At 40.1% G+C, this 126,871-nt stretch overlaps 8 protein-coding genes across 14 annotated transcripts; 4 read left to right on the forward strand and 4 right to left on the reverse strand.

The window, feature by feature from the left end:
• The first annotated feature begins 4,994 nt into the window (after positions 1-4,994).
• On the forward strand, positions 4,995-10,973 carry metrnla (meteorin like, glial cell differentiation regulator a). The gene is made up of 4 exons (XM_072368570.1): positions 4,995-5,368; positions 6,878-7,266; positions 10,098-10,157; positions 10,306-10,973. Exons 1-4 carry the CDS (start codon positions 5,271-5,273, stop codon positions 10,617-10,619), a joined length of 861 nt encoding a protein of 286 aa, XP_072224671.1. The 5' UTR covers positions 4,995-5,270; the 3' UTR covers positions 10,620-10,973.
• Positions 10,974-21,676: 10,703 nt separating this feature from the next.
• Positions 21,677-25,258, reverse strand: atp5pd (ATP synthase peripheral stalk subunit d). Its single transcript, XM_072369342.1, has 6 exons — positions 25,183-25,258; positions 24,683-24,814; positions 24,390-24,486; positions 24,150-24,221; positions 23,892-23,954; positions 21,677-22,000 (listed from the first exon to the last, which is right to left on the reverse strand). The coding sequence occupies exons 2-6, from the start codon at positions 24,802-24,804 to the stop codon at positions 21,869-21,871; spliced, it is 486 nt and encodes a 161-aa protein (XP_072225443.1). The 5' UTR covers positions 24,805-24,814; positions 25,183-25,258; the 3' UTR covers positions 21,677-21,868.
• A 467-nt stretch (positions 25,259-25,725) lies between these two features.
• LOC140272875 (medium-chain acyl-CoA ligase ACSF2, mitochondrial-like) lies at positions 25,726-30,229 on the forward strand. The gene is made up of 16 exons (XM_072368380.1): positions 25,726-25,933; positions 26,774-26,969; positions 27,092-27,220; positions 27,451-27,504; positions 27,657-27,775; positions 27,859-28,021; positions 28,120-28,215; positions 28,316-28,467; positions 28,553-28,641; positions 28,721-28,797; positions 28,881-28,988; positions 29,071-29,222; positions 29,337-29,478; positions 29,726-29,836; positions 29,934-30,002; positions 30,097-30,229. Exons 1-16 carry the CDS (start codon positions 25,812-25,814, stop codon positions 30,145-30,147), a joined length of 1,830 nt encoding a protein of 609 aa, XP_072224481.1. The 5' UTR covers positions 25,726-25,811; the 3' UTR covers positions 30,148-30,229.
• Positions 30,230-30,454: 225 nt separating this feature from the next.
• ndel1b (nudE neurodevelopment protein 1-like 1b) lies at positions 30,455-38,336 on the reverse strand. Of its 2 annotated transcripts, none has more exons than XM_072368381.1 (9): positions 38,163-38,336; positions 35,765-35,861; positions 34,050-34,203; positions 33,165-33,313; positions 32,914-33,050; positions 32,652-32,819; positions 32,471-32,562; positions 32,184-32,329; positions 30,455-32,037 (listed from the first exon to the last, which is right to left on the reverse strand). In XM_072368381.1, the coding sequence occupies exons 2-9, from the start codon at positions 35,848-35,850 to the stop codon at positions 31,947-31,949; spliced, it is 1,023 nt and encodes a 340-aa protein (XP_072224482.1). In that variant the 5' UTR covers positions 35,851-35,861; positions 38,163-38,336; the 3' UTR covers positions 30,455-31,946. The 2 variants fall into 2 exon arrangements, with proteins under 2 accessions (XP_072224482.1, XP_072224483.1); XM_072368382.1 differs by having other exon boundaries at positions 38,155-38,336.
• A 505-nt stretch (positions 38,337-38,841) lies between these two features.
• LOC140272961 (RING finger protein 222) lies at positions 38,842-39,617 on the forward strand. The gene has a single exon (XM_072368482.1). The coding sequence runs from the start codon at positions 38,983-38,985 to the stop codon at positions 39,601-39,603; it is 621 nt and encodes a 206-aa protein (XP_072224583.1). The 5' UTR covers positions 38,842-38,982; the 3' UTR covers positions 39,604-39,617.
• Positions 39,618-39,933: 316 nt separating this feature from the next.
• arhgap44a (Rho GTPase activating protein 44a) lies at positions 39,934-68,234 on the reverse strand. Of its 6 annotated transcripts, XM_072368479.1 has the most exons (23): positions 67,920-68,234; positions 57,323-57,362; positions 56,955-57,074; positions 56,785-56,861; positions 56,487-56,598; positions 56,293-56,369; positions 56,033-56,147; positions 55,822-55,890; positions 55,545-55,626; positions 55,086-55,213; positions 54,752-54,863; positions 54,180-54,261; positions 53,941-54,021; positions 53,266-53,379; positions 53,063-53,154; positions 52,375-52,558; positions 51,563-51,580; positions 51,268-51,456; positions 49,687-50,199; positions 47,014-47,159; positions 46,330-46,731; positions 45,642-45,693; positions 44,503-44,591 (listed from the first exon to the last, which is right to left on the reverse strand). In XM_072368479.1, exons 1-22 carry the CDS (start codon positions 67,970-67,972, stop codon positions 45,686-45,688), a joined length of 2,814 nt encoding a protein of 937 aa, XP_072224580.1. In that variant the 5' UTR covers positions 67,973-68,234; the 3' UTR covers positions 44,503-44,591; positions 45,642-45,685. The 6 variants fall into 6 exon arrangements, 5 of the variants coding, with proteins under 5 accessions (XP_072224578.1, XP_072224579.1, XP_072224581.1 ...); XM_072368477.1 differs by lacking the exon at positions 45,642-45,693 and having other exon boundaries at positions 39,934-44,591; XM_072368478.1 differs by lacking the exons at positions 45,642-45,693; positions 51,563-51,580 and having other exon boundaries at positions 39,934-44,591.
• Positions 68,235-81,622: 13,388 nt separating this feature from the next.
• On the forward strand, positions 81,623-92,613 carry hs3st3b1a (heparan sulfate (glucosamine) 3-O-sulfotransferase 3B1a). Its single transcript, XM_072368766.1, has 2 exons — positions 81,623-82,435; positions 90,701-92,613. Exons 1-2 carry the CDS (start codon positions 81,942-81,944, stop codon positions 91,317-91,319), a joined length of 1,113 nt encoding a protein of 370 aa, XP_072224867.1. The 5' UTR covers positions 81,623-81,941; the 3' UTR covers positions 91,320-92,613.
• Positions 92,614-115,024: 22,411 nt separating this feature from the next.
• LOC140273584 (peripheral myelin protein 22-like) lies at positions 115,025-117,673 on the reverse strand. The gene is made up of 5 exons (XM_072369200.1): positions 117,522-117,673; positions 116,650-116,739; positions 116,348-116,441; positions 116,112-116,252; positions 115,025-116,015 (listed from the first exon to the last, which is right to left on the reverse strand). The coding sequence occupies exons 2-5, from the start codon at positions 116,725-116,727 to the stop codon at positions 115,858-115,860; spliced, it is 471 nt and encodes a 156-aa protein (XP_072225301.1). The 5' UTR covers positions 116,728-116,739; positions 117,522-117,673; the 3' UTR covers positions 115,025-115,857.
• Positions 117,674-126,871: the final 9,198 nt, after the last annotated feature.

Here is a 126,871-nt window from a genome sequence, read left to right on the forward strand (position 1 = left end):
GGAAAAAGGGTGCTTTAAACATGCAGAAATGCTTGCTTTAGAGTGATTCAGATTTTAATACTGCTTCCTGTTTTTCTTGCTTTTGCCAGGTTGTGGTCTTCAAGTTATGGTTGTTGATTTGCTAATCCTCAGAACCACCTGGAGCTGGGACCTAATCCCTAGCTGATCCCTGTGAAATCCAAGGGTAGAGCAGAGTTAAATTCACTTTTATTCCACGGCTGCTTTCAGAAGAGTCACCCACCTGCTAGGGCGAGTGACCTGTCAGAATGACCTGTGACCCACATTCCTCATCAATGTCTGGAGTTTCTCCGGTTTCTGTGGGCTGCTGAGAGTGGGATATAAAGGAGCTGATAGCATGGTGATGAGAACTGCTTGGAGGCATAGATGACTACTTTGGTGTGGACTTGACAATATCCCTGTTGAATCCTTGTCAATATTTTATCAAATCCATGACCTGTTATAGATGAACCACAAGGAACAACATCTTTTGGCTCTTTCTTTTTTCAATATTCCAGCATGTTTATACTCCACCAGCTTGACATCATCGTCAGCTCTAAAACAAAAGACAGGCTTTGTCTTTGCTGGCTTGCAAAAACTTCAGGGAATTTGGAGTGAGATGTACCAGTTGCTGCATACTTCAAATATGTCACTTTCCTCCCACACGCTTTCACGCTAACTGACACTGCAGGCACAGCGTCACAGGAGGCTACAACATGGTAATGACCATGTAGTCCAAGCAAGAGAAAAAGACTGACAAAAAGATGCAAGGTGTTAGATGAGATACAAGCACCCCGTCCGTTTTCAGATATGACCACTTCAAAATGACAGGGCTCCTGTTTACTGTGAGGAATGTTACGCAGGTTTGAGTTCAGCTGCATTTCTGACGTACTGGAAAGGAGCCAAAGAGGGATGATGACAGGCAGACGGCCTCTCGGTGGTATCAGCACCCTCCAATCTGCCTGTGCATACCACAACATATCGGACATGCTTGTGTTACTGCAGTTTACAGTTTAGTATCTGTCCAAGATGGTAGGCTTAACAGGTTGGGACTAGCTCTGAGGAGGAGCAGCAGTTTGTTCTGCAAACTGGTTCTCGGGGCAGGAGGCTTACGCTGACGGGAAGGCTGTTGAAAATTACCTCCTCCCCAAGAAGAAATGTCAAAGTGAACATTAGCTTTGATGCTGGTAAACAGTGAGCAATAAGTTTGTTTAGCGTCCACTGTGCTGAAACAATGAAGGAAAAAGTAGGAGTTAAGCGAAAAAAAGAACAAAGCAGAGAAACAATAGCACACACACACACAAACACATAAAAATAATGTCCTGTGGGCAGTTTATCACTTTTATGACTGCTTTTTCACCTGGAAGCAGGCTCTGGGCATATGTTCCAGTCAGCATGAGTTTAGGACAACAGGCCTGACAAAAACAAAATAAAAACAATCCCCTCCCCCACAGCAGCTCCACCGGCGCCCCCTTCTCAACTCCTTAAACTCTACTGGTTCTTGACCTCACTATACCCGGCCTCATACTTACAAAACACAGTTAATCCTGAAGGTTACCTATGTGCCTCTCTGGTGAACATCAGCACCCATTTTCAAGGTTTCAATCAAAAATCATGCCGTGAAAGAGCGTGCCATGTATGATTAACTCTCTGCTTTTCAGCCTCCTGCAACAGATCTTTAATATGTCCTTTCAGCCCCCGTCACCAGCAGAGCTCCTGACAGGTGGAGAGTGAGAGCTGAACCTGCCGCCTCTGAGCTGTGATGAGAAAATAACGAACACTGGCAGCAAGTGATCCAGCAACTGCAATAACAAGACAAGGGCAAAACACATTCCTCTGGGAATGAGTAGAAATCCTAGTTGTGTAACATTTTGTCAGTGTCAGCAGGTTGTGGGATGGGTATGTCTGCCACTCCAAATTATTCCCTTGGCACGTTTTCTTACTGATTAAATATTTTTGGCTAATCATTTTGTCAATAAAATGCCTGAAAATGTCAAAGTGCTGAACACAGTTCCTCGGGGCCAACAGTGACGTTTAGAGATGGCTTGTTTTGTCTGGCTGATTGTCCGAAACCCAAATATTTCATTCCTGATGTTCTGAAACACAGAGAAGCACCAAACCTTCACAATGGGGCACTTTCCCTGGATAACTCTCACAAGGAAAAACATTTGTTAAATGTGCTTTGTGCATAGTGTATGCATTTTAAACTTGGCACCTACTCACAATGCAAATCGCCTGCAAACTGTTTGTTATGAGATTTGCGAGCGTTATGCTGCATTCAGACTTGAGTTGGACATTAATCTTTAAAATGAGAATATACTAAGAAACCAAGGAACTAATGCTTGGGTAGCTTTGGTGTAAGAGTGCAGGTGTCGTTGTGATGGATCCTCACAAATCCTGCCTGTACTCGTCTTGTGGCTCGGTTACCTCATCAAGTGACTTCCCAGACAATGTGCAATAAGGCAAGAACAACAGAGACACCACAGCAAACACACAAAAGCCTGATTGCACAAACAATACTTAAAGAAGTTCCTGAATGTCTGTAAAACGGCCAAGTGTTTGTTTGATTTAACACAGATGTGACTTTATATTCAAATTAAAGACCAATGAACACATCTGAGGTCTGTGGAGTCCTTTGGTTACATGTGGCCAAAGCCTGGACATGTACCCTGCGTGTCGGGTCAGTCATGTAGACACCATCCAGCCACAATCAATCACACATCCCAAGAAATTGGAGAGGAAAAGTAGCAGTTACAAACAGCTCTGGTTTTCCCTGTCAGACAGGTTTTTTTTTCCATGCCAAAAACCATCCACACACAAAAAAAACATCTTGTTGAGAAGAAATCATTGGATTCGTGACGTGGGTGATGAGTTGTGTGTGTTTACAGATGCAGACAGTGCTAACGGACCCCGCCGCTCAACAGGTCCCTGCAGCTCCTGTTTTGTTCAGAAATAAACGTACTGAGAACTTGCACGTTCGGGCGCGTTTGCTTCAAAATGTGTTACTAAGTCAAAGAGCAGTTATGACGATAAAGTGATGAGGATTCAACAGATTCAGCAGTTTTTCTGGATATCCCAAAAAACAGGCCTACCATTTGACCTGAGAGCTACTCGGAGACCGTGTTTCAGTTTTCTGGTTTGTGGTCTTTGGAATCCCACAAATGTGCACATGAATTACAGAATAAACGGAAATGAGAGCGCTGTAGGGACATTATCTCAGCTTATGTTTAATTGCCTAACATTTAGAGTGCTGATTCATTCATTCCTTCATGTTGTGTTTGCAGATGTCTGTGGCCACATGAACAGCAAACCACCCCTGATACTCAGCCTCTTTTAGCCCTCACATCTCAACATACTCTACAATTGATACTATTTAAAGGTGATGCTGCAGTTGACTTTCCAGGAATAAATTCTATTGATTAGTTGTGTTCAGTTCACTTTGATTTTTGTGACTGAACTTGAATAAACCAGACACCTGTCTTTTGAAACTGACCACGATTTGCTTTATTAATTATGATAATGATAAAAACAATCAAACTTATCTTAACTTAAACAATCAAACTGACGTTCTGTTTCTTTGCTCATTTCCTTTGTAAAAACATAGTTAAAAAAAAGTTTTTTTCCTTCTTCTCCTCTTTTTCTTTTACTCTAATTTATTTAATTTGAGGAAAGACATCATTCGGTGGAAGGGCTCTTGCAAGCTCAAAGCTCCCCTTTTATGACTTTGCACTGACTTTGACTAATGTTTATCATGTTAACCTATGTGGAAAATATTAATCAAGTTGCTTTTGCAACATCTCCACATTTTCCCAAAGGATGACCGGGGTGGTCAGACAGGGTAGGACAGTTATCCATTCCTGAAAAGTTTTGTGCTGCCTTTAAATACTGTCAGAACTTTGATTTGCGATGTAAGATAAGCTGAGCTTGAAAGAGAGAGAGAGAGAAAAAAATATTTATGAGAGAGGAAATTTCCTGACAAGAATAAATCATGCCTTTTATTTGCTTATAAAACCGTCAATGTCAACTTGCCACTATACAAGCAGCTCCTTAATAAACTAATAAAGCAACAATCATCGGGCTCTTCAAATGATTGGCCTTTGCTCCCACATGTCCCACAATTAAAAGTAAACACTTCTCTTGGGAAAATCATTTGCTTTTTCTGTGCTGCACACACTTGGGATGCCTTGCAACACACATGAAAACCTAACCAGTTAAAGCTTACCTACTGTTTTTTTTCATTTGGATTCATTCTACTTAACTAGTCTCTCGACAGAAGTGAAAAATGAGGGCATTCCCTCAGTAATTTCCTGAGATTTGTTTGACTAAAACACTCAAATATCAATATCAAGTTAAAGACCAATTATGCAGTCTAAATAAAAAGCAACTTCTTCTGATAATGTTATTATAAAATAATTGCTGGTTTATTAATCCACAAAAGGCAACACCTGCTTGTAAGATTAGATAAGAATGAGAATACAGCCCTACTTCGCCAAAACCTGTGGACAATGTAATGTCTTCACTGATATGTTCTTAATGAAAAAGATAAAGAAGAAAATAGATAATAAATTAGGACTCAACACCATGAATCCTTGTAATTAACATTTATCTATTTAAACAAATAAGAAAATAAAGAAAAGGACATCAATGACAACATGTCGCAAACGCTTACCTTTCTGACATATTCTATATGAAAGTGATGTAAATCTGACATGAATAAGATAAAAACATCCAATTGACATAAAAGCTATAGTAATAATAAAACAATCTAAACAATCAGTATAAGCAAGAAAAGTCATGAAGGTAAAAATCCTTTACAAACAATAAAAACAAAAGCAAGATCGAGTTGAGTAAAAGTGGGTTATAATCATACATGATTATTCATTTTCTGTTCTTTAAAAGAGTACTCAGAAGCTTCATGAATGTTGTTTATTTTTGGCGAAGCTGGCACATCCGAGCCTTTACTGAGCACGTGAATGCAGCAGTCTCGCTGTAGATAGGGTGTGACGTGGAGAGCAATCAGGGCTGCTGGAGCAGAGTTGCGGCGCAGCGCAGTCCACATTTTGCGGAGAACTGGAAGCTCCGTGCGCTCCTGCTGAGTCTGAATAAACGCATTTATCTCTCTGAACCTTCCAAGAAAAGAAGAAGAGATCCCCCACCCGCCGGAGCAAACGAGGAGGACCGGGGCACATGGAAACGCTATGTGGCCGGAAAGACGGCGTCCGACTTTACCATAGTTTCACTCGAGTAAAGAGGCAAAGTGAGGCGAGATAAACATGCTCACCCCGATGCTGGCCTCACTGCTGCCTCTGCTCCTTCTCTGCCGGATTTCTTTCTGCCAGTACTCAAGCGACCAGTGCAGCTGGAAGGGCAGGTGAGGTTTTCTTTTTTTTAATACCACCTGAAACCAATGACTAAATTAATCGAAACTAATTGGTGTGAGCTGATGGCGGTAAGCTGAATGACTGACCGAAACTCAACGCATTGCGGTGATGAAGCGGTGCAGTGAAACGAGGGACAAATTCCATCAAATTGGCCGCAGATATCAAATTCAAAACGGTCTAGTTTAGGTTCCGAAACGCGTGTTTGTTTTTGTGCTTGTGCTGTTATTAGAAAGGTTTGGCAAAACGTCTGATAATAAATATGTACTAACTGTATTTTGGGACACTAAAATGGTGCAGATTTGACTGAATTTGTACTTATTACATCTACCCTAATGCAATCTTTGTATCTCAGTCATACTTATTTTTATTTTGCTGTACATTTGAATTCGGTTCTTGCTTTTTGCAAGTCATTTAATATCCACCACAAGAAAAGAAAAGAAAAGAATAACACTTCTAAACACACAAACATATCTGCGTATTTTTGACTGGTTCTTAACCTTCAAGCAGACTGTACTGAACAGTTAAACCTTTCATCACACATCTGCTGAAATCTGTTTTGCACTTGAGCGCTCCGACTCAAATAGTGTGGTTTTGCTTTTCATCTACCAACCAGGAGGGGCAGGCGATACTTTGAGCTTCCAACCAATAATCTGTTGTTCATTAGTGAGACTCTTGACTAATCTTCTTTAATTGCATGCAGAAGTGATGAAGTTAAAAAGGACTTAATTAGAGGCATGCTGAGGAGAGTCTGGTTAAGAGGCTTCAGCTGCATATGCTCAACATGTGCCATGGGTTACTTTAGATCTATGGCAAATTTGAATTTCAGCATCTCATTTTCAGGAAACTGGGCGTTTATCCTCCACAGTCAAACCGCGAGCTTGGCATGCACATGCCGATGGCTTCCTGCCTCTGGCTTTGCCACAGAGTGACTGACTGACACACAGGAGTTTTCAAACCCTGACCAGGCATTAACTTGTGGAGGGAGTCATTTGGTCATGCTGGCGCCAGAGTCCAAAGTGCTGCCCGGACAAGTCTCTTCCACTCTCTTTGGTGGCTTGAAAGTAAGGGGAGGTTCAGTGCGTGACCTGCATTTGCACTTGCATACAGCGGGCCCAGCTACTGTTGCTGCTGTTGTCTGCCCAGAAGCTCCTGTGTCTCTCCATTCATCCATTTCTGCCTCCAAACTCTTCCCAAAGGCAGCCTGCCAGTGGTGCGTTTTGCCAAAGCTCTGGGCGGAACAATGTGGTATGGGGAGTGTGTTGGAGCTGAGGTCATTTTGGCTGCTCCGGCTCGTGACTGGTCATGCAGCCAGTCTTGCGCACGGCCTTAATGCTTTATGAGGAATGTGTTCTAATGTCCTTACAGTCTGCCAAAGGCTTCAAACATGGTCAGTTAATTCTGGCTATGACTGACCAGCTAGTCATTTTAAAACTGGCTAATAAATCTCATTGTGCTGCTGGGAGAACAGCTTCATTTTGAGTTTTCTTTCTTTCTTCTAGTGGTCTGACCCATGAAGGCCACACCAGGGATGTGGAGCAGGTGTACCTCCGTTGCTCACAGGGCTCTCTGGAGTGGCTTTATCCCACAGGAGCCATCATTGTCAACCTCAGACCCAACATGGTGTCTCCCACCGCTGCTCGCCTGTCCGTCTGCATCAAACCCTCCACAGACTCCAGCGGCACAAACATCTACCTGGACCGCAATGGCAAGCTGCGGTTACTGCTGCGTGAGCAGGACCAAGCTCAGGGCAAGGTGCACTGCTTCAGCATTCAAGAGGGGGCGCTCTTCATCGAGGCCGTCACACACATGGACATCAGCCGGCGGATTACAGCGTTCCAGTACGAGCTGGTCAACGACAGGCTGAGAGCAGAGGCCAACTCACCCACTGGTAAGATACATTATGCCCTGACTTCTCTGTATAAATGTGTGGGCTGCTGACCTGTGTTGTGTTTAAGTAGTCACTGTTTTTTATTGATTCTCTCTGGGACTGAGTTCCTTTGTCCCTGTGGTGTGTGTTGAGCACTAAATGCAGCCATCTGCTGGTGGAGTCCTTCACTGGATTCTAATTGAAGGAAACTCAACACTCCCTCTAGCAAGCTACTTGCTCTACAGCCAAAATCAATTCCTCTGCTGGCATTGTTTGTGTGTTTTAGTTTAGGAAAAATAGATTTCCTATGCTTTGGCTGAGCATTTAACCTTTGTATTTCAAGAGAAAGTGTAAATATCACCTCTCTGTGCATTCTTCATCTGAATTGAGAATACTCCTCTGTGAGCCTTAATTGTTTTTTTTTTCTTTTTTAATAGATTGTGTGTAAAGGGGCACAGCCAAACTCAGGGCCTCCAATGAAAAACAGTCATGTATTTTCATGCAGGGTACCTGCCAGACCTGCACAGTTTCAAGCTGCGCAACTGTGAAAGCAACGGTGTTGTTTTTTCCACCTAAAGCAAAATATGAGCAGAATCAGGCCCACATCTGTTTTTACGGCTCTCTGGCTTCACATATCCACATCCTGCGTTATTTTCTGGCACTGCACACAGAGGGAGAAGGTTCAGAGTAGAGGAGTGAGCGTGCAGTTGTTTTGACCACATCTCTGTAGTGTAATCTGGTGCTGTAATGTGGTCTGAGATAGCACAGGATGATTCACACAGACAGTGGTCTCGTGTCATGTGAGGCCTGGACGGGTGGATTGATTGCTCCTTCGCTCCTTCTCATCTTCGTTGCTCACTCTCTTTCCTCTTCACTCTGACCTGCTGTGCTGGGATTGAGTTGCTCACCATCACACTGGAATGTATCTCCAACCAGATGTTGGGAGGAACTTCTAGAAGCATATAGGCTTGTTTTTCCCCCCACTCTTTCTTTTCATGCTGTCACTCCCTCAGCTTCCCTTTTCAGCTCACTTGAATTATTCTCCTTTTCCTCTCCCTTGGCCTCACTATTTCCTACCTCTTGATTTTTTTTCCGTGTCTATTTATCATTTTGGTATTTTTCTTTTCATTCCTCTCCCCTTCATACATTTTCCCTCTCTCCTGCTGGTTGATTGAAGTGGTTTTTGTCCGTGCTGAGTAGTATTAGCAAGTTGTGCTCTATTACAGTGGAATGCGTCTGGGCCCAGATGTTGTAGGGACACTGTAATGTGGCTCTGCGCCCCTCCTTTACTGCTCCTCCCATCTTTCCTCCATCTTTGCCTCTGTGAAGTGGTTCTGATCAGAGTGGCGCTGCATGTGCACAAGCCAGACAAAGATGCTGACTCGGCTCTTGGCCCATTCCTGTGGTTCTGTTTCATGTTTGACATGTTGGCTCTGCTCTGGAGGAAAGCAAACACTTCTTGGTTCTTTGTTTAGGCCTGGGCTCGCTACTCTGCCTGATGCAATGGCAGTACGTAGGCTCACTTCAAAGTGAGCATGCACTCTGCTCCAGGCGAGGTCGGCCTCTTAAGGCTCCTGCCCGTCCAGCTGTTCTTAAGCCATCCAGCCTTGTGGCTGTTTGACCCCTGATCCTCCTAGTGATCTCGCCGCGCCTTGTGTTTCTGCACTAGCTGACCTTAAATATGCTCAGCACTTACCCCTGCACTTTTTCAAAGAAAAAGTAGCTTTGAATGAGCCTAAACCCGCCTAATAAAAATGACAGAAGGCACACATCTCTTCTTTTTTTAACATGACAAACCTTTACAGCAGGTCATATAAAGTCGGGTGGTTTCCAGTGCACACAATCCACCTGAATTAACACTTTCAATCATCCTCCTCTTACTTTGTGGACAGAAAACCACTTGTGCCCCACCCTCAGCCCAGTGCTGACTGGCCCCTCTATCTGCTCCACTCCCCACCTGCTCCTAAGTGTCTCTCTGCCACTGAGGAAAACCACATCAGGTCGAGGGCTAATAAAGGCATTTGGGCTCAGCCAGCCGCAGGACCACCTGAGTCAACTAATTATTGCCCTCATTTAGGGCCCTTTCTTCTGCTATAAAACACTTTGGAGGTGGGTTGTCGGAGTTTCTGCTCTGCAGCCACCAGCCAAAGGTGAAACACCGCCTGAGGCAGTTTTTTTTTTTTTTCATTTTTATATATTTTTTATCCTTGGTAGAGGCAGTTTAAATTCACTAAGTATTTAATGAGTGCCCCCTCTTGGACATTTGAAATATGAGCTATGTATGAAATTGGCTTACTGCCTCCTCTCTGAAGGGATTTTCACTTTTAAAGTTGTTAAGAACCTTACTTGATGTTCTAGTTAATATGTAGTCCCAGCAGGGCGGGGGGATTGCGAACAGATCTTAGCCTCTCCTCATCTTACTGCACCGCTTATCCTCTTCATCTGGTTCGTGTTTGTCACGCAGTGTCAGGGGGTTCCTGTTGTGGCGTGGACGCTGACCTAAAGGCCCCCATGAGCACGGAACAGACACATAGGCATGCACATACACTCGTAAATGTTTTTGATAAGCAGTTCTTACGTTGCTTTTGCTATCGGTAGTATACGCAGACACATTTGGTTTGAAATTCATAACTCGTGACAGCTAAATCCTGCTCTGCCTTTTTAAAACAAATAATCCTCTGTTAGAATGGAAAATTCGAACAACTCTGTTGCGTGGCTGGTCCAGCCACAGTTGTGTGTTTGTGTCAGAAGGATTTGTGCCAAACAGATCACGCACTTTTCTGTTTGTTTGTTTGTTTGAAGAGCTTTCCCAAAGTTTTAACGTATCTGCCTTCTTTTTTATTTCTACTTAGCACCCTGTCAGCCTTGCAGTGATGCCGAGATGCTTCTAGCTGTCTGTACAAATGACTTTGGTGAGTTACAGTCCAGCTGCAAGTAGTTACAGGTTTCCTGCTGCAGCATGGTGACAAAAAAAAAGTCTAATGAAAACACCACACTGTTTTGCATGAAATATAGCTGTTTCCAGCTTCTAAATCTGGCTTTCCTGCTTTGTTTTTCCAGTGGCACGGGGCAGTATTAAGAAGGTCGAGCAGGAGGAGGAGCACTCATCTGTCACGGTGGTGATCAGTCGCCTCTACAGACAGAAGACCCAGGTCTTTGCATCTGGAGGTGTGAGGGTACGGAGCTGGACAGGTCACATCAAGATGCCCCTTCGGTGTGGTGTGAAATCTGGAGAAGGAGATTTCCTGTTCACTGGGACTGTGAGGTTTGGGGAGGCCTGGATGGGCTGCGCCCCTCGCTATAAAGACTTCCTGCGGTTGTATCAAGAGGCACAGCTGCAGGGGACCAACCCCTGCCATGTGGACACTGACTGACCAGTGTACCTGCCCTCGTTTGGGAACAGAGCAAGTGCTCATTGAGTTGGGAATAGAGCCGAACTGAGAGCTCATGCTGAGGAGGGAGACTGACAAACAGACTGACCCAGTGGCAGACTCATTCCTTTCCTGCTGTCCTGTGAATCTTTTGGGAGAATGGACAAAGCTCCTAAATGTTGCAAAGCAGTGCTCTGTTTTCAAAGCTGATACAACATGGAATGTGTTCAGACTGTGTTCTCACACATGAGAGTGTAAATGTAGCAAAACTCCGTTTGATTTTTATGTGTATAAGATGTGAATGAATATTGTACATTTTGAAGCTGTGTTTTTTGTATAAAAAAAAAAGAAAGAAAAGCTTGATGTACAGATCTGAATTAGTTTCCTCAGACAAATGTAAAAAGTAAAAGCCTCTTATTTTGTTAAAAAATATATTTGCAATTTAATGCCTGAGTTTTGTTTTTTTTCAGGCTGTACAATTGTGGAAAAAAAAAAAAGATGGGAGGGGGGGGTTGCCCTTGAATAAAATCTTTTATTCCTAAGGTTCAGTCTAGTGTTTGCACACAGAACTCATGATTATCTAGATATCCAGTAGGCAGGTTTTAAAATGTAGCAAACCCCCATGAGTCAATGTGAAAAACAATTTCTATCAGTTGAAAAAAATGATGTTTCTGTTAACCGATTGGTTTTGCCAATTTGGGTTTTGACTTTTAGGCAAAAAAAGATTATTCATAGATAACCAGAAGCACAGACAAACTGGCATTTGTATATCTAAGACTTCTGGAATTATTTAGAAAATAACAAGCATATTAGCGGACTGAGGAAATAAGTGGAGCCCCGAGTACTGCAGTTTACACTAAATCTGTTTTGACTGAAATAATTTAGAGGGACGTGATGTGCAGTTTCAGGTGAGATTATTTAGCACCCGCAGATGATTCAACCATGTTCTTTTTCACCATCGTCTCTACTGGAATAAAAACACTACCATACGATGTGAATTAGCTTCCTCACCTCAGCCCTGAGCTGGAACTGACTGCCAGAGGTACAGCGAGATTGATATCAGAGTCAGGGTGGATTCCTCTGCTTCGGTTCCTGTGGTGACGGGGTGGCTGTGTGTCAAGGTCAATGTGAAAGGCCTCTTTGTTCTAGCGCAGCGGCCCAGTATGAGCGAGAGGTCTGAAGACGGACCTGAATGCAGCCCTGTGACTGGGCATGCAGCATAAAGTAGCACTCTCCAACCACACTCCTAATTTTGATTGGCATGTAAACTGCTGCTCAAGCTTCCTGTTTAAATGAAGGCCTGTCATTTTCATGAGCTCAAATAAAACACAGGAAAGGAACCAATCGGGTTACAGAGGCTCTTAGTGGTGCTTTTAAGATGACATCCAGTTCATAGCCACAGCTCTTTTTGTCTGCCTTTTCACTTAAACGGAAACGCACCTAGAATGTCTTTCAGTAAGTTGCCCCACATAGACAATTGCTTTTCCAGACCAAGCAGTGCATTGAATTGACTGTCTGAATTCCAGCTGACAGCCAGACGTCCTGGAATTACTGGGAAATGCAAACAGAGTTTCTATGGCAACGATGCCTCACTGTGAACCTTTTCGTCCTCAGCCTCTGGCTTTCAGACCGGGAGTGTCAGAGGTGGAGGAGTTGGAACATTTTCCCCAGTTTTCGTACGTTTTTAAGACCAAATGCTAAATTGGTCCTATTGAATAAATTAGTAAATAACTGATAATTAAAATGTCTTCAATGTTATTAAAGAACTAATCACCCACGGGAAGTGTAACGGGTGCCATCACACTGTATAGTTGCCTTATTAGAAAAGACTTGTCTGTAAAGCATTAGTATTCTGTTGTGCACACAAGTACCTCAAAAAACTATTCTTCAGGACTATTTTCATAAAGCAAATACAAAGTCTCTTTTGTAATCTAATGTTAGTGCACCTCAAAGCTGAATGCTCACCAAAGACAAAGTGAGTTGTGTCTTTGTGGGACGGACCTCATGGCTGTGGAAGAGTTTAGTTTTAATGAAGCATAACCAATAAGCTGAGGAAAACTTTCTTGGCCTTAACAATGTTCTCTTTTTTTCTGCCATGACTCTTCCATCTAAAGTCAAGTTTGAGTAGAGCACAGAGGTTGTTTAATGGGTGTAAATTAGGTGAGAAGGAGGCCAGGTTATTATGCAGTCGTTTTTTAGGCTTTTTTCGGGGGTATGTCAAGCAGTGGAGGGCCTGGATGCCTGTAAGCATGTTAGCCATGCATAAACGTGGCTAGTTTAGAGCTGTGGACTTTCTCCTGAAGTACAGCTTCAGAAATGTTTCTTCCAGAAATCGGCACATAGGGGAGTGAAGCTTTGGTCCATCTCCACCCTAAAGAGGTTCAGCGAACTCATTCTTAGTCATAGCAGCCCATATCAAAACCCCCCTTCACCCAGATGGTGCATGGTGTGAAGTGGCACCATCGGTGACTCAGTTTGGGATCATCCAATGATCTGTATTTAGGTATTTGACTCAATCTTAACACTTTTTGCTGGTGGATCTTTTTTGGTTGTGTTTCTCTGCCTTCTCTACATTGGCTGTGTCTCTGACACCTTATACTTATTTACAGACATGGTGGATTGCAGGTCTGGTGTACCGTGCAATAGGCATGCAAGTTCTCTGGTCAGCAGTGTAGATATTAGGAGTTTTACAGCCTTTTTACATGCCTTCATGGTTCCTTTTACATGTCCGTGCTGGATGTTAATCACTTAAGAATTCACCTTTCCTCAATACATGTAAACCTATTAATTAAAAAATATTAGACACAATGGACATTAAAGTTAATAGAAAGTTTGGAAATGCGAAATATGTGAAGAAATTAGATAAATTCAACATAATCACTTGACTAACAATTACGCACGCAATATAGACAAGTCTTATGTTTAGACCTCCGCAACAAAATCTTATCAATAATCTCGATCTGTTGCCTTTTATAGTTAGTTATAGTTTATAGTTAGTTCCAGATCATTTTATTTCCAGGCTACTGTCATGAATACTACCTCACCAGACAGTTCACAGCCCTTCAGATGAATATGTCAGCATGTTACACACGCAATCGGTTGAAACTTCATAGGTCAAGTCAGATATTTTTGCAATAAAAGATGAGAAAACTGTAGAGGCTTTGTGCTGCCTGCGTGATTCAGCCAGAAATCATCACTGCATGGTCATCTTGCGGAAAGAATGATAAGAGAGAAAGAAAAAAAAGAGCACTGTTGAAAAACTGCAGCCACGACAGAGTGCGGTCACTTGGCAAATAGAGGGGCAGTTGAGTTAAAGAGCAGCAGAACCCCAGCAGTGAGAGGAGGCCTCAGAGCTTAGTGTAGTGGCTGATATTTCATGCCTCTTTGGGAAGTGCTGGAATGTGGAGAATGTGTTGACTTCACACACATGCATGTGCAGCCCAAATCCCCCCAGACACCGCTGCCTTGATTAGCTGGAATCAATAGAGTCTCTGTGGTTTTTCTTTGTGTGTAAGTGCCTGTTGGTGTGTATGTCTGCGCTGTGCGCGTGGCCCTAACCTCAGCACACATAAACACACCACCCCAGCAGCCAGAGAGCCGCCACCCACACTGAACCACAAGTCACTGTGCAGCTGCAGTCCTGACACCTCTGATCTGATACAATGCCACCCTGACATTTCTGCATTGTAGTGCTTACATGCTTGGGATAGTCTGGAATTATTATATTTGTTGAGTCGATCAATCTATCCCACATCTATGGAGAGATGATCTGCCATTGCTCACATAAGATTTTCTCCATTGCTCTTTTCTGGAGGGCTTTGGTTGTCCTGCTTTGGGCTTTAAAATACTCACATGATGCGTTGCAGTCCTCAGGTCAGGGACCACATAAATCCCCTCTTTATCTTCTTCAAAAACTATGGTGTGATTATCGCAGTGTGGGATTACAGAGGGATTATTGTCAGAATGGAAAAGTTACCTCCAAGCTTCATGGTCACTTTGAGAGTCCAGGCATAACACAATGGACCGCATTTGATCCAAACCATGTAATTTTGTTTTTATCGGACCAAGGAATGTACAGGCAATATTAATCAGGCTTCTTTTTATCCTCTCTGGCAAAGTTTATTACTCACCATTTTGTTGAGGACTACTCACCATAAGAAGTGAGGTCGCTCGTTTTGCCTGAACGGTAAAACAGCAGCTTAATGGTCTGTTTGTCAATGAGAAGTTGCTGAAGCAGAAAATCATGTCATCATTTTTGAGGACTGCCACAGCAGCTTCTGTTTTTGTTAATATGGCTCTTCTTACACCTAAACCTCTGTTTATGCTCAGTTCTGTTGCTTCTTGCTGATTTTGCACCATATTAAAAAATGTTTCTTACTTGCATCTGGAGCCAGTTTAAAATTTGCTCATACATACTAGAAATTTAACACATATTGACCTGTACAGCTGTGGTCAAAAGGAAACTTCCATGCATAGTGATTTAATTTTGGTCTCCTCTTTTAATGTAGCCTATCGAACTAGTATGTTTTTCCCTTTCCAAAAAAATCCACTATATAACAACATTGATGTGATTTTACTCCCAGTTTGAGACAGATAGAGATATGAAGAGATAACTCTAAACCCAGGCAACGAAAGGACCCCTCAGAGTGCCTATGAATCCCTAGATTGTTATGAGTTTCAGTCATGAAATGCCTTACAGCCGCCTCCTTGACTCCGCCTCCCGCAGCAAAGCAGCATGCCGGATTAAGGACAAGAGTGTTGGGTGTCTTTGGCAAAATGCAGTTGTGGGGTCACATCATGGGTCTCCATGTCTCAATATCAGGTATCAAAGAGGATTGGGGGATTGTGTGCTCCAACTGAGAAAATGTGTAGTGTGCATGAGGTAAACCAGACGTAGTCATTTTTAGATGTTTTGGTGATCAGAGTCAATTAGTTTTGGATGATGGTAGCCTGTTAAGACATTTCGTCTTAAAACTGACTTTTGGGTTCACATCTAGTAAAAAAAAATAGAGTTCTTGTATGTGATTAAAAAAAAAAGAAAAGAAAACATACAGCTCAGCTTTATCATGTAGATTTTTCTGTTGGGGCTGATGTCTGTATTGTGTCTAATTATTTCTGTTTGTGAATCTTGATTTGATGCTGAAGTCTGCTCCTACGAGACTGACTTCTTCTTCCTTTTGTCCTAAGCCGTCTTCTTTCTCAATGAGGGAATGTGTGCTGCCATGGTCTGCTCACATGGCCCCAAGAGATCAACGCTGGGATGCCCTGCTCAGCAAACACACTAATGTCCTCCAGAATGGGGGGTCCTGCTCCATGAAGCTTCAGAGAGCCCTCCAATGATCAGCAGCATAATAACAGAGCAGACTTTGGCTTGAAGGGCACCAAGCAAACATGCAGCAAATGGCACTTTTATTTACTTGCCTTCACATCCCCTCCCCCAACAACCTTCATTTACTGGGATCTGCAGTGGCTTTTCCAGCAGCCCCATGGCAACAGCAAGCCTTCTCAACAGGGGTGAAACTTTCTCATGATGTCACCATGATTATGAAGCCCCCCCCCAAACGGTTATATTCTTCCATACACACCAACAACCCAATTTGTGGATTTCAGCATGAAGGCCAACCTTAAAGTGGTAAGAAGGATCAGATTTTGATTTGTTGGCTCGCATCATCATCAGCATTGTAAAATGGTGCAACACATTGTTGAAGGAATCATTACAGAAACATTTACAAATCTAAATAACAAAAGCTCATCCTGTCTCTAACCCTAACTTGGCTTAATCTTGGCAGTGAATGAGTGTGTTGTTGTGTGCTCTATACAACCTGTCATTCATCAACCCTAGCCTCTTGTCTGATTGCGACAATGCAATCTGCCCAGGCCCCATTGCTCTCAGGGCTGTCAGAAGGATAGTCAGAGAACCAGATCTGCTGTGTGCACAGTCCAATGAGCACCAGTGGATTTTCCTTGCTGCATGACTCCACCTTGGCAACTGGACCAACCCCCTTTAACCTCTGACCTGGGCTGTGGCCTTTGGATGAGAGAGAGAGAGGGGGGTGGGGGGGTCCTGTCCAAATTCAGCCATTAGACACTGGAGTAGACAGGGCCATGCCCTTCAGTCTCCAAAGGAAACACGCATCTTTGGGCAATGTGAGGTGAAAAAGATTATCAGCCAACGGCGGGACGGGTGCAGAGCGTGATAGATTGTGTAATTGAACATGTGACATTTGATGGATGTCCAAATGAGGGGAATAATAGGCTGTGTGACGGATAGGTAGGAAGTGAACACTTAGATTTTTACACAGGAGCGGATGTGAGCTGTTTGCTTTTAGGACAGAGAATGATGGATCGATTTGTGGAGAAGGGCGACTGAGAAAAAAGGGAACAGATGCATCCTTATTTCAATTAAAATGCAAACATCAGTCCTTATCGTCATCTAGGAAGTTTCTACAATAAAAACAATCAAAAGTAATGCGACAACAATGAAAAAGAAAGATGTTCAAATTTACAAACCTGCCTCTTAATCAAGAACAGGTTTACAAGCAACCATGTGTCTGCACCACTTTACTACATGGAACATTCCTAAGATTTAAAATGTAAGGAAAAGAGAATCAAAACAGCAATAAAGTAGCTACTTTAATTGTGCTTAAACCTTGCCAAAAAGTGAAAGAAAAATGTCTCCAGAAGTCTGGATTGAATCAGAGAATCACAGTGCAGCACACTCCCAATAAAATAAACACAAATTTAAAGCCAACAAACCATTTGCAAAACTATAGAAAACAATGTCTCTATGCTAACATGCCACCTTTACGAAACTTACTCTGCTAAAATATTGATTGTGGGTTACCAACCTACCATGCCAAACAAGAGTTAGGGGATTTAATTAAAACCATTACTTCTTGTAAAACAGTGTGCTGAGTTCTGAGCTATGGCAACAGTTATTAAGAAGACAAGTGTTGGCAACAGCTGAATGCTCAGCTGGGCAGAGAATGGCTGAGGCAAGGGAAAGTAGAGCTTCAGGGGGTCATACACTCACATGTGTGTGCCTGTTTCACACAGAAACTTAGGCACAGGTGACAGCTAGAGACCTTCAATCAGAGGTGAGGAACCTGTTGGATTGCACACGACCTACTTGTGCTGCAGAAGATTAAAGGCCTGATTAATCTGATTAACTCATAACAGTAAAGACCTAAAACCTGAAGTTGGTTTTGCTTCTATGGCTACTCACTGCCAAGGCATTTTTAATAAAAAGGAAACATAAGTGGCCATGTGATAGACTGGCAACCTGTCCAAGGTGTGCCCTGCCGCTCACCCAATGGCAGCTAAGATAGGCTCTAGCTCCCCCGTGATCCTGAATTGGATTAAGCGGGTATAGAAAATTGATGGCTGGATGAATGGAAACATTAATGCTGAGTCTGCTTAACTTTTCCAAGCATTTTTTCAACCTATGAAGCCGCATGCTCTGGCTGCAGAATGGTCACGACAAGTCTACCCAGATGCAGTATTGGTGACATAATGTGTAGATATGGGAGGATTATCACTGCTCTGCTGAGGAATGCATAGCAGGTCTAAATGGAGAAATCAGAGAGGGTGTTGATGAGGGCACAGAAGCCTCTCAGTGTCCTGACAGTGAAACTTTGCTTCGCCCTGCAGGAAAATGTGAAGCCGGCTGAAAGACTAAAAGTCTTCCAAGCAGCTGCACCAACCTATGCTATTTCGGCAAGACTTCTTACTTGACTTTTGTGCCTTTATTATACATGAAAAGAAGACGATTTGAACACCAAACTATAAACTCTACCATAAAAAAAGAGTTGTCTAAGTAAAATGAATATGGGATTTAAATGTTTTATCAACAGTCGAGTTATTCCAAAACTGATAACATGCCATCAGTTTGTATGAAATGTATAAGAAAAAATAAAAGATTGTATCATGTCTCACAGTTTGTACATCCCAGTGTGTATTAAAGTCTTTTTTTTTTTTTAAAGTAAATATAAGAAAAGGCTGTTTCTCATTAGATACTTAAATAAGAAAACAGATTTCTCCACAAGTCACAATCAAACATATTCACTCTTGATCAATATGTTGATGGTCCATCTAAAAATATTTGTGAGGTCAAATTGAAACTGAGCCACAAACTAATGGGGTAAATTCATGGTAAACTATGTTGTACCAGAGACAAGAAAAACTAAATTACTGTAAACAACTAACAACCAGAAAAAACAATGCATTAAACACCATCTCCAAATAAGAAAGAGTTAAACCAGGTGGAGGTATTTCCTCATTTTTACAATTTACAGCTGATTTCTGGTGGCACACTTGCTCATAGGGTTGTAAGCATCTGCTGCGCTCCTCATGTGACAAGCCGTCACGTTCATTAATGTTGGGAAGTTCGATTCTTTTTACTGACTCGGATATTTTACTCTCCAACAGTAAATTGAACAAATCTTTTTTTGAGTAATTTTGTTAATTTTTCCAGCAGGTGGCGCTGTAACCCTAGTGTGGGCGTTGCACAAAAAGGTTCTAAACACTTAACACTGAAGGCAACATAGTTTCCTTCAGCTGAGCTGACAAAGTACAATACACAAAATGCCACAACCTACTCAAACCATGTGAAAACCTGGGAAAGCAAATACACAATAAGGTGACTTGTGTCTGTATCCTCCCTGCCATTGCTGTTTAAAGCATGACACTGACTCGGTAGCTGTCACGTGACAAATGAACGAACGAGAACGATCGTTCAGCCCTGTCACGTCACAGCTGGTAGAGGACAAGTGAATGTAAAACTCATTCATTTTGACAATTAGTAACACAATTAAGTGAGACAAAAAGTAACAACAAGTTCCTTAAATGTTACATGGTGCATTTATTGTGTCCTATTACTATTATTATCATCATCATTATATTATTATTATTTTAGGTTAGTATAACACAAAATCAACATGTTATAATTTAAAGTATTTATTCACATTATTACATTATCATTTATTTATTTACACACTTCACACATTATATACACAAGAACACTATACACATCTACTAGAACCGACGACCACTAATTAATTATGATTTCATGACAAATGAATGAACATCACAAATCAGACATCATTAATTTCGTTTCTCAGTCAACGTAGCTGAGCTGCAGTCACATGACAAATGAACGAAAGAACGATCCGGTTTGCGAACGAACTGCTCTTCAGCCTGAGCTGACTGTCACGTGACAAATGAACGAGGACCCGAGGAGTTGAGTCGTGAACGAATCATTTCTGTTTCCTGTCCTGATGACTGAGTTTATGCAGCCGTCGCCTGCCATGTGGCGTTGGAGGGTACTGCATGAAAATGAACGAATCACTTACTGAGACGACTCGTTACTCCCGAGTCATATAAAAGATTAGTTCATGTTGAACAAATCGTTCGCGAACGGCACATCACTAACGTTCATCATCCCAATGAGCTGAAGTAGCTGGAAAGACATGTGGGAAGAGATGGGTAGACACAGATGAAGAATCCATACTATGTGACGCATAAATGACATTTCCTTAGATGGTTACAACTAAACTGTCACAATGACAAAAAAAATGCTCAAATTGTCATTCTTGCCATTTTGTTGAAGCATGTTTCTCAGAGGGTAAACTGTCTGTGCCAGCAGTACTGCACACCCCTGCTGTTGGACTCGCTTTCTTTTTGGTGCCGATAACGACACGGGGGGTAGCTCCAAATGAAATGATAGCCGCCAGCAGTATTTGGAAGAGGAGAAGATTATTTTGGGATTTTGTTGAAAACACATTAACAGCTTAAATTCAATAAACCTGGTTAAAGTCCACCTTTAGATGTCTATCAAATATAAAATCTCTGGTTACCAGTTTGAACTTTGGAACTATAAATCGTGTACTCTCAATGTGATCATTTTGAATTCTTATGCTGAATTTCTGTAGGCATCCATTTACTTGTAGACCATCTCAAGATCAGTTAAGATGTTCTTCGGTTGTTTTATCCATCACAATGATCATCTGCATGAAATTTTGTAATTCTAATCACAGCTTGAACACTTAAGCACAGACTGCCTTGAATACGTTTTTAGGATATTTGACAACAGTAATTTAACAGCCAGAAAAGACAAGAACTTGGTGAATTGACTGGTTTACAGAAGGTTAACTATGAAGTATAAGGGGTTTTCTGTGGGTAGTAAAGAGCAATGGACTTATCAGGTAGTGGAGGACACGTTCAATCATTCGTTCCTCAGAGTGTTGCTGCCCCCTACAGGAGGCAAGTCTTGCAGCAGCTGCAAGTTGTTTTGTGCCACATTTCTAGTGAATCATCAAATGACAATTCCGGATAGGCCAGGATACATCTGTACACGTCTTACTGTCAAGTCTGCCCCGACAAACTGAGTAACACACAGCATTAACCCACAAACCAAGCCATAATAACAGGGCAGTGGTAGTGCAGAAAGCAGGCTTTATGTTTTAAATCTCTCTCTGATCCCTGAGAGACTGCTCATATTTCCAGCTATGGTGAAAAGTACATTTATGCTGTAGTCATAACAAAGCCTGAACATGACTGACACTGCAAAATAAAAGGGCAGGATGATCATTTGTTCTGCAGAGAAGCTGTTCACACACTCATGGATCACCTTAATCTGTCTAATTAGCGAGTGTATGGTTTGCATTATCACAATAAGGCAATCGTTTAGGTGCATGTGAAGCTACTTCTACTTACACACAAATAAATATACAAAGAGGAGAATGCTTCTGCCTTGCTGATGAAAATAACTGGGCAAAGACGAGCGACTGAGGGTTCCCAATGACAACACCAACCGTGCAAAAGAAAAGAACCACACTAAGCTTTCTGCCAAGAGTGATTCTTCGGAGTATGTCCACAAGGGATGGATGATTTTTCACGCCAAATTTAGAAAGAAAACAGTCAAACAGATCAAGTTAAGTTCATGATGTCTGGGAAGAAACCCAGTCATAAAATAACAGCCTGCGAGGGATTTGTGCGGTTGTTTATAATGGGCCAGAACAACAGATTGTTAACACATTTCCCAAAAAGCAAGACAGTGACAGTTATGTTTTCAGGATTTAATTTCAGAGAGCAGCAAGGAGAAACAACATATCCAAGTTATTTTCTTCCACTGATAGCTATTAAACAAAAGCTTGCTTTAAGAACTCTTAAATGGACAAAACAAGGTTTTTTTTTTTTAAAAACACATAACTGTACAGGCTTTCCTCAGTGGAACATCCAGCATTTAGATTTATTTACAGTTCAGAGATTGGTTTGTGTGGCCAATAAGGATACTTCACTTTATCCAGTTTTGTTTCTGGGAATGTCTCATTCAGATCTTCGATAGTCATCTGGTCAAAGGGAATCATGTTCCTGAATTTGTCAAGCTGGGGAAGGAAGAACAGGAACAGGATCAGAAAAACCTAATGGACCTTTGACTGTCTGTCCAGGGTCTCCCACTGTGGAAAGGCCATGATGCATTTGATGCAACTCAAAAGGTGGGAACTCAAAAATCATGTAGTTGTAATTCTAAGCCATCCCACTGCCAGTGAACCTTTGCAAACTGTGTGATTAACACTTTTAATTGCCCTGCTTCTCAAAAATCCGTTGAAAAGCTGCTTCTTTCTGAGCTCAGACCCAATAAAGGTCCTGCACTGGAAACAGGTTAACACCCGATTCTAAGTTTTCTGTGACAAAAACGGAGCATGCTAATCATTTAAAAGGGTGGAGGAAAAAGACAAGAAACCCTGAAATCAAATCATAAATTTGCTCTGCATTAGGAGTAACAGAAACTTTGTTTAGACAAGAAAAGAAAGGACCACTTAGCTGAAAAGCAAAAACATTGTGTAATGCTCTGGTGACAAACTAGGTTTCTATTAGTGCAGAAGTGAGGCATGTATGAAAAAATGGTCTACTTTTAGGGACTTTAGCACACTTCCAGCAAGGAAAGTAGTCAGAGAGGGGGAAACGGGCAATGTGTGGACAAGCTGGAATGGCAGAACACACCAATCTAACCAGGGCTGCAGGGCTGAACCACTTTCGTTTCGCGTGAATTACCTCTTTTGTCCACCGATAAGCCGCAACTGATACACTATATTGCCAAAAGTATTCGCCCATCTGCTCTTACACGCATATGAACTTAAGTGACATCCCATTCTTAATCCACTGGGTTTAATATGACGTTGGCCCACCCTTTACCGCTATAACAGCTTCAACTCTTCTGGGAAAGCGTTCCACAAGGTTTAGAAGTGCGTTTATGGGAATTTTTGACCATTCTTCCAGAAGCACATTTGTGAGGTCAGACACTGATGTTGGCCTGGCTTACAGTCTCCGCTCCAATTCATCCCAAAGGTGTTTATCAGGTTGAAGTCAGGAGTCTGTGCAGACAGTCAAGTTCTTCCACACCAAACTGGCTCATTCATGTCTCTATGGACCTTTCTTTGTTCACTGGTGCGCAGTCATGTTGGAACAGGAAGGGGCCATCCCCAAACTGTTTCCACAAAGTTGGAGCATGAAATTGTCCAAAATCTCTTGGTATGCTGAAGCATTCAGAGTTCCTTTCACTGGAACTAAGGGACCATGCCCAGATCTTGAAAAACAACCCCACACCATAATCCCTCCACCAAACTTTAGACTTGGCACAATGCTGTCAGACAAGAACTGTTCTCCTGGCAACCGCCAAACCCAGACTCGTCCATCAGATTGCCAGATGGAGAGGTGTGTTTCTTTACTCCAGAGAACGCTTCTCCACAGCTTTAGAGTCCAGTGGCGGCGTGCTTTACACCACTGCATCCGACGCTTTGCATTGCACTTGATGATGAATGGCTTGGATGCAGCTGCTCGGCCACGGAAACCCATCCCATGAAGTTCTCTACGCACTGTTCTTGAGCTAACTCACCTCGTAGCTGAGTTACTGTTGTTCCCAATCACTTCCACTTTGTTATAATACCGCTGACAGTTGACTGTGGAATATTTAGTAGCGAGGAAATTTCACAACTGGCACAGTTGGCATCCTATCACAGCACCATAGTGGTATTCACTGAGCTCCTGAGAGCGACCCATTCTTTCACAAATGTTTGTAGAAGCAGTCTGCATGCCTAGGTGCCTGAAATTACACACCTGTGGCCATGGAGGTAATTGGAACACCTGAATTTAATTATTTGGATGGGTGAGTGAATACTTTTGGGAATCTAGTGTATGTGAAAAGGGCTAATTATACAATATTGAATTTTTAAAGGAAATATCTTTATCAAAAAATAATAAAAAACAAAGTCTCACCTCTTTTTTATACTGGGCAATACGAGCTTTGGATGCCTCAATGTAAGCAGCAGCTGTTTTATTCTGGAGGACACGCAGACACACACAAAAGAAATATCAAATTGAGTTTCTGCACATGTCATAGCTCATGCAGTTAAATGGAAAAATAAGCAATATTAACATTTTTTTCTTTTTCTTCAGTGAATCTGAATTTTATTGATCCCATTTTGCGATGTCATAAACAGAGGCATACATCCATCTGGACACGAGGGCACTCACCGCTTCTGCTTCCTGAGCATCGATATGTGCTGTTTGAGTGTCTACGGGCTCAGGAACCTTCAGGGTGCTGAACTAAAGAAACAAAGTTCACGCTTTGTAGGGTTAAAAACTAAATACTCGAGGTTCTCTCATTACAGCGCTGTCACTTTACCCTCAAGGAATCGTGTTACTAATAAAACACTGCAAGGATTTTTAGTTGCACATAAATAATTACTGGTATCAGATTTGATATCCATTTACCTTCTTTTCAAACTCATCCACCATGCCTGCTTTAACCACAGCAGATCTGTAGTAGCTCCAGTCGATAGCAGCGGGTTTCTCAGGCAGAGAGGAGAGTCTGGACACACAAATACTTCAGTCAAAAGTAGTCTGTCACAAACTCCTGGATATGAAGGAGCATATGAGATATAGGCTGGAGATTGGAACTCTACTATGGACACACAGCTTAAAAAAACAAAACAAAAAACAACCTGTACAGGATGTGGGATGAAGCATCTAAGATTTGACTGACAAGTTTAACGAGGAATACAAACTTTGCAGAAATGGCATCGCTTCGGGTCTTTAGGTTGTTGAACATGTTCCTCTGATTGGGTGGCACCCTTTCTGCGAAAGCCAGCCAGTCGATGGCCTTCAATGCAACTCGTTTCCCGGCCATGATGTGTTAACTGGGAAGAACGGCAGAGACTAATCAGTAATCAGGTCACTAATGGGGAAAACTACCTGTTGTCCCCATGCGTTTCAAGATCAAATATTTTCATTTATGCTGCATACCCTGTAGTTTCATTGCAAAACACAGTAGACAAGAAAATTGGTAATAAGGTATAAGTCATAATTGGTATAAGTATAGTCACATTAATCCATAACTGTCTTCACTGTAGATATGTTTACAAGATGAAAACAACCAGAACCAATAGGATACAAAAGAGCAGCTTCAAGTAATGAACACAACAATTCTTTCACATATTTTTCTTTATGCGAGTGTGACTCTTCGTTGAAAACATTGTTTGATAAAGCCGAACACCTAACAACATACCGTCTGTACGCCACGAACTTCTCTTCGCTGCTGACCACGAATAGGAAGCGGAAATGAGTTGGTTGAGTTTAAGCGCTTACGGGTCTTAATGTCGCCATCTAGCGGTGGAGGTCTTCATCGGTCGTTAAACGCGGAAAATCGCATTGTTTTTTTACACAATTTATCAAATTAAAACTACGACCACAACAACACAGAACGAATATATATAAACATATAAGTGTTTCTTATATTATTGACTGTTTCTCCAATTTTGTTCCTACTTTGCTGTTCTGGGATAAACTTTTGCGATGTGGCTAAAGTTTGTAGTCAATAAACTGGTCATGCATTACACCTCATGTGAGTAGATGTTTTATCTGATATGTTTTGTTGTGCAAGTGTGTTGCAAAATATGGGGTTCGTTTGCAGTTTCTCTTTGAATATTTTCCATACAGGTGATAACAGGTAAAATGCCCAAACAGGAAATATACCGTAATCTTTCAGATCACGTGGTGAGTGGAAAGTTACATATTACACTTGGTGTAACCAGAGTAAACCACTTTTTTTTTTGACGAGACCCACTGTCTTCAACCGATGTTTAGTCTGACTAAATTCAGAGTCAGCTGACAGAGACTGTGTGATCATTGAGAACAATGGCACTGCTGATTTCTTCCTCACTGCTCAGGTCCTGCTCCCACAGTCTGAGGTGTTTGGATCGACTCAAACACACCCAGACACAGAAATTATGCAACACATTTTTGCTCCAGAGTTGTCGGTAAGTTTATATTTAAATACCTCAAATAACAGGATTATTTTCTTAAAAACAACAACAACAACAACAACAAAACTGGGACTCTCTCTTACAGTACTAACTTTTATGACAGTTTTTATTTTTAAACTTTTAATTCTTATTTATACATAGACATACTAGAACGTTTCGGGGATACTTCCTTTATGATAGGTGTACGTATATGGAGTACCTGATATTGGAATAATGAACATAAAGAACAACAAAACAGTTTTCTACTATTTTTTGTAATGCAGAATAACTACTTGAATAGAATAATGTACTGTTCATCTAAGATAATGTGCAGCAATAAAAGACTTGACAAGAATGATACGTTTGAGCTCCAAGGACACTATGCTTCAGACAGCTTAAATTCTAAGGTGTGGTTATAGATAGGTGTGGAAGTACACCTGCATGTAATATTTGTATGCTATAAAAACAAAGACTGCATGCTGCATCTTGTATATCAAATCTCATTCAAAAGCACAACTTCTCTTTAATAGATTTTTCTACACTATATTTCTGGGGCTGATTTATCCAGTTTTATACAATTTCCCCTTACGATTGTTTTGCTTAAGGGCCAAATCATTACTCTGCAACAATGGTTATTCAAAAATAATGCTTTTGCTTGCATTAATCAGGTCGTGCTTTTATTTTTCTTGGCCATTACGAGACCAAGTTTGATACTTCTGGCACAGTATATGTTTTCTATTTCCTTCTTCCTAGTTCACTTTTTAAACAGACTTGTATGTTGTCAAACATAGCTGTTAACATTGTCTTAAAATCTTTGAAACTTCTGTAAATAAGTAACTTTATTATCTTTGTCAGGTTTGTTCATGTGGACAGTCCTCCTCACAAACCCTCACTGACCACCAGCTACGTCCATGGCACCTCATCCAGCTCACTGCTCTCCCTGACTGTTGGCCAAAGCCTTGACGCCATAGTTCAACACTGTCCTGACCGTGAAGCGGTGGTCTTTCTGCAGGACGGTATCCGGAAGACCTTTGCAGAGTTTCAGAAAGATGTGTGTCCCTGATTTAATGAATTCTGTTTCTGCTTTCAAGATTTTTGCTTATGTAATGATAAAGGCTGTTAATAATTCACTGTCTACACTTGGTGAGGTTTTTTTTTCCTCTTCTTCTGCAGGTTGACAAGGCAGCTGCAGGTTTGCTTGCTCTGGGCCTAAAAAGAGGGGATCGACTAGGAGTCTGGGGACCAAATATATATGAATGGATCCTTTTCCAGTTCGCTTCAGCCAAGGCTGGAATTATATTGGTTAGTGTAGAATGTCTCTATATACTGTCAACATTACATCCCCTAGAGGGTGTTAACAAAAACTCTGTTGACAAGTGAAAGTCAGAAGGACATTTAACCTTCTAGGTGCTTGAGTGGACTGCTGTATAACTGTTCTATTATATATTTACCACTTCATTGTTATTGTTATAAGTTATCGTATGCAGTATGGTTCAATTAACTGTGTAGTCATTCAAGACTTATCCTTCCAGGTGTCCTTGAACCCAGCCTATCAAGTGGAGGAGGTGGCGTTTACTCTGCAGAAGGTAGAGGATCATATTGTCTGGCCTCCATTGCCATATATGTTGCACTCATGACACACAGAAATATAAAATGGATTAAAAAAACATGCCGCTCTACTGCTAAGGTCATCCATCAATCTTAAAAGGCTATAACAATAGAGATTTGTTGTGTCCAGGTCCAGTGTAAAGCAGTGGTGTGTCCTACCCGCTTTAAAACCCAGAACTTTTGTGAGATGCTGAGGGAGCTTTGCCCAGGAATCGACAAAATGCCAACAGGCATGATCAAGAGCTCCAGGTTTGGTTTTCTTGACATACTTCCAATTGTACAATTGATTCAGTTCTGGCTGCAATATTGAAAATCTGTTTTGTACCTGCCAGGGTGCCAGATTTGCGTATGGTAATTGTGACTGACAGCAGACAGCTGGGGATGCTTCATGTGGAAGATGTGATGCAAGCAGGCGAGAGTCAGCACTACAAAGAGCTCATGGACCTGCAGAGCAAGCTGTCCTTTGATGATCCCATCAACATTCAGTTCACATCTGTAAACTTCAGAATCACACCTTTTAGATGAGCAAGCAGACAGTGCTCTACCTGTGACGTAACAATGATCAGCGTAACTTCTTTGTTCATTTGTATTAGGGTACCACTGGGAAACCAAAAGGAGCCGTCCTTTCCCACCATAATATTGTAAATAATGCTTACTTCGTGGGTTTACGCATGGGTTATGGATGGAGGGTAAGTTAAAAATTGTTTCTAAATTTGCAGAAAACTCTAACTGCAAAAACTGGATAACCTTATTTCATTCATTAAGCTTCATTTCTCTATTCCCCATCAGTCTCAGGTGCGGGTGTGTGTGCCTGTGCCACTGTACCACTGCTTTGGCTCAGTTCTTGCAGGGTTGGGTATGGCAGTTCATGGTGTCACGCTCGTCTTCCCTTCTCCGGGCTATAACAGTCTTGCCAATTTAGAAGCCATTACAAATGAAAAGTAAAGTGTTCACCTCCTCTATGGTATCCAGCTTTAAAGTGATAAGCAGTCTCACTGATCATCATTCATCTTTCTCTTACTTAAGATGCAATATCGTCTATGGAACTCCCACCATGTTCACTGACATGGTTAACCAAGATTTACACAAGTATAACTTCTCATCAGTTGAAGCTGGTAAGAAATGTGAGGACATGAGAGAGAGTTATGCTTTCTTTAATTTGGTGTGATCTGTGCATGTGCTGCTCTCTTTTAGGGATCATGGCGGGTTCTCCGTGCCCTCCTGAGATTTTGAGGAAAGTAAAAACAAACATGAATATGAAAGAGATAACGGTGGGTGGATACATTTCCTGTATCTCTCCATACAACTCTGTAAAATAAGTCTGATTTGACCGTACGATATCATCGTCTAACAGATTTGTTATGGAACCACTGAAAATAGTCCTGTTACATTTATGGGATTCCCGCAAGACAATGAGGAGCTGAAGATGAACACTGTCGGGTGTATCATGGATCACACTGAGGTATGACGCCCTTTTACACACAAATGTTCACCTCCACTAACACAGCCACACACTGTACTGTATTTGCATGTCTTAACTATAGGCCAAGGTGGCGGACCCTGCCACTGGTGAGATTGTCCCATTGGGAGCCTCAGGGGAGCTGATGATTCGAGGCAGCTGTGTGATGCATGCCTACTGGGAAGATCCAGAGAAAACTAGAGAGGTTATTTCCATGGACCGCTGGTACAGGACGGGGTGAGATTGTATTTTCACTCATGACTCTCAGTGCACTAAATTTAAAGGGGGGTATGTTAGTGCAACAGGGCTCAGTGTTTCGTGTGGACAATGTCACAATTTTAATCCAAACAGTGACACAGCCAGCCTGAACAGTCTGGGATACTGCCGCATTGAGGGCCGCATGAAGGACATGATCATCCGTGGAGGAGAAAACATTTATCCTGCCGAGATAGAAGAATTCATCTTCAGGCATCCAAAAGTAAAGGAGGTGCAGGTGAGCTTTTAAACCACAGGAGGGCAGCAAAGTATGAACAAATACTTCATAGCGAAGATCAACTATCAAACTATAATTACATGTCTGTATGTGAGCAACTGACCTTCTTTTATTTTTGTCTCACACACACACACACACACACACACACACACACACACACACACAGTCTGCGAGTGTTCTGTGAATGTATGTTAGTCCAATGACATGAAGATGAAATGTTAACGGAAGGTCTAAATTTGCTTCTCAGGTGGTTGGAGTGAAAGATGAGAGGCTGGGCGAGCAGGTATGTGCCTGCATCAAGCTCAGGGAGGGCCAAACCTTGAGTGCAGAGGAGATAAAAGCATTCTGCAAGGGCAAGGTCAGAGCACATGATGCATAAGATAGAAAATATCGCAAAAGATGGTAAATCAGCATATGGGATGGCAGTTGATGCACCGATGTTTTTTGCTCTCTAGATTTCTCACTTCAAGATCCCGCATTATGTGATCTTTGTTGACAGCTACCCTCTGACTGTCTCCGGGAAGGTAGGAGCTCCATTTTGACTCCATTTCTGAAGTATATGAAGTACTCTCATGATTTATGGTCCATTATTAAACTGAAACTGGTCTGTTCTTCTAGATCAAGAAGAACGAACTGAGGGAGGATGTGGAGAAGAAATTAGGGCTTTAACTTTGTGGATCCTTCTGGACTGGGAGCACTGAAAAGAGGGAAGACTGAAACTTAGATGATGAAATAGCGTCAAAAATGTAATTACTCATTTTGTCATTTGAATGTTAAAATAAAAATGCTGTTTCATTATTGACTCAGTACATAGTACTTACAGTACTTACCTTAAAGAAATAACAGCTGTACAAAATGCTGACAAGTGAGAAAGTGTCACACGCTCACAGATCTAGAAAATGTCGTCTGAAAAGTAGACGTGCGCCACTTCGAATGGCAACCTAATAATACCAATGCAAAAACAAACTACACAATATACTCATCATCTCAATCTTTATTTACTTTAACAAGTCTGACAAAACATATTTAACATCATAATACAATGGCTGGAACCACTGTATCATAGCAAAACTCATCTGAATACATGCCATACAGAATTTGAAATAAATAGGACTTTAATGCCAAATGTCAATATGTACAGTGTGGTAGGTAAAAATCACCAACTATACAAACTATACTGTACAATCTGACTGTAGAACTCACTTTAGTAACAGGCTCTTACGGTGCCCAAAGTGACATCTCATAAATAAAAACAAATACTAACTTTTGGATTGCACTCCAAGCTGCAAAGACTGTGACACTGAGGAATTAGCAAAAGCATTTGTAAGGGGACAATGGATGTGGACACAATCATGGTAAGTGAAATAGATGAACCTGCCTAAAATCAAAGAGCCACACCAAATAAACACTGAGCAAAAGGGAGATTACAAGAATGGGACGCAAAGGCTGTAAAGAAAGTCACTAAAAGGTTTTAACTTTTTTTTTTTTTTTTGCTTCGAGTCAAGTCCACCGGGCGCGTTTAGAGCCAAATTCACATCCTCGGTTAATAATCAACAGCTGCTAATTCCCAACATGTCACAGTGAGGTATTGCAAGGTAACAACATTTATTGTTGAAAATGTGAGGGGACATCCACGGGAGGGGGGGGGGTCTACTCGACTGCAGCAAAAACCTGTGAGAAGCAGCTTGTTTAAGCGCAGAGGAGCCAACCGGCAGAGATTTCCAAAATGACTTCAGCCAGTAACAAGAGAAATGACTGCACTGCAGCCACATGGGCTCGGAACAATCAACATTCACTTCGGTCATTCTTACAAAACACGGGCTCCACCCATACTTCTCCAACCACACATTATATATGCACACATGCAAAAGAAAAAAAATAAACGTAGCAAACAAGAAAACAGCATTTTAAAGCATACTGTGAGATAAATTAGTTAATGTGAACATATCCCTTTTTTAAATATCATACATTCTAAATAGAAATGAATTTAATTGTGCAAGTCAAGAGAAAATACATGAAAAAAAAAAAAAAGGAGGTTAGAAGAAAAAGCTGTGGTCGACTGACGACCCTTTTGTCAGAGATGAACATTTTCAGATGAATCGTGGAATTGCCTGTTACGTAATCAACTTTAAAGTTGACATCAAGGGAGCAAAGTGTTGCAATGACAGGCATACAGGCAAAGTACAGAACACCTTTAGGCACATGCAAGTATGTGGTAGGACCTTATGCACAAAAGGCTGTGCGCCTACTCACAGATGCACTGAGCTGCGACCTGGAGGCAAGTTTAGCCACGCATTTCAGTCACACGTCAAACACGCGGACAGGTGAGCGCATATCACTCTCTCTCCAACACACACACACACACACACACAACACTTACACACATACATAGAGCAGCACAGGTGTCCTCTCCGTTTCCGCACTTTAGAGAGGTGTTTCAGAGAGGTCTGCATGGGCCTGTGGATCCCTCATACACTTAAAGGCAGCATGCCAGGTGGGGACACAGCTCTGGATGATGCGATGGAGGTCAGGGAGCTGGGGTCTAATCCATTAACAGTGCTGCAGTTGACATATCAAAATGCTCCACGTCAGAAAACATTGACATACAGGTCAAAATTATTCATGCATACAGTTCATATACAAGTCAGTGATTATTATCAAAACCAAAAGGGAGACAAGTTGCTAGAGTTGATAAAAAGACTCACGTTTTGTCGAAGTAAGTGGTATGTAGGGAGTGCGAGAACTTCGTGGCATTGCTGTTGATGAGTGTGCCTTTGTCTGTGGAGAAATTTTTTCGTGCAGCCTGGTCTTTGGCAAAGTTCCTGCAAGCGGCAAGTTTGGACTCCAAAGCCTGTCGACAACAAACGTGAGTAGAATTTGCATTAAGCCACGATAGAAACGCCTCTTGTTGCCAGTGCTGCGTGTCAGTGTTCGGCAACTTAACTGAGAACAGAAAGACGGAAGCAATTCACTCAAAAGGAGTCAGACCTACCCCGACTTTTCTCAGGAGGTCTCCGACTATGTTAAGAGCAGAGATTCTAGCAGAAGGGGTCAGGGCAGAGCCACCACAGCCATTGGTCAATGCTGGAGCACGCAAGCAAAAAAAAAAATGAGTTAACGTTTTACGAATTTCTCAATGTATGCAAAAAAAAAAAAAGCGGGAGTAATCTTACATTTTGGGCTGACGAAGGTGTGCTCTATAGTCTTTCCAACAGGTGTTGCTGGGAGGGATAAAGAGGCTTGCACTGCTGAATCCATCTTGTCGATGTCTAAGGTGGGTGAGCTAGGTGCTGACATCCTGTCTGTGGTCCGCTCTCGCACTGCCAGCTCCTGTCTCAGGTCTGCAGAAGATAAGGTGAAACTCAACTACCCATCCACTAACCCTTAGATAGATGACCGACTACTAGCAAAAATCTAGAGCGGTTTCTTCGTTACCTCGTGCTTCATCTTTCAGTCGCTGCACAGACACCAGAAGAGACTCCTTCTCATCCAGCTCACTCTCGAGGAAGGCATTTCTCTCAATGGCCTGGTTTAAACGGCCCTCGAAGTCTTCAAGAGACACTATTGTAGCCCTACAAATAGACACACGTATGTTTTAGGAGTACTGCAGAACATACAGTTGCTACAGAATCTGGAAAACGTTAGACTACAATGTTTACTGAAGTTGTACATTGTTCCATTCTGACCTTTTGGCTCTCTCCAGGTCGTCGTTGGCTTGTTCAAGCTCTCGAACATATTTGTGCAGCTGCTCCTTGATGCTGCGGGTCTGGCCCAGGTCATCTTCTAGCATAGAAACCTGCTTGTAACTCTGGGCGTACTGCTGCTCCAGTTTCTCCTGATAGAAGTGGATGGAGTAAAGAAGAAAAAGGAGCACGGGGTGAGCCAACGCAGAGGATCAGGAACAGTGACACAGCTTGCCACGGCGTGTGGTTTGAAAAACTATTTCATTCACTCGAGTCATGAACACCAGCAGAGGAAATGAGGTGAATCACAAGGCAGTCAAGATAACCTCCTACATTATTTCCCTTTCAAAGTGTCTCTTTGTTTCCTGGGAGGCCCAGTGGCTCTTTTTCTCTGAGATACTTTACAGAGTAATTAGTGGCAGGACTGCATGGCTTCACTGTGTCCCATGAGGACAAAGACAGGAAAGCATTATTCTTAGTGTCTCTGATTCATTTACACTCTTCATATTTAGCATCAGCTGTGACAAGTGGGCTAACATGTGCTAACGTGCAATATTTGGAGTGTAAATTCCTCAATGTATGCACAAAACAGTTGATAACAAATGATCGGGAACACAGGGTTCATTGCCTGCTGTGATTAGGAACTAGACATGTCCTTCCTATTTTCTTCTTCCTTATCCTGACATCCAATTAAGGAGTGCTGCAGGATTACTGACCAACATGCCTTATTAAAACCTACTATACAAAACAGACACTGAACCTTAAGCTGAGGATCCACCAGAAACCAGATAACCTCTTAAGTAAGCACAAATGACTTATATAATGCTCTAACCCATAGATAACAAAGGCCATTTACAGTCCACAATAAATTACAAGTCTGCAGGTTACCTTCAGGTTGGACACCTCGTTCTTCAGTCTCTCATTCTCAATTTGCAAATCTCGGAGCCGGTGTTCAGCCTGGCTCAGCTGTGCCTCTAACTCAGCCTCCAGTTCCCGACTCCCCTCCTGAAACTCCAGAAGCTCCTCTTGGGCATCTTGGCAACTGGATGGTACACACAAACAAAGCAGGGGAAAACACAAACAGTCACTGTTGAGTTTTGTTCTTTGAAACAAGCCAAGCTCAGTCATACTCTAGAAGCTTCATACCCAGATATCAGATATTTGTAAATTTTTAACCTTCAAACCGGACTCTTTTCTGCCAAACAGAGTACGCTGTACATCTCAGCATTGTCAAGTTAAGCATGCTAAATATATACAGCTCTAAAGAGACAGCTGAAGTGTGACCATAGTTGGCTCAGAAGTAGATGAGAAGAACAGTAATGCTGCTCAGTGTATTTAACTGTGGAAACCCCCAGCATGAGGATCAGGATTTGGACATTGTACACGCTATTCTGGACTGACCCCCCGAGTTCAGAACACAAAATGACTCAGAGCTCAAATGTGTATACACTGATTTCAGCAAAACATTTCAAACCGGAATATGAAGGACAACGTCTGTGATGTCAGAGGTTTTTGACGATGTCACTGTGCTTAACATTGGTCTGAGATCAGCTGACTTGTGCAGAGATAATGGCCTCTCAGTGGCTCTACAGAGCACAGGAATTCGTGAGTCAGTTGTTGTGCAGGGCTCCACACATACCAGCGTCACAGGCTGCTTGATCAGCACGCTGGAGCCTATAACTTGCCTATGACGGTTAGCCTATTTCAACAGCTCTTTGTGTGTGTGTGAGTGAAACAGCATTAAATAACAAAATGTGTGAATCAGTGATAAAAGGGTCAATGCAGGAACTCAAGCCAGCTTCATAGGAACTGTTCATGTTTAAACAGGTCATTCACTAGCACTACGCGCTTCAACTGTTGATGGGCTCCTGGGAAAAACATATGCACAAACATGTGCGACGAGCCACTTTGAACAATCGGCTTCAAGCTAGTTTTCCATGGACAGATGAGTTTCCCGTACGTACCCACAGCAGGAATTTCCAAGAAAACCAAGAGACCTTTAACCCCTTCTCTGCAGTTCTACACCTTCTCTCGGTGTACAAAGGGCCCCAGTTCCACAAATAGAAAACACAGACAGAGCAAAATCCACAAAGATTTGCACAACACCGTTGCCAACCCCCTAAATGGCCTTTGGTATGCATTTAAGAAGTCAGAGCTGTGGTCACTTCCTCATGCGCACGTCAGCAGGTTTATGGGTGCTAATTTCATAGAGCCCGTCTCGTCATTTGCCTTATATGGGCTGAAGTCAGTCCATCTGTGCTGAAACTTTTGACAGAAACAAAACCCACAAACATTTTTCAGCCGATGATGGCTCTTTTACTTATTATAGGGGAATCGCTGCCATCGGAAACTCTCCTACATTTTTTCTTGCAAGACGGGCTAAAAAGTAAACAGTGACAGACGGTTGCATAACCAACTTTGCAAAGATTTGCTTCGTAAGCAAGAATAATGCTGTCCCTATGGCAACGCAGAGAACACAACAAAACAATGGTCTACAAGCCACGTGTATAAAATGCCTTTGGTGCCTGCAGCAAGATGTTAAACATCTTATTACAGCAAGTACATTTAGAAAGTGTTTAGTAGGAGAGAAACGTGATGCCTACCTTTTCTTGTATTTAAGGGCCTGCGACTTCCAGTAATCAACCTCCTCATCTTTTGACGAAAATTTAGGAATCATCTCTGTGTCCATGTCAGGGCACCCTGAAAATGAAAGACTTTCTTATTAGCTTTACAGACATATTTGCTTGGACTTTATGACAAGTAGGTGACTCGAGAATGGCACAGCTCTTTCACTACATGTGTCCTGTGGCATGTAGAAGCAAGCATGGTGCATTCCCTTCTTATCTAGAAGCTGCACAAACAATGAAATCGAGATAATAAGTGAGATAATACATAAAAGTTTCCCTCAATCCTAACTGGAGGGGAAATGTTCTCTCTGTACAAAAAAATAGAAACAAAAGCCAGCAGGGCCTGGCCTTGTCATGCTGTCATTCTGAGGTCATTCTTGGTCATGAATCAGTTATTTAAATAAACCCTGAGAATATGTTTGTAGTTTTTTCACTTGTCTTTTATTGCAAAAATATAAATCATGTAAGTCTGTCCACCAATAATGGAAATACTTTCAATGATGTGTTCACAGAGCCTGGTAAAAGGGGGCTTTGTATTTTGATCTCATTTCAGCTCAACTCACGTGACGTCAACATAACCAAGTCAGTGACTAAAATCTATCCCAACGAGGTGTGGTTAATGCCAGACCGATCAAAGATTTTAAATGTAGCTCGGTTGTAAAGTTTTAATGACGTTTCAACCTCAGTTCAGTTTGCAGAAGTAGCACTAACAAAGACAGATGTTCCTCTTTTCTGGTAAGCTATTAAACTCATACTCCATAATCTATGTAGACCAACAAAAACTGTTTTCTGGAAATCATTTGACACATCTGGAAAGAGATGCGGTGTGGGTGTAAGGGGGATACAGCTGTTGTTCCAAGCACTACTGCTGCTGCAGCAGCTCAAAGAATATTTACAACCCGACCTGAGTTTTTAAGGATTTCCGGCAAATAGGTCTGGTAGTCAGCGAACACAACACAGGAAACCCATCCGCTGAACTCATGATCAAACAAAGCCGGAGTAAGATATTTAGTCCTGTTATATATTACCTTGGGAATTTGATGCGATTCCTGCTGAAATGGGCTAAAACATGGCTAGTTGAAGTAGAAAGTCTGGAACTGTGTTACCTTTAGTTTTGGACTTGACTGGCCTAGTCTGAGCTCAGACAAAGAGGAGGATGTGTCATTTTCCTTATCAAACAGAGGATGGTCTGGTCTTAGAGAGACGGCGTCCCTGAGGCAAGACTGCCTGCTCTTCCGTTTAAACATTCCAATGAGGTCCCGTCATCAACCTTTTACAGACGACAGGACCTCAGAATGCCTGTTCTCAAATTAAATCGGTGGAAAGAGGGAGACTTTCCCTTGCTGGAACTGACATAACATGTTGGCTGTATCATATGACATATGGGGTGGATGAGGGACCAAAAACAGCAGATATCCATTTGCTATCTGCTCAGAAAGACCCAAATGGGAATAAAGCTTTCTATTGATCTCTGTAGGTCTGATGTAAGGAAATGGTTTCCATGGTGATAGAGCTCAAAACTCTAAGCCTACCGATGGGATACTGGAATAAATCAGAGGCAATACAGATGTACCTTTACTAAAAGCACTGTATTTCATGTGTCAGATAAAGGCAGTGGCACTTTAGGGGTAACAATTAGAGAGGTTAAGCCATATCATGTAACATGTCCTGACACTCTGTCAAAACGCATGAAAGTTCCCGTTATCTTTCATTTCAACATCCTTTGGAGGGGTGTCAGCGTGACCCCTGAATCCATTTGTCTGCTATAACAATACCCAGTCAAACAAGGCCAGCAAAGAAGAGTCATCTGGAAAAAACAGGCAAGGGAAATGAAGAGGAAGCTTTCTATCCCACATGCTTATAGCTTCATAATCTTTTTTACATTTATACATAAATATATACATTATTTTCTATGACAAATGTAGATGTTTGATATGCTGTTTGGTAAAGTGAACTACAGAGGACAACAGTGATAGCTCTAAATAGAGAAAATAACAACCGATATTTATTTTAAAAAGAACACACAGTCATCAACGAGCGGGCCAGATTTAGCTGAGCGGCGATAGGCTGTTATTTAACAAGGTAGCTGATTTAACGTGTTGATATTTGATACCAGTTTTGACAGACGATTATGTCAATACCAAACGGTAGGCTGTACACTGTCAAAAGAAAACAGTATGTCTAAAATACAAGGAGTAGAAGTGAATGGTGCATTAATCAAAAATCATATCAGTCACCATTCGACGTTTCAGTCGAAATTGAGCTAACACCTCAGTTACGTTGGAGAGCTGTGACTGAGCACATTACACAAACAGGCCAAACATTTACCACACAAAACCCATATATCTTCACAGTTAAATCGGTACCTGCTCACATCAAAGCGGTATCTCGTCCTCTTTTCCAGCAAGTAGCCTACAAGCCGGTGTAACGCGCAACGAATCACACACCCTCTCTTGTCTGGGCCTCGAATGAAACTAACTGAGGTAACTGGGTTGTAAGGGAAGTGTTTAGGAAACTGCCAACGCGTCTCCCGGAACCAACGTAAATTCTGGGAGAAACGTACGTGCTTACGCAATGTCACGTTACGTCAGAACTGGGAAGAGTCTACCATCAGCCACACCTTTTGACTAGAAGTGTATTATAGTGTAATTTTAATAGTAACCACAAGATGGCAGACGATTGCCAGACAATACAATTTCATTTTTGAAATTTTTTTTCTGCCACAAACTTAAACGAAACGGCAAAAGCGTGATACTATGTACGGTTCAGTTGAACATTTCAATATACTAAAATGTTCTATTTATATTTGTCATTCATTTGTCAATCTATAGGTTACAAAAAATAACTGAAAAAAGAAAATACAATAGAATAGCAATATGAAGCAATAAAGCTGTGTATATTTTCACAATATGCACAATATCATATCAATATGAATTTGTGCGTCTTTAAGTTAGGATATTATAACCTACTGTTACCATTTTTTAAAAAACATATTGACATCATGCTAATGAAATGTGAACCACAGAACTGGATCCTATTCGTCACTGCTGTCACAGGTGGCTGGCCCTGTTTTACAAGACTCCTTCTTGCCTCCACCCATTGCCAAAGGCAACGATAGCCAATGAGGAAAAAAGGGACTTGAAGAACACTGTACTTTAAAATTACGAAGAGTTTACAATTAAATAGGCACGTTTATGGCACTCCATAAGGACGACAACCAGGAGGACGCACGAGAATGTCCTGTCTGCTATGAGAGTCTTTCTGGCAGTGAACGCACTTTGAGCTGCGGGCATGAGTTCTGCCACGACTGCCTGGTCAAAATTTTGGTCAGAATTAACAATGAAGGAAACATCAGGGACACCATTGCGTGCCCCATCTGCCGACATCTGACATTCATAAAGAAACAAAAAGAAGCACTGGTGTCACTCGCAGCGAGCAAGGGCCCAGATGAAGGGCAGACCCTGGAAGTTCCTTTTCCTCTCCCACCGGGACATCTCCAGGACGCACGGCGCACCAACAGCGTACTGAGTGGAGATAATTGGATTGCCAACTGCTACAGGTGCATCTCCCAGCGATCCCGTTGCCAGAAGTTAATCTCCCCCAGCTATAATGCATGTCAAATCTTCATCATAAGCACCCAAGGGCGGCCAATGGCTGAGGAGGATGCGCTCGATGTTGTGATGACTGTGGTTCATCCTCGACGCAGGCGAAGACGGAGGATTTGCACAACAGCACGATGCTTGCTCTTCTTGCTTTTGACATTTACTGTACTAGCACTGGTGGCCGCAACTTTACCCTGGATTTTATTGGCATAATCCACTTCTGAGATGGCCTAGATGAAAGTGCTGAGGAGCATCAGTGACTTTTAAAGGTTTAATAGATATTGTCACATAATCTTATCCCTTTGATGCAATGCGTGTGAGTTTGACTAAAATATAATGTATAATATGAAATGTGTTTTTTTTTTCTTTTTTAATATCAGCCTATTCTCATAGTTCTTAAGTTGTGACCAGTACTTTCATTTAGGCTTACCTCCTTAACTGACTTAACTATGGAAAAGTATGAACTTTTTAGTACACGTGCATACTCTTTTATGTGAACTACAGCAAACGTCTCTTATTCTTTTATTTTGCATTTGTCTGTCACATATGTTCAGTCAGTTTTATTAGAAGCAAACAATTTCCAACAAATGCAACCATGTCCAAAACACAATAAATCAAAATACAAGTTTCAGTTTATTAGTGTTCCAGGATAAATTTAATTAAAAAAAAATCCAACAATTTCACTGTCATCAAAGCAGCTCTATTCAATATCACGTTCTGCTGTTGATTACTTTGTTTCCAAGCAGCAGACAATAACTCTGTAGACAAAACAGCGCCACAACCCTCCACTTTCAGGATAATAGTGAGCAGGCTATGCATTAATCCTCCAAAGTAATGAAAAGGTAACATTTGACATGTGCTCAATTTGATTAGTGAACAGAACATATAGAATAGGGTTGACAAGAAAATTTTAATATCAGATCGATTTTTAACACTTGAAAGCTATGCTGTCTAAATGGAAACAATGTTTACTATCATATAGTTAAGGGGATCAATGTTGTATTAGGCCCTCCGGTAACATCCATCTAGACTTGTATTGTGCATAAAAACAAAGCAAAAGAGATGTCTTTAAAGGTTTCTGTGAGAAATAATTTATGCATCCATGGCGATCTGAAGGAGATGAGCTGTACTGAGCTGATTGCTGTAAGGAGAGACATTGCTGTAGCATTAGATTACCAGAGAGTCACTCAGAATTCACTGTATCAGTCAACAGTTTGGACATACTTACACATTCACAATAAACAGGTGCAAGGAGACTGTGGTTAATTTGATAGAAAATGATCAGAAATCAAAAGGTACAAAACTATAATAGAAATAATATATAAGAAAACATAGTGAGTGAATAAACAGAGTAAAGAAATGTTTTAACATGGTTACTGCAGTCAATAATGCAGCTTGTGGCAGAGATTTATATATCAAATTAACAACCTGTTTTTGGAAAAAGCTGAGTCAGTATCACTGCCATTATGTCAAACAAGTACACTCCTAGTTTCCCTCTGTGGCAGTTCTTCAGCCATCCTGCTTGGCCAGTCCTACAAGTTACACACCTGAAGAGATATCTGTTTTTCACTCATACCGGATTTTTTTAGTGTGTGAGGAAGAGAAAAATGATTTAATTAATTTGAGTTGTTTTATTTTTCCTCACTCGAAAATGAATGGACCGACTCAATAACGTTGTAACAATAAAGTTGTAAATGTAAGAAAGATACCTGCTTCAAGACAAAGACAATACAATAACAAAACTGTGAGAGAGCTGAGATTAAGAACTACTTTATACGGTAAGGTAACCTACAGGTGGAAGCATTCCGACTGTGAAAGTTGTTGTACACAAACCTGTTTATATCTTCTTTTTCCCCTTAGTTTTGGTTGAATTGGTAACAAATGAAAGACATCTCAAACATGACAATACAACACCATTTGAAGTCATTTCTTTCTAAGAGGTAACATCAAGGGAATTAAATTGAAACAAATATGTAATCATATATCTGTAGTTAAATAACGTAAAGTATTTGATTGCTGTATGAACCGACAGTCTAAACATCAGCCCAATATAAAGCTGACTCAGAAAAAAAATAAAGGAAATAATGCCACATTAACCAGGTGAGATAATTAAAAATGTAGAGTTTAATATATATTTATTTCTGACATTCTGATAAGGATTGCAGTTAGGCTTCACAGTACACACTGTGCTCCACTTGATATGCTAAGCAGAGGAGGAATGACAGGGCATGGTGGGCTCGACAAGCGGCAGGTTTTGTTTGTACATTAGTCGTAAAGCAGAAGGAGGCAGTACATCCACAGGCAACTTCCGCTCCTCCACTGTATTGCTAAAAACTCCACAAAGGACCCCCTATTGCGACCCACATTCTCTAGAATCTGTCAATGCATCTATTTATTACCCCTCTTATAATCCTAAAAAGACAGTGGTTGACACCAAAACATGGATTATCAAAAGACTATCTAAGTGCATGCATGACACTTTTTGTTATATTCTGACCCCTCCCCCCCCAAACTGTAAACAAACTGGGCTTAATTTTGGAGCAACATTCTTACAGTGAGTCAGAAAATAGGCTTAAAGCTGTTGAAAAGCTTCATAAAACTATGTAACAGTGTACCATCTGGTGCAAAAGATTGCTCTTGTGAATATGTGCTTCAAAATTGCTGTAAAGTTCCTTTACCAGCTGTAAATAGATTTGTGATGAGATTATGACTCATCTTTTTGGGGAGGTTGCACACAATTTTTGTTTTCCTTTTTTGCAGCAAAAATAACCACACCTATAATGAAAATTAATACATGCTTTTAGGAGATAGTTCCAGCTATGATGTACAAAAGCATTAGAGTAATACCACCATGTTCTAATAAAAGTACATGCCGAGAGGCCTTAACAAATCTTCATTTAGTTTCTAAGTCTTGTTTGCCTTGTCAGTTCTTACACAGTTGGGCAGCCTACCATTTCAAATCTGCGTCAGTCACATTCAAAGAAACCCCTGCCTCCTTTAATAAATGTATGGGTCCAGCACACACAATAAATCCTTTAGCGCACATTAATTATGCCTATAGTTCCAAAAATAACAACCAGAGCGAGGGCACTTGCAAATGTTGTCATATAATTACCACAATTATCAATATAATCAACATCACCAAAGTCTTCATAAACAAAGTCCATTGAGAACACACACTGAGGCATACCATAGATCGCTGTTGGAGAGAGATTAATTCATTTTGTCACCATCATTGAATTCACATGTAAAAACAAACAAACAAACAAAAAAAAAAACCTGCTTTGCAATGAAATTAATGGCTTTTTTCTGTAGGTTTGGAAAGGGTGACTTTGACAATTTTTCTAGACTGAGGTCGATCAGTAAACACTGTAATTGCACTTTAATTGAAAAGATTATTGTCCTTAAGACATTCTACATTAAATAAAAGATTGACACTGCAGCATTTGTCTCCAGGTGAATTTAAAATATCTCTAATTCATTGTCTCGAGCGAGAACACCAACAAAGCGAGCAAGCATTTTCAAATTTAGATGTGTGTCAAAATTGACTATGCTCTATGACCAAGCATATTATAGTCAGTCCAACCAGATAGGCCTAAAATAGTCTGAATGGGAGCAGAGTAATCTGATCATCTACATGGAAACTCTCAAACAACAGATGTCTTTTATCAAAATAGAAGAAAACACAGGGCATCAGCGTATAAGTAAACAGAGTTCTAACTTGCCTGAAAGTCAAAGCTCAGGAGACAGAATTAGAAAGAAGCTTAATTTTTAGCAGGAGAAACATTCTGCATTTCTGCTGCAGCATCATAGTTACCTGGTGTTAAAGTGTAAAATTATGAATCTACAGTACACCTGTTCATTGTGTGCAAGGAAAAAAATAACATAATTTTTTGTAGTCATTACCTTTTCTACACGATATATATCAGCACATATATTATTACTATATGTTCAAGATATGCATTTTACATATACTTACTCTCTCAGCTTTATATACATCAGTTTATGTACAGTCTTTGTATTTACACTTGGGGATCAAAGGTCACTGAACCTGAAGCACTTGAAACAAAGTTAGGAGAGAGAATCACACAAACCTAAAGGCAGTGTAGTCAGCCAAGCTGTAACAGCACAGCAGACGTGGGGTCTAAATTTACGCTCAGATGTGAAAAGTGACACTGACACAAAGTAAAGCACTGCTATTCTGAGGCCCTTCATCCAAAGCAGGTTGATCATATTGACTTGTCATGCAAAAACATCATGGTACTTCTTTCAAACTGAATAACAGATGCAAGTACAAATAGCTTAAATTACAACATTCTTCTCATTCTGTGCTGGTACGGTATAAAGTGAGTTAAAGTGAGTCTGAAAGAACTATAATTTTACGTTGTGACAGAAGAGGAGAAGTAAAGTTGAAGGGGGGGTGACATTAAGAATAAAACTGCATTAAATGTTTCAACCTGTATGCAAAGCCTATCACAAAAGGCTCAGAATGTTTCTAATGTGCACATAGCTTGAATACCCTGTGAGCAATAAAACTGGACAACGCTTTCACTCTTGTGTCTCTGTTTTAACCTGAGGACGGGCTTTGCTCCTACCATGTCAGGCTCTGAGGTTCCCTAAGCAAAACTTATTCAACCCTTGAATATCATATTGCAATTTGACTGTTGATATTGTAATAAGGCAAAAAAATAAATCAATGGAAAAAAAAAGACAGAGATACAGAGATAAACAAAGCAAAGCCCAAAAACAAGAAGTGAAATAATTCTTTTAATGTAATACTTCTCTATATTCCAGTCTTTCCACTTAAAGGCAACTGTTCCTCCACTATGGCATTTTGGTGTTTTTAGAAGTCACATTAATGTAATAGCGAGCAGTTGTAAAAGATAAGTTTATTTGCAGCTTGTAGCAGATGTGAGGGAAGGTTCATGTTCTGGTTTCAGGAGGGCTTGGTTTGGCCAGTTGGTGTTTCCATCAGGCCTTGGCGGCGAGAGTTAAGAGCATGTTTAGCCATAGGGGTGCTGGTAAATGATGCTTCAGGGTCAAAGGTCATAGAATGGTGCTTTGGGGCTCGTCCTCAGCGACAGCATCCCCCTCTGGAGAGTCTGTCACTGCCAGGGACCTCCTGCAGGGGGCACCGCTGAACTCATCGATGAGGCTGTCCAGATTGACATTGATGGAGGGGATTTCATAATTGAAGATATCTAATGGCGAGCATGATGGGAAAGGTGAGTAAGATGAGCAGAATAGTGGAAATGGTGTTGATGAGTGACAGGAAGAGGAGAGGAGGGTGTACCATGAGGATAATGAGGTATAAAAATGAAAGAGAGCAGAAATAATATTAATTGATTTGAATCTGAACTTATGGTAAGTGTGCATATGTCTGCCCTGTTTGAGGGAATCAGTAGATTACACGTGCTTCACATTCTACACAGGGATCTTCTCAGTGTGCTATTAGTCATACAAACAACCTTGGCAACGACTAGTGTTGTATGTCACAGCTTTTTGTGTCTTTTGAGACAACAGCAACAAATATTTTGCAAGATAAAGTATACAATAACAGGTCAAAATGACTGCACAATGACATATTACATGTCTACAACAATGGCCAGATAAACCAACACAGAGGCAACGAGATGTGTGTGGAACTCTGTGAAAAAAATGGCACCAAGACACCAAGTGGCTGAAAGTAACAATGGAAATCTCATGAGGACTGTATATAGTATTTTCTGAAAATATAGATAATCTAATGTGCTGCTCCATTTACTGGAAGCTGCAGGTTCAAACAGACCAATGACTACTCCTGTGTAGGAATGAGATGGATTGTGGCAGTGTAGTAAGAGGAAGCAGAGGTTACAAAAAGCGATGAACCTGCTGAAAGAAGAGTGGGGGTCACCTTCGCACCCCTGATAAAAGCGGCAGAGGTGTTAGAAGGGGATGTCTGCCAGCATGGGGCTGGGAATGTGGAACAAAAGGAAAGGCGGGGGCTTTAAGATGAATCTTGGTAAGCGATGGCATCTGCAATGTGAGCGCAGTGTGGTGCACTCTGGGTAGTCCTTAAGCCGCTTGTTATTGGTTGAACTACAACAAAGCGCAAAGAGACCATGATGCCAAGCTGCTAGGAGAAGAAAATATCCAAATTATGATCTACAGATGGGTGTGTTTGAGGCAGGCTGCAGGAGACCCCAGAGGCATCCACAGTACGAGGCCAGGCAGTGAGATGGAGTACATAGGGCGGGGGCGGTCTGGCTTACCCTAAATGTCCCCCTCACACTTAGCCCACACTGTATCCCTGGCCTCAAACAGCTGCAAAGTACACAATAGTAGCAGGGGGGACAAGAGAATGATGAATATAACAAAGTAAAATAATTACTGGTATATTATTGACAGTAAACCTTATAATCAGAACAACACTGTGGATATAATGTGGGGGTTATCTGGCTATATTTCCACGCCTGCTTACAGTTAGAGACACCTATCTGGTGTGAGCTGTGTAAGCCTCTGACCTACCTCTGCCATGTGGGGGTCTGGGTAACACAGATAAACAGAGAGCACATGATGAATCTAATGGCAACTTCCATACAAGCAGGACGAGCTATGCTTCTCTGATGTTTCCACACATTACCCAGAAACATCTCACATAACACAAGCAATGAATACAAAGGTCAGGAGATCTGCCCACTACAATAGCACAACAATGCTAGAAATTACATTGCATCATTCTCAGGCATCTGTGTCTAAAAGGCAACGTTTTTTTCATTCAAGCATTTGTTTGGGAACAGTCAGTTTAAGGGGAAAGTATCCTCTATGTCTACAGTCCTACAGGGTCCTACACTCGTCCACCGTCTCCATTGGACAGAGCCACAGCGAGTCTGAGAGAGGGACGCTGCAGCCCCCCCTGTGGTGGCGGTGGGGGTGTCATTGCCAAGGGCTCATGTTTACCTGTAGACATGCTCTCTCCGGGAGACAGTCCATCCAGGAGACCCTGTTCCAGAGGCTGGGGAACCGGGGCCATGGCCAGGCCAGAGAGCCCTGGGGGAGCTGGGGGCGGCTGAGGAGGTGGCAGACTGGGTCTCTGCCTGGGCTTGGGGGCAGGACGTGACTTGGTGAGCGTTCCAGTCAGGGATGGTGGTGATGAAAGGGAGTGGGATGCCCCAAGTGGAGTCTGCCCAGGGGAGGACGGTGGTACTTGCCCTGGAGGACAGGTCAGTCCATAAGGAGAAGGGGTGCTAGGAGGTGTTGGGGAAAGGCTGACTGGTGACGGCTGACCTGTGGACTGGTCGGACATCCCTCCTGACTGAACATAAGGGACCTTGGGAGGCACAGGGGCCAACTTCTTGGAACCTAGGAAAACATAAGAGTTTGTATGTCCCATATGAAAATACATAAAAAAAATTAATGTCCATTATAGACCAATAGGCCACCAGGGATGTCTGGAGAGTCAGTAAACAGCTGCCTATTGTCTTTTGGGTGTGTAAAACCCAGCTATTAAACACCATTGACAGTTTTTTCAGATGATTAATTGCCAGTGGTTCTTGATGCAAGCAGGTGTATAAGAGTCCTGAAAGCCAGTGTAAGCATAGTATAAGAAACACAGTGTAAGCTCAGACAGAGAGAGTAACTGACCTTTGCGCAGTGTGTGTGGACTGTGCTCTGTTGAGTGTGGTGACTGGCTGCTGCTCTGAGGGCTACTGCTGGGGGGCACTGTTGGACCTGCCACCTGGATGGCTTTGTGCCCAATTACAGGGGAAAGCTCTTTACTCTTCAGTGTACTGAAAACAAAACAAAACTTTAGAACATCAGGATGTGTGAAAGACCAGAAACAATATGTTACTAAACACAGAACACTTGGACTGTTTGTATGCCACATGGGCTGAACATTACCTCAGTGCCACAAAAGTCACTACCACCATCATCACCATCACTTATGAAAAAATTCTGAAAATTTCTGAATCCAAGAATATAATACAGAGCAGAGGAACATCAATAGAAATAAGTTCAAACAACAACGTTTTCAATGCCTCTTGTTCACACATTAAAGTGTGCATAATATCCTAAAGGCGCAAATATTTCCCGAAATTATAAATTAATAATCTATAGCTTCATTTTTCTCCTCTCAGTACTCAGTAGCCAGCTCAGTCTCATGAGAAAATGTGTAATAGGTACATTTACCATTACTGACAGGTCAAAAACTGAAAAGTTATAGAACAGTATTGGTTCAGATGGGACTCAAACCTGGTTCTCTTGCGTGGGAGTTCATGGTGTAATTCCATCATCAATAAACCAATTAAAAATGCTGCGTAATATCATGTTTTGGACAAGTTCATGTAATGCAAACTGAAAGCATTATACAATTTACAAAGGAAATCTTCAGCGTGAGACATTTTAGGAGCAATGGACATTTCGTAATATAAATAATTTGAGCAGTTTCATGTAATATGTAATGTAGCCATATTATAATTTTGAAAGGCAAACATAGACTTATAATGCTTTGGTAGTCTAGAAAGTATTGCAATTTAAGAATTTGTGAACCTTTTTAATGAAACTGCTTCCTTTCGCGCTGTAAACCAATGTAGCTATTAAACTTTTATGTGGGAGACTGTGTTGCAGGAACAGTGATGTGAAGCACTTTGGGATATTTAGAAAGTCAACAACGGCCCATCTGGATAGTAAACTCGTAAGATTTCATTGTCAGAACAAATTACAGATTAAGATATTTAAACTTAAACAGTAGTGAAGATGCACTGAAAATGGATGCATAAAACTAGACTTGATTTCACTAGTAAAACATGAATGCAGTTTAAAAAAAATAAATGAACCCAAATACACCTTCATCAGTGGGAGTGTTATTCAATACAGTTGTTTTATTCTGTTATTCTTGTTGTTAAAAACTGGTAACATATTTTATAGAGGGTTGTATTTGCCAAACTGAAACAAATATCTGCAATGATAATAAAATGTATATATTACATTACTGACATGATATCATACACTGATCAGCCATAAGATTAGGATTACCTGCCTAATAAGTCTACCTCATGCTATCAAAAGACCTTTAACCAGTCAAGGCTCGAACAAAGACCATTTCGGGGTTTGCTGGTATATCTGGTGTCAGGGCATTATCAATAGATTCTTTTGACCCAGTGGGTTATGGCTTGGGATATTTGTGGTTTAAGCTTGCTCCCCACAGATGGCTTCAGATCCCCTCAGATCTTATGCTATCTAGAGAGCTTGGAGGACGGGTGAGTCTTTGTCACGAAGAGCTGCTCCCAAACAGTTTTTGTGGACCCACTTCTTTCCTGCTGGGGGAGACTGCTGCTGCAGGGGATTGCTGTTACCATTGGTAGCGTTTAGGTACAGTAGGTGCCCAGTGTCCCAGTGTTATTCACTTTACCTGTCAGTGGTTTTAATGTTGTGGCTGATCAGTGTATGTTTAACATTTTTAAAACATAAATGCCTGCTATATCCCTTCACTATCCCAAAGGTCAAAACTAAAAGACAGGAACATGCAGACTGCATTGGTTGTATGCAACATTGATCAGATGTGTCAAGAAAATCTTAAGAGATATGTTTTTACCCTGCACCTCCACCAAATTATTGGTGCTTTGACATTTTCCATAATTTGTATGCTTATCAGCCTTCAAATAAACCTCTGCTGATTACAAGTACAACCTCCATCTTGAAGAACAGTAGTCAGGTTTCAGTTTCTGTTACTCCAAGCTAGTTGTCATTTTTTGCTGCTAGGCTGTGTGCTTTAACAAATAAACAATTGTAGAGGCAAGCTCTGAAGCTTCCAAACAGAAGAAGTGTTGTAAAGTGAGCTGACAGATTTGTCATGATGATTTACATTGTCCTGTGTCATTGTAACACCAGACCTATGAGTCACTCTATACAAACTCAGCACTTTGGTCTTAGATGGTCATAGTCTTAGATACTGCGCTGCACTGATTACTGGGGCATACTTAAACTTAATGATCACTAACTGAATGACAAACGTCAATCAAATCAAAACACTGCTGCAAACTTAATAAACACGTTATTATTTGAAAACAATTTGCTGCATTGATGTGTTTATTGCTTTTTCGAAACAAGCAACAGCATAAGCCAGTAACATCCTCAGTTGCTAGGTTACCTGCATGACAGGCATTCCCAGACAACCTGAATGTTACAGAATCTTAGGTACATAACTTGAAAGGGGAGGGGAAAAAAGCAAACACAAATATGAGCCAGCGAGCTAGAGGAGAAATCAGCTGCCACTCTGTGATGCATCCATAGCAGCCATGGGTGTGTTGTATTTACCTAGTCAGCCTGGGGGGTCCTCTCTCTCGGGCACATGGACAGGCAGCCCACGGTGGGGGCGGGGGCGCGGACGAAGGGAGGCTAGGGGGGTTGCCAAGGCTCTGGTCATGGCGGGTTAATACCAAGGGGGTTCTGACATAGAGTGGTGAAGCATTTGTGTCAGGAGGGGGGGCGTGTGACATTTCACCAGGCGGGCTGTGCTTGGGGAAGTGCAGACAGCTAGGTTTGGGGTTTGAATTGATGTCAAGTGATGAAGAGGAGGACGAGGAAGAGGAGGAAGGGGGTGGGGCAGGAGGAGTAAAGCCTGACCAGCGCAGTGGGGGTGGAGGTGAGCCAGGGGGCTGGGACTCGGGACCTGGTGCCACAGGGCGTGCACAGGGTGGGGGTTTGGGATAGAAGTGATGGGGGGCAGCGTGGCACGAGGAGGTTGGGTAAGGGGGAGGAGGCCGGTCCTCCCCAAGGGGTGGGTGGGCATGAGAGGTGTCCGGCCGATTGGGCAACACGTTGTCTGAGCTGTAGATATTAAAAGAATAGACAGCACAAATAAAACAGCTCTAGTGACTGAACAGGGAAACGCATTGGAGCGATATAGGATAAGCTGTTCTGATGAATAAGGTGTGTTAGTGTGTTAGTTAATCCAAAAAAAGGGTTAGAAAAAAAAAAGGAAAAACTGCATTTTTAGCATAGCGGTGGGCACCAAGCTTAGCACACAGTCAGCTTAGTGTAAATACAAAGACAAGCAGAAAGAAACTTAAAATAAAAATGTTTTATTGCAAAAGGAAAAGAATACAGTGTATAGGACTTCCTCTGTGATCACCTTGTGTCTGCACACTGCATAGAGCTCTGAGGATCTTTTTCTGGAGCCAAAGTGCTGGTCTGCAGCTTACAATATTATCGAGCTGAGCTGAATATCTCCTCACTGCTGGATATGGAAATCCTATCTGGCCTAATCCTTTATGACTAGTTTGCATCCCAGGTCCTACAGTCAGCCCAGATCAGTGTGAAACAGACACAAAACCCTTTCAATGGCTGAAAGAGCCACAGGAAATGAGGGGAAAGCCAGCCAAGCCAGAAGCCATATTATCTCGTCTGCCACACAGGCAGAGGCAGTGACCATGAGGTGATTATTCATGTGTTTATATGTGATAAATATGATAATTAAACCAAAAATCAGGGTGAAATCAGAGTGTCAACAGAAAAATAAATCATTCATGACTAAAGCTGAGAAAGCCAGGCCACAACAGTGAGATACTGAATATATTTGCATGCTTGCAAGGACTTGCATATTGAAGCTTAGTGGTATCTACAGAAACACAACTTTTATTATAGTATTTGGACTAAAACTTTTCAGAGTTAAAGATAATGTTACCTACAGCAACATCAGGGAAAACTCATGAAATGAAGAATGTGAAATTATAATAATAAAATAGAATGAGACATGAGAGGCATCGCAGATTAATGGTCGTATGGTCACAACCGCCAAGAATCTTAAACACAGTCAACTGGGATTGTTGATGGTAATGATGATGGTGATGACAATATGAATGAAAGGGGACAGCGTCTTTGATTTGGGTGACTTACCAAATTCTTTCTCCAGGTGGTGGTGTGGCGGATGGGGAGGTGACGAGCTCCCCGGGCTGCTCGGGGATGAGAGTGTCTGCAGGAGAGCCTGGCCCTTGCATGCCTGGAGGGGTGGAGGAAGCCTTGCGTGCCAGTGTGGATGAACCCTTGCGAGACACCCAGGAGGTATCCATAACCCGGACGCCCATGCTGGAGCCAAACACATGGCTAGAGTTATGTATGATGATAACGACACCAATATAAAAAAAAGCAGGGATGGTCAGGAAAGAAGTGGGAAAAAGGAATGATACAGTACCTTTGTATCTTTCTAATGCTGCATTAGTAGGGGAGAAGAGAGGCAAAAGGGATATGAGGTCATAAGTAATGCAGACAGTGTTCATGATACACGACTGAAAATACTCAGTCACTCACAGGTTATGATAGGGAGATGAGATCGACAGTGGCAGGGAGGAGCAGAGGGGAGGTTCACAAGGTGAGAGGATGTCAGCCCACATTACCTGTGTGCATTCATTGACTGAATGGCATTCAAATAAGTGCACCTTACTTGAAATATATATAATCTATTTTCTGTGAGCACATACAAAATTGTTGGAGCTTTAGATAAATGCCTCTAACATTGCAGCCTTTTTCCTAATTTGACTGAGGTATTTTTGTTATCTCCTCAAGTTATTTTCCTCTGGCTGGATGAATGACTTAGGTCAGCTGACGTGCCAGACTGTAATGGGGGAGCTGGGTGTGGGAGGATAGGAAGATAGCACTAGCGAAATATTTCCCTAGAAAAAAAACACGAGGTAACCAGCAGCTCTCCATCAGAAACTTGTTGCCATAGAGACAATACCACTCTGGCAATTTTTGATGAATTCTGATATTAGGGGGTGTAGTTGTATATGCTGGAATTGGCAGTGAGATACTGCTGCCTATTGAGGCTTCTGACACACTGTATGAAAGATTTTAGATCACAGGGTGTGTAAATACTCTGAAATTTTGAATGTGTCAGTGCTAAGAATTCAGTATGAACTCCCCGAAAGAGGCGTGGGTGAAGAGGGAGAAAGAGGGATGTAAGGAAAGTGAGAGATGGGTAGCAGAAGAGTGAACTTGGCCTCATACCCATCTTTCTTGTAAAACTCCAGCATCATGTTGTCAGTTGCGACACTCAGTGGGCGTCGGCTCTGGTCGTGCTGCTGCTTGCGATCAGATTGGTCCATGTCTGGTGAGGGCATGGAGCTGTAGTTGGAGTTGTGGTTGGTGTGGATCGGGCTGCCATAGCAGCCTGTCAAGTTGAATTCGATCTCTGTGGCAGAAGCACAAACAACATTAGCATATGCATGCAGCGGAATGCGATAGAGTAGGATTTAAAAGCGAGTGTTCAAGCATAACTACCCTTGAAATGTATAGGCTGGGTTTAGATATGATAAAAACTATCATCCTTAAGACATGTAAAATTCTTATAACAAATGCAGCATTTTTAAGTAATATTTCTTGATTGAACATAGAGTACCATACGAGTAAGACTATGCAGTACGATTATGCAGCAAATTTTAAGGGTCTTCGTGTGTTTATTGTGTGTTAGTTTGCTGCATGGATCTATGGTTTATTATGGTGTAAATGTTACTGTGCTCTTTGTATGAACAATGATGGTAAAAGACAATGATTCTGAAACAAAGAATCATCATACTGATAGGCAGCTGTACTAAAGAACAAAGGTCCAATCATAGAGGTACAATGATAGAAGGCCAAAAAAATAGATATGTTGCCCAACCTAATCACAATTTTACATACATAATGAAATCCCCACCTCCAGGAAAGAACCAATCAGCATGCTGAATAATAGGCTCAATGATGCCAACAATCTGTAGGGACACGGTGGTCATCATCTCTGTGATGTTTCTGGAAATAAGAAAAACAATTAGCTACAGTATAATCATTGTGTGGTTTGTTTATGTGCAAGTTAAACCACTCAAAACTAAGTCAAAGCAGGAGTGTATTAGGGATACATACGGTTCTGTGTGTGTCCACAGCAAGTTAGGTCCAAGGACAATGGCCATGTTTCCAGAAGTCATCTTATTTGAGTCTTGATATTCACTCAGCTTGGCTAAAAATTTGATTAGATATCTGTAGGATTAAATAAAAGAGTCTGATTTAAAAGTGACTCATATTGTTGTAAGACATGTTGCTAAAGTACATGTACCTTTTTTATGCAGTTAATTTACAAAGTCACAAACAATTTCACGTCTAGCAGATTGCTAACACGGGGGGGTGCATGATGTGTTGTTGAACGCATATTTATCTTTACCAACTATGATTTGAAATGCAAAATCAAAGCAACAGCAGGATCTTGCAACATGCACCTGGTACCACTCTAAAAGTCAATGCCTTTGGATGGCACAAGAGTCAGCACTGCAGAAGTAATACATTTCCTGGGCTCTAGATGGTGACATTTGCATGTCTACAGTTAAAGGTGCTGCCGCCGTTATTTCTCTTTTCAGTATGTGACAAGAAGTTAAACTGAAATTCTCTGGACTGTAAAGACATCACAGTGTTTCCATCTGTATTATACTGTTCAGGCTTGACTTTGACCGGTTTATATCAACAACCTTTCCTGATGTGCATGACATGCACATACTTGGCAACAGTAAATAATGAATGGATAGAAAATCAGAAAGAGCAACTGACCTGAAGTTATTCAAGTTGTCTGTGGGGAGTTTTTCACACACTGACATTAATGCTTGTAGTCTCTTGTCCATATCTTGAATACTGTGAAAAAATGTTTTGTTTATTTGTGCTCCACTTCTTCTTAAATGTCACCATTTTTCATTTTGGCAGTTCTGTAGAACTGTAGAACTGCTTTTAATTTTTCATCATTGCCAATAGCATAACACAAACATATCTTTAATAGGAGAATAGCAACTCACTTGGAGGCCTGAATCCATTCATCATAAAGTTCAGTTGTCATTAATGGCTCGGGGAGCTCACGGAGGTATGATTTCAGGGCCCCTGTGGGTGAAACAAGGGGAAAAACAAGGCATGTTTAAAAAAAAAGAAAAATGTAGTCAGCTTTTTTAGAGAAGAGGATTGTTTTCTCCCCTCAGAATACTGGCGAGGCTCATATCTTAAGTCCCCTCTAGCAGGCCCTTGCAGTCAGTGCAGCTGCCAGATTCAGATTGCTCAGCACAGATTTCATGCTAATGTCTAATAGACAGTAATTCCTGAAAAGGCATCCTGGGAAAAGAACACTGAGGGAAGAGCAGATAAAGTCTTCTTAGCCACTTTCATGTCATCTAAAAGATCCATATTCTCCAACTCTACTATGTCCAAAATCAACCAAAAAACTTTTTCACATCATAAGAAAAAAGGCATGGAAGGATAGTCAGATTATTTTACATAGACATATTTGCTAATTTCTTCCTGACTAACACTGACATATTCTAGAGGCTGTTGTTATGGAAATGGCCTTTGAACATGCATTTGTGTGGGTGTAGTTTACCTGCAATGGCATGTGGGTCAGAGGAGTACTCCTGCACGTCTAGAACTCCACAGTCCAGGGAGGCTTTCAGCTTCTTCAACTTGGAGGCTGACGGAGCCACCCTGAAGAGGCCCTGCAGTCCCCACACAAGAATCGTGAGTAATTATTAATCATAGTGTGACCTGCGCATGTAACACTTAAAGAATGAAGAACAAACAACACTGATATGTTCAGTTAACCATAAACTACAGGCATAAGTTTGGACTTGTTCTTGTTATGCATGTAACAACCAAAATGCAACATGAATACAGACACTTCAAAACATGTGTGCAATGTCTATGCAATTGTCCTCTACCTCTTCTTGCATGCCACACTCTAAAAGCATGGTGACGCAGGCTTCTATGGGAAAGGCAATCTCTCTCCCACTAATATTCAGGTGTTCCTCCAGAGACTTGCCAAATGATGGCTTCTCCACCCACGCCTCTGCAACACAATATTGCAGCAAGAATCACACAGAGATACAATAAACCTACGCACCAACAGCTGCCATCTTCCTCTGGAAGTTTGTTGAATAACAACATTCTATAAAGGTTCAAGACTATTTGGCATTACTTGGAAAATGTGATGTTAAAGTCCTCTGTTCGGTTTAGCAATTGTACTTTCAGTATCATGGTATAATGGTTGCTTAATGAGGCCGATAAGTGACGCATGAAGACTTTTACATTCTCTTTTACATGTCTTCGTGATAGCGCTTCAGGTGCAGAAACAAAGCAGATCTCTACTAACACACTTCCACACACATTGCATGACTCACCTTGATGAGCTTTAATCTGAGGCAAGACACTATGAAGAATTTCTAATGACTTCCTGTGATATTCTGCCTGGGTTTCTATCAGCTACAGAGGGAAGAAGATGTAGAACTGATTACAACAAACATCCTTTAAGAGGAACATATCAATTAATGCATACAATATTATCAAATGATTGTTTTTACTGTGATTTGTACTAAAATTGAATTTCATATAAATAATAGAAAAAAACATTCTTTATTCTTATACTAGGATTACAGTTTTGATAGAAAATGTACTTACTGTCTGGAAGTAGTTTGCATAGTCTATTTCTTTGGCCACAAAACTGTACATATCTGCTGATAACTGATCCTGAAAATTTATATGGAGAAAAAAAAAGCTTCAATGCAATGTGGTTCATTTGTGTCTGACACGTGCATTGGGGTTATAACTCAGAGGGGGAGCAAAAGAAGCTGGGTAGGACATAAATGATTTGCTCAGGTTGGTGACTCACTCTACAAATCTCCATCCGATTGGCTGCCTCCTCCATCTCCTCTCTCAGGGACTCGGACTTGGTACCGGGCTGCAGAGTGCTTGGGTGACTAGATGACTTGGATGACTGCTGATATCTATGAGCAATTAAAAATTATTTATATATGGCTACCATTGGATGTTTCATTCATGTTTCCTGCACAGAACCTTTAAACATGAGCCTTTGAGAACAATTAACACGAGCAGGTTGCTGCCTGCCTCTTAAATGTAAACATTCTTCACCTTGTTCGTGCTGAGTCCATGTCCAACACAAGTTTAGCTAAGTGCTTCCTCTGTTTCTGGATGTTAGGGATGTCCACCTACAGTAGATTACAGTATATTAGAAGTTCAGTCCAGATGAGTGCAACTGATGAGTGCATTTCTATCATATCAACTTAGCAACTTAATTACTGATTGAAATAATAATGCCAGCCCACCTCAGCGAGCACGTAGAGAGGCTCCACCACATCTCTCTCTATCTGAAGCTCAAACTGAAGGAGCTCCTGGGCAAGTTTATCTTCTGTGTCCCCACACAGCTTCAGCATTTTCCTTTTTAGTGGCGCCCACACACAAAGTCGTAGGTAATCAAATGCAATTAAAACATGGACAAGGTTAATCAGGACAGAGAAGAATTCGATAGCAAAATCAATAATTAAAGATGCCCCTATGTGGGTGTGTGTGCGTATGTGCAAATCAAGTTTGGGAGTAAAGACCCATGAGCTGTTAATAAGTTACCCCAGGAGAGAGTCATCCCCCAACACTGCAGCGCCTTCCTCCATGCATTGTGCCAAGATTGTGAGTGGTAGTTTTTTCTGACAGTGGAAAAAAATAATGCTACTAAGACATCACCACCACACATTATAATGCTTTCCATCAGTTTCCATGTCTGACAGACATTTACTCACAGAAGGTGACTTGACAGATCTCTTCTCGGTGTCAGTCCCCTGCTGACCCTGCAGACAAGCAGTCAGCTTCTTGTGAGTGCTGTGTGTCACCTGCTTTACGAGATCCAAGCGCTTCTCAACCTGGACAAAAACACACGAGGCACAGCTTGAAAAACTCCTATACACAACTTTATAAAACCAGGGACACTGCACTCACAACAAAATATCTGTCATATCTCATGAAGCATAATAAATCAGCACCTGCTACCTACTATGGAATCTAAGGACAGAAATGATGACTGTAAGTCATCATGATCCAATAATTCACATGCAGTTAAAAATAAACTGCTAGTCAAAGATGACTGCAGCTGTCATCTCTGCACACACACCTGTAGAAGATCATCACTCAGAACCTCTGTTTTTTCTGCCCTGCAAAGACAAAAATATGAAACAGTTAGGGTATTCAAAGGCAGTTCCTTGCTGATATTAGTATGTGAACTCCTGAGCTTCATGCAGCTCTGAGAATTGCAGAGAAGAAAAACATTTATCTCATTGAGGCTGAATTTGCTAAGAATTCAAGATTAAAAAAATCATCTTTAAACTCTCACACTAGTTTAAGTATCAACATTCTTTCATTGAGAAGATGTAAAAATGTATTTTCTATGTTAATGACAACGTGTTAGCATTTCAGGGGCATCACATGCCTTACATATGTCTCTGCTAAAATGCAAAATCTCAATAGATATAGAAAAACTCAATTACATAATCAGATATACAATGCTTCATGATGGGTGGACCAGATCTACACATCTGTCCTTCAGAAGTATGCAAGGGTTTTGTAGCCATTTCTCTCTCAGTCATGATGTCAAACAACACATCACAGCAGCATGTTAAAGCCACTGATTTAAATAGTTCCCTGTGAGTTGCATCGCATCCCACTGTTAATCCAGCAGACAAGGTCTCAAGTGAAGTCTGTGAGAGAGGGCAGAACTGCAGTGCCGATGGAGCAGATAAAGCTATTCAGCTGGAGAGGTGAAAGAGCCATACACTCAGAAAAGAGCAACCAACTGGAAGTTACAAACGTATGGTGTCAGCTCAGTTTACACAGCTTATATTTTGAGAGTTCAGTCTTTTTTTCTGCAAAGGTGTTCCTATTAAAGCTCAACATGCCTTCTATACCAAAAAAAATTAAGTTGGGAAAAAAAATCCTTGGAAAAGCAGATATCTGTTTGGATTATATTCTATCCAATAAAAACATGAACATGTGCAATAAACATTTACTGACCATTCAGGACTATGGAAATGGAGGATAGCATGCACTTCCTGCTCAAAACAAGAGTTGTAGTCTGACAAGATAGAGACAGGGCAGATAGATTGACCTTTTAAAGTGAGTCAAAACCACACCTGCAGACCCCCAGCAATCACCCAGCAGCACACATACTCTCGCTGCAATTCTACTTCCTGTCTGGACAGTCTCTTCCTGCAATTGTGCCCGAACCATGCCAATCTCAATTGCAAATAATGAACATGGACTTATCTTTACCAAGAGAATGGAAAAGACCGTGGATTGTTCCATAATATTCATTAGCTAAAAAAAAAAAAGGAAAAAAAGAAAATCAGCTGCACAGACCTAAAATGCTTTTTTTCATGGTTGATATATGGACAGCAAGTTTGCTAAGACTCTGCATAACAGCCCTGTAAAATCACAGCATAAAAATGGCACAAATTAATGTCCGTTTAATATTAAGATCCAGCTGCTGCTGCTCATTTATATTTATTCATTCATACACTGTCACCAACAACAGAGAGCTGCACTTTAACGATGTCTGTTATTAGCCCCCCAGCCTCACTGCCAAGATGTGAACATGGAACCATGGGAACTGGGTCAAACCATGTACGACTGGATCTAATCACGACATTCATTTGGAAAACTGCTCTACTCACTGAACTATAAAGAAAAAATACAGGAAGTGTGTGTGTGCACGCCTAAGAGAGAAAGAGAATGATAGCAAAGCAAGAGATTTCTGGCAAGATTAGTATGACAAGTGCGATCGCAGATTGCTGATTACATGACAAAGGAGGACAAAAATAACCAAAGCAGAGCAATAAAGTGTCACACAGTTTTGTTACAACACTCCACCAGCCTGAAAAATCTCTAAAACTCCAGTTTTTATGAACAAATTCCCAGTCAAGAGTGCAATGTATGAGGAGCCGTTATAGGGGCCAAATAGCATGGGTGGGTAGGGAAGACTACAATGTAGGACTTGGATCTGCAAGGTTTTCAGCAATGACTGTCTGTGTCAAGAGCTCAACTGGGAGAACATTACATTGAAACCTGAAGGGGTGGGTGAAAAAACACAGAATTCAAACACATTTGAAGTTTAAATTAAGAGAACATACATTTTAATCTCTATCACTGATGCTGTCATTATGACCCAGACATCAAACAGATAAGAGCCTATCTTCAAAGTGAGCTCTGTCTTGTTCAATGAGCATGTTTGTTTTCAGTCCATGGTATTTCCTCCTAGGAAAGCAGGAACATACATAATAGGCCTGTGAAGACATGGAGAAAGAAACAGAATTGCCCATTCTGGAAATATTGGAGCTGCTTTGTCCCAAAGATTCTGATGTAAAGAAAAAACTTGAGGGAGAATTTTGATGTGAGGAGTGATATTCCTCTCAACAAACAGAGTGCAGATTGAGCCCTTGGAGGAAAGTAAACACGTGGGAGAGTTGGCAGCCATGTGGGCGGTGTGCTCATGGAGCGGGAGGAAGACATTGCCAGGTTTATGCCAACCATCTGCCACAATACACATTCCTTTACCTAGAGCTGCTGATGACTAAATACAAGCAAGCACACATACACACACGTGCAAAGACATCCATAAATATGAAAATTGATTAACTTATGTCAAAATGCAGAAATTTAACATCTTACAGACTTGACACATAAAATTATCTCAAACCCTATGATACAGTGGCGACAAAGACCATCTGTGCAATGCAAACACAGAGCACAGAGACTAAAGTATAGTGAATTATATAAGATAATATTTATACAGACAGATCAATTGAAATACTTTAAATATTTTCCCTTTCCGCCTCTGGTGACATTAACAAAATACAAAATACAAAATACAAAGAACGATTTGAATGTGCGGAGGACATCTGGGCTTGAATGTTAACGACTGTTTTGGAAGATATGCAATATTACTGTGCATATGGGACACTATACATCATTGAAATTCCATTAAGCTGGAATTAAAATGTGGACCAAATACCCAGCTGACCATTTCAGCTGCACATTCCATATAAAACATATCTAAACGTTAAATATTTTTATATTGAGATATGTTCAAGTCAGACAGCTGCAGCCTCAGCCTTCCAGCAATGTGTATGGTTTATGGAAGCTTGAATAATCCATGTCAACGCAGTTGAAATGTGAATGAAATAACATCCGTACTTTCGAACATGTGTTGGTTGCAGGCCTGCTTTAGGCTGTTGAGCATCTGAGATTGGCCTGCACAAAAACAAAGTGATCGTGCTCTAGATTGGTCACACTGCTACATAGCTAAGAAAGGAGCACACTCTTGGGCCTAGGACAGCTATGTTAGATTCACGATACTGTGCTGCTCGGTGAGGGTAGCGGAGCAGAATGGTGGCCCTAGGCCTCAGAGGGCACCACATGGCCTAAAGTGCTGGCATGAGATCTGCAGTCAAGCAAATATACGCACAGAGAAACACGCAGCATGTTAATGTTTGAGACTGTCTAAATATTTCTCTACTGAATGCTTTTTGTTTCCTTGAATCTGCTGCCGTGGCCCCCTTTGGTTCCTCCCATACTGCAAAGAAGAGGGTTGATAGGAGACATGGCTACTAAAACAGAGAAACCCACTTACTGTAGTTGTCCAGCAAACTAGGTCACCGGTCTTTCAAGTATGCAAGAATAAATGTGAAGGGAGTGAACGCACACACGCACACAACGTGCACATATACACACATAAAGCACATATGTGCAGAGAGGGAGTGAATGAACGAGAGTGCTTGCAGCATTCTGTGACGTTTAGTACAACCTCCTTGAGGTAGAAAAGTAACAAATATCAATATAATGCTCCTCATAGGTTATTACAAAAAACAAGTCATCTCTGTCTCATAATGCTACAAATGACTTCAGCATCTGAAAATTCAAAATATGAAGTTGACAAACACCAAATGAGTGTTTCTAGGCAACTTAAGCAAATGAAAGAGGAATTTTCTGTATCGACAAAGAAGGAGTAGAACCATCTTTAAGAACAAATAGAATAAAAATGACAAATGAGAACTTTCAGATATAGCAGTAAGAGGTAAATAAAACAGGAAACTGTTATTAGTGGATTAGTGCTTCCTGTTTTTAGCCTACTGGCATTCCTGAATGGAAGGAAGTGGCATGTTGACAGGGAGTCACCCATCTCCTTAGGGGTTATTTCTAAGAACAATGCCACTCTCGTCAAGCTATTCCAATTCATATCTGCTTATTGCTCATTACAGTATATACAGTGACTAAGACTTTGCTTAAGCCACTTAAAATTCAGAGATGTTATTACATCTCTGAATTACATCTCTGAAGCAGTGAATGCAACTACATCACTGACTGCTTTTACGGCATTAACATTACACAATGTTGTTTTTCATCTTGATTGCTCCTCTATAAAGAATACGAATGACTACCACGTTCTATTTACATCTGTAACAATTTATCACAAAGTCAGTTCATTTAACCTGACAAGGACCATAAATGTTTCTGTTTGAGGGCTGTGGTACTTCAGCACTAAAATCTGAATATCAATTTGCTAAAAACGAGATACGATGTATCCTTCATTATCCTATTTTGTACGTGATGAGCAATAGACTGGGTCAACCCTGACACCTGTGACACACTGCAGGTATGATCAGACTTTAGTAAGCATTGGGTCGATAGGGACAAAATGAAAATTAGAGGGCAAAAGACTGAGGACTGAGGACTGAGCTTCTGTCTTTTTTTTTTGTTTATTGCCATGTTGTTTTCTTTGTATGTGCTTTTAAAATAAAGCAGTGGTGAAGTTGTGGTGGACCACCAGTCCAGGGTATCTTTAAGGGGTTTGTCTTTTGAGGGAACCAACAACACTGAAAGGGAGAAACAGTGCTTGTGTCTGATATTACATCATCTCTTTTAATGGCCAAAATGGCCCCTTGACAAAGGCTCTTTATCACTGTCATTCCCTGTAGTATGCTGTCTCTGAAAAACATTGATAGGATTATGGAAGGGTTACAAACATGAAACTAATATAACAGCAGTACCTCTTGTTTTAAAAAATAAAGATACATAATCTACTACACAGGTAAGGACTCATGCCTCATAGCTGATGCCATGATACTCTCATCATGAAAACATCCTAAAATGCTGTTCTCTAAGTCAAGATTTAACCATAAGATCAGACAGAAAGTGTTGAAAAATGAACCAAAAAGTTAGCTGCAGAGTGAGAGCAGGAAGCTCTGAGATTTCCAAAGTGCTTTTGTCATCTGCCAAACCAGGAATTCAAAGCAGCTTGGTTGAGAAAAGGAGACAGAGAGGGATGCTGCATTGGCATGCAACAAGTCAGCCACCATATGTATGCATCCCTGCCAGTAATACAGGTATAAATGTATTAATGCTTTGCTGAAGAAAAAACTGTCACAGGTAGTTAGTGCATAGGTAGCACATTTATTTGTCATGCAAAAAGAATTGTTGTTGTTTACAGTACCATGTCCATGTGAAGATTCAGGGAGATGTTAATGATTCACACACAATGCTATTTCTGTCCCTCTGTCAGCATTAGTAAACATGCAACAGATGTGATAGATAACACTTTTCTTGTACTTTTTCTTCTAACAGCCCACTTATCTAAATATTCTGTATGGCACATACAAACTGTGAGAGCTAGCATGCAGGCTGGTCTATAATGTGTTAACACACTGCATCAGAACAGAAACGAAAATCTAGAGAGAGACAAAACCATCTACAGCCCACAAATGGCTGCCATTTTCTGATAATTGGATTGTGCAGTAGTGCTGAGCTATTGAGCCTGCCCTAAAAACACAAGCAGGAAGAATGCATTTATTATAGTGCCATGGTCAACAGCAAACCTGTGCAGAATGTGACGATGGAAGGCATGAGAGTTATAATGGTGCTTGAAAGTTTGTGAATTTCTAAGAATTTCCATATTAGCTGATTTGATGAGTTTGGTTTTCAAAATACGTGTTTGTGGAGCGTATCAGACAAAGGAGGTTTCTGAAGACCACAGAAGAAGGAAGGCATATTGATGCAAATCAGGTTGTAAAAGGTTGCAAAATCATCTCTGTAGAGTTTGGACTACAACAATGCACTTAAAGGGACTGTATATAATCAGAGTAAATTTATGAATCATTGTGAATAACCCAATCAGATGTCACAGATGAAGGTGAAAGTTTTCTAGCTGCATCCAGAATCAGATCCAAATCTGTGATTCTGCTCAAACTGAATGCCCTGGGGTCTGTCACAACTACATTTGAACTTAAAAACCAAACTTAAATAATTCCTGTCCTTACAGACCTTTGGATAATTGCACTTCCCTGTGAGTAAACAGTACACTGTATGTGTATTATAATGACCTGTAAAGTTTCCTGCATGTGCTTGTACATTCATTTCTTTTTGGGGTTGCGCTGCTTTGTGGTACGTTCGCTGTACACTGGATATGCGCCGCTTAACTTAATGATTGCATAGTATTATCTACTGTCATGTTGACCGTGACTACCTTTGTTTTTCTCTTATCTTCATGTTTATGGACTGTATCTTTAACATTAAGTGCATTGAGTTGTCAGGAAATGAAATGAACCATACAAACAAAATCCCACTGCCATTGTTACCCTCCCAAGGAGTGGGTGTCAAATAATGATCAATATAAAAGCAAGATTATTGATAATGTAACAGTCTGTGCATCTGCAGGCCTCTCTCACATTGACTAATCTTTGTGAATACAACATCAGGAGAACACTGAACAACCGTGTGCTTGGTGGGGTTTGATTGTTCCATAAATGTTGGACCCACTGACAGAACAAGGAATTCTGGTTGTTGCACCAAAAAAATGGTTAAAGAATAAGGTTAATTTTTTTTGATAATTCCTGACCTTGATCTAAATATTGTGGCAAGATATGAAGTAAGCGGTTCATGTGAAGAAATCCACCAACATCCCAGAGATGAAGCTGTTCTCCAAAGACTAATAAGCCAGGATTGCTCAAACTCGATACACAGGACTAAACATTTAGGCACATATGTTTCTGCAGAAGAGGATCATACCAGCTATTGAAAGCAAAGATTTACAAAGTCATTATATTATTTTTTCCACTCAAAGACTTGCAAAACTGGAACAATTTCCTCAAATGGGTTCCAATTTGTATCTACTTTAACGATTCATGACAAATTTGGTGAAAGTTTTGGTTGTTATTTTCCAGAAATATAGAAAACTATAAATAGTTCTCATACTTTCAAATGCCAGTGTAACAATTCACAATATTAGGGTTAGAAAAAGTCATAAAAACAAAATATAGATAGATTTTCTTCTTTCATATGCAGTTTTTAGACTGCAACATATTCTTACAGACTTGTATAGTGGAATTGTTACCAGGCTGTCCTAGACCTAGATAGGGCCGTGAGTTGGGAATAGAGAAATAGGTCAAGAGAAGTGGAGGGTGAGAGCTGTTTCACCCAATGCAATCTTTTTCTTGCTTATTTCAGTTTGTATAAGGGCATAAATACGTATACATTTTTTTAATTTCTCTTTTTAGACAAGTGCAAGTACAGTCTCTTAACCCCAGAAGCCTCAGTTATAACTGAACAAGAAGAATGTCTGAGTTATAAACAAAATTAAACCAAGAAGTTCCCTCCACTCTGTGGAGCAGTGGCCCTTTGTTGTTTCTCTTCCAGTACCATAACACATTGCTTTCAGCTATATTGTATGCATGGCTGCACACTGTCCACTATAAAGTCTGGCTCTGCAGAGGTAATTGGTCAAGCTGGTGATCACATGATGTGGATCTCACCCAGGCAGGCGGTAGTAGCAGCCGGCCTAAAGAGCCAGAGGGCTGCTGACACAGCACACCTGAACACCAACCCGCCCTACTGAAAGAAGACCTTCACTGTGTACCATGTATAAGGCAAAATACCGTCAATGCAGGAAGACATGCCACCAAATAGGTGCTAATACAGGTCATGAAATTACAAGAAAATTCTACTTATAGAGATACACTTTTGCATAATGTACAGTCACTATTCTGAGACTAATGTACTTGTTATTAACCCATGCAATTTCACTCTGAGCTGGTTTAAAGAGACTGATGAATGTGGTCTTGTATTACCACCTCCACAGAGACAACTGAGGTTCAGGAAGGTCAAAGGCTCACACCAACAGAGTAACCCTGTCCCATATTGAAGATGGTTGAAGCTTGAGTCAGTAGAACTGTAAATCAGAGGCTGTCATTTGTCATTTTCCTGACTTGCCATTTCCTTTCTACAAGAGCAATGTACTGCAAGTACAAGTGGTGAAAAATTCCAATAAAGATTCAATTCAGTCCTTCAAAGAAAATCTCTATTTCAGTCAGCAAAAACAGGAGAATAGCAGAGCAGCAGCATGTTTTAAATGTTTTTTGTATGCAAGCTTACATTAAGATGCCTCATTAATCTCTACATACACACTCTTGTCCACCCACTGATTCCACACTAACAGCCCACAGCATGTGGGTGAAAGGAAACAGATCCATGCATGCATATAAAACATGAAGCAAGCTGCCACTTTTACAATAAAGAACCAGTCTGCTCTGATCAATCAGCAGATTGGAGGCATTTGAAGAAACTGCTCAATATATTTTGTTAGGTATGCCAGTAGGTGAGTATTTTGCATATATGTTACAGTTTGATGTAGACAATAAATTAAAGATGAGCTTCAAATCTCAGGCAGATCAGCAGCAGTACTTTGTTCTCTGGAAGAGCATTATGCTTGTGTTAACTTTGGGTTTAGTAACTTTTCAGACCCTTCATATGCATGGAAAGCTACCTAACAGACTTGATGAAAAGGAATAACCTTAAAAAGCTTATGATCTCCTATTAAAGAAGGCTCTTCAGGTTGATAGAGATACTAGGGCATCGGTTTAGCTTGTCTTTAAATTTTTCTACTATGGTATATTGTCTCAAAGAAGCACAACTTAATATGAAGCACTGGACAACTGTGGATCTCTAAATATGTATTGATTTGAGGGTTTGAGAGTTTGTGAACTAGGAACAGCCGGGGGTAATGCCCAAATCATGGTTTCTAATACCCACATCAACCCATTCATACAACTTTTTCGGTCAGCTTCGCTGAAGATTCCCATGAATGACAATTTCATCAGTCTTGCAGAGCACCTTGAAATCTCTCCTCAAACCTCTCCATGTTGTTCATCTGCTTGTTATCTTACTATCTTATATCTGATTATCATATTTTATTCTGAATGGGAGATTGATCAAGATGCATGTTTATTTTTGAAGCCCAGCCTGCAAAATCTTTGGTCTGCATAAAGTTGTCTGCAGAGGGACCCTCAGGCCGTACATGCAAGTAGATTGGGAAACCACAAATCAGCTACATGGAATGTTACTGTTGATTATTTATTTGTGGTACAACCAGGGAAAGCAAGTTATCATGCTGCTGCTTTTATCCTCATAAAACAGCAGATAGTAAGAGGTACATCACACCCATAACATTACCTATGTGCAACGATATGTATGAAATGCCTTCAAACAGGGCTGCGTGAGTGGCTGCAACCAAACAAACACACAGCTAAAAATAAAAGTTCCCTGTTTAATCCTTACATACGAAGGCCCATGACCTGCCTGCCCACACACATATCCATGCATGCAAACACACTGAGTCACTCCAAAAATTCTAAAAAAAAAAAATACTGCTGAATGCAGCATGAACCAAGGGGTAGATGATAATGATAGCACAAACACAGCCTGCAAGGTGTGTCCTTCCTTCTGAGAGCATGCCACTCACACAGTCTTGTAGTAATAATGACCTGGCCTCCTGGTCCTAATCCCCCTGTGCTGAACAGAAAACACCTTCTGGCCTAGTGCTGCTTGACAAGCTGCTCTCCCTGAAGGCAGAGGGAGGGGGAGCTGATAAGCCCAATGGACCTGTGTAAAAGGTCACAGAACCTCCTTTCTTGAAGGTGGTAAGGGGCTTCGGAGTCCCCCGGACGTACAGGACAAGTACAAAGAATTGAATCCTTCCATTGACCTCTCATTTAGACAGTGTAGAGATGTCACAACGTAATAAGAAAATAAATGCAAAACATTTTAGACTATTTTCTATCAAATGCATGATGAACTCCAGATCATGACTTGAGGACCCACACCTAAGAGGTGCTTCCCACCTCACAGCTGACATACTGCGTAATGAAAACATTGCGCCTTTTCCCATTTTCCCCCCACGTCGCAGCCCACACCGCATCCGTCTGGATCACGTTCACCTATTGACAGGTTCGGTGACAGGAGGTAAATTTAACCACCGCATAATCCCTCAACATTATTCGTGTCACATTCCAAACCTGAGTCCCAATCATAAAGATGTAAGGTTGTCGTGTGTTGTGGTGGTCTGCGTTAGTGCGATTTTCTATTTTTAATATATTTCTGTGGGCAGGTTGTGCTGTAGCTACAGGGGCAATGCGCCTACACGCTGCCTTTGCGGTAGCATATTCCAATGGATATTACGCATAGGAACACTGAGGGCGTTTTGAACATTATAGGGTATTATTTGGCTCCCCTGAATTATCAGTGAGCTCTTGTGAGCCATATCTTTATACAAATAACAAATATAAGGCATAATATTTTATTAGATTTCATTCACATTCTTTCGGGGCGATAAAGGAGGATTCTATTCCCTTTGACTTGGCTCTGTGTGAATAGCGCACTGAAAAGCTTACCTTCCCACCGTTTGGTTGGCGAGCTGTCGCATCCGGTTGAATTGCTTCTTCATCTTGTATTTTATGCGTTAACACCTATGTGGGGAAATATTCCGCATTATTTCTCTCAACACGTCGGTCCGTCCTCCACAGACGCGCAGCACAAAATGCAGTCTTCCATATTTTCCGTTCCTCATTGCAAAGCAACCAACTCCGAGAACTTAGTCCACGATTACATATTTTCAAACGATATTTGCCACATCTATATTTGCCCCTACTGCCTTTGCAGGGATGCTGGAGCAATTCACCGCGGGTACAGACACAGGCGAAGAGCGACAGCAGTGACAAGTAGCGGCTGCGCAGCAATGCAATGTGGGAAATGTAGTAGATTGACCTCTTGATGGATGAATCCAATTTTGCCGCTTCACATAAGGCTGCATCGATAAAACGATTCGAATACGTAGGCCGTCTATTTATGTTTGTTCATTTGTCAGATGTATCCGAATTTATACCGTTAGTCATAAGAATACGCTGAGAAAAATGGAGGAAACTCTTAGACGACTGGAAGACTGCATTTTCATAAGTGCACATTTTCCTTTTATTATAAAGACAGAGATAAGAAACGTTTCTAACAATTAATCCAATTTGAAATAGTTTGTTGTTGTAACATATCCCCCCCCCCCTAAAGTATGGAGTAAATACCATTTACCCCAGGGAATGAATGTAAATACTTCATTGTTGTGAGTGAGCCTGCCTAATACTCCCATCTAGTGCCACGTTTGTGTCGTTACAACTGAAGCGTACAAATTATACTAATTTATCTCAGTTAATGAACAATTCATATATACTTCATTTTAGAACTAGTGCTCATGATTAAACTGTTAATCACAATAGGTTTGGCATATATCGTTTTTAAATTTTCTTCACAGTATTTTACATGGGTGCAAAATATCAAGCAAAATATTGCAGGGTCTTACATTTTTTTCTTTCCCTTTTTTTGAAACTTCAAAACATTTCTGGGCTTTAGTCTTTTGGTGACTTAATTTCAAACTCTGTTCTGCTTTTAGGTTAACTGTCCACAGGGGAGCAGTGTCGTTCTGTAAACCAGACATTTTCTCAGCACTCGGTGTGAAGCTGCAGCACCAGCACCATAACTTGCCTGTTTATTTAGGATGAGCAATCTGTTATCATGGCATGTCCATTAAAATTAATCATAACATTATATGGTCAAGAAATGCCAAATTGATAAATAAGACTGAATGAATGCAGGATGCCTTGTTTATCACTATGTCACTCTGCTTGGTGTCAGTTAAACAGAAGCTTATCTGTGTAACCATTTCTATTTACCCATCTTTAGTATCCAAACATTTGAATCTGATGACCAGTTTGGTTGAAAAAATAGTTTTGAAGCTATTTTCCTTCAACAGGAACTGAGCAAATACTCAAAATGAAAGAATTCTGTCCACCTAATCCTTCTAATTTGTGATGAAATTAGACGGGTTTTACATTAATATTTCTTAAAAGATGAGCTATGAAGTGTAAACTAACCACAGAGAGATTGTGATTTGATCATTTCTAAATGATAACCATCATGAATATATGACAATGCAGAACTCATAGAGATGAAAAACTGGTAAATCTAGTGACTACCACCTTAAATGTTTTGTTAACAACAAAACAAGCCTTCTGGGTGCCACAGGATTAATCTGGGTAGAGCTTCATTAATACAACATGCTCCTGTCTGTGCTGTAAACAGAGCAGAGTGATTACAAACCCCATTCAGTGACGATGCCCCCTGGCTCAGTGTCATAAGGCTTTAATGGACCAACAGGTGGGCTGCGCACTGCTGACATAAGGTTCAGAGGCCTCAGGGGGTAAATGATACAGAGAAATGACTGTTTTCTGCTCTCATTAATCTCCTAAGTTGGAAATTGAGAGGGGCGGGGGATGTTTCAGCCTTGATCTCAACCTTTCGACCTTGTCAGATCATTTGTTTTCATTAGTCCCCACTTAGATGAACTGGCCAGTCCCAGTCCAGACATCATCCCTGCCCCCTTAAAGCAGCGAGGATTTTTGGAAAATATCTCCAACAGCCTTCTTTTTCAAAACCCAGACTCCAAATGTACTGCTCCAGAGTGTCTCTGGACACTTCTAAATCATTACGGGTGATTCTTCACGTCCGCTGGTCTATTTCAGAAACTTTCACATCACTAATCCTTGCATGGTGAACCATATTCTCTTGTGTACAGGAAAAGTAAATATAGGAAAAGAAAAAAGTTTCAGGGGAATTGTAGGGGGCATTTCTTTGCACAACTATCATTAAAGCGCTCCCGGGTTGTAGTGTGTTTGCATTTTATTGCCAAGAAAAGATAGTACAATTCTTCATCTGGTCTCCCATAGTTTCTGTCACTGGGTGGAATGACGTTTTGTTCTCACTCTAATGCTCCTTAGCTAGGCAGCCGAGTGAGGCAGCTGGAGACTAATTGGATCCCAATTCGCCTAATGAAGCCTTCGCTCAGGTCATAGCCTCTCCACCTGATGACCCTTTGCTGCTACTGATATGTGGGCTGCACAGACAGTGACCTGCAGACTGTTGCCCTCACTGAGGCATGCAATTACATTGTTCCTGCAAAGCAATGAGACTTCCTCATGCAGTCACTGGATGGGTTTGGTCTTGCTGGACACAAACTGCTGCTGGTTGTTAGTTTTGCTCAAAACAAACAAAGGTAGGGTGTTGGGTAGGACCTAATGGCGTGTTATGAGCTCAGGTTAAAAGCTGCCCAATCAACAGAGCGAAGATGAGTGAGATGGTCACGTACATCATGCATGTGTTTTATCTTCAGACATGAAGTATCATATTACCTAGATCAATCAGTCTGTGTGTGAGGGGTGGGTTGGTACGAGCCTTTGGTCTGTCACTAAAGAAAAGTGGGACATATTAATCAAGGAGGTGCATGCAAAGCAGTCAGCAAACAAACTAAGTCCTACTATAGCTGGCTATGACACAACAAACACATCTAAGTTAAGGAAATTCACATGCATTCAAAATACATGAAAATCTGTCATTTTGGTCACTGATATTAGAATTTGAATTATCTTAGAATCTTGAACTATTAACTATCTTTGTAGTTAATGCAGTTATTGTCTCATAAGGATAGTGTGGAAAGACAAAATTCCACATAAGCATTAGTGACTACTGGTAAGTGTGGGCGTATGGTCCGACTTTATGGTGTGTCTTTAAAGGGTTATCTAGGGCCATAATAAGCCTCAGCAAGCCCAGCACTGGGCCTAATGAAAACACTGCAACATCTGAGGGGTAGAAGTATTACAGGTCGAAAGTACGGGGGCTGTTTTAACAAGCATCAAATGACACAAAATGATGGTTATCACAAACACCTTTCAGACACAGTAAATGTAGGTCTTCCAGCAAAAAAGCCTCAAGTTTAGAGACACAGACTGTGCACTAAACACTGGTGTTTTATTGGACACACCACCAGTGCATAAAGAAGTAAACAAGTTAGTACTTCTTGCTCTGAATGAGAAATGATAGTGGTTTTAGCACTTTAACTAAAAAAAAAACCTCATGGATTCTATTTATACAGCAACGTGAGGATATAAACCTGACAGGATGGTGCCAACATATCAGCTATCAAGGTGTTATCTTTCACAGCACAGCAGTCAGATCCTCTAGGATACAACCATACTGCAAATAGGAATGATTGTGTCTGAAGAAGGAGAAAACAACGTGAATTTATTTTTTTTAATATGCAATGGGAATAAAACTATAAACTGAAATATTTTCAAAATCTTTGGGGCAAAGATTATATGCACAAGTCTATGAGAACACATGTACAGCCACTGTTGCAACCAGTGCAGATAAATCAAACTATACTGCAGTGTGCTGCAACTGTGATACAAAAGTACTAAAAATGACAGAGAAATCCAAACATGGAACCCCAATAGGAAACAAAACTTTTAAAGGAAATGAACATCTTGAACATCTTGTAGTTGTGATGATCAAGTCACTCTACAAATAAACGTTTAATTTACGTATCAAAGGTATTAGTAGGTAGTTATCAGAAAAATAACCTGTATTGTACAGAAATGGTCCTGAAGTTGAATACCGTAGAACTTTGATTAAATTCAAAGGCACAAAAATCCCTGACAATGACAGCTGTATAAATGTACTTTAATGAAATATAGGCAAAAATACAGACTAAAGTCCTATAAAAGTTTTGTTAGAAGTTTTTTTCTATGAAACAACCCAATTATTAAGCTTAATGGCAGGGCATATTTATATTTTGAATTGGATTTATTGAGGAGTGAGTTTGTTAATTCAATCAGCGTGACTGCTTCCACTTGCCATCATAGTATGGCATCCTAATTTTACTCTTTAAAAAGTGTTCCAATAAGCAATTGGACATTGCTGATATATTTTGGCATTCTTTGTGTTATTTTTCTTTGTTCTATTTATTTATTGCTGCGGGCTGCATCTTGATGAAGTGGTTGGCACTGTCACCTCATATCAAGAAGATTTTCAAGATCTTTCTGTGTGGAACTCATAAGCTCTCCCTGTGCGGGCGCAGCTTTTCACTGGATACTGTTCGGGTACTCAGGCTTTTTTGGGTACTTCCTCAGTCTAAAACCTTGCATGTTAAGTTGACTGATGGTCCTTAATTCACCACAGGTGTCAGCCTGAGTATGCATTTTTATTTCTCTTTATGTTAGCCATGCGATGGACAGGTGACCTGTCCAGGGTGTCCCTTGTCTTGATCACAACTAGGATACGTGGCAGCTCCCCTAAGACCCTGGGACAGGCTGGAGGAGGTTATAGAAGACAGATGGATGGAATAAAAGTTGATCTTTTCAGTCTAAGAATTTAAATGTGTGTTCTTTATCGCCTACATAAAGGTACATTCTTGTCTCTGGGTGCAGAATTGTTCTTTCAAAGGTACAGACAAGAAAGTACAAAAATATAGCATTTTTTTAAGTACAGTGCTTGTACCCTACTTAAAGCTTGGTAAAGCTGTGTACCTTTTTGGGGCCATGATCACACCTTTTTTCATTATACTAGTCCTCTTGTTTGCTTGATCACATACAATATGTGAGTTATTACTGTGAATTGTGTGTAACCCTGACTATTTAGCTTTCAGCACGTACTCTAACTAAATCTCTTATTATGTGAGTTGATGACTCAAGTGACAGTTATGGCTGGTAAATATTACGTAAAAGGACTGAATCATCTTTATGTCCCTATTATCTTTGGCAACTTGTTCAGTCCCAGGTATTTGCCTCTGGCAAACTGACTGAAGCATTAAGTCTTACTATAATGCCATATTCCCAGCATGCTATATTCTGTTTTGAAAGCATATTCAAAAACTGTTTTCTGGGTGTGGTGAGTACCAGCTGTGGCTTATTTGTTTTTTAAGTAAGTTCATGTATGTACATGTAAGCACACGAAGGAGAGCTTTATTATGGAGCAAATCTTTTCAAGAAAATATAGCTTTTTTCTTTTAAGAGGATCAAAATGTGGAACTTTTCTTTACCCATATAATTTTAGACCTGGGTCATTTTAAACTCAGTCAGCAGTCAGAAATGATCAAATGCAATGCAAGATTAGCCACTTAACCTTAACCTCACCTTTTCTTGCTCCTTAAATTTTTAGTTTTTAAATTTTTTAGAGTGCCAGCTTTTTCTAGCAATTTGCATTTTTTAACTTTAGTCCCACTTCCCCTGTCAGGAATGAATACACTGTTTGGATTGTTGGACTTTTATGGACATGTCACCAAGCAAAAATGTTCAAGATCTATTTTGTATCTTCTAAAATATATTTCAGACTTTTGGCAAGAGGATCTTAGGAAATCCAAAGATAGTTGAAATAGGTTCGATTGTTCTAAACATTGAAATTCTTCATAAAAAGGATCCCTGTGAGTTAACATACTATTTCCGAGTTTGGGGACTTTATTAACATCAGTTTGAGACAAGCGAAAGCTGTTAACAATAGATTTTGATACTGGTGCAGGTGTAGCTGGAAAAAACAGTTCCTCACACAGAACTCCAGCAAACAGCTCACACATGCACAGCCATACACAAAGGACATTTGATATGACCGAGATTTGAAAACCAAGACCTTGAGGCAGCCTTGGCGTTTCATGGATCTGAAAGACAGATTGACCTCAGATGGTTCAGGATTTATGATGCAAAGGGACCAGCCAAGTCCTCCCTGGCCTGGCAGCCACTTGTGATGGAGAGATTTATGGTCAATATGTTACATGCATAGTGCTGATTGCTCATAAACCACAGGAAAGGGGGAAATTAATGTGGAACACACAGATTCTGTATTGTTGCTGGGAGTTTGAAAGCTGAATTACAGTAAATTGCTGGAATTTGTTGCAATTTCTGTAGCCTGAAGCTTTAACAGCTCAATGTTGTCCCTGCCAAAACTGAACACTAAAAGGTCCATGAATCAAGTGTTCACAGAGCTTAAAAAGCTCCACTAAAGACATGTGAGGTGTAATTTTGTATTTATAACAATGATGGTTTATGATGTTTGTCTACCCTTAGTGGTACAGTACAGATGCTGAATTTCCAAAGGATTGTTGAAACTGGATGAAAAATGCATGCAGTTCACAGGTATGTAGAGCAATGTGTTTGTTCAAGTCTAATGAGCCTTGCTAACCCTGTAGAGAGAGTTCATGGTCGTCAGTATTGTATTTGTATTGGCATCCAACAATCACTTTATGCTTTGTACATTTCCATTGAAATAAACTTTTTTGTAGACAAATAGTCCAATGAAATGAAATTTGTGCTCTCTGGATTTCTTTTACAAAGGTTGAACTTAATGTAATGATCAGCCTCTTTTCCTGTTGATACTGCTGGAATGTACGAGACATCACCTTCAGTGTAAAAGCTTAGTGATAGGCTGAACCTATTCCTCTCAACCCTGAGCTGAACTCCATCAGCCTGGAGTCTGTAATTTTACAGTCAGCCTCTTATCATGTTTGTCTTGTTTGCGCCTCAGGGGATTGGCTACTTACCTATAAACCGACTTTACTTCATTTCAGCTGCACAGCTCCCCACAGAGAACTCAAATTGGATGACATGAAAACTATGTGACTAATGAAAAAATGTGTGCCTTTTTTAAATGTTGTCGTTAGCACAACAGTTTCTTGTGTTTTTCAATTATTTCTGGTTTGTTTAAGTGGTCTGCCCGGAAATGTTTTGAGATGGTTGCATGCTCAGTCAGAGCAGCGATTGCATACATACACAACTTCAGGCATGATTACCTGTTCAGAAGGTGTCAGTCTGCTTAATATAACATTATATCCAACATCTAAACTAATGAGTTGTTGATGAATGCCGAGCACCTTTTGACAGTACTTGCTTTTTCATAGAATATATAAAATGTTTACTTTAGTGAAGTGCTTGGAACAAATAGTGTAATATTATTAGCTTGTTGTTTTCTAGATATAAATCATGTTTAAAATGTAACTGACAGGATTCAGTCATACAGGTACAACTGGAGATCACCTGCTTGTTTCCTCTGCCCTCCTCTGAATGACCTCCTCAAACTCCAGGTTTGATGACAGAGGAACCCTGAGGGCTCTGGGACCACACAGCATTGTTTGGCTCTGCCCACATCAGAGGAACAATGTGCCAAGACGCTCGATAAAGACTATGACGAGAAACACCTTGAAATGCATGCAGGGACTTTAGGTATAGTATCGTCCACACAGAATTTCTAGAATCGCTAAAGAGGAGTTTATAACATCTGAGCAGTGTGTAGATCCTGTGTACCCCTAAGCTGGACATATGAAGGAGATGAAAGAGGAGTGAGAGATGAAGCATGTCAGGAATGTTGAAACAAAATCCAAGGGAAGAAGAAGTGTTGGAAATTTAGAGCATAATGTGTCTTTAGAGGACTTCCACCTAGACTGGAATTTTTAGCAAGAAATTTTTCTTGGCCACAGCCTGACTTTCTTGTGGTTTCTGAATACTGCAGACATGCAGTGTTTTCTTATTGAAAACGAAATACTAAAGGTATAAATAAATGTCAAATAATTGAGTCAGAAACGTGAAATAAGTTACACCACAGAATGTTCTCCTTCTTTGGATTTGGGTTTCCTAGCAAAAGTAGATGATGAATGAGGTCTTAAAAAACAAACAAAAATGTGTCATCTTATAATATATGGTTTTCATATGCAACTCTAATAAACCTTTTGTAAGCAGGTCAAGAAAACTCTCTTTAATTCATGTTTGATTTAGATTAAACCATTTTTTTATTTTAAAAAAAACAGTTTATAACTATATATACGTCTATAACTGACTTCACTAGTTTGACTCACAACCGCCTCTGATCCACGTTGCTTTCAAAAGACTTTGATATTTTCTCTCATTTCCCAAAGGACCATAATGATGCAGGGTTCTTTGTTGAAAGCATCTGTTCTCAGCTCAAATAATGGGCTACATTTTCATCCAGGATATATCCCCAACGGGACACCCAGCAAGGAGACCTGAGATGTGAGGGTATCTAGTTGCTGCTGTTGCCAATTGAGTGTTCACAGCAATCTTTTGAACAGCACCAGACAGTTGTACTCTTTGGCTGGTGGGATCTGTTTTCTGAAATGGTCAAAAGGCAAGGTCGTGTTTGAAGTCTTTATCTGTGTACATTATGACAAAACAGTTGTGCAGAGTCTCAATAAATACACAGTGGTTCCACATCAGCTTCAAATTGGAGCACTGAAAGTGGCTCTTCAAGCGGTTTTAAAGTGAGATTTAAATTCTCCAGCCTTTTTTAGTTGTATAGGACTGCAAATCAGATGCTTTCACTCGGAGGTTGTTGATAAAGATATGTGACTTTGTGAATAAAACATTTGAAAATGTTTTAAATATTTGACACATTTAAGTTAAAATGATATTGTAAACCTATAAGTTGATTATGCAATGTAGTTTTCCATTAATAAGTCTGTCCTCTGTAACTTTGAAATGTTGAATTGTTTTTGTTGTATTGGCTATCCTGGCTTAGTTCTTTTGGGAGAAGTTACATCTGAAGCAGAAGTCAGTCAGACTGGCAGCAGTTAAACATGCTTCACTCATAGGATACTTATGTTTACATGACATTAAAACTCACTTTTTCAATGGGTTTTTAATACAAACGCTTGTGATGGAACAAAATAGAATAGCTGACGTGAATGAAAGAACCCTGAAATAGAATTCAAATCAGTTAAATTGCCTGAAACGTTTTTTTTCAGTGAGGAAACTGGATTCATTTTCATAAGAGTTAAAAATCTTTTACTTTTAACTTTTTATTAGGAACAAAAAATTGTTGGAGGAGTCTGCAACTTATAAGTTTTTTCCCCTTAAAGACTGAAGTGCCCAATCTAAATTGAGTTAGACTTGAAAACGAAGCTTAATCATAGCAGATACTGCAACCTTGAGAAAAAACTTCTGAACCATCCAGATGACGCAAAATTATCCAAACAAGTACACAAGAACTACACATCCTGTTTCATTGTTTGTGAAGCAACTTCTGAGAGAACTTAAAAACTCTACTTTAAGCGCTTGTTGATGTCTGTATGAGGACAGGAAAAAAAGCAGTGCAACAAAATGTCTACATGGAGCAGGAAACTTTACTTTACCCAAAAGTAAAAGAAGAACTAAACAAATAGGCAGTGACAGAGTCTGGTAATACAATTTCACATTATACATGATTGTATTGGTGTTGATAAATGCTTTAAAGTGAACTTGTGTACCACATCATTATAGCTGTCCCATTCTCATTTCTATGAAAATACGAATGCCTCTTACACTAACACGTAAAGAGGAAGATAGCATAATGTGATTTTTTGGCTTGTGCGAGACTTAGCAGAACCAGAAAATCTAAGCCAGTTTGAGCTTTCTAACCTGCCAAATGGCTTCTTCTGTATCCACAGGGACAGAAGTGAGGGATAAGACTTTTCCTTCAGGATCAAGTGGGGAAATCCGCTCAAATTACGTTTATTCCTTAAGAGAAGATAAGATGGTCTCTAGCTGGGCTCTGGAGAATTTATAGACATCTTAAAGGGCCTTAGCTGGAGTTGAAGACCTTGAAGGAGGACTAATGGAGTCAGAGCAGTGTTGAGCTGTCTCTGAGCTCACCTAATAACCCTGTCATTAGACTGAAGGCTTTGTATGTATTAAGGCCTCCGTCGTTCCTGCTGTTGTTTGCGTTTGTTCTTTCTGGGACAGAGCTGAAGATGAGATCATCCATCAGCCACCTTTACCCTCTAACTGGCTCAGATCTTTGACATCTGGATGTCGCTCTTACAATGACGTTAGTGCAACTTAACATGTGTTTATGCTGATTTGTATATTTGAATATATACTCACATGAGAGGCCACCACAGAAGTGAAGTCTGCACACTTCATGTACAGTATAACACACAGGAACACAGATGGCTTTTATTTCCACCTGCTATCCTATTCATTCGCACTGCGAGAGGAATGCCCAAACATTTTCAAAGCATGCTGATGGGAAAAAAAGATACACCAGAACAGATCGAAAGAGGCACCATCATGCCGGCTGTTGCAGCTTTAGGCTGCTTCATCCTTCAGCAATTTCATCAGAAGGTTAAACAAGTCAGCTTCTAAAAGTTTTACATTAACTTGAGTAGGATATGTAAATGCAGACTTGCAACCTAAATTCAAAAAGGTTAGATCAGGTTGCATTTGTTTATACTGTTACTACACATTACAGAAGATGACACACACTGATACTCACGATCAGTCCGTGTCCCTCTGCAGGTTTTTATTAGACTATCTGGCTTTCATGTATATATTGGGATCTGTTTATGTCATCTGTTTAGGCTGCAGAGTTTGTTAACAGGGTTTGTATCATTGCTCTGCGGATGTGTAGAACAAGTCAAGCACCCCCTTTAGTATGTCCGGTTTACTTCTGCTCGACCCTTGTGAGATGACACAGAGGGCAGAGTGCGTGTGAGTGCCTGTGAGTTAGTGTGTGAATGGGAGTGTGCATGAGGAACTGTGCTCATGCATTGTGAAGCATAACAGATGGACCAAATTAGTACAAGAACACCTTTATGGAACTCCCGGAAAAAAACATGCTTACTTCTATGCCTTGTGTGTGTGTTTGTGAGAGTCTTTGTGTATCCTCCCTCACGTGTCTTTTGCTCTGACCCATGACTGCTGCATTTTGAAATCTGGCAATCCAGTTTATGTAGTCTAAAAGTCTTGAAAAAAGGAAACAAAATGGCCTAAATTACCTGTATTGCTGCATTGTGTCAATTGTAGATAAATGTGAAAATAATCCCTTGAAGGAAACAATAATCTTTTTTTTCTACAGTTCCTTCAGCAAAATGCTAGTAATTAATCACAATAAACTAAATGGTTTATTTATGAATATATTAAAGAGGACATGAAGAAGTCACCAAGTTAGTTGCTTTGACACGTTACTGATCATTCACTTATCAAACATACTGCACAGTCCACTGTGTTGCACTGTTCAGTGTCAAAAATGTGCTAATTAGTCGGTGAGTAGGCTTAATGTATTTGTCATGTGAGCAAAAATATTAAACCAGTGGAATTATTTTTAATGTTGCAAATATCTTGTCGAGTGCTTCATGGCATCAGTGTTAAATTTGGATTCATGTTTGGAGTTCTTGTGTTAGTTGCAGCTGTTTCTGACATAAAGGGACTGTCTTAGATCTACAAATAATACATTAAAGCAACTGTTTATTTTATTAAACCACTATATCTGTTCCAGTGTGTTTAAAAATTCGCCAAAACTTGTTGAGATAGTTTGAAGAACACTACCACTGTTAATTTGTCACAAAAAAATGGCAGACATGGCAGTCTTTAAAAAGGCTCTGATTTTTTAATATTGCAGAACTAATAAAACATTTTTTCATTAATACTTCAACACTAAGCATCAACCATTCAACTGCAACTCAGAGAGGTACAGGAACACAGTACAACCACAAACTCAAACCAGGCTGCATAGGTCTAACCAAATCCCCCAATGCATATATTTTCCTTAACGTACAATTTTATACTCATGCACTGTGAAAATGCAACTATTAGGATTAGAAAATATACACACACTTACACACAGCCTATATCATATATAGCAATGTCTGACAGAGATGAGATAAGGGGCTTAGATGAAGGGGGCAGGGCTGTCTCTGGTGAAACTCTGAGTAACATGACAGCACCGGGGTAATCCTGCTAATCCTCTGCTAGCTCAGGGGTGTAACTAGACTGGAGGCCTTTGACCCTGCACAAACAGGAGGTGTCAATGCATATCCACAACAAACTTTTTTTAGGTGGCATTTGAGAATTAATAAAAGCACATGCCCTGCACTACTGAATGTGACTGCACATACAAGCCATTTAAGAGTAAATTATTAACTTTTATAGATTCTAAGAATCCACTGATAAAATTTGTTTCTAGAGAACTATATCTTCTTTTTTGGGAAATTACAAGGCAATTAGAGGTTATTATAAAGCCAATTAACTCTGACCCATTCAATCAATCATCCAATAACAACAAGAGCTTTATGGTGTCAACAAATGGCCGATATGTGGCATCAGTGTGTCAGTGGACTGTCTGCTAGAATCAGGTTACAAAGTTCCAGTGAATTGGCAGAAACATATGTGCACTTTTACAAATCAGAAGAGTTTCCAATCAGTTCTGCATCACAGTGACCTCAGCAAAAGTTGTTGATTTGAGTCTGGATGAGTATGTTTTCTCTTGGTATTTCTAAAATTGCCCAATAGTCATATAGTGCATCTTAAATAAATTCGCTATCAAAATAATCAAAATAGTTTGACATTTTGTTAGAACATCTTTGACGGGATTATTCAGTATTCTTGAAATGTTACAAGGACAATTTAACATTTAGTTGAAATAACAGTTAATCAAGTCCGAATTACTTAACATATCTTCAAACATAAAAAAGATATTAAAGTTGTTTAAAGTTGAATATGCGCATTACATATTCAACTTACATGTAAGAAATATGGAGAGATTGGTTGAAAAGTTCATTTCAAGTTATTTTGTTTCAAAGCGGGACTGAATTAAGAAAGTCTGATTTTACCTTAGGCTTGGATTAACTTTGCAACGCTATCTACTGTTTGACTTGAGAGGCTGAAGTCCGATCATGTTGCCTGTTCAGTTGCTCTGACACACGCCAATGTTTTCTGAGTATCTGCGTCAAAGCGCGCAAAGATGCACAGAAAAAGACAGGAATTAGCCTAAAACTTTCAAAATAAACGTAGTCAAACGACGCTTGAAATTTGTGCACGGAAATGCATGTCCCGAGTTGTGAGACTTATTTTAAATAAGACTTCTGTTGACACTTGTTATTTCTGATACGTGCCTTAATATAAGTACATAATTCATGTAAACACATGTTAATTTGATAAAATAAGGTTTCACTTATGATGTTGTTATACATAATATATAAAGTAGAATCGTAGTACTAAGTCCATGGGCTCCATGAAGACACACACAATAAAAATGTTTATGACAAAATAATGCACTTATCGCTTAGAAATATACTTCTCAAGCTTGATCCAAAGAAAGTAAAAAAACAACAACAAATAAATAAATAAATGTAAAAAAAAAGCTCAATAGGTTTACTTTGAAAGGTTAGTGTGGAAGTCGTCTTTTCAGAATATTTCCATCTTGACACAGTTGCCTGGCGAAGATAAATTGGAGCTTCTCCGGATGAGCGCTCAGACGCCGAGAGACAGTGATGGGAGAAAAACTCGGTCGGCGTACGCTGCGCACAGGCTGCCGCTCAACCGGTGATATCTTCATTGCCTTTTTTTCCGAGTTTTGCTTCCAATAAGGAAACAAACACTCGTCCGATTAATCAAGCCGACCTCCAACAGAAGGTGAACCCAGCCCATCGTTTTCCACTTCAATTTCTCTGTTCGTTTTTGTGAAATTCCACACTGATTGTCCAGAATTTAAGCCATGGCAGAGGTGTGAGGCAGTGTTATCAAAATGCCTTATAACCGGAACTTTTTCACGGTGTTCCTATGGAATATAGTTTGATTTTACACAGTTTACATGTTGTGCCATCATCCCACGTGAGGAATAAACTCTTTGTATTCTGCATAATGTTGTCCCTTTGGGTATACATGATATATTGCTGTGTTGGCTACTGCTCAACTATGCCCAACCTGATGTACGGCTCGCTGAACAGACACGAAAACGATGCTGAAGTTGGCAATCTAGAGTTGTCTTTGGGGACTTCCAGGGACTTACTGAACAACGAAAATGATTTGGACAGCAAAGGAGACGAGTGGGATGAAATTAGAGGCGAGGCGAAGGCGCTGGATGATAATGCCATGTCAAGTTTCTTAAATGAGACGGAAAGTAAAAAAATGCCTCAGGCGATTATCATCGGGGTGAAGAAAGGAGGGACCCGGGCGCTTCTGGAGTTTCTGCGACTGCATCCGGACATCCGAGCGGTAGGAGCGGAGCCGCACTTTTTCGACCGCAACTACGAAAAGGGGCTGGAGTGGTACAGGTACATCGCATACTTACTAATGATCAAATATGCACACAAAGGTTATCTAAAACTGCCAAATTTTCAGCGTTTATCTAGAGACATTCATCTAGTTTTTTAATCATCCAGTAATGATTTGTCATCTAGGTTCCTTGTGCATCCATCAGTGCGTCAAGCATCACTGTTTGGTCAGTAATACATACTCGGAAAACATCAGTATACCTCTTTTGACATTTTTACCCACCATGCAGCATTTTGAAGCCTTCCATAATGTTTCACCACAGAACATTAAGAAACGGAAATTTAATAATATTACTAACTATGACTAGGCATATATTTTCATATATATATATATATTATACAATATGATATGATATATTTTATATATGTATATATATATGTATATATATATAGTATGAAAAACAGGACCCAATCATTGACATATACAGATAGTGATTTAAAAAGTTTAAAAAGCTGCAGGTAGAATCAAACTGAAAGTCATGGATCTCAATTCAAAACTCAAATTTCCACTTTGCACTGATAGTTATGGCAACTCTTATGAGTCATCTTGATTTACAAAAGGGCAGCTGATTTTGTGCTTCTTTACATGACCTTCTCTGAGAGTTCCTGTAATTTTTCGAACTCCGTCCTTGGATCTAGACTTTCTGTGTCTCTCTTACAAGGAGAGGGAGCATCAGAGGGGAAAAAATAAGATAAAGCGGAAGTGCCATTATGTTTGAGTTGCATGCATTTAAAGGAACAGACCTTGGTGGTTTGAAATGAGCAAGTTACATAATACTGTCATCATTGAGGAGGCTGGAAGTATGTTTAAGACTTAAGAAGTTTCAGGGTATTGATTGAGTCGCAGTAATTTCTTTCCATATTCAGGCCAAGTAGACATGTCAAAAGCAGCCGCCTGGAATCTTTGTTGCTTACATGTTCAGCATTGTGTAATGTAACATTTTAATTCTGTGTCATGGCAACGGTTGTCCTTGTACTGCATCTCAGTACGCAAGCTCTGAACTATTGACTCAGCTGCACAGTTACCCAATATGCCACTCTCAGTGAAAATAAATCACAAATGCAATATGTTCTCGGAAACCATTGATATTTTATGTACCAAAACTGTTTTTTTTTTGGCACTGAGGAACTTACATCACGGCGACCACAATGTTAAAAAGACATAATAAGAGACACTGCTGCTTCAGGTGTCCATTTGACTGAGCTGAGGGATTAACAGGCAATGTCAAAAGATCTAGACCCTGTTTCAAAGCTGCCTTCATAAGACAACAATAGGGGAAATGAAGCATTATTCAAAGGACTTCTTGTTTAAGCTCCTTTAAGAATTTCCGGACAGGTTTAGCATATTTTTGGATGATTGGTCTGAGAAGAGGTATTTTGTCTATTGTCTTTCGTCGAATGAACATCCAGAATAAATTTAAATTATCTCATGCTTGAAGACTTTCTAATCATTGCACTTCAGTCTTCATGCTATTTTCACAATCCATATGTGGTACACAAGCAGGCAACAACTGAAAATGAAATATGTCTTAAAAGAAGAAGACGCTATTGCTACAGATGGATTGAACTTATTGTTATAAAAAGTTAAAGAATCATTTCGGTGACTTTCAGCTCATTCGTAACACATATTAAGGAAAACCGTCTGTTCTAGATGCTATGTCTTCAATAGTGAAGTTATCTGTTCTCAGAGAGATGATCTGACTAATTAAAACAACTTGGCTTGAGTTGTCACAGTGAGACCAAGGTGACACAAACTGACCCTATGCAACTGAACACGTGACATCAAGTCAACCTTTAACAGTCATCTAACTGTGCTCAGAAAACCCCTTGCTGGCTTTAAGGTGGTTGCACATCACCCAACATTTCAGTAAGTAGTCCCATGTCTCTTTGATCAAAAGCATGAAACCAGGCGAAGGTGTCCAAGGTTTGTTTGCCCGTATGCTTCACTTAATTTCCCCCAGACTAATGACAAGCAGTTCTTTGGGGAGAGGAGCAGTCAGCTGGGTGGGCTTATCAGCTCCCGTGGTGGCACTGAGTTGTGCCCACGCCATTGGCTGCTGCGATTACCTCTGGAGCCCCACATAGAGAAGAGGCCCTCTCACAGCAGGACGCCAACCACTATATAACATGTTTTCACCCCTCGGAAGGAAAATAGAAGCAGACAGACAATTGTGCACGCTTACTCACAAAAAGCACAGGAGGCAACTCCCAAAAGCCGTGGGAACATCTTCCTCCCTTTACCCTCCTGTCTTCAGCTGCAGCTTGATTCCAACTCATGATTCTAACTTCCTTCTTTGTCTTTTTTTAGACAGATTAACTACTCATTTACTGAATGCAGACTCAGATCAAGGTCCTCTATACAGTAGATGTGACTTAATTGCTGTAATCATGTTTTTCCTCTTGAGGTTCCACATGTAGAATAATGAAGAGCTTTGTTACAAACTCACTGAGGATGTCAAAGAAGATGGCTTAATCCTTCTCAGAGCCCCAGGGGAGCTTACTGCAGGCCAGTGGCAGATAGAGGGCAGTAAATTTAAAGTGAGCCTTTTCTTACTGTTGCGCCATTGGAGCTCAATGAAAGGGGATGCTGGAGAACCCCTGAGGACTGCATTAACTCGGACAATAAAAGAGCAGACAATTAGTGTGAAACGTGTTTTCTCTGCCTTCACTTTGTATGCAAATGTGCTCAGAAGGGTGAAAGTGCCCTTTGACGAAGCCCAGCAGGAGTTCATCAGAAAAAATACTCTCTGGAACTTGCTTAAAAAGACTCAAACTCTACGCCTAAGCTTTCTAGACTCAAAGTTGAGTTTCAGAGCTCACTGAGAGAAAAGGTAAGTTCCCGAAGAGCAGGTTAATTTGAGTGCAGTGGTGGCTTTTTTGCTTACTCAATACTTTTAGCTGCAAAGATACAAAGGAACTGAGAGAACTCTCGATGAAGGGATCTTCAAGCCTAAACTACTGTGTCAGCAGCAAACTGACAGGAAAAGAAGGGGAAAGTGTCTTCATAATGAGACGCTTCAAAGAGGCCATTCACACAAACGTGCTGTTGTCTTAGACGCATCTTTGCTACATATCATGACACCTAACACTTCAAAAACATCACTAAGGGCAGATCAGTTTTATTCAGATTTTGTCATCTAATGGATCCAATTTCTGCTCACGTTGTTAGAATTATGTCTCTAGATGGTCAGAGCTCGTAATGTGCACCTTCCCTCACTATTTCAGAGAAAGGAGTTTACATTTACTGCAGAAATCCTCCGAGCCTTATCTTGAAGCGATTTCTCAAACCGCAGTACTTATTACAGCACTTTAGAAACACTGAAACAAGCAATCTTGCCCCATTATATCCCCTGGAGTTGTTGACTGCCTATTCTCTCCCTTTTGTAGTATCTTCAGAGAGAATTTGCCATTTCCTGCGTCTGTCTTTCTCTCAATGGCAGAGGCCCCTGACACAAAGTCAGAGCATCTTGAGAAAGACACAATCTGCCACAGCTATCTTTGTTTCGCTTCTTTGAAGCGTTGTTTGCTTTTACTTATCCTCTCAGACCTGCATGCATCTGTGGGGAATTCCCTAACGGTTTCACTACAGAAGTCAGAAACCTACATTACAAGCAAAGAATGGGAACTATATCATAAATGGATCATTGTTGAAAAACATACAAGCAGCTTGCACAAAGAATAAAAATGTTTAAAATAAACTAAATTTTGACTCAGCATGACTTTTTCTGGCTGTGAAACATAAACTGTTAATATTGCAGCATTAACCATCATTCTTTAAAATACTTCATTGTGAAACTCTCACATTACCAGCTGCAGTTGAAAAATATAATTATCTTTAAAATTTGTGTTCCATGCCACAGGTAGCTAAGATCTCCCTCTATTTGATGACTAATAATATGTTAACTTGATCATTTTGCCCATAAGAATACAGCCAAGAATGCACGATGATACCAACCCGTTGTGTACTATCACTGACATGTGAGGCTGTTTTTCTAGACAAAAAAAAAAAGACAACTCACTATACAGAAGTTCTTTCTCATTTGTTTTTTTAAAGTTTTGCTCTGAGGGAAGTTTGTTGGTGTAGAAGTTGCTGTCTGGTCCTTTTTTGGGATCTAATCCACCTTAAACTAGGTCCAGCTTGAAGCCCACAATGTGTTATTTGATGGAATCTGGACAAAGATGAAAGATTAAAAAATGAATACAGTTTGTGATTAATGCAACAAGGAACTGTAAGAGAGTCTTCAGTATCTGCGGGAAACTCTTATCCAGATTTAACCACTTTACTCCATATGCCAAAAAAGGCATGAACTGCCCCCCTCAAGTTTCAAAGTATCATCCATGTGAATGATGCCAAGGTCTACAATTTTAACAAGATGTGTAGTATTTCCATTGAGTTTCAGTGTTGTGGCTGATCAGTGGCAGAGCTCTAAAAACCAAACAAAAGAGAAAAACGTGGCTCCATGTGGAAGTGTCATCATTCCATCTCCCTGGTTATTGAAGTAGAATCACAAACAAAGTGATTAAAGTACAGATAAAGAAAAGTACAGCTGTTACATTTTGCATTTTTGTTTCACACGTTTGAGTACAGCAGCAAGATGTATAAATAAATCAAACCAGTTGGACCAGTCATGGTTGTTATCGTCTGTTTTGCTGTAACATGGGGTTGCATATTGTTTGGTGTACAATGGGCTATGAGGAAGGTGCAACATATTGCAACAGTTTTGGCACAGGCTCCACATCCATCTGATGCTGAAGCAAAAGTTTCTTTCATGCATTTTCCAGCTGAAAACCTAAATCTAAAGTAAAACAACTATCAAAATCGACACAGATTAATTCAAAGCAGATAGTTTTGTGGCAGATTGGGTTATACACCTTACATCCTGCTTCCACTCCTCCTCCCTTCAACATAGGCTTGTTTCCATCAGACAAGCAGGTGATTTTTAGTCCTGCATACAGTTGTATGGAGGATGGGAAAAAGACACTTGCTGTATTGCAGTCCAGGAATGCTGCTAAGGAACTGACTGTGGTTCAGCATTGTGTAAGAAGGTCATTTCTGTAAAGTGAGGTGATGAGAACTTTCACTACCTGATAAGACTGGCTGTTATGGCGAGAGAGCACCTTCCCTAAAGATGTTTTCCTCTTTGATTTCTGTCTGGAACTTGTCTCACAGTAAGATGGTCTGATTATTCCAAGTGGCTGCATACCAGCACCTCTCATCCTGCCTTTGAGAAGAGGGATGATTCCCACAGTAGCTCAACTCCTCTCAGAGCTTCAGGGTGAGATAAGAACACATCATAACATTAGATAATGCTGAAGCTTTTTCTGGAACTGCCCCCTGTCACTGGGGTCTAAAAAGCTGAAATATAGATGCCAATTAGAGTCAGTCAAGCGGAGTACTGCAGAATACAAAAAATCTTGGAGTTTTCTGCTTTAGTTTTTTGTTTCCCTTTACTAGTTTCTTACTTTAGTGAACTCATTACTGGGGCATAATCCAGCAGCAACCACAAAGCTGCATGTACTGACATTGTAAATGTCTACCTTTGAACCTCCTTGCTGATAAGAGTGAATGTAAACAAAGTTTCACAATCTGTCTCCCCAGCAGCCAGTTTAATGGACACACCTGAATGCCTGGCAGACAAAACACTGGCAAATCATACAGCACACCACTTGTCTGCTTGTAGGAGGCAGGAAAATGTAGACAGCATCTAAAATGGCAGCTGAGTTGACAACAGGAGAGACCTTTGCAGTTTTCCTTCTCCAACAATGCACCTGGTTCTAAATAGTATTTCTTTACTCCTTCCCTTCTTGATTTATTTCCTTCTCTTAACTGTCTTTGTCTCTGCCTTCTGCTTTTATTTCTCTATTCCAGCGGCTTTCCAAGGGAAGGCGGAGTGCCAGAGGAGGCTTGTATATAAGAACAAGGATCATTATAGATCCTTTAGTCTTTATTAGCTTGGATACAACAGTTTTTAGAGTAATGCAGTAGATTTAGTGATTATGAGTCAAATAAAAATGTATAAACTTGGTTTACACATGATTGGCTTGATTTCAGAGAATAGACATTTTCATTCTCTTGGTGCTCATTTATAATGTGTTTTCATTGCTGATTGATAGATTAAACATTTTGGTTGCTGGCAACATTGTTTATTAAGCAGAAGAAAATTTGAAAGCTTGTTACATCTACAAGCCTACGGCAACTTTGTCACTTCTTGCACAGCCAGAGCTGTTGTCCTATTCTATCTCTGCCAGGTTGAATCACACATGTACTCTTCACATAGATTGTTTTAATCTTTTCTGAGTGACAAGTTTGGTTTGTGGTAAGTTTTTGTGTCCTTTGAGGCTTCACGAAAAGCCTGCAGTGCTGTACATGTCCGAGAGACGCAGAAGATAATTGCAGGCGGTTCTGTTTGTGTTCCTTGTACCTATTACCTTGATTAGGTTTGTGATGTTACCACCACATATGATGGTTGCCAAGGTTATGGTGAGAAAAGTGCAATAAATCTGTAAAACCGCAGCTCACATAGAATGACCTGAAAAATGAGGTGACCTTATAGGCGATGGAAGTGCATGAGAAAGAGAACCTCATTGTGTGTTATGTGTGACATTAAGGAATGAGTGAGCTATGCTCACACAATCACTTAGCTTTTCACCTTTGTTAGTTCTCTGCACAGGAAAATCTAGCAGGCAATTCTCTGCTCGTTTGTGCCACAAAAACTTTCAAGATAAAACTCTGAGTGTGTATACTAACAGATGGTTGGAAAGATGGTAATCATGTTAATGACATGGCTTCTCTGTTTTCCCGTTGTTTGATTTAGATCAGCCACTCACTATCAAAACCTTAGAATATTGCCAAGTACTTGAGTAATTGAGGATGTACGTTGTGACAGCTGCAAACCTACAGGAGGTATGTTGGGAGCTGATGATTGTCAACACAACACAGCTTACATTCTTTATCATATTGAGGAGGAAAAGAAACATTTCCACACTGTTGTCGATTCAAGATATTCGTCAAACCTGCGTGAGATCTCATACTCTAATGACGCCAAAATGTTAGTTTAATGTACTTAGTAAACAAATTTGAGAGTGGGTGGATTTTTTTCCCATTGATTTGATGCCAAAAGGCATCAAGTGAAGTATTCACAGTTAATGAAGAGTTTATAATCACATTCAGTTGGCTATGTGCTATGAATTATACACCATTACTTCTAGGATTGAGACCTAAAACAAAAACAGAGTGAAAAAATTACACTGTTGTGATGTTAGAAATCTTTAATTTTGCCCCCATGCCCATGCCAACTCTTGCATTTTATCTGCCTTGTAGTTTGTGGTATTTTCTTAAGTTGGATTCAACTGCAAACTACTGCTTTGTTGGGATGGATTGAAACTGAATTAACTTCCTTGTGACAATGTCTTTGCATAAAATGAATTATTCTTTGCGTTTACCCAGCTGTTCTGGAAATGTGCTATCGTGTACACACCTTCTGCAACTGATTTTCTTCTTATATAAAATACCTAACATACCTATTTTGGCCTTGCGTCCCTCTTCCCCTCTCTCCTTGAGATGAGACAGTCACCCAGTTCGCTAGTAAGGTAGACAACCAGGCTTTAATGCTTTAGCTTGTTTGGCTTAGTCTTAATACCCCTTGGCTTAATTTAGCCATTATCCAGTGAGGGTTGCAGTTAACAGGCTATAGTATGATCAACTAGAGGCAAGGGGTTAAGAAAGAACAAAGAGTTATGGGAATAGAAAGCTCTCAAGCATTTTCTGCTATCCCCCCAAAGGAATTTTCAATCTTCACATTTCAGATAAAATTATCAAAAAATATGAAGAAAAAGAATGACAGAAAGCATGTTGCCTATTCTCTCATTTACAAATGCTACTGAATGTGAGTACTTAAATTTGATGATTGTGGGGTTTTTTCGTAGAGGATTTAGGACTTAGTTGACTAAATGAAGCACTAAGATATGAGGGTCATCCTGTAGGTAGAACAAATTAAGTTAACTCAAGATTGTTAGCACCGTTGCTGTACTTCTGTCACTTTAGGTACATTCGCAGAATAATGCAGCTCATGATGTATACTATTATTTTCTCCATGATGCTTGACAAGCTCCTGCCTGGCAGTGTATTTTAAACTGCAAAGAAGTGACTGTTTGCACTTTTGCAAGGTGTTTGCTTTTTGTATACAGAGATTGTACAGAAATTGTTATCTGAGCAATATGCCATCTGGAGTGAAAATCTAAATCTGAATGTTTTGTTCTTTACAGGGAATTAATGCCCAAGTCATCAGAGGGCCAGCTGACAATGGAAAAGACTCCCAGCTACTATGTCACAAGGGAGGTCCCAGCTCGGATCTACACCATGTCCAAAGACACCAAGCTTATTGTAGTCGTCCGGGACCCTGTCACACGAGCCATCTCAGACTACACTCAGACCCGCTCCAAGAAACCGGACATCCCCTCTTTTGAGAGCCTGACTTTCAAGAATATGTCAGCAGGTCTGATTGACACCACATGGAGTGCTGTTCAAATCGGCATATATGCCAAGCACCTGGAGCGTTGGCTCCAGTTTTTCCCCATGGAGCAGCTGCTATTTGTTAGCGGAGAGCGTCTCATTACTGACCCTGCTGGTGAGATGGCACGTGTCCAGGACTTTCTTGGACTCAGGAGGATAGTCACTGATAAGTATTTCCACTTTAACCCAGCAAAAGGCTTCCCCTGCCTTAAGAGACCTGAGGGAAACAGCAAGCCACACTGCTTAGGTAAAACCAAAGGCAGGACCCATCCTAATATTGACCCAGAGGTGGTGCAGAGGCTAAGGGACTTTTATAAACCCTTTAATAGCAAGTTTTACAAGATGACTGGCCATGACTTTGGCTGGGATTAAGAGAAAAATGAGGACAGACTCAAGCTGATCTCTTATCTGGATTTTTTTAATTGTATCATTCAGGATATATTGTTATAGTGTCTGTACAGTATTTGATGGTGTAAAAAGCTCAGAAGTCTATTTTATGATAATTTATTGTTATGATATTAACTCACTAAGCTGCTTGACCAGGTTATTTCAAGGTTTTGGTTCCCATGTCATACTTAAAGATTTTTCGAAAAGCACAGTCTGTTTTTTTTACATGTATTATGAGCAGGGTCAATGTCATTTGAAACAAACAAAAATTACTTATATATATATATATATATATATATATATATACATAAAAAATATATATGTATATAAATATATATATATGTATATATATATAGGATTACATATATATATATTAGCCTTTTTTTGGCTTTTGTTTCACCTAAATCTGATTGAGATCCAGCTACACCACAAACTGGTAATATCTCCTTAACATTTGCCTGACCCTCAGAGGACTGTGCACCCACTTAGTCAGGTCAATAGAGGCCTCAGCTGATCCAGTGCAACTTGCCAGGTGGATCGATATCGTAATAGCTCCTCATCATGTCAGTTAGGTCTGAGTGATGGCATCGCTGTGATCTCTTGAGTATCTCAATAAAACATTGATCTGTCAATGGCAGTAAGTTCATGGTTGACCCATGAGCCAAATTTAAATTAATACAAGGACCTGAATTTTCCCTGCAATTTGCTTACTTAACCACTATTTATACTGTCGACCCAGGAGGGAGACCAGCCATCATGCTGTTGGGGGTGTTATTATCAGTTTTCAACAGAGCTGCTACGCAGGCTTCATAATGCCAAAACAGTAAATGATTTTATGAAAGTCATATGAGTCAGTCACATTTATTGATCTGTACTGAAATGGCTTGCATTGATCACTATGTGCAGCTTTTACTACAGTTGATACTCAATGTGTTAATTGTGCCTGTTACCAAGACACGTCAGTAAAAATACTACTTTTCTACTTTTGGTGATACCTGAAGAGAATCACAATAAGTTTATCTTCCCCAAATTTCTCCTTTATGTTTTATTTTATGGTTGAGTTTTATTCAGCCTTGATAAACATGAATATCTCAGCATTTTCAGCATCACTCAGTAATGATTCACTGCAGCAAGATTGTTGTGGAAGCACTCTTTTAGCTGTATTCATTGATTTATAGTACCAATATTGAAATGAAGCAGGTTTTAAGTTAGACACAGATCAAATGTGGAGTCATGTGTTTTTTTTAAGTAAGAAATAAATCTGTTTTACAAAAATCAATGATGTACTCTCTTGTTTGCTATATCAGTTGAAAAATTGAGAAAACTTTTGCTAAATATGTCTTGCTCGTGTTTCTAATACCCTATCCTCACATCACCTGTATGCACTGTATGCATCTCTGGATCCCTACAGGCAGAAGCAAAAGCTGTGTCTAATTTACTATCTTGCGCATTATTTAGCTAATTAGCACAACGTTATTTAGAACTTTTAGCTGTCTCAGCCTCCCACTGCCAACACTAAGAGGGTGTTGTTGCCATGACCTCAATGAACACATATTCAGGTTTCTCATCTGAGGAGACGTGACATAGTTTGAAAACTCCGGACTCTCCTTTATGTCACTTGGTGAGATAGCCATGTACTGAAGCCCTAATGATCACAAAGCAGCTGACTCGGTCAAAGGAGTACAGTTTGTTGCACGTATTTGCTTTTATTGTACAAATATCTAAAATGTATTGTAAATGTGTATACCTTGTACCTGTGTACCTTATGATCTGCCACAGTGAGTTGCTCTGTGTTGTATGTGAACTTGCTGCCAGCAACCTGTCCCATCCATCATGCAGCACAGCCAAAGGTGACGCTTTAAGAGAGATATCAACCACGTTGCACTATTAACAAACACCCTTTTTTTTAACTCTCTGGCAAAACACCCTCATTTACCTGAGGCTGCCAGAGGTGATGAAACTAGTTTCCCTGGTGGCAGGCAGGCTGTCTGATCACCCAGGAAGCAGCTCCCTTTGCAATTAAAGGGATAGAGGAGGAGTGCTGTAATTGCTAGGCTCCCAGCTGGGGAATTGCTGTTAGCATTCATCCCTCCAGGCTGTTGTAAGGGAGGCTGCTGTTGTTTGAAGGTTGGGCAGACAAGGAAAATAGACACCTGGCAGCATCGAGAATTGAGAGACTTTAAACATCCACTTGACAGCTACCACTGGAGAATAGAATCCGAGCTGCTGAATGAAAGTGGAAGACAATAAACACCAATAGTTTGGTTGAGAGAACAGATGCACAAAAATGTGTTGTTTAGGTGGAGGCAGTAGAATGAACTGTAGCCTTCTTAGGATATCAATAAAAAGGTTTTGTGTGCTAAGATGCCAGCCATGCAAGAAATGACAAATGCATTTGGCCTGAGCCTGCAGAAATAATTGGAAACTCATTCATTCTTTCCACATTTGACTTGATTATGGGTGGCTGTTTCAAATTCTTCAAAATCACCTTGCAAACACATTTGAGCCTTTATTGGACGTTAGCATCAGAACACAACAGCTGACAGAATGACAAGGCAGGGAAAGACAGGAACAAAGGTGCCAGACTGGCTCTGAGCTAAAAAATAAATCAGCTCCGATGTGTATGCCACAGCTTGCACCAACTGCAGATTAACTATACCTGCTTTATCTTTAAAAGGCCATGTGAGGACAGAGTTGATCCCAGCTGACATTAGCCAAGAGGCAAGATAGATCCTGTGCAGTACAAGTCACCAGTCAGATAATTACTCACACTCACATTTACTCCTGTGAACAATTTAGACATTCCAACTAGCCTAACCAGGATAACCTCACCACCATGTCACTACTATTATATAGAGACGTCATGGTTTGATACACCCAACACAAGCCCAAAATCTATAACAGGTCTCATACTGTATCGTCTGTAGTCCAACACTGCTACTTTTGGAAGTGATTATAATGACATAGTTTTGAATTCCATCGCTGATGTTAAGTCCCTAATCCACAGTCAAATTGGCCAATTGTGCCAGCTCAGAAAGTATATCTATCCATTTTCTATACTCGCTTAATCCAACTAAGGACTTACTGGAGCCTATTACAAGGCCAATACAGTGACAAACAACCATGCATGCTAACACTCAATCCTAGGGTCAATTTAGAATCGCCAGTTCACCTAACACAAATGCTTCTGGATGGGAGGAAGCCAGAGTACCTGGAGAGAACCCACACATGTCCAGGGAAGTTTATGTTAAATTCATTCCATTAAAAATTATATCATAATCATTTAAAAAATAGAGCGTCCAAATTATTTTAGAAAGCATCCCTAAAACATCAAAACCTGAAAATGTATAGTTTAATCTTTGTTTTAAAATATGCCTTTAACTATCATGAGATAAAACACAGCATTGTACAAATTACGATACTAATAATAGTAATAATGATAAAGCCAAAAAGACAACATTTTAGAAAACTCAGTGACAAAATAGAAAACATAGTTTGTCATGATTTTATTTCTATTTTGTGATTTAAAAACAAATGTGCTTCAATTCTTCATCTTTAGCTTAAGTGTCAGTTCCTATTCAGCAATGACAGATCATGGAAGTGGAAACAACTGGATATTCAGTTGATTTTGTTGTTGTACTTCTTGTTCGGATTTCTCTGACTCTTTTATTTTCTTTTCTATTCATGTATTTATCTATATATATAAAATCCCTTTTAGAGTTTGCTAATCTCCAAACACTAAACACATGATCTTTGGAACACAGTAAAAATACCTGAAATCCACAAATCCAAACCTGAGAGACAATAACAAAAAGATGATTATTCTCAGGTAAACTTTGTTTTAGAGGTCTGACAATTTGAAAAATAAGACAATTGCCCTCCGCTCTGGCCCTTAATCTTTTATTCTCCATTGTCCAAACTTTAATCCTAATCCAAGAGGAAGGGCAAGCATTAATCTGAGATAGTCGACTTGCAGTTGACATACATGTGCTGACAAAGCTAATCCAGATCTAATCCCTCTTCAAAAAGGGCCTGTAAATTTTGTTTGGAACCAACTTGAATAATTTAACTTGAAGTTATTATACTTGAAGTTAAGACAGAGGTTTCTCTAAACTACTGTTTTTCACAGAGCGCGCACACACACAAAAGCCCCTGGGCTTGTCAGGTCAAATCTAATTACTGTATTAACTGCTGTCAGATTCTGACATGTTGCGACTGTACATCAGCACCTCAGCGGCAGGATCTAGACTTGTGAATGCTCTGCTACATCTGACTATACTTTGTCAAAACAGACAGCATAACTAAATATTTCTTCACATGTTGTTCTTAAAAGAACTAGGCAGATTTCAGATATTATTTGCTCAAATGCATAAAAGACAAACGCAACCAAATTTGGTTAACAACGTAAAAAAAGCTACTAGATTTTCGGATTGAAACTTTTTAACATTTGTAAAAGGAACAGCGCAGAGGGAATGAAACTTAATGATGCCATAGAGTAATTTAATACTTAAAATCAAGGAACAGCTACAATTGTGCAGTTTTTGTTATTCTGTAATAAAGCATCTGTAGATGTTATCAGCTTTCTCACATATTTCTATGTTGCTCATGTTAACACTGTTCTTCAACTGTCTATTTTTTTAGCTCACCAAGGGCTGAAACAGATGTCCTAAGTCATCTTCTTAATCACATTTTCCCTTAAGTAATTGCTTTGACTCTTTCAAGCCCCCAAATACTAGTATAGTTATGCTTCGTGGGTTTCTTGATATTTTACACCACTGGTGTAATGCCACTTAACTATATTCTCATGGTGTCCATGGAGGAATTTTGTACACTCAGGAAGCTTGTGGTGCAAAAAGCTGAACCTTTTGTTCTTTCATTTGAATCTTGCGTGGATGATTTTGCTTGTTCTCTCAAAAGTCTGGGCCTTCAGGCTTTGTGCAATGAGATTATGAGACTTAACATATGGCACCCCACTTAAGCTAAGCTTTGAAGTTGCTCAGATTTTTTACCATAAGCCAGTCACGCTGTCAAGACTGATGTTTTCTCATAGTCCTAATTTTAATCAGATTTTGTTATGCGGATGTGAAAAGCTTGTCTGGTCATGTTTTTGAGAGGAGAAACATACATTGTGATGCTGTGAAGACTGGAAGTTACATCACCACAGTGAGACCTGCTTGTTGTAACCAGAGATTCCCTGGAGGAGAGGCATGAAGGGAGAAGTGCCCTCTAACAAATACAGGCTGTTTTGTCGTTAATGCTCGTTCTGTGGTCTCCCAATACTATTTATTGCAGTCGCCCGTCTGCCTGGTACCACTTTTCACTCTCCATTAGGCCAGACCTCTCCAAATCCCATTGGCATGCCACTGTAATGACTCTATCTCTTTACCTCAACATAGCCACTCCCTGATCACAAAACCATTTTTACTCCTGAAACACTGTGTACTGCCAAAGTACATGCAAAAGCATATGTATAATTTATGACTTGTCCATTTCAGTGTCCTATAAACATAACAAAAATGCTTTCTTCCTTTGAATTACATTGTTTGCAGGGGAACTTGCATAAGAAAATCAGCATTAGTGGCTCATGTTCTACCACCAATGACACCACTAAGATCAGACATGCCATTGCTTTTTTGGTCTTATCTTGCTTTCTCTGCAATGAAGTGTGTATAACCCTTTACTCTCCATGAACCAATGTCACCCTCATAATCCAAGATCCGGACTCTGAGGGAGTCCTATAGTAGAATTGAGCCCATGAACCAATTCATTTAAGGAAGTTATGTTGTGGAACATAACATGGACAATAATGAATATGATAGGCAGTGTGAGTTTATGATTCAAGAATTTGTTGGTTTCTGAGAGAGATCTCACAATAAAAATGAAGGAGGGATGATGACAATGTACCTTGAGCGCCAGAGACTTGTTTCACACAGAGATAATTTCAAGGCATTCAGGGATTTAATCTGATTTTGCAATTAATTGGTTAGCTAAATTAGTGCTCCTGGGATCAAACAGAAATTAAAGCAATGCCACAGTGAAGCAGGGAATTTCCCAAGACGGTCCCTCCACTGTTCTCAGTTTATATTCAATTCATACAAATGCAATCACTTAACTGCCTGAGTATTCATTCTTATTTATGCTTATTTTCAACGAGCCACAACTTTGTTTTGGTTTGTCTCTGATGTGGACTAAGCACCCCAAATTAAGAAATTTGTAAAGCACCCTTTCCTTCCTTTGATGTAGCTTTTACACTTTCATGAACTGTAATTAAAAAAAAAAAAAAAGCTTCAAACTGATTCCCAATACGGTTGAAATCCACACTCGGTATCACATTTCATTCATTTTTTAAGCTGGTGAGCTGTTACTGATCTAAATGAATTCTGTCCTCAATCTCCCTCCCCCTGCTGTCCTTAGCTGGAAAGCAGTGAACATCAAGGTCCCGATTCGTCACAGGCTCTATTGAATAAAATTCTTTGTGTTGCCATGGTATCAGGGGAGTTCTGTCACTCAATCTGAGTGAATTGATGAACTCTTATTTCTTCTATGGTTTAATTTGCTCTTTTGAAACATATTGTTCTACCTTGAAACAGACAAAAATGTTAAACACATCAGATCATATGAGATACAGTTGAAGTTTATTTACATTAATTGATCAGCCAAATAACAAGCCAAATTCCCCTAATACAATGATTTGCCATACCACCAACAATCTACCCTGGAAACCCTCCAATCTTCTTCCTGTTTCCCTCCATCTGCAATTCTGCACTGTGTAACACCACACCTAAAAGCCTCAGCAATTATCCTGTCATTCATTCAAAACCTTACACTCTGATGGTTTTCCCGTTGATGACTTTCATTAAGTGACTATGTGAACCAGTGTTCGCTATCCCAAAGTCAAGTTTTTTCCATTCTGTGGGAGTGCACCAGCTGGTCGAAGTTATGTGGAGGAATCATTACAGAACCACTTCTGATCCCCTTTCTCTCCAGCCTTGCAGCACAATGAAGCTGCACTGAGATATAAACACAAAAACACTGTGTATAAAGTCTAACAGTCATGCTGCTGGCTGTTGCTCCTAGTATCATAAATTTGTAAGTTTGTTATTCATTGAGTTACAAGGTACACAATAAAGATGCTGCCATTCTCTGTTTCTGTATCAGCTTGTTCCTGTTGACTGAGAAAGGGAGACTGCAGAGGTATGGAATTAATTTTACCACAAGAGAGAACTTCATCTAGGTCATCCATCCCATCTGTACAGCAACAAACTGTCTTTGTTCTTTTGTTTTCCCTCAAGTGTCACTTTCCATTTAAGTTTCAGTTTGTGAGTGTTACATTTACATCAGCAGCAGTGTTAAGGGTGCTGAGTGCTGCTGTACAAGTTTGAGAAGGTGAGGCTTTAGACCCACCAAGGTTGGTTTCAATCAAATACCTCCAGTTAAGTATAACATCTTATATACACAACCTCTACAGTCTCTTCTCACCTGACAAAGTGAGTTATAAACAGCTAAAGGGAAAGCAAATTGACAAAGAGGAGGATGTTGTGTTATCTATGGTGGCCCTGAGGCGCAAAACACAGCAACAAAAGAGAAATACAACATTTTGTCAGAAAAAATGGCAACATAGCACGAAGCAGAGCATTTAATGTCTACATAAAAAGCATACATACATTTTTGCTTGTGATTGGACCAAACCCAAATTCATGGCAACAGGTTATGTTCTGTTTCTGGTGTGTACCCATGTTTTAAAACTGAGAACACTTGCAGCTTTCCATATTCTTTATATGTGTCAGTTAAAGGAAAAAGCAGAAAAAGGTCCATTTGCAATCTAGACCACTTTGGACCCAGTCCAGATGAAAAACTGGTCAAATCTGGACTAGATTATTCAACAGATAGTATGGACTCTTTAAAACGCAGTTTGTGATTTGCAAAATCTTTATCTAAAGTACAACATTTAGACTTGGCATTTAGCTTGGCAAAGGTTTGGGAGTTAGATGAAGCGGGTATAGAATATGGATGTATGGATGTCCACTCTGAGAAAAAAGCAATGAAAGAATGTTTCTCTGCGACGATGGTTTAGATTGTGAAAGTATCCGCATAAACTCATTTGTAACATTACATCCCTAAAACAAGTTAAATAGAAGGCTGGGACAGGTTTACTTCCATAAATGTTTGATAAGATACAGTTTAGAAGTAGAGTAGTAGAATATAGTAACATATACTCATATTATCATATTTTTCATAATCATATGATAATCATATTTTTATTCCATCTGCTGGGAAATTTTGTGCTCTACCAAATGGTTGACCAAAGAACTGTCACGATTTAGGTTTGACTCATTTCTTGTCTAGTCATTTCCTGTTTTATTTTGAAATATTAACTTCCATCTCGTTTCAGGTACCTTGCCTTTCCTCCTGTGTCAAGTCTCTTGTCTTCCCTGATTCCCAAAGTGTTTCAACCTGTTCCCCTTGGCTCCTCTTGTGCTCAAATAGTCTGCGTCTCCCTTGTCTTGTGCCAGTGTGTTGTACTCTGTCCTGAGCCTCACTCTCGCGTCCTTGAGCCACAGAAAGCCACAGCCACAGAATCCTTGAGCCTGCAGTGCAGCGATCATCCTGCAGAACATATCCTTTGTTTTGATAATTTATTCTTTACCTCTAGCTTAAAATCACGGTAAGTTTCATAGTTTGTTTTGTTCCTCCGTTTTGGGAGACACCTCCATTAGAGGAGCGTTGCGTTTGGTTTTGATTAATGTTTCATAGTGCCTCCACTAGTGGAGTGATTTTGTGTTTTGTTTCAGAGATCTTGTCACGCCTTCGTTAAAGGAGAGCTTATAGCTATTTGTTAAAGTTTCATAGTGCATCTGTTTTCAAGAGAGCTTCTTTTGTTTAAGTCCGCCTCATTAGGAGAGCGTGGAAGTTTATTTTATCTTTTCGTAGCCTGTTCTGTTTTCCTCCTAGAGTGGAGAGAGTTTTTGTTTTGGATAACTTTCATAGCTGCACCCTCCTCATCCATAGTTATTATAGTTAGCCTCTATATTTGCTCTGTGTGGATATCCTTAACCTGTTATTTATAAACACTTTTGCCTTGAAACCAACCCTGCACTTGTGTCCTGAGGCCGTGACAAGAACATTTAAAGGGTTAAGGGAACTGTTGAGAGTGCTACACACCAGAAAGTATGATATCAGAAATAATATCAACCTGCAGCGACAGATGTGGCTTCTGTCAAGTCACAAGCAAGACCTGTTGTCCCTTCTTTTTCCATAAAAATTAAATGTTGTGCTTTGTGAAATGTTGCATTCTCTCTTTTGTTGTTGGATTTTACATTTCAAAGCCAGTGTGTTGCTGCTACTGACAACGACATTGAGTTTCACGATCCTGCTTCAAACGTATGACTTTGCATTACAAGAAGCTACGAAACATTGCTTATGTGTCACTGTCATCATTTGGTAGCTTAATTGCAATTGATACTATTCTTTAAATGTATTCCCTACACAAACAGAATTTGTGAAACAGCTCACCAGCACAAATAAATTAAATTAAACTGTTTATTAATGTTACTAGTTTATGAAATGCATGATTAAAGTGGATGCATTAAAGCATTACAGAACATCCCCTCCAGGGTGCAAAAAGAACCAGAGAAATTAGACGCGATGGAGATGTATCACATTTATTGTGAAGCTGTTCAGTACACGGCCAAGGAGATTTCCTAACCTTGAGTACAGGTTGTGTTTTTTTTTTTTTGCTTGTTTGTTTTTTTCCCCTTCTGTATGCTTGCAGGCAAAACTCTGGCTTTCTTGGTGTTCCCACTGCAATAACCTTCACAGCACACAGAGATGGAAGGGTTGGTTGGTGGGTGGATGGTTCAGTTTTGTAACCCATGTCCTCATTGCTTAAACGCACACTCATGCACACATACTTTCTAGTTAATGTCATCCTGCATTTACAGTACAAGGCCGTTATCTTTACTACATCCACTTATTAAGTTCACTCAGTTAAACAGTTTGCGTTCCTCTCTGGTGAAGCGTTTTCATCAACTAGTGACCCGTAGCTCAGACAAGTTGGAGATGCTCTGTATTAGGAGAGACATGGCTGACTAATTCAATTAGCATTAACATGACCTTTGACATTATTATTACAAATTACACAGTGTCATTCAAAAAATGCTAAAGGCTATACTGACTATATTTTTACATTAACCTAAAAAATTTTGAGACAATATTTCAGTGGCACAGTAACTGTAAGGTTTACCTTCCCTGTGTTCTGCCTTCCCTCCTTACCAATTAGACATCACCAGCGACCAACGAGTCAGAATTGTGGGTCAGACAGCGATAGGAAAGGGAGGTTTGAGCTACTCGCTTGGTCTTTTAATTATCACCTTTACTCTGACTAGACTCATTCTAAGGTGAAGATTACAAAGGTTGTTACACAAAAAGTTTCTTCCTTGACTGAGGAGAGGATTTCTGTAAATATTCAGCAGGAATATCTTCTCAAAGGTGTTGAAATTTCTATTGCATTTTGTTCCTGTAAGCCATATATCATGTCTAAAGGCAAAGAAACTGGAAGGTAATGTTCTAAAACCTGGAAAATTCTTTGTTGATTCTAGCCTGACTTGAAGTGTAGACTCTGCTGTAAATTTTCTGCGAAACTTTCTAGTAGTACGATAACAACTGAGCTGTTGTATAGAGAATTCTTCCCAGATGACTTTTAATCTATGACATGAGCCTTTAGGGTGAAATTTTTCTTTTCTTGTTCCCCAAACGAATTTTTTTAAAAGTCTGTGCTCCCTATCACACTTGGATGCAGCTTCATGGATATGTGTGTGGGCGAGTCTCTCATTTGGTCTGTCAGCGCTCTGCTGAAGCAGAGCTGGGGTTGAGGAAGAGTGTATGAGTATGTGTGTGAAAGTGAGTGATGTATCCACATGAATGAAGGACCAAATTCCACATTAATCATAGAAAAATCATGGCAAACCACTGGATCAAAGACCTGTCAGCTTTAAAGATGGCTCTGTGCCCTGAAACCTTTGAAAAACTTCTTTTAGCTCATTGAGAATTTAGCTTCCAACCAGAGAGAGGATGGCTATGGTGCTGAAGAGTCATGGACCATCTTCTCCTTCTCACCCTCTCTGCTCTTTTCCTTTGCTCCCTCTTACATAGCCTCTGGCAAATTATTATCAAACTGAAATAAAAGCTTGATATCTGGCCTACAATAGTCTGATATAAAGCCAGTTATCTTTCAAAAAGCTTCTTAAAACAGGAAGAAAGTGATCATAAACAGTTTTCCTAATCTATGTTGAAGTATAACAGTATAAGAGGCCAAATGGCTGCACAGCCTTCATACCAATCATTGCAACAAACTAGTTAGAAAAGCACTTAAAGAAATATATATCAAAGTTGACCAACAGTCTAGCATTAACAAAATGGGATTTTGCAATGTTGATTTAAAAAAATTCATTAAAGTCACTGAAAAACAAAGAATGTTGTCTGCACGTACTATTCTAAAATCTTAAACTTTTTATTTTCTTCTTGCCGTCATAGAAATGTAAATGATCTCTGCCATGGTCACAGATACAATCCCACACCATCACAGACCCTGGCATGTTGCAGGAAACACTGCATTTCCTTTTTGTCTTTGGTCTAGAACATACGGTGTCATTTATTTTCCAAAGAAGATGCAGAATTCATATTTGTCTCATCACGATACATGTTTCCACTACGTGATTATCCATCCCAGATGTATCCAAACTCAGAGAAATTGACTGCATCTGGACAAGGATAACATAAGGCTTCTTTTTTGCAAAGTTAAGTAACTCCTTATTGTAAAGCTTCTCAAAAGTCACTAAAAGTAATACCTTTACCATTTGATTATATCAGCAATTGATGAATGACCAATGTTGATATAGTATCATCTGGGGAAATGGATTTTACAGTTTAGACTTGCTCCCTTTACTCACTGATATTCTTTTGGTGAATACTGCTTTTGAACCCAAATCTTGGTTATAATAACCTGTTGACATCACCTGCTAAAATGTCATTCAATATCAATGTATTTAAAATTTCCTCAGGATGAGCTCTAAATTCCCCTTATCACATTTTTTAAAGGTCTTGCAGGCCTGATATGTATATACTCAAATTAAAGGAAGCTGATAAGACAACACGAAGTATCTGTCAGACCCACTGTCAATAAAAATTAGCATAAAAAGCTCTTCAAATTTGCAATTGCCATACCATCCCAACTTTTTCTGATTTGAGGTTATAGTGTTGGCAGTGTAATTTATCATTAACGCTGACAGTACTCTGTGGGCTTTTATACGTCAACCGACAAACCTTTTCCATAATCCCAGGGGTAAACTCAACAGACAACAAGCAACAACTTTACCTTCCAGGTGTACCAACTGGAAAGCAACACGTTAAACCATTTGCATTCACTGTGTGACTGTGTCTTTTAATGTCAACACTTATTTTGATAATTCACTTTGTTTACTACTACATGGCTTACACTGTTTTTAGCAGCTGAACTTAGATCTAACTGCATATGATGAGCAACAGCCATCAGATCCACTGTCCTCTCATGACTGTCTGGCCAGGCCATGCAAATACTGCCCAAAGCAAATACTGGATGTGAAATTAAGAAAATGGCTTATAGTATTTCTGTTCATACAATCATGCATATGTAGTTGATATTTATTATAATATGTCCCCAGGATTACTTATATATCAGAAAAAGACTAAAAGTCTGCAGAGGAAAGTAGTTTTGACTGTTTACTTCAAAATGTTTGTCTTAAGGCTGGTCAAAGTTTTACGATCCATCAGATTTACAACGCTTGTTTTCCTATGGGAAATAGGGAGCAGAGGTATAAATGTGTCACACACGGTTCTGTCCTTGCACAGCACCCCATCACACATTGGGAATCAGTGGACCTTTCTGTGAAATATTGGAAGGGAAAATGACTTCTCCTATCAATATGTTTTAGTGCTTTGTGTTGCCATCAAAATGTAAAGTGTGTTGTTCAAGATGTATGTAGACTGTGACCAGTTTTCAAGTCAAATTATATTTTCAAATACACTTGTTCAAATAAGAAAAGCCGGCACATTTTGAACAAAGTGAAGTGTGTGTAAGATCCACGATGACTTATGAACTACTTGAAATGCCTCACTGAGATGATGTACAGCTTTGAGGCCATATCAAGCTCGGACTTGAACACTGTGCTCCACCACAGGCTTTATAACAAACACATCTTCATCTTCCTCTCTGCAAAGTCAGAACTTCCTCCCATGAATCCTGTTTTTTATGACCCTGAGGTTTAGTGTTGATGTTAGTTCTGTCTCTGGACATGTGAGAGGTGAATGGTGGTGGGGGTGAGGAATGAGCTTGACAAAATGAACATGGTGTGAACTTTGGAGCTTCTTGACACCTTGACAGCTACAGATAGTTTCCTTAGGGTGGTTGAGCACACTCAAGGTGCCAATGGAGCTGTTAAAAGACTTGTTACTTTTGTCAAAGATGTCAAAGACATGGTATAACTACTAATTCTGACAGACAGAATGTTAAACTTTTTTTCACTTTGCTTCTACATTATTCTTTGTTCAGTGAGTGAAGAAAATCTTTAGTGGAAGATTCCGACGCAGTAAACTGAGTCACATGCAGTATCTGCACTCCACAAAGAGCATTTAATCATAGACTTACAGCACTGCTCTTGGATGAATCAATAAAAGATTTGCAAGTTATTTGTTTTGTACAAATGCAGGTAGCTAAAGTGTCAAGGCTCTGGCAGAAATTAATTTCTGTTGATTTGAGTTTAGCACGAGTCAAATCTGCATACATTGGTAGAGAAATATCAAGAAGTGTTGGGTTGTAATGAATGTAGGAGTGGGATTTCAAAAGGTTGATGTCTGTCCAGGTTAAGCTGTAAGACAGTCCAGTCTCTCTATCATGCTACTCACTGTTGGGGGGGATTTTGACAACTGCAGTTTTCCTTGGAGGTAACATGGAGTTTTATGCTGAGCACTATAAAGCTCTGTGAAACCACTTTCCTAGCTATGCCCTAAATTTAGACTCAGCAATGCCAAGAGAGGAACACATCCTCCACAGAGCTTTGTGTCCCCTGGCCAATCAGAATCCTTCTGTGTCCAGGTTGAAAGGTTGAGAGGTTAACAGGCTCATTAGTAGATGCTCTTTATGATTTGGCTAATGATTACCATTGTTTGCAAAGGATTGAGGATTTGTAAGATACCCAAAGAATCCAAATTCCTTTTGAAATCCAGCATTAGAGATTAAATTTAAATTGTACGTAGCATGATTTTCTTTAAATAATTATTTCTAACATTATACACATTTTATCTTCATAATTTCAATAGTTCCTATATGTGTATTTTGATACTTTTATCATAAATAGGTAATTATAGAAGCTGTGACGTTACGTTGTCGATATATTTCAATCAACAGTGGTTCACTGGGGAGTTATGAGTTAAATGCCAGCTGCACAAAGGCTGAGACATCTTAAATGTTTTCTGGTTTAACCCATAATTCTATCACCAGTTCTGACTTTTCCAAAACACATTTAGAGGATTCACAGCCTTGTGTGGGCCTGGGGCACTTTTTTTCTTTTTTTGCCGTCAGTGAGGAATTGAACAGGAGGCACTTATAGATGTTTGAACTAACCTGTCTTGTCTTTGTTAATGTGTACTTTTAGAGAAGTTAGAAAAGCAGAGATGAACAACATAAAAATCAAAGTTTGCAGATTTGATTTTAAAGAAACGTCCACCTACCACAAAGCAGTGCCGGTCTTGAGAGATACTTGAAATAAATCTGTTCCATCCTGCACTGTTAGTTCAAGGCATCTGCGAATCCTGAATGAAGGGATTGATCAATAAAGTTATTACTTAATAAAATCACATTCTTTATTTGTCCTATATATGAAAGGTCCACATCTTTAAACTGTCCTGCAACACAAATATCGTGGCTTCCCATCAATAGTCTATGGTATAAACTTTACTCCAGATTTAGAAAATCCAACTGCAGTGACATGATTGAAACCAAGTCAACATATATGTAATCTGTCAGATTGTAACAATCAAGTGAAAAATAGAGATAGCAGAGACAATATTTAGGATATAATAATGCAGGGCTTAAATACTGGTTGACTGAACAAGTACCACACAAGGACAAATTAGGCAAGATCAAGCTGATAAAGCTACCACTTTTTATTTTTCAGTACAAGAAATCCATTAAATTGGAATGTGTATGAAATTGGGTGGATGCACATTGGTCTCTGGAGTCAGGTATTGTCAAAGAAAGAGTCGATTTAAAAAAAAAAATAATGCTATATGAGGTACTGTGTTCGTACTCTGTAACTGTCACATATATAGACTTACACAATCAGACATATGATATATACTATTTAAACTGTTGAAAGCAATACCAGTTAATAGCAGTTAATTAATTAGTCAGAGCTTTGTGAGTCCTAATGAAGTCATTTGAATTGTTACACAGAATGTGAGACTGATTGAGAAATAATAGCAATTAGTATCTTTATTTGGATTCCATTTTCATATTTCAACTTCTTTAAATAAACATAATTCATATAATTAAATAATGTTCTCCAAATGTTATTTCAAGAGAAAATATGTATAGCAGACAAATTCACACATTAATCATTAATATCAAATTGTTCTCAAATGATTCTTTATTAATTAATAGGATTTGCCCTCATTTCCTCCTGACTTTCCTTTCTTTTTCATGTAAAACTGCAAAGCAGACATGAGACTGGAAAACTTTCAAAAACTCCTATTTCTGCCATCAACAGTCTGAGAAATCATTAAAAATAAATATGGGTGTCAGTGCATTTAAACTACTCTGGATTGTCTCAATGTCCAAGTAATCACAGAGCAGCTGTTTGGGCTCTTTTTTCACTGCAAGCAACATGACAGAGGAGGGATCTGACATGGACCATGTCATTAGGCGAGAGGACGGAGTAACTGTCAATATTTGCACTAGGCAGACATGTAGGAGAGCCTATTAACCCCATCTGAACCAGGGGTCTCTGTGCAGAGATTTCTCTCTGGTGAACCTCTCTTTCTGTCTCTTTGTCAAGGTGTCTAAACAACCTCACTGACAGAGTTTAATTTATTTAGACTAACGTCTTACAACCAGTGTTTACAGGCCAGCAGCTTTAAAAGCATTTCCAGGCCTCCGCAATGCTTACATTTTCCAGTCTCTATCGCAGCAATACTTTTTATTGCCTAATTGGTGTTTCTTACTCATACATTTTCAGACCTGAATTTGCAGATGGGGATGAATCTATTCTGACTTTCTATCTTCTGACATGAAATATATCATATGAAATAAAATAGCCATAGAGCTATTGTCAGCCCTCTTGAAAATTCTTATTCTCACAGAGAAGACATTGACTCAGAAAGTAACACAGCTTGTAATTCACAGGGTGGCAGAGGTGGACCTGTCCATTAAAATGTTTTCAGATGCTGCATATCAACTATTCAGTTCAAGTCAATTCAGTTAAGTTAAATCCAATCATAATTATTCATGGCAAAAGAGAAATTATATTCTTATGGTATGATTAATAGATAAATAATTGATAATCAGAACAAAACATTGAATACAGACATTGGTGCAAAACACAATTTCGAGTTTGAGTACAATAAAAACTAAAGATTTGTACAAACACTATATTTTCCTAATTCCTTCCAGCGGTATAGATTACATTGCACTTCTGATCAAGCGTCAACTTTGGATGAAGCTGACCTTGTAACATGACAATATCAACTTTCACAATGACAGCTGTCACTGATGACTTCCATAAACAACGTTATAAATGGATAGGAGAGATTTGGAGCATGGTACCATCCACAGACATTTATGCAACAGATTACTAGTTTGACCACCATCCTGAATTATGTTTTCCACTGTCCAGTTCATTTTCTATTTCCCCTCGCAGTTTGCTTTTACCAGTGAATGGTTAAGGTTGGGAGTTAAAAGTACATTGCTAGAGTTAGAATTTGTTTATATGTTAGGTTAGGTGCTCAAAGAAAATGTTTGGGGCTTGAAAAGTACCTATTTTTATGGCTTAGATACCTTAATACGTACACATGACATGATGCCAGCGCAGCCTGGTTACATGTTGCCATTACACAAATTTAACCTTTATTTGTCACACCCAAGCATTTTCCATATTTCAACAAACTAACTTAAACATACTCTCCCTCTAGCTGCCTTTTGATGTAATTATTTATTGTAAATTGTTCTTTAAAATATACTTGATTGTTAAATCTCACTTTTCTTTGTAAGTCGCTTTGGATAAAAGCATCTGCGAAATGCAGAAATGTAAATGTAAAATGTTAATATTCATATAACACATTTCCCAGTGAGTAAAAGATGACTGCAGATCAAATTAGCCTTTCCAGACTTATAGAAAATATGTAACATACTGCTGCAAAAGAGAAACTTGCTCAAAAAGTGGTGTTTGCTCTGTCCATTCTCATACAGTATCTGTGTTGCATATCCTAATGCATCATTCAGCATCATTCAGCATCAGTTTGAGTACTGGCAACCCCTGGGCCTGCCTGTGTGTATACATCAGTATCACACTTATAGCTGGTGTAAGCAACAACCCGTCCACCTTTTTTGTGAACTTTGGGCTGTGGACTGTTTGCTAAAGGTGTAATTTGAGCGTCCCTTACCCTATACTTCAGCAGCCACCAGGACGCTAATCATCAGTCACCAGTGAGAAGGGCGTTCAGTCTGGGAAGACAAACAAAGACACCCACTCCAAACACCTCTAACTGGGTCTGATCAAATCCCCATCCACTCTGAAATCCACTATGGAGACTAAAGCCGCTGGACAGGGTCACTGAGGTTGAAATAACACAGCTACTTCAGTTTGACCCACCCGATTAGGACACAACCACCATCCTTCACTTGATCTGCCAGCAGATATCACGTCTGGAGGCTTATCTAGTCCATTGACTGATGAACTGGTGCAATTGGATCTACGACTTCTTCTCACCATGTGTATTTTTCAGGGCATTTCTGGTGCTCTCCTAAGAAGTGCATAAAAGACTGCAAAAAAACTTTACATACCTAGATTTTGGACTAGATTATATTCTAAACAGAATGTGAGAACTTATAGTTCAGAGTTTATTTCACGGCTTGAACACCAGATACAGTCAAGCATATGTAGATATTAATTCCGGCTCAAATATCTTTTCATACTGTCAGCCTCTGGATCTGCCAGTCAGCAGGAACTTACAAAGAGACTTCTGTCAGCAAAGACACATTTTCAAGGACAAAATGATCAAAAACAACAACCTTCTACATCAGAATTTCTTTGCTCTCAACTGTACTATGGTTTCAAATAACTTTTGTGCCACTTTGTATCTAATCATCCTCATACGTGCGAGCTCTTACAAGATTTCTAAAATTATCCGTATATATATTCATCTCCAACTCAAATGTGGGAAGCCCATGTGAAGCACATAAATTGTTCAGCAATGGTGTAACCGCTGCTTCGTTGATTCCTACAGCGATGTATCTCAGCACTGTCACACTGCTCTCTAATTTGGAGGAGCTGTGCTCGGGCTTGAGAGCTACAAGGATCCTTCTAAGTTGCTGTTGTATAATTAAATGAGAAATGTTTGCCGCAGTAGCCTCATCACACCAGTATAGATACTTGTTTGCCACCAGCAATAAATTAGAAGGTCTTTGTTGCTGGCTAGCAGCCACACAGGTCTTCAGTTTTCTGGATTACAGAAAGACAAAACTGAAAAACTAAAGATGAATAATAGAAACAAAATACAGGAAGCTGATATTGATATCACTTGTTTCCATAACCATCTTAATTCTTCCTCAATAGCTGGTATATAATGGTAACAACGGTATTATGACTGAAATCTCACTAAAAATGTAAAGCACATATAAAATGTGCTAAAGTTTTGCTTTCAATCCCTCTTGTTTTACTGCCTTCAACTGCTTTTGCTATCTCCTATGGCTAACTGCTACAGGAAAGGAAGCTGTAAAGAGCATGAATGATGAGTGATTTAGATTAAATGCATTTATGTTATGTATAAGTGTGCTTGCAGGTAAGCTGTGTCCATTTGTGTGGGTGGGTATGTGAGTAGACCTGTGCAGTCATTTGTGGCAATAAGCTTTTATCTGTGTGGGAATCAGAAACCTCTTCATGTAAAGAGCTAAATCCCATTTCATATATATTTTTCTGTTCATGTCTGGTTAAGGCAGAAAATGGCGCCGGGGGATTCCTGTGGATGGTGAGGGTCTATAGGCAGGATGTAACGGCAGGGATCATGGGTCAAAGGTGCTCCCAGGTTCCACATCTGCAGCTTTGCCCAGACAGTGCGGGCTGCCGTCAAAGTGGGCAGCCAGCCGCACTCTAATGTGTATTAGCAAGACAAAGAGTGAGAAGAGGGGAGGGCATCAGATGGGCTTTGATTTCACTAAGATTTATGGGCGTGATGAAATCAGCTTTGAATAAACTGGGTCTGCCCATTTGCTCTATCGTTTAGCTACATCTGAAGGCTCCGGGGTTTGTTCCGGGAGACAAACACCCCAAATAAAAAAGGGCAACAAATCTAAAGAGAAAGAAAAAAGGAGGGGTGCAGCTACTTCTGAAGTCCTCCATGTCCCTTTCAGGGACTCATCAGCTGGCTCAGCCCATTGTAAGTTCTGCTTCACGACCATTACTGCCCTTCCAGAAAAATTCCCAACCGTAGACTTATGGAAATGATTCTGGTGTGTTCCTGGGATACCAAGAAAACACTTGGCTGCCAGCACATAAATGTCCGTGACTGCTGTTTAACAATTTAACTCTAAGGGCAGCCAGGCATGTGGATGAAATATGCTGTTTTTTATCAAGCAGCAACAGTGCTGATGTATGTATACAGCTACCACAGCACCCAGTGGATAGTGATAAGGGTGGCTTCCTCCCTATCCCCTCTTCTCTATCCTGCATGTCCTGCAGTAAATACTAAGTGCCCCTTTGTGACCCTCACAGTGATAAATAACCCTTAAGGTTAACTACATTTCAAATGGAGCAGTGAGGCCATTATGGGCCTCCAGAGTTTTCTTGACATCCTCAATATGTTATCAATATGCCCAGGGACTTTAACAGACCAGCATTAACTGGCCTGTCTTTTGTGTTGGTACTGACAAAGTTATGAAGAATCTCTTTGAATCATCATATCTTAGAAAAAATGTTAATCCCCTATCTGCATGTTCAGCGGCCATAACTTCTTGTGTTATAAACTGTACACTTGTTGCCTTGGCTGTGGCATGTGTGCGTTAAGAATTACAGAATTAGCATATCCTTAGACAGGTATACAGACATGTACATAGAAATGTTTGCACAGATTGCGAGTTATAAGATCTTTCGATAATTTTCACTTTGGTGTCCACTGGTAAGCCGCAAAATAAATAGATAAAATTAGAAAAGACATGGACTCCGGCTTCCTTTCACCGTCCAATAACATGCATGTTAGGTCAATTAGTGTCTCTAAAATTGTTCTTATGAGTGAGTGTGAGTGCATGGTTGTTTGTCTCTGTGTCGCCCTGTGATGGACTGGCAACCTGTCCAGGGTGTACCCCGCCTCTCGCCCAATGACTGCTGGTATAGGCTCCAGCCCCCCCCCCCGACCTGACCGACAGATTAAGCGGGTATAGAAAATGGATGGATAGATGAAGAAAAGACATGGACAGACATTTCAGTCAGCAAGTCACAAGTGTAAAGTTGTATAAAAAGTGGGTGCATTTCTCATCTTAAACGTGTAGATTTTATAGTGTTATTTCCTAGAGGCATTGCATGTGAGAAAAAGTGTATGCCACCTTGTCAGTCTGATGTCAAAGCATAAATTAAGCGAGAAAGAGCTGTGCCTGTGGGACATTGGCAGATGGTACACAAAACCACTTCGACAATCCAAATTCTCAAAACTATAAAGGCTTGGTCTTCTACTGAAATATACTTAAATATTTTCATTGGATGTCATATCATTAACTCTAAAACAAACATGTTAAAAATTTTGGACCAAGGGCCAATTCAATACAGCTGTAAGCCTCAATCTTCAAATGTATTTTCACAGACCTATTATTTTATTAAGATATTTGGTTGAATCTTAGCACGCATAAAATCAAATGATGAATAATGTTTTTTGGATCTAACGTAATGACCAGATTAAAAAGGTAAACTTTATTAGATTTTGTCTATGATTGCAATCTCACTATGAGCAGAACAGCAGATGAGAAGAGAGCTAGTTGAGCAAAAGATCGGATAGAGCTGAAAAGGTAAAGAAAAAATATAGAAAAAAATCAGAATTAATAGTGTTTGTAAAATTTTTAAAGCAACCCTTGTCATACATCAGGAGCAGTAATTCTAAGACATTTGTAGGTCAATTCAAAGTGCATCTGTGATGAGAATTCTGTTTTTAACCTATGTTCACAAGATATTTTTAAGTCACAAGGCAAAATCAGCCTTTGATAATGTGATTGGAAATGTCTTTGCTTTGGATTTGCAGAGCACCACCTACAGTCTCAGAAGGGTAGACCACCTGAATGATTTACAAAAAAGACTGAAGGAACCGTTCTTGACTACTTGTGGGTTGGAAGCTTTACAGCTAATTTGCGTGTGCTTTGAGGAAACAAAGAGAAGTGAGTGTAAGCTATGTGAAGAAACTTGACGACATGATCAGAAATAGATTCAGTTTATTTGATGACATCACACCTCAAAAATACCAGATAATTTCAAGCCATTTTTAAGAGTTGAGACCATGAGAGTTTGAAATCATCAATTCTGAAGGACACGGGTGGACACAGATGTCAAGTCTACATTTCTCTCAATGTTTTACTCATGTTGTTAAAATTGAAAAGATGAACACTTTCATTAAATGCTGTAAAAGTCAGCCAGTGGAAATGACTTGCACAGTGCAGAAATTGTCTTGAAAATGACTAAACTAACCTATGAAAATCCAATGATTTCTGTGCTGATCTAAGCCCTAAATTTTTCACGATCTTAACAATGGTGCTGGTGTTGTTTATAAACCAACCTCTTGACAGTGCATTTTCAAGTAACTATTTAGGTACAAAAGAACTGCGTGAGGGGCTGATGTACCTTGGAACTTTACAAATTATTACTGAAAATGTGGGTCCTCCTGAAAAAACTTTAGACACCTCTCCTTTGAAACAATATGTTCTAAACTCTTTTCCCAGATGATTTCAATCTATGAGTTACAGACCTCCTGAAAGCAATTTTTGATCTCTGCAGTCTGTACTTTTCGTGTCTGCTATTGATCAAATAACCACACGATAATAATCTACCATATTGGATCAGGACAAGATGAATATCTGAAAGCTCAGGAATTATTTTACAGCTGATTAGGTTTTGAACATTTTACAGAGTATGATGTTTAGTGTAAGAGTTCCAAACTTCTTTAGATCTGAGCCAGTAACCCATTTCAGTGCACTTGTAAGAAATCTTGAGAGAAGATTAGAGTCGTGTTACACCAGTATTTAATGTTTTAAACAGCCATCATGTTTTTCAAATGTCCTCAAAGAGCAGCCATAACAGCAAAAGTGTGCTGCAGTCACCACCTAGTGGAAATACAGGCAACCCCCTAAATATTTCCCTCCCCATAACCATTAATTGGTTGACAGCTTAACTGCTTCATGCTGTCAAAGATGTGGTGTAGACTTGAAGGAGACCATGCAGAATGTTTACAAGATCCTTCTTGAGATGTGTACAATCAAGCAAATACTACTACTCATGAATGAATTCCTGAATGAATGAAATAAACATTCAATAGATTTATACTCAATGGTACATCAACATCAGTGATGTAGAATTACGCTTGGATTGACACATCATTATTGGGAACTAGGAACTTAAAGCATGTGATAAATATGATTTGGTTTGAAGCATCTTCTGGAGAAGGTTAAGAATCAAACTACAAAATCTACATTTCACAAGAAGCAGCCCATTTCTGTACGGCAGCCTGTGCCTCAGATGTGTCAAATTTTCTGTGTTTGCTCTAACAGATATTCTGTTGAGACATTTTTTCTGAACCACATTTAACTGTATTATTCTATCTATGCTGTTTTGGTGAAATACTGTCTGAAGATGAGGTGCCAAGTTTCCAGCTGTCGACATGCTTGTCCTCAAAACGTAGACAGGTGGTGCTGTTTGCATTTGAAAAGTTATTCAAGATGCTGCAGAGTCCATAAAGAACAAAGGTACGAGATGCTTATTTTTTGACAGTAATGTTGAAAAGTAATCTAAACAGAGGTTAAAGTGTTCATGAACATGATTTTAATTAGATACTTTCAATCATGCTATGATATACTATTTTGAATTCATACAGTATGGAATCAAATACTGATATATATATCTATACAAACAAACACACACACACATATATATTTATATTATAAGTTATTATAAGTTTTCTAGTGGTGGTTTATCACCATAACACTGAATCTTTAGTTTTTGTGTCAGAGCTCCACCAAGTGGTAAAAACGCATACAACAACAAACTATTTTCTATGATCTAAAAAGGGGAAAAACGAGAGAAAGACAACAAAGCAAGAAAAAATGAATCAGTATGTCAGCTGCAACAAAAATTGGACGTATAAAACTTTGTCAGTGAAAGCTGTGTACTTCTGTGGAAGAATAAAAGTCAGACTTAGTTTCAAAAAGTTTATTCATAATACTGACAAAAAAGTTGAGTTTGTACAAAGCAAATTAATTACAGGACATGACACACTTGCAACACACATTGGGATACACATTTCAAGAATAGCAGGTTTTAGGGGGGAAAAAGCACCATTTTTAATATTACAAAATGCAAAACATTTTTATTTGGATTATCAAATACAATGATAATTCAGAAAACTTCATAGGTTTATTAACGCCGTTTTTTTTCTGAGACCTTATCACTTCCTTCAATACAAACACACATAAGTAAGGCACATCATTTATAAGCATTTTGACACAGAAGAAAAAAGAATAGCAAAAATGAAAAAAGCCTGATACTCCAGAAATTGAAGCGACATCTCTTTGGTACAGCTGCATGATTTGTGAGAGACACACTCTATCACGTAAAAATGAGCATGACAATGTTAACTTGACAACACTATGTACACAATGTATGTAAAAAATGTTATAAATATGTCTAAAAACCACAGACACTATGTACATCTTTGTACTGAATAGAGGCAGGAATGCTTTCTTATCAAACACAATGGAATTGTTGGATGTTGGGAAGTCAGTCTGTCACCAAAATGTTTCTAATTACATTGATAAACACACTGGCACCACTGGAAAGAGGTGTAGTGAAAATTAGCCTTTGCTTAATTTCACGGAATAAAAAGTTGTGATTGTTTCAGCATGTGATGGGAGGTTAACAGATACTGAAGTACAGTATTGTTGGGATGTCAGTCTATGGTCTGTGGGCAGTAGGCACAGTGCGATGTTGTGGTTAGGGGTCTCCTAACTACCCCTCCTCTTCTCCCGCTCTCATTCTTTCTTCCTCAAGACGATATAAATGAGCCCGCTGATGAGACAGAGAGGGAAAGCCACCCAGGCCAGCACGTAGGCGTAGCCAAATTGTTTGTTGGGATCATTATCCGGACTCATCACGGTGTAGATGATAGCCCCACACATCACAAACACACCTAAGAAACACAAGAAGACAGACGTAGATGACTCTACAGCTTAGCCTGCTTCCTCTCAGGGTGTGACCCTTCAGTGATGAAGTCAATCATACTCACTGGCCAAGATCTGGAAGATGGCGGTGAAGAAGAAGCGTCCGCCCTTCACCAGTTTGAATAGCTGATACACAAACGCAATGAGGGAGCAGAAGCAAAAGAGCAGGGACAGGATCATGAGTGCTTGCACTGCTTGGATCCAGTCTAGAAGATAGGCCCGAAGAATGGAATTTAAACTCCATCATTTTCCACACAAAAAGAAAACACATTTAGTTTGTTTTTCTTGAATGCAGACTAACCTTCATTGCTGGCCGGCTTGCAGTGGTACCCTCGATTATTTGTCATGCAATCGTACCATAGATCTGTACTCTTACCTCCACCCACAGACCAGGTCTGAAAAACACAACAACACACAGCAATTGAAATACACAACATCCAAAGTTCATATTTGAACATAGAGCTGTTACAACACTATTTTAAAAACCCAAATTACACAATAAAGGAGATGCAGTCTGTGCCAACTTATTCACACCACACCCCACTCTACATTCTGATTTTTTTCAGTGTTTTGAAATTGAACTGAAAGAAAAAAGTTACTTACACTGGCTGCTGTTGACACAATGAGAAGAATGAGAATGATAAGGTGCAAGACCAGCACTCCAAGCAGGATGAGCAGCATTTTCAAGTAGATCTAGAGGAGTACATAATGCAAGAATAAAGTCAATAAACAGGGATTTACCATCACGACCATCCTCGTATGATCGGAATCGGCTCATCTCGACACCAGATGGCGCTATTTTCTAACTTCTGCACCAACCGCAATGTTTACTTCAATTGGAAAGTGTCCTCTTACGCTGAAACATGCAAAAAAAAAAGAAAAAAAGAAGGAACTATCATTTGTTCCTGGTGGCGCACAAATGCTCAATGGTGAGTTTTAAGTCAGGATATATAGGTTCATTATCGTAATGAACCTATGTGCATTTTCTAATTAACGCACGACACTGAACTTTCGAGATGTTCTAATATCCAAACTATCTAAACACTCGTTAATATATAAGCGCTGTTTGCAAGGTAGCCTAAGTTAGAAAAATATTTACGTCAAAGAAAATTGTCGACGTTAAAAACACATTAAGTTTTGATTCACGGGCGCTCAAAGCACGCTGCCGGAAAACAACCTCAACCCATCTGCGTGGAAAAACATTCCAGCAAAGTGCCGCCATGCGTGATTCTCAACCGTCACCGTTTTGTATTCTCAGGTAGAAGGATACAAAAGTGTGATACACACACGGAACAAATAGGAAACTAGTTTTCTGATACATATTTTAACGTTTGCGTCATCAAATTAAATCCAAAGTCGACTTTAAGTCCAGGAAAGAAGTCCTGTTGTTCGTGTGAAAAAAGAAGTGTATGGAATCAATCAATTACTAAAACAAAATAAGAATTATTAAAAAAATCCACTTAAGTCCAACTTACAAAAAGGCAAAGCAAAGGGTTTCTGTGAAAAAGGGCGTGCTGAAGTAAAGTGAAAAGTTGGGAAAGAACCTTGGTGCCTCTATTCCTCTCGACTCTTTCTCTGTAGCTCCTTCTCTGTAGCTACTATTCCAGATGTGGCTTACACACCCCAGTCAGTCTCTTTCTCCGCCTGCGAACACCGCCCTGCAGGCCTTGCACGTCACCAGAGGCCTGCTCCCCCACCCCTTTCTGGTTGCCTCTGGTCTGGATTGTACTTGTGTTCCATGGAATTATTGTGCAAAAGAAAATCCTTATAAATGTAAGATGCATTGTCCATTTCTACGTTTTAGGTAGGCTACTGCAACACACATTTAACATCTATAAAACAAAAAGAAAAAACATTATGACATTACCTGTTGTAATACAGGAAAGTACAGGAAAAATAGATGCTGCATCTTGATAGTCTGCACTGTGATTTTATGATTTTTCTGCATTTTATGCCTTTGCATTGCTTCTAGAAAAGGTCAGATCCTGCATCCCATAGTGTTCGCTCTTGACACATTATCACACATCTTATTATGCATTCTTCTTCACCTGTAATTCTGTTTAAAAAAAGAAGAAGAAAGAACAGTACTTCAAGAACATTCAGGGTGACTCTTTCCATTCCTACACATGACTAAAGAAGTCTTCACAGACCTACTGACCCCAAAAAGCTGGCTGAACTCCAGTGTAGTGAATTTGTATATGTGTGTGTGCCTGTGAATGGGCCAGCCCTCCAGAGGCCTTGCGGTATGCCCAGAATGCCTGTATGTGTGAGGCAGGCCCCCTGTTTACTCCTGTGTCTGTGGAGGGAAGGGAGAGTTTGTCCAGCACCAAAGGGAGTTAACATGGTGCAATGTTTTGGTCACGCTAAATCAATGGAACGGCTTGGATATCCATGCAAACAAGATTTAAGGATGAGTGACAAAGATTGCCAGCCACAGCCAGCCACGGCTCTGCATCCCTCATTACAATGTGGTCCCAGGCCATTTACTCGCAAGTGACAAAGCTATAAACCAAACCAGAACCAAAATGACGGCAGTGACAAAAAGAGCAAGCACACATTGCTTTGTTTTGAAACCAATCCAGTCCAAACATGATTGTGATCAGCTGCTGCAGACACAGAACCCAGCGCCTTTCCCTGCTCTCCCTGGCAGTTTTTGGCTCATCAGGTAGATTCCTGCGGTCTGTATTTGTAAACACATAAAGGATTAGAGTGTGGGCTGTTGCCCAGGCTCACAGCGGGCTGCCAGGTGAGGCGGTGCTTTGCGTCCCAGCAGAGCCGGAGGGGGCAAAGAGGAAAAGCTCTCTGACAACCAGTCGACCACTCAGCTGGATGTGCTGCTGTTTATGAAGATGTAATTGGTGCAGTGGTCAGGAAGGAAGCAGTGCCGGCAGCAGCCAGGTGAGAGGATGGACCTGGCTGCTTAACTGGACCAGGTTGTGTGCCAAAACTATAAATGTCAAAATGGTCAAATGCTCCTTTGTGGTGAAAAATAATTTACGCACAATCCTACACTGCTGCATACAAAGTGGGAACCTCCGCAGCGGAAGAGCAAAAGGCGAGGTTTGTTTACCTCTGTCAACATATACAATTCATTCAAGGATTTACAACTCTAGAGACACCATTGCTGGTGATGTTGTAAACTCATAATATACTGTGATACATTCTTAATCAAATGAAGCTCCATTTCACTGAGCTACAGTGCCCCACCCTCTCTTTATTACTTTATGTCATTTAATAATCTGTGCGACTGCAGTGAACACATCAATATGCAATGCTTCGATTTGAAATAACATCTACTAAAACAAGCACATATTGTCTTTATAATGAATGATTATGAGGATGATCTGAATGAGATTCTGCCATTCTTTTGGACTGATTACCGCATTCTCTCAGTGTAGCCAGAACACAGCTCTTCTTTTCAAAATGAAAGATTACAAAAGCAAACAGAGAAGCACAGTTAATTACCAGAATATACAGTCAAGACTATTGTGGCGAGGCTGCAGTTGAAATTTAACACTGGCACGCCCTCCTTTATGAGAGATTCACAAAGCCGGAGGTTTGCTGTTTTATTTATTTTTTTGTTTGTACGTGTTGCTATTTCCACTTTCAACGATCAAATTTGCATTGCTTCTTCTTTGTTTCCCAAAATGAACCCAATTCATTTGCCAAAGAGTTCCAGTGTTGTTTAAGTAGTAATGCTCGCAGAACAGCTGACATAAAACCAAACCAAATAGGCGGCATAGTGAAACTATTATGCACTTAAAAATACAAACGTAATGCTACTGTGTGAAAAACTGAGCTGTGACTCATGTTAGGAAGAACTCTTTAATTGGAAATCAAAGCTAACCCAATACTGCAGTTTGACTCATGTGACAGTATTTTTAGATCTTAATCTTTCACGTCTTCTAATATACTTACAGTTATATTGTAATATGTTGTTTTTAGCTTGATTTCCACCAAAAACTCTAAATTCATCTCAATTCCTGGGGTCTAGCTGAGTGCCAACTTTCAGTTTCCAGTTTTGACCTCAAATTATGTTAAGTTTGTATTTGTGGCTAATACCAAAATTCAAGTTTAGATTTGGGATGAGGAGCACTGCATTGTGACAGAATGAGTCAGCCTCAATTCAAGCTCAGTTCTGGTGTATGCTTCACTGGGCTCCACCTGCAGGGTAGACCAAATTACTCTTTTGGACTACTTCATCTCAACAATAAACATAGGAGTGACAGAAGAGTTAGAAAATTAGGGATTAGGTTTTGGGTTTGGACGCAGCCTGGGGGATGTCTTAGCAGGACAGCATGACGGGCGCTTTTACATGTGGGAATATGAAGGAATGAAGGTACACCCCTTAACCTATAGAAGGTCTATATCAAAACAAGTTGAAAAAGTGAAGCCCTGACATCTGGCTGGCCAGATGTTATGAGGAGTAGCTAACCAAAAAAAAAAAAAGCCATCTCTTCAGATAGCTTTGGACCAAAGCTGAAAAATGTCTTTGAATACTATGCATATATTAGCCCACATGATGTCAAGCTTTTGTTACAGTGCTGGTTAATTCAGTCTGTTTACACTGTGGCCTGGTTTATTCAGGATTCAGCGTCAGATGCATGATTCAGTGAGTGTAACAGTGAAACCGTAGACAGGGACATTCCTCTTGCAGATGCATTCTCTTATTTCTACTGTGTGTGACGCTCTCTTTGTGCTGCTCCATCCTCAGGGCTGAGCTGGCCCCGTGGTGCTGGACTGGTGTTTGTGTTTCGCCACTTTGTGACTATCAGATAACATCGCATAGACCATGCAGGTTGAGCATGAGAGGAGCCCTCCAGACCCAGAGCTATGGTGAAAGACTGCACACACTGCAAGACCAAGTTAAGCTGTGTACACATGGGGACACTGGTTGAAACATCCCATAAGTATGCACAAAGAAGATTCATTGACTGTACTTACTTGTTTAAAATATCAGACGCATAATATGCAATGCTGTATCTTTTATTTGAGAGGATTTATGACTGAAATGTTTTGTAGTCGCACAAGTGTAAAGCAGGATCGCATTAGATCATCTCTGCCATACTTGCCCCATCTCCTCTCTCCCATTTTAAACTATGAAACTCTGGAATGAACCATGGCAAGGCTGAAGAGCTTCATTGGCTGGGAGCAAGATTTGATAAATTGGGCCAAGATGTTGAAGAAGGGTGAAGGCTTTGTTTCTTTCCTTGTAGAAATGGGTCTGTCCCTCTCTGTGAAAAAACAACAAGCAAATAAATCAGAGACATACGGCGTGACGCACTACAGATTGTGGCACCCCAGTGATTCTAAACATGTGCTAATCATTAGTCTCTGGCATCCTGTTAGAGCCGATGTCATCAGCACACATATCCCAACAGGCAAGATCAGTATACAAACTGTTGCTTGGAATCAGTGTGAAAATGGCCTCAGAGGTTTAAAGTGAAGCAATAAAAAGTCTGAAAGGTTCAAATGAAATTGTTCAACTCTCATTTCTACACAGGTCTCACATCTTTGATATCTAAAAATCTAAGCTGCATCAGACACACGCTATGCAAGTAGATTACATTTCAAAGATTGATGGTCAGACGATTTAGTTCCTTTAAAATCAGAAGCTAAGATTCTCTTCAATTCCCTGAAAAGAAATCATTCCTATCTACTTTTTTTTCCCTTTTTATTATCAGTAGTGTTCTCATCCCTGCTGCTCTGCTATCTTTTCGAAGGAGTGTGTATGGGATTCTTTTGACAGCTTACATTGCAGCACTTCCTTTACAGACTCCGTGTTCAGATTTTAAAGGTGTGTACCAGCAATTTTTTTTTTCTCTCTTAAAATGTTAGTAGCCTTACGTAATGTAAGGAGGGGACTCTAACCGGCTCCTAGCACACTATCTCAGGAATGTATTTGTTGCAAGAAGAGATGCTTTTGATTTCAAATGTCACGATAAGCTAATATAACACCTATTATTGAGCTCATTTACTGTTTTAAGACCTGTTTATATGGTTAGTGGTTCAGCACATGTTTGATAACCATAAGAGCTGCAGAGATTTTTACACAGCTAGACGGTTACACTAACACTGAATTCTAGTAGCTCTTTGTGCAAAACAGCTGTGCTGATTATACGCCTCAAGATGGCTTGTAAAGTGTTGGCTAAAGTGAAAGCTAAAAAAGACAATTCAGTCGTGATCTTCCTTCAGTATGCTGTCAAACGAGCTTTCATTTTATCTAGATCAGACTCAAATTATGCGTCACCTGACTGTTGATATATGAAAACGAAACTTGATCCAAAGTTGATTATGAAATCCATGGTACCTCTGGTGTTTTGGTTTCCTTGCAGTGTTTCAAGGAGGGTGTGTCTGATCATATGCTGGGAAATGTGGTGATACGCATACACATGTAATGACTGGCCCAGTGGCCCAGCCAAAGGAAACTGTGGCCTTCCTGTAAAGCCTGGTTCGGAGTGGAGATGTTTTGCATGTTCATCAATCGGCATCAGTCGGGACTGCAGCCCAGAGCAGCCACTGACACAAGATCTGCACCAAACCCACCGACAGCTCCTCTCAGTGGTGGAGTGAAGAAGGAAGTGAGGACAGACTGAAACTCTGACAGAGACAGCAAAGCTCCAGCAGTGCTACAAATCCACTTAAAAGCTTCCACAGATTCAAGGTCAAAATTCTGTTTTTGTCTCTGACAACCCTAATGTTTAGCTTTGAACTTAAAAAAAGAATTTGTGAGAAAATCATAATGTTGGTATTTTTAGTGGCCATGAAAGCTCTGCTCATTTAGCAGCTATTAACTGCTTTATTTTTGCATGTGCGTCATCTAAGATCAGTACAGTCTAACAGAAGAACATGTAACGGATGGGTTTGTCCACATGTCCAAAATGTAGTAGTATCACAATAAAGAACTATAAATTGTGATATTCCAATGTTCTACTTTGCCTGTCATTTTATAGGCAGCATTTATGTGACATAATGCCAACTTGTAACCATGTATGTATAAATATTTGAGCCAAACCATGTGTTTTAAATTTTTCTTCTCCCAAACTCCCAAATCACATTTTTAATAGTATGTAACCATGACTGTGCTCTTTTATGTCTAACCTTAACCAACATCAGATGACAATAAAGTTAATACAAATTAAAGGTCCTCGGATAATGGGTTGAATGGGGTTCTTACTCGATTCTGTGGCTCAATTCTGCAGTACAACACCACAGTCCACTGCGTTCTACTTATTTACAAGCATTTTTTTTTAACTTGTTATGATTGTGTAAGATCCCATTTGTGACTGTTGATGAAGTGTAAGCATGTTACAATTTGCAAAATAAAACACGGGCATGAAATGCTTTCGGAACCTTAGACATGTCGTTTTTGATCATGAGAGACAGTTTCATGTCATGTGAAAAAAAAGGTGTGCTATGATTTTAAGAGGCAGGCATAGGCATGCAAAGACTTTCCCAGGAAACGGTAATACTCCAAAGATTCATGTGAACATTGTGAGCATGTAGAAATATTGACATCAGATTTTAACTCAAAGAACTGTTTTGCCTGACCATTACTGCAAAGACCTGTTACTTACTGCTTTTTTGCCATTTGTGTTGTTCAGGCAATGATCATTAAGGAAATAATATAAAACTTCACTCTAGGCAAGGGGTAAAAAATTTTTTAACAATACTGAACAATGTATGAATTGAGGCAAACTGCGTAGCCTGAAAAAAATCACTTCTGCAGTTATGATTAATTGCTAAATTTACTTTACTTTGATGAGATAGTTTGGTGATGGTGATTAAATCATTTCACAGAGTCAGTGTTAAACAAAATGTTCTTTTATTTTTGTCCACTTCTGTCAGACTCACTACCGAAGTTACGAGTCAAATGGATATGTGTAGCTAAAGCCTTCGGTAATAAAAGCAGTGAACATAAATTCTGTGGAACTGACTTTTGATCTATCACTCGTCAGGTTTAGATGTCAACTACTCGGTCAACGCTAGGACTTTTTTCATCTTTATTTTGTATTTTCTAAAACAGAGAGCAATTGCAGTCACCTGTCACCAAGGTGGATTATTATCTACTTCTCAAACTTTGCCTGACTTGAATTAACTCTGAACACCTCAGTTATAAAACAAAGCTGCTGGTTAAACCACATTGCATGGATTTCTGCTCCTGCATGTGACAACTGATAATGGACAGTGACAGTAAATAAAAGATACAGAGCTGAGTGTCATGATCTATTTAAGAGCAACATTTTCTTTGCACAGAAAGTACTGTTGTTGAAAGCACAATTGGACTGAAAATGATGGACATTTAACTCAAGAAGCATAGCTCATAACTCAAAAAGAAAAGGTGGTTTCCTTCAGAAACTGCAACCTCAACAAAGAAAAATCTGGGGAATGTCTAACAGCACCATCCACGCTGTTTGATTCTGGGATAATATCTGTGAAATATAGAGCATACACAAACCAGCAGTCTCCTTTTATCATTAAAGATTTGTCTAGTATCCCCATTAAACATAGACCTTGCAGATTTACAAGATAACCTAACTAAACAAAATCCCTCATTGCTGCTTATTTTTCACATATATGAAGACAGGCAGAGAAAGAAAGAACATCTTGATCTATATCGCCCCCAGCATTTTCTTTTATAGCTCTGGCACAATCCCACCCACTCCCATCCCAGCTGAACATCGCTCTTCATCCAGAGTGATGAAAAGCGTTGGGATGTGTTGTTATGCTTTACCCATTCCAGATGAGACTGTAGCCAGTTCCCCCACCCATATGAGACTTTCAAAACATGTGTTCTGTTAGGTTCTTTTATGTAATAGATTTCATCCTTTCATGACAAGAAAGTAGGGTGTGGTCAAGAACAACAACCAAAAGCTGCAAAGAGGAAAAAAAGAAACATTAATCTCAACATTAAATACTGAACAATGATTTTCTTCCATCTTTCACTTTTCAGTTAGAATTAAATTGACTAAAAAGAATGAGTCTAAACATGGCCATGCCGTTTCCCAAGTTTAACAGCTGAGCTTTAGAAAGCACAGTCAGAAAACAGTTACATTAAATCCCATAGTTGGCCATATGGCACAGGCAAGTGGTGAACTCAGAGAAGAAAATATAGCATAGGAGCTTGGACTGAACTCTTTTGGGGGATGGGACGGAAAGACCTAATTGAAAACAGGGGTTGTTTTTATATTTTTTTCCATTATTAAGTTGTAATCTTGTTGCACTGAGTGTACAGTTTAGCTTCAACCTCTTTCTAAAAGCTAAACGACGGCACAACATAATGTCACTCTTTTTGATGACAAACCAATGTATTTTGTAAATACAACAAGCATGTTATGGCAACTCAACAGCCGAGAGATGTGGGTTTATGAATAAGTTGCAAACAAAGTTGCTTTCTCTCTGTCTTTTCCTTTTTCTCTCTCTCTCACACACACACACACACACACATACACATATGGAAAACTATACATACAATCACAATGCAGCTGACAAGTTAAAATGCCACCTTGGGGATGTGGGTGTTTTCCAAGGAGAATATTTAATTCTCTCAGGTCACGGCTGGGTTTTTAGGGCTTCAGTCTGTAAAAAGTACGCACATGGCTGTGGGAGGAGGGAGTGGGCTGTGAGAAGTCCTAAGAATCACCAGACTAACTCTGGTGTTTTGTTGCACAATGGATGACTGGAAACTTCATGGAAAACTGGAAACTGTGTAATTCTGACTTGCCTATGTATTAAAATATTGCTTTGAATAGAAATGCCTCTCACTTTAATATTGAATCCATTTCTCCCCACTTTTGAATGTGTGAAATGATTAGGAACATACTGAAAGATGACCAATGCCCTGATTCAGAGCGAAACGACTCATGACCAGGAAATTCCATTTTCTATCTGCATGCGTTTCCATTACAACTTTTCCTCTGCTTGTATGTGTGTGTGTGTGTGTATGTTCTACTGAGAGTTTGGTGTCCGCTTGTGTCACTGTCTGGCTGGCTCTTCTCATTTAGCGAGAAGTGATGGGTGCAGACGACAAGCAGCTGGAGCAGCCCAAAAACACACACGCACTGCAAGCCACCCTGGTCACACCCAAGGCATCCCAAGCATGCAGGGCCAGGCACTCACAGTGGTCTCTAAATATGACTATGGCTCTGTTAGTGACTCACTTACACTATGTCTGTGTGTGCATGGGTACATACATGAAATAGAGGGTCTGTGTTTGATCATGTTTAAAATGGCAGCACTGTGTGTTGAGCTGGAACGCTTTGGCTACGCCACATGTTGCCAATGACGAGCTCAGTTAACAGTAAGATTAAGAATGAATAGATAGAGCTGTAACAGTGAGCCAAGTGTCTCCTCTCTCTTCTCAGCTATCCTCCCATCCCAGGGGCCAACAGCACTGTGACCTCACCCTGCCTCCACCCCATACACTCCTCCTCCAACACTTCCTGGCCAAATAGCTGCAGCACAGCTGGAGCATGCAGCAGGAGAATAGTGAAAAACAAGTATTCGAATGGTTACTTAGCCATTCATTCTCTTTTTCTTCGGCTTTGCACTGATTTTTTGCACATTTTATCCAGCTTTGCTATTGCTCACCAACTAGGTCAAACATCCATGTAAACACTCTTGCATTCCTAAATTCATGCTCACACACACAAACTCCACTCCCATGAAGTTTGAGGTTTTTGCTGTCAGCATGACTGTGGTGTGAATAAGCCATTGCTTCGCTTGAAATGAGATTCGAATAACTTTCTTTTGAAAATTGCAGTGAGCTGTCCATCAAAGTAAACAGCTACAGATGGAGAGGGTGGAGAGGGGTTTACCATGCTAG

Source organism: Leuresthes tenuis, unplaced genomic scaffold (assembly GCF_036924035.1).
Source record: "Leuresthes tenuis unplaced genomic scaffold, fLeuTen1.0.hap1 SCAF_17, whole genome shotgun sequence".
NCBI classification, from domain to species: domain Eukaryota; kingdom Metazoa; phylum Chordata; class Actinopteri; order Atheriniformes; family Atherinopsidae; genus Leuresthes; species Leuresthes tenuis.

What these genes read in the sequence shown, in the direction of transcription:
- ndel1b (XM_072368381.1), bottom strand. Translation starts at nt 35,850, where the DNA reads ATGGACACAGAGATGATTCCTAAATTTTCGTCAAAAGATGAGGAGGTT. An exon ending in ACTGAAAGATGAAGCACGAG is followed by an intron (nt 32,820 to 32,913) that starts GTAACGAAGAAA and finishes TATCTTCTGCAG; the next exon opens with ACCTGAGACAGGAGCTGGCA. An exon ending in ACCTCCTGAGAAAAGTCGGG is followed by an intron (nt 32,330 to 32,470) that starts GTAGGTCTGACT and finishes TGTTGTCGACAG; the next exon opens with GCTTTGGAGTCCAAACTTGC.
- LOC140273584 (XM_072369200.1), bottom strand. Translation starts at nt 116,727, where the DNA reads ATGCTGCTCATCCTGCTTGGAGTGCTGGTCTTGCACCTTATCATTCTC. An exon ending in TTGTGTCAACAGCAGCCAGT is followed by an intron (nt 116,442 to 116,649) that starts GTAAGTAACTTT and finishes TGTGTTTTTCAG; the next exon opens with ACCTGGTCTGTGGGTGGAGG. An exon ending in CAAGCCGGCCAGCAATGAAG is followed by an intron (nt 116,253 to 116,347) that starts GTTAGTCTGCAT and finishes CCTATCTTCTAG; the next exon opens with ACTGGATCCAAGCAGTGCAA.
- atp5pd (XM_072369342.1), bottom strand. Translation starts at nt 24,804, where the DNA reads ATGGCCGGGAAACGAGTTGCATTGAAGGCCATCGACTGGCTGGCTTTC. An exon ending in TGGATGAGTTTGAAAAGAAG is followed by an intron (nt 24,222 to 24,389) that starts GTAAATGGATAT and finishes TTGTTTCTTTAG; the next exon opens with TTCAGCACCCTGAAGGTTCC. An exon ending in TTGCCCAGTATAAAAAAGAG is followed by an intron (nt 22,001 to 23,891) that starts GTGAGACTTTGT and finishes TTCCTTCCCCAG; the next exon opens with CTTGACAAATTCAGGAACAT.
- arhgap44a (XM_072368477.1), bottom strand. Translation starts at nt 67,972, where the DNA reads ATGAAGAAGCAATTCAACCGGATGCGACAGCTCGCCAACCAAACGGTG. An exon ending in ATGCAAACTACTTCCAGACA is followed by an intron (nt 55,627 to 55,821) that starts GTAAGTACATTT and finishes TTCCCTCTGTAG; the next exon opens with CTGATAGAAACCCAGGCAGA. An exon ending in AGTGTGGCATGCAAGAAGAG is followed by an intron (nt 54,864 to 55,085) that starts GTAGAGGACAAT and finishes TGGGGACTGCAG; the next exon opens with GGCCTCTTCAGGGTGGCTCC.
- LOC140272961 (XM_072368482.1), top strand. Translation starts at nt 38,983, where the DNA reads ATGGCACTCCATAAGGACGACAACCAGGAGGACGCACGAGAATGTCCT.
- hs3st3b1a (XM_072368766.1), top strand. Translation starts at nt 81,942, where the DNA reads ATGGAATATAGTTTGATTTTACACAGTTTACATGTTGTGCCATCATCC. An exon ending in AAGGGGCTGGAGTGGTACAG is followed by an intron (nt 82,436 to 90,700) that starts GTACATCGCATA and finishes TGTTCTTTACAG; the next exon opens with GGAATTAATGCCCAAGTCAT.
- LOC140272875 (XM_072368380.1), top strand. Translation starts at nt 25,812, where the DNA reads ATGGCACTGCTGATTTCTTCCTCACTGCTCAGGTCCTGCTCCCACAGT. An exon ending in TTTTTGCTCCAGAGTTGTCG is followed by an intron (nt 25,934 to 26,773) that starts GTAAGTTTATAT and finishes TATCTTTGTCAG; the next exon opens with GTTTGTTCATGTGGACAGTC. An exon ending in TTGCAGAGTTTCAGAAAGAT is followed by an intron (nt 26,970 to 27,091) that starts GTGTGTCCCTGA and finishes CTTCTTCTGCAG; the next exon opens with GTTGACAAGGCAGCTGCAGG.
- metrnla (XM_072368570.1), top strand. Translation starts at nt 5,271, where the DNA reads ATGCTCACCCCGATGCTGGCCTCACTGCTGCCTCTGCTCCTTCTCTGC. An exon ending in CAGTGCAGCTGGAAGGGCAG is followed by an intron (nt 5,369 to 6,877) that starts GTGAGGTTTTCT and finishes TCTTTCTTCTAG; the next exon opens with TGGTCTGACCCATGAAGGCC. An exon ending in AGAGGCCAACTCACCCACTG is followed by an intron (nt 7,267 to 10,097) that starts GTAAGATACATT and finishes ATTTCTACTTAG; the next exon opens with CACCCTGTCAGCCTTGCAGT.